Source organism: Protopterus annectens, chromosome 7.part0 (genome assembly GCF_019279795.1).
Source record: "Protopterus annectens isolate FY-2018-M chromosome 7.part0, PAN1.0, whole genome shotgun sequence".
Lineage (NCBI taxonomy): Eukaryota > Metazoa > Chordata > Ceratodontiformes > Protopteridae > Protopterus > Protopterus annectens.
Genome location: NC_056739.1, coordinates 923664605 through 923808783, shown reverse-complemented (window position 1 = coordinate 923808783; position 144179 = coordinate 923664605). Strand labels below are relative to the sequence as shown.

Here is a 144179-nt window from a genome sequence, read left to right as displayed (position 1 = left end):
GTCAGAGATTTGGGATGCATGGCTAGGCTTAAAAAGGCCCTCATGGTCATTAGCCTAGTAAACACCTATGGTAGCATTTAAAAAGACACAGGACTTCATGGTGGGTGAATGAGATATTTATTCATCTAATTCATATACACTTCAGGCAGCAGATATTGGGTTCATATGATAGACCCTACAAAAAAGTAGATACCTGGTATGATGCCAGTTAATGTCTCAGACTGCCACCAATGACATCCTGCACTTAAAACCAAAGTCAGTACTTAAGGAGCCTCAATCCTCACCACTGACTTCAGTGTGGGAGTGTCACGGAAAACACCACAGCACAGAGCACAAAAGAGTAAAATTCCACAATTTCCCTTAGCGGCATGACAGGAACATGCTCTATTTTCCTGGGATGGGACTATATACCTCTGTCCACCCCAAATGTAATCCCTTATCATACACTTCAGAGCTATGTGTTCCAGCTTAAGATCTCTGAGTCACTCACACTCAAAATAAATTTAAATCTCTCTCACTCTAACACTTATGAGAAGCCAGACACAGATTTCTAGCTGTGTCCCCTCCCCAATACAAATGGTAAATGCTGTCACCAGTCAGCCCTTCAAAGGGTGATCAATTATTAAAAATTAAATATCAAAATAAAATTATAGCTATGACCAGAAGCAGCCAAGCATTCAAGGTGACCTGGGGAGTATTAAATAGGTATAAGCACTCTGTAATCCCTAAAGAAAACACTGATTGTCCAGCCACAATGGAAAGTAATGACAAACATTTAATATTAAGTAAAATGATTACAAGAATGTAAATCAATAATTTTAAATAAACACCAGAATTCAAATCACCAGATATATAAAATTAAACTATAGAATAGAAGTCCATCATCCTAAAAAACTCTAAGTAACTAAACTTTCCTAATCTAACTAGAGAATACTGTCCCTGATCAAATCTAAAACATAACAGCAAGGCAAAGGCAGGCTTACAGTTTTTGTCGAGTCCTTTTTCTTGGGTATCCACTGCACAGCACTGTAACTGACTGCAATTCTTAACTAGCTGCCCTTCAACTGATCAGCAGTCTCTTTTATAGTCCAGGTTAACAGTCTGAACTGCCTTATTTTAAAAATAACAATCAGCTGTTTGAAAAAAATTTTTTTTGCTGTCAATCATCTATTCAAATAATCACATAGCAACCAGGAACATTCTAATGACATCACCTACTGATTAGCCGATTCTCCACAGAGTTTGTACTTTAGAATCTTTCTCAAAAGCATATGCAACTAGAAATATATCAAAACACTAAAATTCTTTAAACATTTTGAATAAACAGGGAAACAACATTTTAAAATCTTATTTACATTTTCACAATTAAACATAGTGGCATACAAGTTAATCTGAGAATATACACAAATCTCCAGACAGGTATGCTAACACAGATGACAATGTTTTCATTTTCTTCAAACTTGGCATGACCTAGGCCTCATGCTCACCAAGGTATCCAGCAGTTTGGCAAGCAATGGATGCAACTGTATGCTGACCTGAACCAATGCCTTGAAAGTCTGCAGAAGTTGGAGGCTGATGTGCCAAGAGTTTATGTATGTATTTATTTATATTTTAATGCATAACCCTGAAGGAAGTACTAAAAATGTAGACACAGTGAGGTGGCAGAAACCAAAGTACCCATTGAAAAACTCCATTTCAGTAAGACTGGGAGTTACAAGAGGCAAGAACAGCTGTCTACAACAAGGAATGTGCATTATTATTTGCTATAGTGTTTGGTGTATTTCAATAACACATCATACGGATGGCGTTTTTCCACTAGTGTCTCCCACACTGCAGGTCCACCTGATGAGGAAGATGACTAGGCACAGGCATTTTAACCTCAATTTCTACCTTTTGCAACTTTGGGGTCTGATGAGGAAGGGTTACAGACCAAAGATGGACAAACCCCCCCTCTCCCAAGTGGACAGCCATGTCCTTCTACCTGATAACCAACTACAGCTGTAGCAGATGGCAGTATGCAGTGAAGGATGCAGTCAAGCATCATCGACAGCTAATGTTTTGCTAGATTACATTTGCTAATCAGATTTTCTGGAGTGTCAAACCCAATCAGTGAGCCACCAGGAGGAGCAAAACCTGACAGTACTCTGTCTTTCCATCCTCCTCCACTGTTCTGTTTCATCCCTTTGTGATGCTCTCCGTCTTTCTCGTTGTAACCCCTTCTCCTTTCTGCTATAACAATAAGTGTATTATTTCATCCACTTCGTAAGCGATATTCATATAGTGCGCTTAGAGTGCTGTTTTGTTGTATTTTGGAAAAAAGAAACACTGTACTAGCATAGTCTCTCAGATTATACATGACCTATCTTTTTATTACAGCACTTTAGTGAAGAAACATGCTAATGATGAATGGCTAAGCTGTCCTACATATCTCATAACTTGCATAATTAGCCACACTTGCTCCATTCTCTCACTGTTAATATCAAAGCTGTAAAGGGTTAATTGCTCTGTAGCATTAAGTTGAATGGTGCCTTCATGCACAAGCCTTACACAGCTACATTATGCATCTTTATAAATCCCAGCCCATAAGTTTTCATGTTTTCCTTTAGTTCATTAATTCTTTTCTGGTTACCACTTTACCCATTTCAGGGTCAAAGGGAAACAAATCCTACCCTGACACTCAATGGGTGTAAAGCACTGGACAGAGCAGGATGCATTTGTGTGCATGCGCGCACACACACACACACACACACACACACACACACACACACACACACACACACACACACACACACACACCCTAGAGACAGTTTAGTCAGTTCAATTACTGCTCCATCAGAGATGGGGAGGAAAACAGAGCCCACAATAAAAACTCACATGAACAGAGGGAGGACATGCAGGCTGAAAGAGAAGGCATCCATCTAGGAATTAAACTAGACAACACATGTTGCTAACTGCTGAAACACTGCTACCCAATTTTAATTTTACAGTAACAGTTTTAATTTCAGGACAAATTTCACAACTTTATATAAATGCAAAATTTGCTTCTATGTACAAAAACAGTGATAACTAAATAGACATTTGGATCATTCCTTCATTTAACATAGTATGCTCTTGTGAAACATTTTAAACCTAGTCAGTTTTTTTCTCAATTTCCCTCAGAAGTGAGAATCAAGTCCTGTACCTTGTGTCTGTGAGGGACATACCTCAACCATTATTCCATCCCCCTTCCTCAGTGTTAAGCAACAGACCAATATCCTTGATGAAAATGATGTTTAAAGCCTTGCATTTTTCTGACAAATCTTTGACATGGGATGATTTCTTTGTACTGCTTAAAGTTACCAAGTGGAAAACTACAAACCAGTAGAAAGCATGCGGCATGCAATGACACAATGGGACTGGGACTGCGTATGTGCTCTTCAGAAATTGTATGGGTAACTGAACATGCTTGGCATTCTTCACAGATAGCAGGCAAGGACTAGCAAATTAATTATTCACAAACAGAAACATGTTGAGCCTCATTCTGTTAGAGTTCTGAGAGAGAGAAAAAAAAGAGTATAAACTGTGCTTGGTCAGAATATAAAAACTGATTTGGAAAAAAGATCAATAAAGTAGGTGAGAAACATTTTTAGCATAAGGATTATTTTTCTTCTGGCGCATAGTTAATTCTTCCAAATTCACACATTTAGCTACACATTCTTGAAATTACAAACTACAAATATGCCATAGTTTTGCCAGTGTTTTTTAGAACATTTCATTAAGCTGTTTATTTTGTGATTAGTTAAAGAATGTCTGAAAAGGATTTGATCCAGTCGACTGTGTAAGGCAAAGTAAAACAAATAAGCAAAAACCCACATCATCAGAATCTGGCAATATTGCACTTTTAAGTTGCTAAAGGAGATCATTTACTTTCTGTTATACTCACCCAATAATGGCTTCCCAGACCTGGATGACATTAGTATGTATTTGGCTTTAGAGAAAAGAGAAATGATCTAGAATAAGACTGTTTCCATGACGATATAGAGCAAATGTACAAATCTGTAAATATACTCCCAATATAACATGTATGACAACAAAAGCATGGAACTCATGGGCAAAATGCAAACTTACCCCAACCAGAGTAGTTTACAGGGGCACTTTCACTAAAAAAGCCACAAGGGGGTGGCATGTTCCTTCTGTGCAAAATGCATCAGTAGAAGCATATACTGCTGAGCTAGTCCAGTTAATCCAGCTTTGAATTGGTCCACTCCTCACTATCACTTAGCTTACTGTCAGATGAAATAACCAAAGCCCAAGCCAATTGTTATTCCAATCTCGGGCCTAGCACCCATCCTGTCATAGAGCACTAGATCTGTATCTCCAGCTCTAACCAAGTCTGGATGACTCAGCTGGTCATCTAGAACCCTATTTTATTAGGGATCTATGCTACTGCAGTCATGTACACAAGTTAATTAAGGCACTCCTGGGTTGAATTTTGTGTAGTGATGGAGAATGCATTCTGGCTTGAGATTAGTCAAAATTCACCCCTAGCTGCAAAACTTGTCATGGCATGCAACCATTCCAGCAATACTGGGTAATCAAGACACAACTCCATTTTTATTAAGGCTAGCATTACATTAGCTGGAACCATTTAAGAGAAGCCCCCCCACCATGGATGTGGCATCTATTTGTCAAGGCTGAACAATCTGCTTTGATTGCAACTGTAAAATGAAGGCAAGATGAATACTCAGCCTGTTTGCACTACATGAAGGCATCTGAAGTGTTGTTATTCTGCTAATCCAGTGTACATAATTTTAGATAAACCTAAAATATTCAAACAATTCCTCAAAATGATATATAGCCTTCCTTATTTGAACAATCAGCTGTATCACTATCTTAATATCTGCTACAAGCCTCTGGCTTTGATCTAAATATCTCTCCCCCCACTGTTGATGGGCATGATTGCTGATGCTATTGGACTATGCAAATTTACTTTCATTTTACAGTTCCTACGCTTAAGAAGTAAATGAAGCAGTACTGGATTAGTTTTGCTGTTGCTTATGTGAGGCAGTTAAAATTTACACATATTTGGTATTAATTAATCATACCCAGAGTATACTGGTGACGGTTGCACTGCCCAGTTAACACATCTCGGGTTTGTTCATAATTAGTATCATCTAGAAAACAGAGCAGGAAAATCTTATTTTTGTTTCATAATAATCTTCCATTCAAGTTCCCACTTCCAGTCACAGTTAGTTTGAGGAAGGAAAGAAACTTTAAATTACAAGATTAAAAACAACTTTCATCTGTCTCTGTGGTGTACAGTGAGGAACCCATGCTTACACCCATACTGACCCAGGACTGGCTACAGGGCTGGGCACTAAAGGATATACCCATGAAAGGAGTGGAGGTATCTGCTTTCCTCCGAGAAGGAAGTGGAAAGAGTATGTCATGAGACACGCCTCCCACTAACAATCCTTCAGCTAAGATAATAGCAAAATGAGAAGAGAGGGTGGGTACCAGAGGGGTTATTTCACTCATGGAGGGGGGTGATAGCCCCATGGTGCATCCATTGCATATCCTTCCTGAAAGTTCTTACACAAATGTAGAAGGGATCATTAGGGCTACATTAAAAATCCCTCAATGGCTGCATATATGACAGTCATACCACGATTGACTCCTATCCTAAACAGGACTGACACCTAAAGCAACCAACAAGATTGCCGGTAGACACAAGGAATGATCACAGGATCATAGCCATTATTTTAAGTGCAGAGCTGTATGCAGAAATGTAGCAGTAATTTGAAGTGTTACACCTTCACCGCACAGGTTTGAAAATTGCCAACTACAGTTACTGTTTTGAAAGCATAAGGAAAAATGAAGTTATAAACCTTTCCTAGTATAATACAGTGGTACTATCAAACATTTAATATAATTGAAGAGCTAATATATCATCCACACAGATGTCATTCGTAACCCTCTGCTCACTGGAGTTAGTAATAGCTGAGCATCTGGTGTACAGGCATTCGTAAACATGACCAGGCACAGATACTGGATCTGAACACCTTTTTTTTTTTTTGCCATCCCCCCCCAACCATGCACACACTGTGTGAGAGATATATAACTAACACAGTTGGCATACTGTCATTGCCTTTCATACACAAGATACAAGGCTCAATCCTAACCTCCAACCAATGTCTTTGTGGAGCTTCCATATTCTCCATGTGGGGTCTTTTCACCTTCCAGAAACATGTTGGGTGTTTCCATCTCAAAAACTTGCCCAGGAATTGATTTTCTGGGCAGCAGCACAGACTCTAGATAGTGCCTATCAAAGGAAGAGTTGTATAGATCAAACACTTTGGTCCACATCTGTGCTGCAGTATCCCTCAAGATGGCAGAACACAGACCACACAGTGTCAGGACTAACTAGTCAATGAAGTAAAAATTAGCTCTAGGTGATTTGGCTGCATTGACTATTGTCATCAAAAATGGCATGGGTATTTGCTGGTGTTAAGTTGGTTGAGGACCCAGCCTACAATAACCTATACCAGGGACCCATGCTAATGATGGGTGGGGTCTAAGTGCTCCTATTTTCAGTGTGTACCTGCTGTAAAATCCAACAGCCTTTACTCAATAACCTACTGGTCCAGGAGGAGTCTAGTTACCCAGCCTTGGTTACTTGGGAATGATCTTTCGAGCAGAAGCTGGATGTAAAACATGAACAAACATGAGCTCAGGATTGTTACACTCAATATAGGTTTACTGAGGACACAGCTTGATTATTAGGAGAAGGCTGGACATACTCTATCCAGTCAATAAGGTTGAAATAGCAGTGCTGCAAAGCCACTTACCTTGGGATCCAGACTCTACTACTTAGAGGGAGGACAGTCTAGAAAAGGTGTGATAATTGTGGCGAGAAAGAGGCTTCTGATGTCAGTGAGGGATGACATCAGAATTAATGACAGACGCATAGCAATCAGACTCCAGTGTAAGGACAGAGCACTATTCATAATCTCAGCCTGTGGGTTCTGATACTGAGGAAGAGTGCATTCAGGCAGCAGTTACAGGATCTGCTAGATAAAACAGGACAACATGAGATGGTGTTGATAATGACTTGAATGTCCATACCAGGACAAAAAGAACAGGATAGGAGCATTACCCGAGTCCATTTGGCATGGGCAACTGGAATTAAGGACAGGGTATTCTAGACTGTCAAGTGGCTTGTTGGTGGCCAGCAGATGATTTAGAAAGAAAGAGACACAGGATCACATAGAAGAGTGGCCAACATGCAAATCAGGTAGACTTCCTCCTAGTCAGGAAAAGGCAATGTGGTAGAATCAGCAATTGCAAAGTCATCCCCAGTAAAATAGTTGGTCACAGCATAAACCACTGGTGACAAAGAAGACTAAAGTTCATGAAGTTAGTATTGTTTCAATCTTTGAAGTTAGCCAAAAGTGCTCTTAGCAGCACTCGCAATGTGCCCATTAATGACTCCTTCTGCAATTCGTATGGAGTTACATGTATTGGCGACATATCTAAATATGATTGCAACTTTTTTAGAAGACCTGTTGCTCCTACTACTGGAACTGTCTGTGTATCCTTCTTCCACATTAACCTAATTTTTGCCTGTAAATCCTGGTATTTTATGATTATGACTTTATGTCTCTCTGTACATATGACACTGTAATTACTGGATGTAGCAGTTTTAATTATCAATGCTACTTTTGTCTTCTTTTCATGGACAAATACATCTGGTTTTCTTGCATCTATTTTTTGAGCTGTTGGTAATGGATGATCCCATGTGATATAAAACTTCATCATTTTTCTATGATGCCTTGTGGCTCAAGTTTTCAGTGCTTATCAGCTACTTCAATATTATAATGTTTGCACAATTCCCAATGCGAGAGTCTTGCTTCATTACTATGCCTTTCAGTATACAGTTCTTCTGCATTAGTGTATCACAAGCAGCAACAAAATTTGTAACATTTTCCAATTCTGTTTTATAAAACCTGCATCTGTCTGTTTCTCCCACATGTTCAATGGACTTTGTAAACCAACATGTACATAGTCCACTATCTTGGGTTGCCAATATTAACTTTTTATCTTTTGGTTTAAATTTACCTTTCCTTAACCATTCCTGCATTTGATCCTGATCAACAACAGGTTGTTCCAAGAGTTTTCCATACTTGCAACTATAGTTATGCATTTTCCACATTTCTTGCCTTCTCATCTGATTCTTCATCTTATATTCTTTTTCATTTTTTTGGCTGCCTGATTTTTATCTGCTTCCAGTTTGATTTCCATTCCCACTTGACACAGATATGCTTCTGCTAAACTAAGCAGATTCTCCTCATGTTTAAAAACTTTCACTACATTTGGGGTTTGTGAGGTCAGCAGATATGTATGCTGTCCAATGACTGCAGATCTATACATGTAATCGATTTTGTGGAAGCCTATACCTCCTACAGAGCAGGGAATATATAATCTTGGTATGCACTGATTTTTATACATCATTTGATGAGCATGAAGCATCCTTCTTGTTTTCCTATCCACCACCTTTTGGGACCAGTCAGTCATTCCAAAACTGTAAGTTAGGACAGGAAGAGCAAATTGGTTTATAGCTTGAACTTTGTTCCTAGATGTCAACACTCTACACTCTTTTCAGTATTAATTTAAGTCTTCTAAAATATTCTTTACCAATTTTTATTTGCATTTGTTCATGTTTTATTGTTGATAATTCATCAATTCCCAAATATTCACACACTCCTCCTTGCTGAAGTTTTTATATCACATTCCTGTCCCAAATTGATGTTGTCTTGGTGTTGCATCGTTCCCTATTTAAAGGTTGCTTTTGGACATTTATCAAGACAAAAATGACATTCTTATATCATCTGAGAGAGTATTCACCACTTGCAGTTGTGCTTTCAGTTTCTCATCTGATGAACTATACAGTTTTCAATCATCTACAAAAAGAAGTTGATAAGTCTTCACACTTTGTTGTTTTCTGAGAGCCAAATTGTAGCCATGACCTAATCTATTAAGTAAAGAACTTAATGGGTTAAGGGCAAGACAAAATACAAGCAGTAACAGTCACCCTGGAATATCCCCTTTGAATTTTTATCCCTGGAAAAATAATGGTTCCTTTATCATGGCTTAACTGCCAAGTGGTTTACTACTCTTTCATGGTGGCTGTAATGTAATCGATCATTGTAGGGTGTATCATTTTTAAGCACTCTTATTCATGAATGTGAGATACTGTCAAATGCCTTTTTATAGTCTATCCATGCCATACTTAGATTCTTCCCCTTTTTGCAGTTCTCCATTATGACTTTATTTAATAACAAATTATCCTTTGTTCCATGTGACTTTCTTTTATTACCCTTTTGTTCTATTGTCATAGTTGAGTTTTCTTCTAAATCACTATAGACTGTCTGCATCAATTCCAGTGTATAGTTTATATATCACTGGAAAGCAAGTTATTGGTCTATAGTTTTTACAATAGCTTGTAGGTTCACTCTTGTAGGAATTTTCTTTTTCCTGTTGTTAACCAGGCTGGTGTCTGTTCGGGCTGTGCATATATAGTTTTTATTCCTGGCTAAATCTTCATGTAAAAATGTTAATTCTTTTAGCCAGAAGTTATGTACTGCATCTGGGCCTGGGGTTTTCCAATTAGGAGTTTTTCTTAACTTTGTTTCAAACTCTCTGGCTGTTACTTCATCCCATTTCATATGCTGTACATTTGAACTTCATAATCCTTTTACTTCTTCTATCCATTTAGCATCTTTGTTATGTTCCACAGGATCTTCACATATATTTCTCCAAAATATTTCTATTTCTTCTTTGTTTGGTGGGGTTTCAATTCCTTTTGCTTTGTTTCACAATTCTCTATAAAACTTTTTTGGGTCATCAGTAAATTGCTTATTTTATACTTTCCTTTATAGTTATTTGCATATCTTCTACGTTTTTTTTTTCTACCTGTGCTGATAGTTTTAGTTTATTAGTTGCAATAGTGCACAACATATCCTGATCTGTTCTGATACTGTACATTCCTTTTATCAAGTCTGTCTGATCTGTTCCCTCTTCTATACTAAGAGTGACACTTCTTGTCTTAATTGCTTTATAGTTTTCTCTATTCGATACTTTCCATTTCTAGAAATATTCTATTGAATGCCTTGATGGCATTCACTTTCTCCCCTGCCTTTCCTTTACTACCCTGTGTTTTTGTAAGACTTTATCTGTTATTAATTTAGCTGTATGGTAATGTATTTACTTCTGTTATTTCACATGAATCTCTATGGATACTTCCAATTGCTGTGTTCACTTGTTTTTATAAACTTCTAACTTTGGGGTTTGTTGACTTTCTGTAGTCTATTTTTTCACTGATCTTAATATGTCTGTCCATTTCTTTTAAAATCAAGCAACTCTTCTCTTAGATCATTTTCTTCTAAACTGAGGCCACATTCTTTGTTCTCCATTTCCTGTGGGCATTCTATAGAAAGTTCCTGTGCCACATTCTTTTCAGTTTCAGTGCGTGTCATCTGTTGCTCTTTCATATAGGAGTTCACTGGCCTATCACTCCACAACACTGACTGTGTCAGAGTTGCCACAGTTTTCTGTTCCCTCTCTTGCTGTGCAACTCAAACTGAACGTTTATGCTGGTTTCCTAGGAAAGAGTCCAAAGAATCTTCATATGACAACTGATCAGATGTTTCCTGCTCCACTGGTTTCTCCTTAATTTGGGGAGCCATTGCTCTACCCTGTGATGTTATCGGAGTTAGATTTTCTACACCAAATCCTTCACTTCACAGGTAATCCATAACCTCAGTTCCTATTTCTTTAACTTATTACTAATTCTCTCTTTTTTTTGTATTGTAAAATGTTCCTTGACTGGATTACTTTGCCTGTATTTCTCTTCAAATATTTGTGTTGTTGTTCTTTTTCTATTGATTAGTTTGGATTTCTCCATTGCATAAATATTGCACCATATTAAATCTTTCTTTCCCATGTCCGTATTTCTTCACATGCTCCTCCTGTTTCTCCATATGTTGGGGACTCATTGTTTCATCATCCTGTGATGCAATCTGTGTTAGACTTTCTGCACTAAATATGGTCATCTAGAAGTGATCACCCTTTTCAGTCTGGTATGTCATCCTTGGAATTCAAATATGAGGATCTTTATTAATAAACACTGCTAATTCATGATCTGGTTAATCAGCTCACTTTGGTATTGCACATTGTTGACCACACTGACAGGGAGGCAATCTGAATAGGTGGTCTGGTTATGCACTTGATTTGAAGACAGGGTAAGGCTGGTTACTTCCGTGGATAAGGAACACTTAGATAACCATATTCATGTGGTGGTTCTTTAAAGTTCATTTATTTGGACTCGCTTGCCTTTGGGCCATTTGATTGTGGTACATTTAGCTGGATCGCTTGTCTCCCTTACATAATCACTTTCCTTGTGAATATTTCTCTGGCCTATTTCTTGTGATAATGTGGTCCATTTACCACTTTTATTGTCTCTGGTCATCTGTTGATCTATATAACAAACTTTTCAAAGTCTTGCATTTCTGGGGTTGAACTTGTAGGGTTTGCCTACTGCTGTTTGCTTTTGATATCAAATCTCACATAGAAGAGTTCCGAATTAAATATAGCCTTGCTGGTATACTGATGCCTGTATGTCCACTGCATTTATTATAAGTAAGATATCTCTCTATCTATATAACACCAACAACACTGAAAAGTGTTCTTTTGAAGCTTGTTTGATGCCTGTTGGTCTAAAATGTAACCATTTCATATAAGGATTTCATTTTATTGTACTTTGTACAGTGGTGAGATTAAAGCTGAGAAGTTTAAAAGGAAGCTTCTGGATATATTTCATGCTGAATTAACTGCTTGAAAACAGTAAGTAAGCTGAAGACTGTTTACATTTATTAGGAAGATTAAAAGGAACTTTCTGGCTATATTTTTTATGCAGATTTTCTGTTTTGATAACAGTCAGCAGATGGAAATGGACTATCTTTGCATGATGCTGCATTATAACTGACTGTAGAGATATTTATATGAATGCTGGATTTTTTATTTTTTTTTGCTGTTGGTGTTGTACTTTGAATCCTTGCACAGTATTAGGTATATGCACCACTTCTGAGTTTTCGGAGTTGTGGTATATATATATTTTTATGTGAATCAGCCCCCTTTTTCCCCCATTTTCTACATGGGGTCAGCATATTGTGTTGGTGCCATCGCTCTTGATTCAATGTCATATTTCTGCCTTCTTTGATACCCATGCCCAACTGCCACAGATCTTCTTTCACACAATCCATCCACCTCTTTCCTGGATGTTATCACTTCCTCTTACCTTCTTCCTTACTGTCCCAAATCTTCTTCACCAGATTGTCTTCTGCTTTTCTGCACATGTGCCTGAACCACTGTAATCTGCTCTCTTTGATCATTTCTGCAATTGGAGCTACTTTGGCTTCTGTCTTATGTCCTCATTTCTTCCTCTGTCCCACAGAGTATATCCTACCACCCTTCTCAGGCACTTCATTTCCATCACCTCTAATTCCCTCTTCTACTCTGCCTCTACTGCCCAGGTTTCTGTACCATACAGTAGTACTGGTTGCACCACTGTTTTGCACACCTTATATTTCAGCTTCTTTGGCATTATTCTGCCATAGACAACACCTGAGAGTCTGTGTCAGTTGGCTGCAGTCCCTCTGATTCTAGCTTTGGCCTCTTCATTCAGACTCTTTCTCCTCAACCACCCCTCCCAGATACTTGAAGCCTCCCAGAATCTTGATGCTATTTACCTGTTCTACTATCTTCCCTTCTATCTCAATTCTCAGCTTCTTCTGATTTCCCACATTTGCTGCCATTACCACTGTTTTACTGTGCTTAGTTTCATCCCATGTGTCTTTAGTTTTGCATTCCATTCCCCCTATCCTTTGCCGAAGTTCTTGCTTTGAGTCAGGCTGTAATGCCACATCGTCTGCATACAGCAACTTTGTTGAGCTATCCCCTCTGACCTGTTTGCTAATGTAATTCATCACCATTATGAACAGCAGTGGGCTCAGAGCTGAACCCTAGTGCACACACACTCCCACTGGGAACCCCTGTGTGAGACTGAACACTGTTCATACTTGAGTCATTGGGTCCTTGTGCATAGCCTGCACTAACTTTACCAGTGCTTTTGGGACTTCGATCCATCACAGTACTGCCCATATCAGCTTTCTCTTGGGACCTGCTCACATGATTTCACCAAGTCAAGGAATGCCCAGTTGGACTCTTTCCTCATCTCTCAACTATCTGTCTCACTGCAAACATCGGGTCAGTTGTGCTACATCCTGATCTGAAGCCGAACTGCTCAGCTCCCATTTTACATTCTGTTACTCTGTGTATCCGTTTATCAGTCACCCGGTCCAGAACTTTCATACAATGTGCATGTGATCCAAGTTCTCCTGGCTTGAGGATACTACGTACCCCCGTAGATGCCCAAAGTGGTTGGTCTATACAAGTCTTCCCCTATAGGGCACCATGTAGAGTCTGTGCTGCTGCTCACAGCTCCATTCATTGGCAAGTTTGAGATGAAAATGCTCAACATAACCCCCCCCAGAGGTGGGAAGAACCCCACAGAGACACAGGGAGAACATGCAAACTCCAAACAGGCATTGGGCAGAGGTCAGGACTGAACCTTGCCTTGTGTATGGGGAGGTGAAGACCTTAATCATTATGCCAACTGGGATTTATATAGGTACTCCGAGCTGCGACTGTTTCTTTTAAGATTTGTACTAATCCATCTCCCCCATCATGATATCAATGTCCAATAACCCAGCAATTAAAACTTTAAATTCCATTTTATTTCTAGAATTCTCTTGACCAGAACTGCGAGTTTTCAACTGAATCTTTTTCTTACAAGTACTATTCTTAGCTCTGATACTATATTTAACCATTAATTAAATGCAGCTATAGTCCATGTCAAAATACTCTCTGGTATGGCTTCAGTAAGATCAAGGTGTCAACAGGATGTACATGATCATTCACAACATAGAAGTGACTAGTAGTGTATTTTTATACATTAACCATGCAGTACAACTGCTGTCCAGTTCCTCAAGCTCCATATTCTTGTCAGGCCACCATATGAAACTGATGGGCAAAGTACTTCATTGCGGTTGTTTGCAGGTGGCCCTCGGTGTATTGCATCGAATGCTCAAGAGTGTAGTTTTCAGAAACTGACCCCCAGAATTTCACAAAATTCCATGGCTTCCAAAGTGTATTTTTTTAAATAAGGGAAGTCACTATCTAGTCATTACATTTAAGACCATGCCAGTATTGAACCATTAAACTGGCATCATGTTACAGACCCTGGATGTTCAAAAGTAGGCTGTCCATATCCTTCTCCATTTAGTATAATGCAATGGCAGAAGACTTTTTGAACCTGTCTGCCTCATTAACAAATATACAGTTAATTGTAATACTCTGTTCTGCAAGTGCAGACAGATAACTAGAAAGGATTGGCTGCAACAGCTTTTACAGTACATCCACTGTTCACATGACCCCCTTTATAAACTTTGTCTTTATTTAACTCTGGCTAGGTTGTGGTTTGGTGAATGGCTATGACAGACTACATATGTGCAGGGCTGTTTCACTTGTGGTAGCTTAATGTAATGCATCTGGGTCATAAGTTTTGATGGTCAGTAATCCCATTTTGATATATATATATATATATTGTTACATATTATAAACATATATACATACTTCAGAATTGTGCCTGAATGAAGTTAATGGCAGACAGTGTAAAGAAAGTTGTTCTATAATCATGAAAGCAACTGTGCAGTGACACATTTTCTTCTATTACTGACATTTTCAGTAAAAGGTTCTCATCTGCTGTTAACTCCTCTCCAGTGTATTTCAGGCACAGATCACCACCAAGTAACCTTAACAGAATAACGAAAAGAAAAAAACTCCATACTGCTCAAATACAAAACAAATCCACTTAGGCAAACAGCAACTCGCACTTTTATTACTTTAAACGCTAAAATATTACAAATGTTTTTCGTTTAAACCAATGTTTAAACTTCTTCAGAAATTGGCAAACATCGGCTTACTTTAATGCATTCACTTATATAGGAAACAGTTAGTCAGTGCCCGCCAAAATTCAAACCAATAAAAAAATCTTTAAAGCCACAGTTCTTATTTTCAAGTGTGACTTTTGCATTAAACATAAAACATAAAAACTATTTAAATAAAATTTTATTATCTGTTTTAATTTAATCTAAAATGTATTTCCTGGGTTAAGTAATAAATTTGTTTCACTGTATCCGTTAGTAACGTTAATTTTAAAATGAGAACAAATAACTATAAAAATGAGTGTCATTCGTATTACGAACTTATTCTTACTAGCTAAAACGACATCCTGACTATTCATTTTAGAATAATTCATTTAAAATAATTCATTTTAACCATAATAATATTATTATTCATAAAACATTAAATGTGTGCAGCATATTGAGCAAAGCAATCGCTAATAGAAAACTATTGTGAACAGTTCATATTAAATATTAAAAATAGGCATTTATTTTATATTTTTTATATATATATATATAAAAATTTATGCTTTATGCATAAATTCATCAACTGAGTCGTGAACTGATCAATAGGATTAAATATTACCTGGCATTCAATTAGCAATTGTATAAATGTATTTATGGCCAGAATTCAATCCTACTAACCACATAAATATATATTAATAAAATAGAATGTCTTACATGTCAGTAACTATCTAAATTTAATTGGCATGACATGAAATAAGCATTCTATCACAGAGTTGTTTATTTTATGCAACGCTTCAAGTGTTAGTGTTATATATAATATTATAAGCAAGTCTATGAATATATGAAAAAATATATAAATATAAAAAATTATTATCTATTTTTTTATTTTGTTAAAAATTGTTGTTATATATAATTAATTATCTTTCTAAACTTCTTAATTTTAACAAACTACTTATTGAACATTTTTCATTCAGACCTGGGTAGGTGAACGCATTTAATTTAATTTGCCATAACAGTTCACTTTTTTCTAAAAGTAGATTGAATGGACCCCCTCTCATGTCTTGCTTAAGTTGAAAAATAACTTTAAAGCAAAATTTATGATTGGGGGATTCCATAACATGTCTTGACAGAGCATTGTCTTCTTTTTGTAAATTAATGCTTCTTAAATGCTCATACACCCTATCTCTTAGCCTCCGCTCCGTCTTTCCAATCTAGAAACAGGGACAACATTGACAAGACGCCAAATACACTATACCTTTAGAGTTACAATTAAATTTCGCCTTTATGTAAACTTTATAGCCATTAATGACTGATGAAATACCTAAAGACATGTGAAAACAATAAGGGCAATTTCCACATTGTCCCATCCCTCTATTCATTACTACTGATCTATTATTCTGATATTTCTGCAAAATATTTTTAAGATTAGGGACTTTCCTACATATAATTTTGGGCATCGGGCCTAACTTAACCATTAATGCGTGATCGTCTTTAAACATATACCAGTTTTTGAGTATTATCTCTTTAATACTATTAAAGTCCATAGAAAATCTTAGGATGCATGCTGCACTGTAGTTTTCGTTGTTTAGTCGTGCTCTTGACATTGTTTGCGCTTCAACGGTATTTTGACCTCCTTCATCTGCAATGATATATAACAACAATTTTTAACAAAATAAAAAATAAAAAAATAGATAATTTTTTATATTTATATATTTTTTCATATATTCATAGACTTGCTTATAATATTATATATAACACTAACACTTGAAGCGTTGCATAAATGAACAACTCTGTGATAGAATGCTTATTTCATATATATATATATATATATATATATATATATATATAAATATTTATATATAAAATGCTTATTTCATATATATATATATATATATATATATATTATATTTATATATAAAATGCTTAGTAGGATTGAATTCTGGCCATAAATACATTTATACAATTGCTAATTGAATACCAGGTAATATTTAATCTTATTGATCAGTTCATGACTCAGTTGATGAATTTATGCATAAAGCATAAATTTTTATATATATATAAAAAATATAAAAGAAATGCCTATTTTTAATATTTAATATGAACTGTTCACAATAGTTTTCTATTAGCGATTGCTTTGCTCAATATGCTGCACACATTTAATGTTTTATGAATAATAATATTATTATGGTTAAAATGAATTATTTTAAATGAATTATTCTAAAATGAATAGTCAGGATGTCGTTTTAGCTAGTAAGAATAAGTTCGTAATACGAATGACACTCATTTTTATAGTTATTTGTTCTCATTTTAAAATTAACGCGACTAACGTATACAGTGAAACAAATGTATTATTTAACCCAGGAAATACATTTTAAATTAAATTAAAACAGATAATAAAAATATTATTTAAATAGTTTTTATGTTTAATGTAAAAGTCACACTTGAAAATAAGAACTGTGGCTTTAAAGATTTTTTTATCAGTTTGAATTTTGGCGGGCACGGACTAACTGTTTCCTATACAAGTGAATGCATTAAAGTAAGCCGGTGTTTGCCAATTTCTGAAGAAGTTTAAACATTGGTTTAAACGAAAAACGTTTGTAATATTTTAGCGTTTAAAGTAATAAAGTGCGAGTTTCTGTTTGCTGTTTGCCTAACCTTAACAGAATGACAGATCTTTACATCTTTAGGCATGGTTAATTTTCCATCATTACGTTTTCTAGTAAGAAAGTGTTTCTTCTTTCGGCTGCTCCCATTAGCGGTCGCCACAGAGGATCAACTGTTTCCATTTCTTTCTGTCCTCTGCATCTTGCTCTGTCACACCAACTACCTGCATGTCCTCTCTCATTACATCCATAAACCTTATCTTTGGCCTTCCTCTTTTCCTGTTACCTGGCAGCTTCATCCTTAGTATCTTTTTCCCAATATACTCTGCATCCCTCCTCAGCACATGTCCAAACCAACGTAATCTTGCCTCTCTGGCTTTGTCTCCAAACCTTCCAACCTGGGCTGACCCTCTAATATACTTATTCCTAATCATGTCCATCCTCGTCACACTCAGTGCAAATCTTAACATCTTCAACTCTCCCACATCAAGCTCGGACTCCTGCCTTTTTGTCAATGCCACTGTCTCCAACCCATATAACATAGCTGGTCTCACTACCCTCTTGTAGACTTTCCCTTTCACTCTTACTGGTACTCGTCTGTCACAAATCACTCCTGACACTCTTCTCCACCCACTCCATCCCGCCTGTACTCTCTTCACCTCTCTTCCACACTCACCATTACTCTGAACTGTTGATCCCAATTATTTAAACTCAATCACCTTTGCCACCTCTACTCCCTGCATCCTCACCATTCCTCTATCCTCCCTCTCATTCACACACATATATTCTGTCTTAGTCCTGCTGACCTTCATTCCTCTTCTCTCTAGAGCATATCTCCACCTCTCTAGGGTCTCCTCCACTTGTTCCCTACTCTGACTACAGATCATAATGTCATCTGCAAACATCATATCCCACGGGGACTCCTGTCTGATCTTGTCTGTCAGCCTGTCCATCACCATTGCAAATAAAAAAGGGCTCAGAGCTGATCCTTGATGTAATCCCACCTCCACCTTAAACACATCCATCACTCCCACCGCAGACCTCACCTCTGTCACACTACCCTCGTACATATCCTGTACCACTCTTACATATTTCTCTGACACTCCCGATTTCCTCATACAATACCACAACTCCTCTCTAGGCACCCTGTCATATGCTTTCTCTAAGTCCACAAAGACACAATGCAAGTCCTTCTGACCTTCTCTGTACTTCTCCGTACTTCTCCATCAACACTCTCAGAACAAACATTGCATCTGTAGTGCCCTTTCCTGGTATGAAATCATACTGCTGATCACTAATCATCACCTCCCTTCTTAACCTAGCTTCCACTACTCTTTCCCATAACTCATCAGCTTAAATGTCAACCTATACATCACAAGATGGGTTGCAAACTGGCTGAGTGACAGAACCCACAGGGTCAGAGTTGCTGGCGCCATGTCAGACTCAAAGCCTGTCACAAGTGGTGTCCCACAGGGCTCAGTCCTGGGCCCACTCTTGTTTGGCATCTACTTTTCCGAAGTACAAGCAAACACAGGAGGGTTATGGCTGACAAAGTTTGCAGATGACTGCAAACTGGGCGCCATAGTAGAAAACACATCTGACACAGATATCCTTCAGAAGGGTCTCACAGAAACGGATAACTGGTGCCAGAGCCACGGCCTAAAGTTAAATGCCAAAAATGCATAGTCATACCCTTCGGGAAAAACAAGGTTACCCCTAGCTACCAAATAGGTGGCAATCCACTGAGCACAGAAGAAGTTATCAGGGACCTGGGGACCCAGGTTGATAGTAGTCTGTCATTCGACACCCATGTAGCTAAAGTAGTTAGGAAGACCTTCTACATTGCCCACCTTATCATGAAGGGATTCTCATCTAGATCAAGGGAAGTCATAGTCTCCCTTTACTCATCACTCATCAGACCAATGATTGAGTACAATGCCCCATTCGAATGTATCTGACCCGACACTTGCAGCAGCTGGAGAGGCCACAAAAGTTCCTCACCAAAAGGATAAAGGGTCTCAAAAATCTGTCCTATGCTGCCCGACTGAAAGAACTCCAGCTCTATTCAGTCGCCACGCTTGCTCAGAGGTGACCTTTGCCTAACATACAAGGCCATGTCAAACCCAGATTTGATGAATATGCTTCACCTCAAAAATCTAGATCCATCAGAGCCACAAGGGCGGAGACTTAAACCTTGACACAGCTATTAATAGGACGTGCTGGAGGGATAGATTCATCACCCAAAGACTCCCTATGCTGTGGAACAAAATCCCGGTACATGTGAGGCAGAGCACCTCGCTGGCCTTGTTCAAGAGAAATCTTGACCAATGGATGGGAGATCGCAGATATACCCCAGGGATTACCTCAGTGTCACTGCTCGACAGAGGCACAGCAAAATAATGGGTATAGTTCCCCATACTAAAGGGGTGGCGTAAGCCACAAAACGATGGGCTAGGCTTGTAAATGCCCTCGGGCAGATAGCCTAGTATGAACCTATGAACCTATGAACTTCATGCTGTGACTGATCAGTTTAATCGCTCTGTAGTTACTACAGCTCTGTACATTACCCTTATTCTTAAAAGATAGGTACCAAAATATTTTTTCTCCATTCCTCAGGCATCCTCTCACTTTCCAAGATTTCATTAAACAATCTAGTTAAAAACTCCACTGCCATTTCACCTAAACACCTCCATGCTTCCACAGGTATGTCATCTGGACCAACAGACTTTCCATTCTTAATCCTCTTCATAGCTATCCTTACTTCCTCCTTGCTAATCCACTGCACTTCCATAATTTACTATCCGCATATCATCCAACCTTCTCTCCCTCTCATTCTCTTCATTCATCAGCCCCTCAAAGTACTCTTTCCATCTGCTCAACACACTCTACTTGCTTGTGAGTACATTTCCCTCATTATCCTTTATCACCCTTACCTGCTGCACATCTTTCCTAGCTCAGTCCCTCTGTCTAGCTAATCGGAACAGGTCCTTTTCTCCCTCCTTAATGTCCAACCTTTCATACAACTCTTCATATGCCTTATCCTTAGCCTTTGCCACCTCTCTCTTTGCCATGCACCTCATCTCCTTATACTCTTGTCTACTTCATCTCTCTGACAATCCTACTTCTTCACCAATCTCTTTCTCTGTATACTCTCCTGTACTTCTTCATTCCACCACCAGGTCTCCTTGTCCTCCTTCCTCTTTCCAGATGTCACATCAAGCACCTTTCTAGCCATCTTTCTTACTAGCTCTGCTGTAGTTACCCAGCTATTCGGTAACTTTTCACTGCCACCCAGTGCCTGTCTTAACTCTTCCCTGAACTCCACCTCACAATTACCCTTTTTCAATTTCCACTAAGAAAGTGTACATTTTCAAATTGTTTCATGTCCATTTAAGACTCTGCAATGCAGTACTGCATTAAATGGGTCTGATCAGTAATGACAGCATCATTTTTTTTAGGATTCAACCCATTTATTTCATAATCTTAAATTTATGCCCATTTGCCAGGTCTCATGCTACATTTCCAGACATTAAAGATAAATCACCAGATGTGTAGTTTTTGTAGAGATCTAAGAGACCTTTAGCAACTTTTATTGAAACAATTATGTTAGAGTTTGAAATTATCTGCATAACGGATTATCCAGAGTCTATGCCCCAGTTTTGGGATGAAGAACAGTCAAAAGAAAGTAATTTCAGTACAGAACTCTGTGGGATCCCACTGGTAACTCCAATTAGGACAGACCAAACAGTCCCCATCTTGACACATATATGATATGCTTCTGAGTATTTGGAAGGCCCCTGTTCGGGTAGGATTCCTGTTTACAATTTTTTATCTGCCCTGTCATTCGTTGCTTCTCTGTTCCCCCATGAGTCACTTACAAGAGTTGCAAAATTATAGTCCATGTTGCAGACCTTGAATCTGGTTGTTCCTGCTATTCCTATTTTTTCTGACATTTTGGATGTGTGGTATCTAAACCAGTTACCTACTGCTTCTGCCCAGTTCATCTCTTCAGCAGAGTTCCATATTTCTTCCAGGGTGTGGAATTCATTTATCCTTTCACTCCTACCTTGTTCAGTCCATTTTTTTAATTATGGAATTTGCCAGCATGCACTGCATATCCACTCCACAATTAGCTATGGGAGTGCATAGCATGAATTAGGAGTTTCAGGCACCCTCCAGTGAAATTTAGGTACATAACAGATATCACCATGGAAACCTGTAGCCAGGCTAGAGCAGTGTCAGCTACTTCTGTCACAGCTCATTTATCATTCTGCATGAGGTTGTGAAATGCAACGTCATATTTCAAAGACCATGGCTCAAGCTACCATTTCCAAGAAAATTATTTTAGGGAGGCCTATTAAGAAAAGACAAGGGAAGGGGGGAGGTTGTTTGGACCAGTGGAAATCCTCATGCCTGGGATACCTTCCTTCCCTTTGGTCTAAAAGAAGAGTATTTCAGTGTAGGTAGAAAAACTCTCTCTCTCATATCAGCCCTTCTAAAGTGCTCATCTTTTCACCAAAAAGCTAAAATGTGTTTCTGCCTACGAGTAAGGATCAGGCAGATTCCTCCAGACAAAATCACTAGATCTTGTATCTTCCACAAATGACTGGGGCTCCAGTTTCCAGCCCAGACAGTAAACTGTTTCATTTGCTTACCCTTGGAAGGAAATACCATCACCAACTGATAATATTACAAATGAGAGGCCTAAAACTTCATTAGAGTTTATGTAGATTTCCTCTGAATCAGTATGAATTTGCCTGTACTTATATAATAAAATGTTATGAACTTATAATCAATTTCCCATTAACAGCTCAGCCCATTGTACTGGTGCCTGCTATGGAATTCAATAAGTAGGTTTAATGTTTTTCCAGAGTGAGGCCTAAACCCAGTGCATGTATGTCCTCAGAATTAGCAATATCTACTTCAAACAACAAAAGATCCAAGCTACTTTTCTACAGCCACCCATCCAAGGTATCAAACCAGGAGATGACTTGGCATCAATGGATCACAAAGATAACCTTATGGGAATATACAGATGGGCATGTCACTTCAAGTTCTGCTTTTGCAAATGGGCAAGCATTTTTAGTTCACCTTCCTGCCCTTATCTACTATACTCTGGGTCTTCAGAGTAAAACTAAGGTACTCAAAATTATTCAAGAAATCCCCTACCTAGATGGCTGTCCAGTAGGGTGACCTTCTTCCAGTCCTGCCTGGTATACAGTTAGCTTCATCTCTTGGACCATTATGTCAGTCTCAAAAAAACAGGGAGGTAATCCCACTTTAAAGTACCAAGCACCTAAGGGCCGAGTGCTTCCATCAAGTCGAGGTTTTCTGATCCTCACAAAAATCAAAAAGTTCAGACATAGGTTTTCAAGTGACCTCCAGAATTGCATCAGACTTTTTGGAGTACTTGACTCAGAGACTTAGTCCCATGGACTGTCTGGTACTCGCACCCTACACAACAAGTTACCATTGAGACTGGGGTGGTGGGAGCACTCCTAGTACTCTATACATGTGTACCTGGCTATGTGCCAGGTGGCTTGGAGAAAGCATCACACAGGGAAGATAGCAGAAAACCCAGAAGAAGCTCAATACCAATGTCTCCTTTACAAGATGGGGAGGCCCTTTAGGAACCTAACAGTGAGGCACTCTCTCTTCCATTAAGCATTATGTAAACTGCAGTGCATTAAGCCTTCAATTCCCCCCCTACTCCTAGGAAAGACACTCAAAGTTGGCTTAGTCATTCTATCTGCGTTGCAATCCCTCAGGAACCAAGGGAGGGTGAAGCGAATCCAGCTATTTGTAGACTCAAATCAAGACATTTCTTTGTGCCACAGAGAACAAGTTTCCCTTTGTATGTAATTATAGTACAATAGGAAGATAGGATGGCATGGGACATTACAAGTTCAGTTCAGGTGTACAATCAGTGAATGTAAAATTCAGGGTACTAGATTATCTGCTTATCACCACTAGCAGACAGAAATGTGGTCATGCATTATTGCAGTGGCTCTTGGTGAAATGAGATTTTTTTTTTTTTTTGCTCAGATACAATTGTCTATCTAGCCTCCTGTCTGAGGAGAGAGCCCCAACTTCCATTTCACCTAATTTCTTCCTTGAAAGGGCCAAGTGCAAGGAGTGGCAATGTCATATGTAGGCATTGAGGTGCTTCACCTTGACATTACATCCCCCACAGCACATGTCCATAGATGTGCAAGAAATTGACATGCAATGGACCTTAGCAAGATCATGTCCCTCATTTCCATTACTGATGAAACCCTTCAAAATGTTGGTCACTTTGAAAACAAGTACCTGTGTATAACTGCTAGGCTCCAAAAAGGATGAAGACAGAATGATGAGAACAGTACAAATCATTAAACATGTTACATAAAATAGCAACTGTATACTGTAGTATTTCAAATAGTAAATATAGCCCCTCACCAGCATAGGGGTTCAGCTTTTATGAAACAAGCTTCCCTGTTTAGTTCACACTCCTTAGCCACTGTAAAAAAGGAGAAACATAGTACACTGCAGAGCCTGTGAAAAAGAGGCAAGAAACAATAAGAATTGTTTACAGTAAACACTATCACAGTCCCCTAAAATCTGCTTCTTACTGGTAAAGTAGGTGTAGGTAGGGTCAGCACAGATCACAGTCTGTTCTGCAACACTTTGACTAGGCAATGCCTGTAGCATCATCACTAACCATTCTGGCAAGCTGGTGCCAGGCAACAATCCTCTACAATGGGCCACCTTAATGGCCTAGAAGATGCTCCTCAAAGTCCCTGTGGAGGAGATACAGGCAAATCCTGGTCTACTGCTCACAACAGGTAGGAGCCCTGCTGTAACCAATGTCTGAGGACGCCATGCCAACTCATCCTGGGCACACAGCAGCAGGTTATGAACATCATATGCTAACAGACCACTGTTGAAAACAGAATAATGAGCTCAAGAGGATCCATACATGAGCTTAGTGTGCATGCCTCACTAGCACCAAAAGGAGCAGGCTAGGGCTGCTTGGGTGGGATATTGTAATGCATTATGACAGTGATTCAAAGAATTGTGCTAAATTACCTCACCAGCATAACCCACACTCTGTGAGGCCCCATACATCAAGATATAAAGCATGTTATCATACTTTGAAAAACTGCATTAAGGTAAGCAAGTCAGAAATAGAATCCACTGAACACCGCATTAAGGTAAGCAAGTCAGAAATAGAATCCACTGAACACCGCATTAAGGTAAGCAAGTCAGAAATAGAATCCACTGAACACAATGCACTTTGATATAGGCAGAAGGAAAGAAAACAAGAAATCTAGTAATATACCTCTGCATTTTACTTAATGCATGTGGTGGATTTCAGCAATAGAACTAGAAGATTTGGCGGGGATAAACACCACAAGGGCATTAAAGGAACAAGTGCAACTGTGGGAACAGGTGATACTATGGAAGAGAACACAGCACATAGGCATGGCAATGAAGTAATGGCTGTGTGTGGAAAACTGTGTCAATGTGCACAGTACACAAGCATGACAGATGTATCCAACTGTTGATGATCACAGTGAGTTACGTACATTGTATCCTTTCTACCATGTCCTGCCTTCAGTGATCTCTGTACATAGGTGAGAAGGTCTGGCTATGCATATAGAGACTGAATGGGGGGACAGGATCTACACAGTTGTACAGGCCATCACAACGATGTAGGACTTTGACACGTGATAACATGTACAGGATGGGATAACAATCACAACATAACAGCTTAAAGGTATGCTAACACCAAACAGGGAGAGGGACATTGCATATACATATTGGTGACATATACAACCTTGGGTGTAAGTAACATGAAATGGGCCCACAAGAGAAGCAAAGACAAAAAAATTCACCACTCAAGACAGGTGTTTCTGCAAGCTCAGCACACATGGCACTAGACATTCCAGATGCAGGTGTCAGGAATCGGGAATGGGTATAGGGCATCATTACTGTTATGTGACCATAATAGCACTGCAGTAAAGGATAATGGGCGTACTGTTGCACGAGAAGACCATGATGTAGGAAATGTCTGTCTGCACAGAAAGTGCACCATCCACGCAAAGTAACAGAGGTGAACAAGTTCTAGATATCCCTGCCATGAAGCACTGGCTTGGCATGAGTGTAAAAATGTCCATAAGGGATGCGCCAAGTTAGTAATAACAGATACATTTACATGTTGTACAGTACAAAAAGCCAGGAAAGTGTATTCAGCAAAATACGGCTGCATATTTTTTCTCCATTCATCTGTGGTGAGGCTGCAACATCCTGCACTCCAACGTATGCAGGTGCCTATATGGCATTCACAGATGTATTATGTCCCAGTATGTGTGCCACATAGTGCTCCAAGGCATATGTTCCAATGCTACCACAGGTATGATTATTTTTATGCTTTTACAGGTTTCACTAGCGGAGGGGTCCAGCATAAGACAGAACATGCCTGATGTCAACAGATCACCCATAGCTGATGGCAGTCTCACAGTTAGCACAGAGGATTAAGGCTGTTAACAAGCGGTTTCCTGTAGCCAAGGATATAGGGTTCGACTCCATCTACCTCCATTTGCTTACTTTCACCTAGAGCAATGCATCTGACTAGACAGTGCTCCAGGGTCACCCTGAAAAGCCTGCAATGCTCATAATAAATATTTACATGGGACCCTCATTTTTACCCAGTAAATGTATGAAAAACATTCACATGGCATGATCTGATGGCATTGACACCATCAGCAATAGTAACACTGGGGAGCTCTCACATCCCCCACATGCAATGTGATAGAGGGGCAGGCAGAATATCTGGCCATACCAGCATTCAACACTGGTATCCTGTAATTATTAGCCCAACCCCGGAGTAATCACAGCAGATGGCATCTGTCAACTGTGGTGCCTCTGACAGGTTCAAAAGTACTAGGTAGTCTGCAGGCCATTATAGGCCTAGCAACAAATCTCTATTCAAAAGTTTACCTCAGCCTCCGGGAGTACAAGAAAAGATAGAAGAGGAAGAACGAGGCTGCCTATTCGATTATCAAGGTTAACCTTTAAGCTGGCAAGGGTGCTACTCTGACATGTAATAAAATTTGTTGGTGAGGAGAGATACAAGTTTTGATATGAATCTATGACACTGTCTTATGTGCTAAAGGTTAAAGGTTTAGTTCCTTGAACTAGGTATTTGAGGTGTCATTTACTGAAAGAGAGGGAGCAGGTCAAAGAGGGTTAGATCTTTCATGGGCTCAAAATTTGTCTAAATAGTAAATCATTGTAAACATATGTTGCATCTATTTTTAACCAACACTGTCAAATTATGTCTAATTTGGTATAATGATTTAAACTATAGAGGTTTTTGTATTTTGGAAGATTGTAAAATTGTTGTTCTTAAAATGTTTTTGCAATACTTTGGAACTTTTCTCCCTGGGCCTTCCCTGAAAATGGGCACCTACCTAGTCAGACTTTCAAAGTAATCAAATGTCAGTAACTAAATAAAGGCTAGCAAGATCTCCCTGGAGAAGTTGATAAGAGGCTGTACAGGGAAGGCCGCTCGTCTCATGATAACTAATCTTTGTTATGGATCAGAAGTCTGTCATTTTGGAAACACGTGCTACCTAAATGAAATTTCGAGTATCAGCTCTTTTACAGGAGAAAAGAGACACAAAAAGACAGACATGATAGCTATTAAAGAATAAACAATAACTACAGTACAAAACTAAATATCTAAGTAGCTGTTGCACATGCTTGTACACTATTTATTACATTGGACAACACTGACTACTAGATAATGATTGACTGATATGTTTAGGCAAATACGTGCTAAAAGGATAGTTATATTCAGCAATGGATCTGATGAAATAAGAGCAAAGGAGAATTAAGACTTCTTTTGATTTACTGGAGATGCCTTTGGAAGTTAGATGAATCAGCAGGCTTTCTGAACTATTATGGACACATAATGGTCAAATAACGAATCAAGTGCCTACAGTGTCTGATTGAAGGTGTGTGTCACTTATATGTTATGGAACAGTACCAAAATAAGTTATGCAACATTTTGAGACCATAGCCCTTGCACTATTTGTTAACTTGGCATAACCCATGTTAGATCAACTGCTAGTCAGTGGAAGATTGAAAAACACCTAATTTAGTCATTTGAAAACTTAGATAACCATAGCATACAACTGGTAACTTGTTTTCCTAAGTGGCACCTCTGAATTAACACATGGGTTCTGTCAGACAACCAGTTAGCAATCCACTACACAACAGAAGGATTTATATTTAAATGTATAAACCTGTCATTGCCAACATGGGGAATATAGTGTCAAAGGCCTTAGCCAGTTCCAGATATGCTGTATGTACAGCATAACTGCTACTTACTGCAACACTTACTTTTTTCTAAGAAATTAATGAAGTTAAAGAGGCAAGGTCTTCCTTTGACAAAGCTGAATTGATGAGGGTCTGGGGTTAATGAGAATATTTTCAATGTCCAGACTGAGGTCTTGAGAATATGTTCCATAGCTTTATGTACGAGACTAGTGAGGCTAATGGGTCTGTAGTTACCAGAGTCTATAGTCGTGCAACACTTGGGTAATGACTTTATAATGGTTATTTTCCAGGCTTCTGGAATGTAACTAGTGGAAAGGCTTAAAAATATTAAGTAGAAATTCAGACAAACCATATTTGGCACGGATAATTAAGCAATCTGCTATATTTTTGGGGTCCATGGACGAAGTGTTCTTAGCTTTTGAGAAGGGTTGAGAGATCTTGTTCCACACTAATTAAACGGGGTCTTGGATTGTGGAATAACTAACTGTGGGTGGAGTAGAATTTGCATTAAATAATTTTCTTTGAGTCAGAGTGCACAAAATCATTATGGACTAGTTCCAGACAGAAATATTTGAAGTTATTTTTGATAGGAGGTCATACACACTGCAGGAGAAGGGAGTGTTGGTGGGCATCACCTCCATGACTACAAGTCTTTCCTTGGCCAGGATAGGGCACTGGGAATCAAATGTTCAAGTCAGTACTTCGGGCACAGACAGCTGCTACACACCATGGTAGATTTGGTGAGTGTACAGAGTGGCTTGCACAAAACCTACATGGGTTGAGGGACAACTTATAGAACCTGCAGTGTGTCATGTCATACAGAAACAGGGAGCATGCAGTGCTGTTCAGATCCTTGTAGCCAACAGTGCATCCATTGGAGCATCCGTGTGGCATATGGTAACTTCATTCCATTATGCCTCTGGAAGTCATGCTCACATAGCCATGGGAGTTCCCATATGTGAGCTGGATGGTCACAGATTGCAGTCTGCATCACTATCAAGTCAGGTCACAGTGCCCAACACCGATGGGCATGCCCAGTTTCACAACCACAGATGATGCTCCTCAGGCTTCATTCCTGGAATGTTTCACTAGTACACCCTCTCCTAATCATACAGTTCTACACTATTCATGTCTCCATGTTGACCAAAAGCCTGTAATTGGAACCTGAGCAGGTCATGAACACCATGCATTCAATGGGTGTTAGCATAGGATAGCAGTGTTCCTATAGGTGCACATGAAATGCTGTACCATAGTCACTTCAGTCTACAAACCCTGACATAGCAAGTGAATTCTTTTGTGACATGGCAGCTCCAACTTGCCACTGAAGGTGGTAATTCTTACATCGCCTGCTTTTGTGAGCAGTGCCAAGTATTACTGTAGCAACCTAGAGAGGTGCCACTGTGATCTTCTTAGCCAATAAGAAGAGAAAGTCAGAGATCCTACAGTACATAGAAGTGACTGGTGGTTGCTTGTATATGAATAGACATTCTTGCCCAGATGCATCTTGCTCTTGGGGGTTCAAAGACATGTTTGTTTTCTATTTTTTAGGACTTGGTAAGAGAAGTCAACTGGATGATATTCCAGAGATGGGAAGAAAGTGTCCTGGTGTCACTGTACTTGTATAGCATTGATGTCATAGCTGTTTACTTGTTAAAAAACCTGCCTCATTATCCTTGTTTGCACTACTGCTAATTTTAATCACTTCTTACAGCTTTGCTTTGTGTCACGTAGCTTGTCCATGGTGGTTAAACTGTTCTACTAGCCATCCTACCACAAAAAATTCCCATCAGTGGTGTAATGCGGACTGGGCTGAACACAGGCATTCAGTCACCATCCTGAATGCTGCCTAGCGCTATGAGGCTAGTCAAACAGTCTGACCTCAGATTATGTGCAACACTATGTAGCATGGCAGTCAGCAGTCACTCAGCCTGATGCCCCCATCATGGCATTCCCTGTGTAAACTCCCTGCCCAGCTCATTGTCCAATCCTCCCCACTGTCTGCATTGCTACTTTGTGTTCTTCTCAATTGTGTCAACACTTCTCTTCTTGTTCTTTGCTTTTTGGGTTTATATGCCATTGCTGCCATCTACATGCCCTCTTTCATTCATATGTCTTCTCCAATCAATCTTAATATATAAAATGGACACTTCAACCTTCCTTCTATGCCCCAGTACCACCTTCCTTTCCCCTTGCCCTTCTGGATTCCTTTGCTTGCTCTTACCCTCTTTCTGCTTGCCCTATACACCAATTTTCTACACATTTACAATACAAAAATAGTAGGAGCATTGCTGTATAGCCTAGGCTATCAGATGTATTTACAGTGATACAGCTTTATACATGTGAAGACATTACCATTGTCAACACATTATATGCACACTAATGGGCTTCACATTATATGCACACTAATGGGCTTGTGTTATAATGTCCCAATTAGCCTTACTGCTGAAATATCAGCACATGAAATGCGCACTGCAGACAAGCCAAAAAAAGAAGAAAACCTGGAGAAGAGCGAATCTTGAAAATCTCTTCTCCTTAAAACTTTTTTACAGGGTGGGGCAAGCCCCCTCAAACTTATATACCTACTCTAAGATTGCCATACCTCAGAGAAAGGGAATATTCTGAGAAATAGCATCTCAGATTAAGTATATAAAAGTCTGGTCTTTCAGCCAGCATTTCAGGACTCTTTCTAGCAGGTTCCAACATACCAAATGGTTACCCACAATTACATGACCTGCTGCGCTATTAACCAGTTAATTGTTTCTGTATTCATACTTAGTCATGTAGCATCACTATGACTGCAAACAATGTCTGGTTGCAGTAGTTACTTCACCTGTGCTCTTTGGCACTTATTCACCTGCACAAATGATTTATTTTGCAAAGCCTGCCCCATCAGTAGTTAAAAGTAAATAGGAGCATTAACATATCTGACTACTCTGCTGCCCCCATTGCGGAACAGTCAATGATCATTTATTTTGCCTGTTAGCATCTAGGTAATTTCTACGTTCTTTTTATACAAGTTAAACACAAGATAACATTTCTAAAAGATGTCAAGATTTCTGGAATTTCAGCATAACATTTATAACAACTGTTCTAAAATGCTTCCATAATACATGTACAAAATACAGAATACCCTCTCCTTTGAGCACAGGTCATGGGTGAGAAGGGGAAACGTACCAGGTTATCAAACAGAAAAATACATTTTAGGCCTCCAACTGCAACTGATTTATTTTAGCAAAATGTTCATACGAATATCTTTGTCTACATGTTCCCTATTCATGCAATATCGATGTAGCACCTTTAGAAATGGCCCACTGTTCATTTTCCATTTGACTGTAGTTTGATCATCAGTTGGGCAATGGGGCTTCTCAGGCTGCAGGCAGCCTACTTCTACTTCAATAGGTGCTTTTTGTTAATTTGACCTGCATGGGATGACTATTCTGCTGGGGGCTTTGACTGTATTAATATCCTGTATTAATAGTAGATATTCCGCTCTATTAATATCATGTATTAATAGTAGATATTCCACTATATTAATATCCTGTTTTAATAGTAGCTATTCCAAGTATTCTGAGAACCTGCATTTTTCCTTTTAGTTCTTGTAGTTTTCTAGGTTTATCTGGGGAAAGTAGCAATGCTTTTAAACAAAATGTTAAGAATACTGAACCAAGTACACCTTCCAAATTATGACCATGCACATCTCACACATGTTGCCTGCCACCAGATTCAAAAGTAATTACTAGGCTTGCAGGGGAACCATTGAGAAGCCTAGCTCAAATTCTCAGTTGCCTCTATACACGGTCTATTAAAGTGACTTGAAGATGACACAGTAGACACATATGGTCTGAAACAATCAAGCCCAGCACCACAAGCACTATAGTAAACAGCCTTAACTCTGTGTCAACTGCCATTCAAACAGAGCTTACAGCACAGATGCAGAACAGAGATCAGTTTTTACAATGGTTTGAAGAGAAAAGAGACAAAAACAAACAAAAAAATCATGTAGGTCTTAAGTTCATCAACATGTAAACATTCTAAAGAACTACAACATATACTATTGCTCCACTCAATACCCACCCTAATACACATTCAACCACAGCTCTGGGGTCAGTTTTAACCAACAGTCTCCTGCCCTCTCGTCCTTTTTTAATTCCATTTAGCATGTTTTATTGCATGATCCTTTTCATATTTTTTCTTCTATAATCGTTTTTTTTTCATTTAATAAGGAATAGGGTAAATAAGAAATATATCTTATATTGACACATCCATTTCATTAAAAAAATGCGTTGTTTTGCTATCTTCCTCGTTATCAAATGCCCTTGCATTTATGATCTCCCAAGAGGCACTAAGAAAGTATCCCACTAAGCAAATATATTTAAATATTACAATGTTGCTTAAGCTTTGCAAACTCTTAAGGCTTTTCACAGTTGAACACGAACATTAAAGCTGCATGTGGTTCATATCAACCGGAGCTTTGACTGCTTAACCCGAAATGGTGCACACATCTACTCCATCTACATGTGTATCTTTGAGAGAGTGTGTGCTGTGTCGTGTGTGTGTGTGTGTGTGTGTGTGTGTGTGTGTGTGTGTGTGTGGAGGGGGCTATTAACGCTACGTTCTGTATTATCAAAGGGTTTGTTTTGTGTCCGGAGTAATGAATGGACTGCAACTGAAGCATGCCCCCTACACCTCTTAAACAAGGCAATTAAACATAAAAAAATGCCTAAAACACTAATCGGCAATTATGGCTCTAACTCATCATACTCCTAAAATAAGCTTCGAATAGTATTAATAACATTCAAACTCAGTTACCATAATGTACCTACTAGCAAAGTTTACACCCTATAACAGGCATTTTGCAACTTTAAACTATCAGAACACAAAAGCACAATTTGAAGGACGAAAAAAAAATCCACGTAACTATACATTTACTTAGTTAAATGGACAAAACAAAGGAAAACAAACATCAACCCTAATAAGAATGAATGAATATATATATATATATATATATATATATATATATATATATAACTTGTGTGTTCACACTAAACGTGCATGCACCACTAAAGAAATGGTACCAAACCAGCATACGCCCAAATAAGCATCAGCTCACACTCACGATTCATTTTGCACACAGTCTACAATCTACAGCAAGTCACTCACGCATTACAAACGTGCTTTACAGGGATAATTTTATTGGTTAGGGCAAGCTTTCGTTCCTCAACCTCACTGCAGTGTATACATCCGCAGTCTAAAATACTCCTCCCGTACTAGGTCTGATTTATCTATTTTCATTGTTATTGCTTCAAACCAAAATGATTTTATTAGTTCCTACCATTGATTATGTATAGTATAATAGCTAGAGACGTTATTAATTAAATCGAATTTGTAAAGGGACATTGGCGGAGTGATCTTTAATAATCGTATTGCGGCAATGCGGCAACCTTTTAGAGTTCACCTTGAGGAAGGGAAAAATCAGCTGTAGAGGAAGGAAGTTTCTCAGTCTGCTTGGAGTAGGCAATAATGTAAGTTCTGTCTTTTTATTGTAAGTGTGTTGTTATTTTCATGTTGTTGCTTTGAAATTGTTTAGTTTTATGTATATAGGCCTGGATGTGCTGCTTTTATTAATAGAGTATAATTGCATCCTTAGTAATCTGGTTTTGTAGTCTTTAAATGCAGTTTGTGCGTGTTGTATATGTATTTCTTGGCTTTAGATGCCTATTTATAGTGTAAGGTCTATTGTAGCTATTTCTCTTTATTATGCGCAAAATCTGAGTATGTATGACTAAACACGATTATATCATTAAAGCAACGAATAGTTTACACTTCGTTTAGTGTTTCTGTAAATTTTTGTAGCTCGCTGCTTCAATTTAATGTACGCTTGTTTATTTGCAGTGTGGTGATGGTAGCACATACTACGTGCATCTCTCACGATATGAGGTAGTCGCTGCCGTGGTAACAGGAGGTTTCTCAGTTATGTAGCCGTCTGCGGCACAGTGCCGCCTGCTTCCCTTCTAACTAGTTAAAGAAACATTTTCCCTCACCTTAGGCATATAGTGTTTGTGTTTCGGGTTCTCTTCATAATGTTCTGCTATTATAACGTGCAGATGGCGGTCTGTCTATGAAGTTGTATTGGAGCACTTTCGGTAGTTACGTAATGATGGTATGCAAAATGTGAACGCTAGTGTATGTTTCCGTTGTTAATTAAATCGTTCTTGACTCTTCTAAACCTGTGAAGTCTGGGGCGAGTTAGCGGACTTTGTGGAGCTCTTCATCTTTTGCTTCAGTTTGTGGCTAGTTGAAAGTTGTTTCCCAACAGCTTGTGGATTTATGGTAAATTGAGGGCTAAAGTAACATGCAAATTAAGAGCAATAGGCAAGATATACCCCTGTTTTTGGGCCTCCCGTTATTTTAGGCTTTGTGTTTTATCAGAGGAGGGCTTTCCGCATACTTTCTAGCTGATTTTAATACTCTAGACTAGTTGATATATTTTTTGAGCTTGTGTAGGGATGTACTTAACGTTTTCTTAGTCTTTGCGCTTAAGATACGACGATTTATGTAGATCCGATAAATTAGCTGATCCCCACGCCCTTGCCTAGTAACTCTAGTGTCTGGGTGGGATATATGGGGATGGCTACTTCATGTAGTATACGCTGAATTTTATTGGCAGTGTCTATAACCTAGATCTCTTCCATGACTCATTTTTCTAGTTGGTCCCTTTATGCTAGTCAAGGACCCCCCCCCCCAAAAAAAAACTTCAAGTACATTACTTGAAAGTGTAGTTATGAGGGTGCTGTAACGTCCTGTAGTAAATGTAAGATTCTGCAATAAATGTCTTTAAAACGAGGCAGTACGGTGCAGACTTCATAACTAATATGGAATGAGATTTTTGGGAACTTATTTGCTTTAATTGCAAACTTATCTCCCTAGTAGGGGGAGATGTGAGTACTTTAGCCAGTGTTTGAGAGAATAGTTTTCAATCTTATCTACAATGTATGTACTGTACGTATGTTTTCTACCTATGTTCCAAATTTCAGCTGTACACCACAAATCTCGGGCCTGTGCTGAAAAGGCTTTTTTGGCTCCCGACACTCCTGGTTAACAAATCTAAAGTAAAAGTGGAAACTTGGAAATGTCCTGTGCTTAAGATCTTAAGATATGGCTTGTAAACTGACACTTTTTTTCTGATTTATGGTGAGTTAAAGCATATGGGTGTATATATCTGGCTTTAACCTTGTTCTACCTTCACTTTCTCTAATCACTGCTGAAATCCCTTAGTGGGAGGGGCTGGCAGTTGGTATGACTTTGTGAAGGTCTGCTGAACTGGAACTTCAACTGGTAATGGCTTGTTGCAGGTCCCATAGATTCATAGGTGTTTGAGGCAAATGACCACAAGGGCCTTTAAGCCTAGCCATGCATCTCAAATCTCTCTTCTGATACCCTTGATAAGCCTAAGCACATGAATTGGGTTAGGGAAGAACTCTACTTCGCATGGATGGAGAGCCTGTTCATAGACGTCGCTGCAGCAGGTCCTATTTATATTACAGGCAAGGCTTTAATTCTGGTGCTGTTTTGTGGATATGCAGAAGGTTCATCAGTGGCACCTGACAATACCATCTATGCCAGGGATAGATCTCCCCTCAAAAGTATGTAGGGATCCAAAATGCATGGATAGGGCCTTGTGGTCTACACAGGATATATTACTTGTACCCTGTATCTTAGTGAGGAACCTGTTACTATAACTACTGTGGATGGATGACTTCCCAAAGGATACAGTCATGCATTCTTGGCATTTTAGTTGGTCCATGGCTGACACCAGTTGTCTGGCAGCCCCTTTTGGGGAAACATTCAGTCAGTGTGAGACTGACTGCTCCTAACTTGCAAATGTAGTCAGCCAGAGACCGCTGACATTGGCCTAGATTTCTGAGTCTTTTCATAAAGGAAGTGGTCCAAGGACAGATCCTGAGGGACTCCACTTGTGACTGGCCTAGAGTTGGACTCTCAATTCTAACTTCTTGGTCCTGTCTGAGCCAGTTGACTCACCACCAGGTGACATATGGGTTTGTACATAACCTATTGAGTTTTGTCAATGCTGAGTGGGGTATTGTCAAACTCCTTGCCATGGTCAAGGTAGAATGAACAGTGTTGCTCTCATCCATTGCTTTGGTGACCTTCTCAAAGTTGTCTACCAGGTTTGAGTAGACATAATCTACCCTTAACCAAGCTGGGTTTGATAAGTGTCTAGAGGCTTGCTTACTGTATCTTGCAAGACTAGAGCATTAAGGACATGTTCACTAGTAATAGTAGGGGGAATTGATTTTTCCTGAAGGAAGGTTTGGGCGGGTAAAGCTGGAGCTGAATCCTCACCCAACAGGTTTGCCAAATCTTCAATATGGGGGACTCAATTTATGAGCTCTGCACACAATGTATTGCCTTTGACATTGCAGACGTGGCTAAAGAATGCTTTGTGGTCGTTGGCCTCTGAGGCCAAACTTCTGTCAAATTTGGCTTTGGACTTTTTTGTTCGGACTTCTTAGTGCTTTTATCCTGCTGGGTTCTTTACCTCCCGAACTTTTGCCATGATTTTTATTCTTCCTGTTAATAGCGGATTGTGAGGGTGGCTTGTTTACAGTTCTCTACTTCCTGGTAGATATAGCTGCCTCTATGCAGATTATTTGTACAGGGTTTCTGTGGACACTTTTGCATAGGCAAGTGTTCACACAGTTTATGAGGGCTTGAAATTTTGCCAGGTTCTCACTTAATAGGTTATCCTTGGAATAGTTCCTGAATATTCCAGGTTTAGTTTGGGGTACATGTTATTTTTTTACTTCAAAGGAGACAATGTTGTGCCCTTGCCTTGCTAGGGAAGGCATTACAGTAGGGTGTGCAGCAGTCTTACCATATTGGTGAGGACCAGATCCAGTATGGTTGCACCTCTAGTGTATTGACTGTAGTCCAGGAAGTTTGTTTACAAAATCCAGGAATTTCTGTGCCTTTAGTGTATAGGATTCCCAGTTAATAGTGGGGTAATTCCAACCTATTTGGGTTGGATGGCCACATGGTTTGGGTTTCCTGGGTCATACAGGGGGACCTTTTACCTATGGTGGTTTTAAACATGGAGCAACTCTAGTGTGGTGTCCTGTCTGTTCAGCCTTGAATATTTTGTTTGGCTCCAGAGGCCAAAACATGCCTGGGAGTTAAAATTGTAGTATGGATGGTATGACCTTGTATAGCTGTTATTCCAGGAGGTATTGATGTGATTCAGATTTCTGAATTATTTGAGTGTGTGTACAGACATGAACTGGTAGTCAAGCCTGTGGGATTTTGGTCCTATAGTGGGAGGCCATAATCACTAGCTGTGTAGCAAGTGACTCCTGTATAAGCTTTCAAAGTAGCTGTTCATGGCTTAATTATGGTAGACCTCATGTATTCTACTCTTTAGCAGTGGTGGTAGTAGTTGGCATTGCTTACTTCCTGGTAGGACACTTGGTGCTTTCCTTGATGTCTACTGTAGCATCCTAGTAGAGTTGCATGGTTGTCATTTGGCTTCCTTAATATTCAGTACAGTGGCTTGTAATATACTTCCTCTGTTAAGCAGTTGGTTCTCTATTTTAGTTCCTGCCTTCAGTGTCCTGACAGGCTGTTTCATGGTGGCCAAACATTTCTTGGTAGAAATTCATATCTGTTCATGAATCTCAAAGGATCTCTGGTGTAACAAGGACTCATGTTAAGTTGATGTCTGGCTGGTCTCGACCCATTTTGCTAGGTTCAACCCCTTAGGCTACGAGTGCCTTTTGCTTGTACTACTGTGGGAACTTATTCTAGTGGTGCAAATTAGTCTTGTATGCAATAGTGAACTGCACACTCTCTCCTGTATTTAGAGCACAAGTCATTTAAGCACTTAATCACTCCTTAAGCTTCTCCCTAACACTTGTCAAAGCTAATTGGGCTCACTATAATTTGCAGTCATAAAAGCTGTATTGTAGCTGTCTCATGTTATAGGTTTTCAGATCCAAAGATGGGGATGCTTTGAAAATTAAAGGACACTTAATGTGACAGGAAAGTGCATCAGTGTAAAACACTGTTCAGTCCACAACACTACAATCACTAGTTATAGGTTTTCAGGCCATCCAAAGAAGGAAGATGCTTTGAAAATTAAAGGACAATAGCCTCTTCTTAGAATGTGACAGGAAAGTGCATTAGTGTAAAACACTGATCCTCATTCCATTCTAGGCAAACATTTAACTACCTCGCAGTATGTCTAGCCCTATGCGGACTCTTTAGGCTAACAAATTGGTTCTACATTTTCCCATGGTCTGCCTAACGAGACACAATGGGGGAGGATTGTTTAGAAGACTTTCCAGGTGACCATTCAAAGCACTGCCTACTTTATGGCACATTCATTACTTTGGTCTTACCAACTATTTGTAGTAAAAATGGTCAATGGAGAAGACTTGCCATTGGAGTTTATGCAGAAGGGAGGTTGTATGCTTTGTGATGAAGGCATTGGAAAGTAGCTGCAGTACTGTTCCCCATAATTTAATACTTGGCAGTGATCCTGATTTGAAGTATGAAGCCATCAAATGGATATGATGGCACTATCCCAAGAGTAATTCTTGGGCTCAAGCTAAAGTTGAAGATTTAGTAGTTGTAGTAAATTTAAGCTTTGAGCTGGGGAATCCATTCAGTCAAGTTAAAATTGAACTTGGTAATGCAGCTGTGGGCTGAGGCCAAATGTCAGTTGTAGTCTGGTTGCAACAAACTTGGAGGCCTCTCGGTTGAATAGTTAAGAACTTTTAGCTCAAATCATGTATATTGCTACACAATTGCCCTTCTGAGAGAAGGGGACAGGCAAATATTGTTTAATGGTTGTGATACAGAATTTTTTAGGTATAGCAGAAGAGCAGGTGCTATCTTGGCATATTGATCCTTCAGTAGTAAAAATTTACTTATCAGTATAGGACTAGTCTCTTAATACTATTAACACTCCTGCAGCTTAATGCTAGTGTGCCATAAGCCTTGCATGTTGTGAAATGGGGAAAGTGCTTTTATATGAATGTCCTGCCTTGCTACATATTAAAAGCACTCCACTTTTAATCTAGAATGTTAGAAGGGGGAGCAGTTGCATATAGCTGTGGCTCTGTGCTTGGGAGATCAGAAGCTATAACAGCAGGACCCCAGCCAGGGTGAGTGCAAGGAAGAATTTCTGTTTAAATACAGGCAGTGGATCTTTGTGGCCAGACCAGTTGGTCATTCACCAAGCTAGGGTGAAAAGGCAGAGGCTGGCTACAGGTAAGACTCCTGTTAGACAAGGGAAGCTGCTTTTGGCTTCCAACAGTGGGTTGGAAAGATTAAAAGGATGGATGTTCCTCAAAGGGTTGAGGCTGGAGATTCCCTTCCCATCAAGATGGGAGTAGGAGGTGGCCAGATTCCTAATGAGCAGTTCAAAGCAAGCAGAGATGGATGTGAAGGCATGTTGGATAACTGACAGTAACACTTTAACTTGGGGTTCAGTGAGGTAGGTTTGTGCTGAGTAAACCTGCAGTGCATACCCTCTGTCTAAGATGTGATCTCATGCTGAGCAAGGCGGCTTTGGGTAAAGCCTACAATAAGTAGAATCACATTCATTTGTGATGCATGTTCAAAAGACCAAATGTGGTCAAGCTGTGCAAATAAGTAACTTTTCCTTTAGCTGTACAGAACAAAATATATCTAAATGTCCCCTGTCCACATGCTGCTTTTCAGGGGCTATCTTGCACTGCAGGTAAATGGAGGTTGAGGGACTCTGACATTTGCTACTGTGTAACAGCTCTGGTTACCCTTTTGGGTAAGGGGTAAGTAATATTCAGAACTTGTGTAGTATGAGGGAGAGTGGGGACATGTTAGAAATTGTGATAAGGGTGGAATGAGATGTGGGTGAAAGCAGTGCCAATGAGGCCTTAAAGGCTAAAATATGATGGGAATTAGACTAGCCATCCTCTTGATCTGCAAGTATCAAAAGTGCCTGGAAGATCGGCCTGTACTGGATGGGGTTGTAGATGAGGACAAATCTATTCCCAGACTTTCCCACAGGCTAGTAGTATGTAAGGCTAGTAGTATGTAGGGTCAAGACTGCATGCAGTGCATGAGTAGGACCTGAGATGAGGCTTGTCAGAGGAGATGAGACATGGTGGAACTGCTAGTTGCAGAGAACTGTAAAAGCTTGGCCTTCCCCTAGAGAACTGTAAAAGCTTGGCCTTCCCCTAGTGTGAAGTGGGAGTCGGATTTCAGGTTATTTGAGGTAGTGTTTGAGTCTTGTTTTCTCTGGGCTAACAACTGATGTAACAAAGTCTTTGTATCTCCACTTCAGTGTCACTAAAATGTTACTTTAATACAGGGTTGGGGGAAGTGGGCCCATGCTTGTTTCAGACCAGTCTGAAGATTGCTAGCTCTGAGTAGTGCTGGGAAGTAGCTTCGTACATTCTGAATTGTGCCAAGAAAACACTTGGTTCTGAAACACCAAAAAGCGCAAACCAGTCACTGCTTCTATAAAGGCTGTCCCTCAATTGACTGCGCAGTAGTGAAACGCCCATTCACATAGTTAAAAAATCAGATTAATTCATGCAAGTAGACTGCTTGCCTTACTTGCAAGTGCTTAATCTTGGCTTAATATCAGTTATTTGTATTTTTCTTGCCTTGCTCTGCTTGCTGGAGGAATTCAACTTCAGTCTTTATCCATGTGAACTGGTGTTTCTGACACTCATGCAGTCAGTTGATGGACAGCCTTTATAGGAGCTGTGACTGGCTTGTGATTCTAAAGAATTCTGTCGAACTGGAGTTTTATATTGATCCATGTTGTACTGGAACACTGCTGTATACTGGAGGGGGAAGAACTTAAATCTCCTGTATTTAACAGTGACTAAAGCTGTGCTACAAAAGGGGCATCCACACTAAGGGACTTCATAGCACCAGTAAAACTTTCAAGAGCCTGCTGTGCCACTCATCCTGATCTGGACTTCAGACTTCAAGTTTTGAAAACCTTAATGGAGCACAACTTGCACCCAGCAAAACGGAAGTGGTATTGTTTTTGTATTTTGCTATCGCTTGCTGTCTTACTAGGGGGAAGTTATCCTTATCCTAGTCTACCCTTTTCATTTTCTGTTTGCCAGCTTATGCCTTGCATAAACTTTTCTGGACTCTTTGTGTTAATGGCAGTCTAGTGACTCGCACCAGGTGTCTAGTTAAAGGCATCTGTTTAGCCTGTCAATATTTGTATTGATTCAAATCCTGTATACAAGCTAGCTTACATATGAATGCATTAATGTTTTCCTATATTCTTTCTAAACTTGACTTCTACCTAGTCTCATGAAAGCTCTCAAATGTACAAAAACTTTGCACTGGTCATGCAAAATCCAATTTACATTTGTCACTACCACTGGAGAATCTCCAACTAAATGGCTTGTAGCATAACTGGGCAAGCCTCAACTGCATGAATATAGTTTCCCACTTCAGCAAGTCACTTAAGCAGCGACTTGCAGGAAGCCAGATTAATGGATATTGAAGTAAGTGTTTTATATTGAGCTCTATTTTCAAGGCAGGTAATGCAGAATTCTAAGTCTAGGTATATTGAGTATTCTTACTCCCAGCTTTGAACATTTAAGTCCCCATCTTGTGACAGTGTGGCTAGTTACTAATGGCATAAAATTGGGAACCTTTCTGGGTGCTTTGTCAAAGGTGTAGCATTCTGATGCTACAGTATGGATGTTTACTGACCTGGGAGCAATGTGGTTAAGCTGACTTCAGTTGTAAATGTGTGTGTGTGTGTGTGTGTGTGTGTGTGTGTGTGTGTGTGTGTGTGTGTATATAGTAACTATCTTTGGACTGACTTTGGATTAGTCTCACATGGTGACTGACTATGTACACTTGGTCGAAATACACCAACTAGGTTAGTGAAAATGTAAGTCCTTAAAGGACCCTCTGCATTTGTATAGCCTTTGTGGTCCCACTATTGTAACCTGGGTCTGTGCAGTAACTGCTACATGCTTTCCTGACTATTGTAACCTGGGTCTGTGCAGTAACTGCTACATGCTTTCCTGAGAAGCAAGCTTGGCTTAATCACTACCCCTCCACCTGCATGGGATGGACATCCATCCTGTTGTAGTAACTGTTAAAGTGCTGATTGAAACTCTGGGGAGTAGGACATTGTAACTTTTACAATCCTTTATCCTAAAAGTCAGTATTCTAGGACAGGACTGAGCTTGTCATGGGCTAAACAATGCTTGTATCAGTTGAACCAACTGTTCTCCCAATCTGGAGTGGGTAAGACTCACCAGGATGACTCTGGGCTTTTCAAACCTGGAGTAGTCTTGAAAGGCCAAACATTCTTTCAGACTGGCACCATTGTGCCACCCCCTAGTTTTAAGGATATCATGTTTGGGTAAAACCCTCACGAAAATCCACCTGAGGGATTTGGAGACATGATGGGGCTCTTGTAATTCTTGACCACTTTGTACTAGATTTTCTTGCAGTCAAGTGTAACAATTGTGACTACTGGCTAAAGAGCCTGGACTTGTTGCAGCAAGCTTTGGTAGCCTCTTTGTGCCCTTTTAGGAAGTCAAATTGTGACTAGTGACAACAATTGGGTTGTATCTGGGTGGCTCTAATGCTAGAAGTCTACTGCTACACCTTGTTCTACAATCTTGAGCACATCTGTATTGAAGACCTGGTTTTACATGCCCAGGGAACACTTGGTCCTGTGCTTAACACTTCACCTAGAACTTGCAGTCTAAAAATAACTAGTGCATCAAATAGTCCATTCTGGATGAACTTGCCCAAAGTAGTTACACTATCCTATGTAACCCCAGTGATTGGGGGGGGGCGGCTTGTACAATCAGTATGTGATGTACCAATTGGTTTCAAACTCTGGCCTACATTAACAGTACATAAATGTATTGTCTTGGAACTGTAACAAGCTAAGTAACTCAAGTGCAAAGTACTTTATGAAGGTATTTCTCTCACCTGGCCAAATGTTTCCAATTCGCTATGCTGTTAGAAGCAAACAAATGGGAGGCTGAATCTTACTGGTCAAGCATTGTAATGGCATAGCAGTACAAATTACCCAAGCAGGTTTCTCTTCTGTTTAACTAGATGCAGAAGCCACACTTAGCTTGGAACACCCAAAATTTCTTCAAGTTTTATAATGGTACTAAACTACTATTTCCAGTATCCATTGGACAACTCGTCCCTGTCCTCTGAAGCGAGACACTAGTAGGCTTACATGCCCACTATATAATTGGGAGCATGCAGCAGTGCTTGAACTAATTGTATTGCATCCATAGAGTCCTGATATGCTTACTAAATAGTATTGAAGCACTGGCAGATCTACTTCTCAACCTAACTTTATTGGGAACTGGCTTTATCGCACAGGGGTGGTGCACAGCTGTTTAGGATGCTGGTCCCACTACAGACCCTGAAATTTACTAAATCTTGTGCCAAGTCTATGGTCCAATTTAATTAGACTGGATGAGCTGTCATACCACATGGTTGCCAGTTTCCACCATATGCAGTTGGGTAGGTGGCCTTTGACATTCTGTTTGTGGCGGGTCAGCCTTGTGCACAAGAGCCCTGAGGGTAGTTCAGAAACAGTAGCTACTCCAGAACTGTCTAACCAGATTACATTGCAAAAAAGCTAAGCTGGTGGTGTAGTCTGCCTTGTAACTTAATAGTGGGAGCTGTGACAGTGCAGTCTGCCCACATTTTGGAGTCTTGAATGTAGGAACTTAATCCGTTGTAAAGCCATATGGTTAAGGTTTGTATCTTGCTTCATTGGGGGGGGTCTTAACTGTCTGAACACCTAACCTATTTACATCTGTGGCTTTTGGGGAAAATGCCAAATTAGTTACTTGGTGTCAAAACTGCAGGGCTAGTCTGGCAGTTTTCATTGCAGAGGGTAATGAACTTACACCCCTTGCAGAGGGTAATGAACTTACACCCCTTGCAGAGGGTAATGAACTTACACCCCTTGCAGAGGGTAATGAACTTACACCCCTGTGTAATGGTGCCAGTCTAAGCAATGGTTGGGGAGCTCTACAGCAGGCACTGCAGCAAAGATTGCATTCTGCTAGCATGGCTTTACCACACTTGCCTGTATATCTCGTTTTAAGAAATACTGTAGCAACAGGCTGCTTCAGAGCAGCACTTTGGTTTGTTCTAGTTTTGGAGAAGCTGTGAATTGTCAAACACCAATATCAAATGGGTGGAGTGGCACTTCAGTAGCTTTATTTGGGAGGTTTTATCCAGTTGGCAGTTAAAATCCTTGGTGCACAGAGTTTGTAAAACTTTTGGCTAGGTGCAACTTACCAGTGTTACTGATCTTTATGCCTGTTGTTCCTCCAACACGTTTGACATTCTGTAAAATTTCATGTCATGCAATTTATGGCTTAAATTATTCAGAAGTCTTGTCTTAATTTTGGTTATTAACTTTTTCCTCTTATTGCAGCACGGAGGAAAACATGGCAAAACCTCATGTTGATATGGGAAGTGCTTTTATCCAAACTCAGCAGCTGAGTGCAGCTATGGCACACTCTAACTTGGAGCATATGTGTTTGCTGGATATAGACTCAGAGCCTATTACAGCACGCAACACTGGTATCATCTGTACTATTGGTAAGTCCACTACAATTTCTGGAAAGTTGCATTCCATTTTTCAAATCACTTTGTCAAATGCTGTTTTCTACTCATCAGGATAACTGTGAAAGCATGTTGGTACTCTACTTTTTGTTTGGTGCACTCCTTCAGCTTGGAGTTGACAGCAGCAGCCCACCTGCTTTCAGATGTTGGATTTCCCAGCACATGGAATACTCAGTCCCATGCAAGGTTTGGGCAAAGGCTTTACCTGCCCTTCAAGCCCTTTTGTAATACCTTCTAGAGAGGATGTTGCCAGCTGAATGACTTGGTCTGGCTTCTCCAGCAATATGAAATGTTAAGCATAAAGCTAAATTCTGCTGTACTGGTTTCTAGTCTCTGGTCAATTCACTGTGTACCTGCAATTTTGCTTTTTCCATTCCTTGGCAATCTCACCAGAGCAGGTTTGTAGCTCAGTAGTGCTCCTTGGTGCACTTCTACTCCATACTACATTAATGTAGAAGTACTTTCCACAAGTACTGTTGTACCTGATGCCCCCTAATGTTCTAAACTTTCTATACAACTTGGCTAGGAAAGCTCTTCACATGATTTTCTCAGACATGCACAGGGATTTTCTCCTCTTAATGTAGGGATATTTAGGATTTTAACTTGGAATTCAGATGTCTTAAGATTTCACAATGTCATTTCAGTTCATAATTTTGAAAGTGCAGCACTTCTTGTGTAGTGATGGCTTCTGAACTTGGCTTTTGAAGTTCAGCATAGTCGCACTTGGGTGGAGGGATTTGTCTAGATCTTTAGCCAGCTAACATTTACCTGACAGCTGGACATAAGTGAATTTAGTACACTTATCTGCTCTTGCATATAGTACTGTAATTTGTGGTGTTCACCGAATTTAACTCAAACAGAAGTTGTGGCTCTCTGTTCACCACCTACCCCCCACCCTATTTTGGTGTGGTGGCTTTGAAATTGCTTGCCTCTTGTAGATTTGTATTTGGATACTCCTTCTGGGCCCATCTCATTTGCTCAGAGTGCAGTGAGATTCTCATTTCAGGCACTTGCTGTGTACAAAGAGCACTTGGGAAGGACAACCCCTGTAGCCTGTTAATCCTGCTCTGTTCCCTCCCTCAGATGTCCAGCTGCTCTTACTGTAACTGTCTTAGTTGCTCTTCAGGGTGGTGTTCTGTTCAATTGCTCTTACTCTGCACTTATTACTAGTTAGTAGCCTTCTAATTTACTGCCTTATGCACTTTAGTCATTTTTAATTTAATTGCACTTCAACTGTATTTGCCATAGTGTTGCTGCTACACACTCTGGTGTGCTGGCCTGCACTAAAATTTGAATTTGCTGTGGTTTTAGCTGCTTTTATGTAACTAAGCTTATTTCCTGCCTTTCCTGTAACTAGGGGAAGTCCAGATACAGACTCTGTATCAGGACTGTTAAGCTGAGCCCCCCTTCTGTGTTGGTGGGAAGCCTACCTTGTCATTGGGAGTGAGTCTAGTCCAGGTAGAGATTTGCTATATCCAGGACTTTGTAGGCCTCAGTCTCCTAAGCCTCATGTTGGAGGGAGCTTATCAGCGAGTAGTAAGCACTAGGTCTCTACCACAAGAGGTTATTGGCCCAGAAATTCTCAACTTTCTGGTTAAAGACCACATCTGGATTTGTTTCCTATCTTTCCTGTGATCGACTGGGTAGCACTAGAAAGCCTTAAAACTGATTTCTTTCTAGCTTAGAGTGATTAAGTATCATTGCTGTACTTTAAGCAAAAAAAAATTCTAGCACTTACTGTAATTTGAAAGCTTTTTTCACATTGTACTTATAACTGCCTGCACTTTAGTGTAGCCTATAATAAACAAAGCTTTTTAAAGTGATTCTTTTCTGAGTTTGTAGTAATTTAAAGTGTACTGTTTTTTTACTGGGTTTTTGCCTTTTTTCAAAACAAAATTCCTTTGTTCACCTGTGAGGGGAGCTTTGAGCAACTTCTGTCCCTGGAGGAGTGGTTCCAGCCCAGAAGTTGGTTTATTGGCTTTTGGCTAATTTCTATAATTTCCCTACTATAAAAGCCATGTTTGCATGGCTTTGCACACCCGGACAGTGCTGGTTAGTTATGTAAGTCTCAGTTTTTCCCTTAACTAGTCTAGCTCTCAACCTAAGCATTTTTCAGCCCATGACCAAAGGGCAACTTCAGGTGTGCACTCCAATCTGGCTCATGTACACAGACAACCCTCCTCCTACCACAAAACAAACATATGCAAGAGATGCAATTATACAGCTAAGCTGTCTTCTCCAAAGACTGGAACAGTCAGGTCCAACACACACACTCACCCCACACACAGCTGCAGACCACTACCTACGCAAAAAATACACACACTTGGTGGCTCTAAACCTGAACAAGCATCAGACTTCCAAAGCAGACACCCAATCAGTGTTCCACACAGTCACAGCCCTTTAGGTGAAATAACATACCTAACAATAGTAATAGGTGACTCTAGTCGGGCACACTGTCCCACTCACTAGGTTGGACAAGCAGAAGGTTACTGTTAGTTGCCTGTCAGGAGCCAGAATCCACCACAACACAAGCACTCGGGTCACTCCAGAACAAGTACAAATTGTTCATGTTGGTGTGAATGACCTGAGATGTACCTCCCTGGACATGGAGAGCTCTCGTGCAGCCTGGGCTGGTATGACCCTGAGCATCATCCTGCCCTAAAAGAATGATTCCTCGGGTATAAAAAAAAAACCTTCAACAATTAACTGACCTAGTGTCATTCAAAGGGGATCCAGTGTCAGCCTGGGACAACATGCTCAACCAGCAGCATTGCTTTGCAAGAGATCCTGCACCTGTCACCCCTAGGCTTTGAATACTGGCAAAGGCTGTTGCTGCCCCATAGTGCCTTTTTTAGGCAAGGCTCAAATGTCAGACCCACCTCTAAACAGCACAATTAACAAACTGAATTATGCTATCAACACCAGGAGTTTAAATCTTAATGCACACACTTGAAGCACTCTGTATGGAATGTCACATCTGTGCAGTAACTGAAATCTAGTTCCAAGGCTTGAGCACCAGCACTACTGGGCTGCAGCTTGTACCATGTTTCAGCCACAGAACATGGACAAACACAAGGAAGGGGGTGTATCCATATCAAGGATACATACACCTCCAGGTTACTGGCACAGCATGATACCTCTGACCATCTGTATACAACTAACATCTTGCAAATCTGCAATGCAAATTGTGGCCCGATACAGATCACCTTCCATGACAGGACCACCACTCCACCTTTCTGGAGACAAACATGAAGGTCCTACCAAACACCCTGATATTAGGCTAGTTCAATTTCCCTACCATTCGCTGGGAAATGGGAGTACAAATTCCCAGGCCCAGCACTTCCTGGAATTCTGATCAAACACCCTGGATCAGCTGGTAAACCCTACCAGAGGTGAAAACATTGGATCTGGTCATCACTAACATGGGCAAAGTAACCCATCACTGGTTAGATCAGACCATAAACTAATCCCTGTCGACACCCCAACTAAGAACCACACTACTTTTCTAAAGCTAATGTCCCCTTAAAAAGGTAATTTTGCAGCCCCCACACTGAAGGATAACTGCCAAAGATGCAGAAACATTTACAAATGCACTCTTTGAGCACCTACAAGGATGCATGGCTTGTGCCATCCCTAGCAAAACCAAGACTAGTTCTAAGAGAAGGAAACCACCAGTTGTGGACCCTGCAATCGACGGGCTGTACAGTAGGAGTAAAACTTTTCAGTAAAAAAGCAAATCCCAAGAAGGAAATATCCCTTATCAGTAAAACTAAGGTCCTTCATGAAATCATCCAAGGCCAACTTCAAAAGAACAATGGCCAAGATTCAAAAGATAACCTAGCTTTTAAGGCAAGTGGCCAACTTGCAGATTTGCACTGAACTAGTGCAAAATGGCACAATATACTGAACCTACTGATATTACCAACATCCTGGCAGATTCAGTGCAAACTTCACCACCTCCAAAAGGGCCTACAACAGTACCAGAAAAGTGTAGTGTCCCAAAAATCAGATGCACAGGCCCTTTTCAAAAGCCCAAAACACTGCATCAATGGGACCAGATGGTGTCCCAGGCTACATCTTGCAAGAACTAACCCCCCCACCTAAACATGCTGTTCAACCTCAGCCTCTGTACAGGCTACATGCCCATAGAATGGCACACCAACAGTTCCTCTCCACAAAGGGGCCACAAATGACCCTGGTAACTATTGCCCCATAAGCCTGACTAGCCTGGTCTCAAGGCTATGGAGCTCATAATTGTGGAATTAAAGACCTTTGAAACTTCCAAACACTTGGCCTGACCAAGTTTATCTTTAAGGGCATATCATGCCTACTAAACATGGTTGACTACAAGACAGTCAAGGCCATAGATGAGTGAAAAGTGGTTCACAGCCTACCTTGACCATACCAAGGCTTTCAACACCATTCCCCACTTGGGTATTGCAGAAACTCACCAGCCTCAACAAATCCCTACATCCTGAGATGGGTTGCCAACTGGCTTAAAACTCACTAAATCACAGGCTCCAGGTCTTGACTAAACCAGTTGCAAGTGGTGTCCCACAAGGCAGACAAACACAGGACTATGGCTAACAAAGTTTGCTGATAACTGCAAACTGACATCCTCCAAAAGGGCCTTACTGAGATGTCATGGCCTCAAGCTAAATGGCAAAATGCAGTTATCCCATATGGGGGAAAACCATGAATTATGTAGGTGGCAGCCCCCTTCTTACAGAAGAGGTAAGATATCTGGGGACTCGGGTAGGATTTGCCCCTGTACCTGTCACTAATGATGATTGGGATGTACCTCAATACACTTCCAGCAGCTGGAAAGACCAAAAGTACTTCTGATTACTGGCCTCTGACATGTCCTAGTCAGCCTGACTGAACTCTGGCTGTACTCAGTGGCATATCTCTCTGCCTGACTTAAAGCCATGCCCAACTCAGAATTGATGGGACATGCTCACCTAAAGAAATCCCAAGTCACTAACCTTGCCACAACAATCGAACATGCTAGAGGGATAGATTCCTGACTCCCCATGCTTTGGAACAATTCAAATTATATCAGGCAGAGCCTCACTTTCAAGAGACCTTGACTAGAGGAAGATGCACCCTTGGGATCACTTCATTGGCTCGAAGAGGATCAGTTAGTCAATGGGGTGGCAAAAGCAGACTCTGGCTAGGCTTGTAAATGCCCTTGGGCAGAGCCTAGTACCTACCTATGAACATTGGTTTACACCATGTAGCTCATTTTGAGGTTCATCTGCTATGAAAGAATTAGCAAATTTACTTGACATGCTTTTCTTGGTACATTAGAGTACCTGTCCCTGAGTTTGGGACTCACTACTGCCTCTTGTAACATTGCCTCTTGTAAAGTGCAGAACAAGATTTTTACCCCACCGGCAGCTTTTTCTGCTGTCCACTGGATTTTAAATTGTTTCCCTTAGTTTAACTATGCTTCAGTGCCCCTGGCACAGGGAAACGAAAAATTCTTAGGACTTTCTACTGCAATGTAGTTGACTTGTATCTGCAATGATTATTCTAAGTACTGGTGCAAGTGTTGCTGTTCTACAATTTCAGTGAGCCATCAAAGGTGAATTTGAAGAGCAGGACTACGCTGCAGTATCTTGGATGATAACTTGGAATCTTCCAACTGACTTAAATTGGTCACTGAACTCTTCCCTGAATCAGTTCTACCTGTTTATGGCCTGAGCAGTAGTGTGCCCTGTTTAATGTCTAGACCAGACTATAGGAACTGTCTTTTGCCTTGATCCTGTAAAACAATTAGGCCTGTTAATGAATTAAAAAAACTTTACAGTAAGTTAATGCAGTTTTAATCCAAGTTGCTGGCTGCAAACTATGGTTTGAGATCTTGAATTTGAACTTTATTACCAGTACAATTTGGATTTCTTAAACTTCAAGATGGCAAGCCTAGTTGTGCTTGGTTACCTCTGCAAAGAGGTCTAAACTTTTACTGTCCATGTAACTAGACTGCTCAAAGTGCAGTTGCAACCCCCCCCTCCAGTATAAGTAGGTTTATGCAAGACTAGACAAAAGGCAACTTTGTCATGTTACCTGTTCTCCTATCCCTTTAACTTCTAGCTGGAGCAGCATTCAAAAATGTATAGGTCTGTGGCCCAGCCAGAGTTTAGATGACCAGTTAACATCAGTCAGCTGGTTCATCTGGGCCCTTTATTGCTTGTACGCTTCTGTAATTGGCAACTTGGCATTCATTTAGATCTGCCATTTGCAGAATTCGAGTGGTGTCTTAATTTTTACGATTAGGCCATTGTCTTGCTCACTACAGGGCAGTGCTTTTCCAGGAAGCTGAGATTGGGTAAAGTGTTTCCAAAGTGGGTGGACTTTCTCCTCTCTGTGGGTGGACTTTCTCCTCTCTGTGGGTGGACTTTCTCCTCTCTGTGGGATGTTGGATGCAGTTTCATATTCCACTTTGAGGGGAGGGGGTCTGCAGGTTACAATTATGGTTGCAGTTGAGCAAATGGCATGGTACTTGTGTAATATGGGGAATGCTTTTTTCTAGCAAAAACAGTTTTAATGGATCATGGCAGTAAGCAACACTTTCACTGCAAGGCTTTAGTCCTTGGATCACTTCTCAGTGCATACTAGATATACTCCAAAACCATATTTCAGCCCAAGATCTTGGCTTTCTAAAGGAAAGCTAGCTGTGATGCAGGTAAAGATATTGGCACTCCCACCTAAACTGGCTCAGGCTGTTAATTTTAAGTTCTATTCCCACAGCAGTCAGTGGGTGGACAGTACAAGAACATCTGTACAGATTTTATGCACTATTTATTGTGTATATATTACAACTGTTTGGCAGGTTACTTGGCAGGAATCTAAAAGGTTTGTTTGCTTGCAGGGCCAGCTTCCAGATCAGTAGAAACACTGAAGGAAATGATAAAGTCTGGAATGAATGTTGCTCGCCTAAACTTTTCCCATGGAACACATGAGGTAAGTGCCTTCTGTAGTTCAAAATGTTTAGCAACTAAACTGAGGTTCGCATGTATATAAACATAGTCTTTCCAACCTTGGATCACAGCTCATTTTCAGTCTGTTTATTTTACTACTTATGGTGGCTTTCCATGGGCTTTGACCACCAAAAAGAAACTAATCACATTTTTGTAAAGGGGATACTTTGCCATTCCCTGCAAAGAGAAATGGAAATGGGAGACCAGTTTCTGCTAGTGGGTATGTATTTGAATTAAATTGCTGTGTATTGAAGGAAGCTTGTGCCTGAAGCTGTCCAGGTAAAGGTGGATGACAGTCAGTTTGCCTGCACAGCTGATAACTTTAACTTGTCTGGCATACTACATAGCTTTAAATGCTGAAGTACAGAGTTCAGCATAGTTTGACCCTTTCTAACTAAACTCTTGTACCTATTGCTAGCTGTTTGGGGGTGGCAGCACCGTAGGGAACCAGTTTTGTACCCTAGGACTACCCCTGTTTAATTTGTCCTGCTCTGAGTAACCTTTTTTACTTGTGATCATTGGGAATGTTGCAGTCTGTTCTTGGCAAGAACTAGTATCGCCATCTAGTAGGCTTTGAGCATCCTTAGTTTGAAGCTGTTACATGTACTTCACCACAGCATTCAGGGTGCTTAAGTTAAGCAAATAGTTTTTGAAAATCTGCACTCAGTTGTCTTGCTACATGGCAGCTGAGCTTTTTACCATGTCATATGGATGAATTGCAGAACTGAGCCTAAACTGGGAAGGTTATGGCCAGAATCTGATCTCTGCCCACTTTATACTACAAGCAATAGGACTATGGCATGCTCCTCAAACCTGCCTCAAGAGTGCAAAGCAACTGATACAGCATCAGGACTGCATGTGAGGTATTGCAGCTGGTGTGGTCTCAATGCTGCACTTTGTTCACCTACAAGGTGATAAGTGTAACCAGCTTATGGGCCATAAACTGGAAAGGGTTGACTACCAAAGATTCAAACTCTCAACACTTTCTGAAATGGTCATGGCTGGTGTTTGAAGATCATAAGGCACTTAACAAGGTAAGATTGGCAAATGTGGGGGGTTATATCCTGGGCAGGATAAAACTGTCAGGCACTCTCCCCACCCTAAATGACTCACTTTGTGGGGGGGGGGGTACTTGTGTCTGCCCAGCCTATTCTCCACTGTCACCTTTTTCAGTACTTTCCATCCTTGAGCACTAGCATTTTATCAACCTTTTTATTTGGGTATGGCATTTAAGACTGGCCTTTAGCAACATTGATTTGGTACATAGTAAAGGTGATTGGTGTGCACATTTTGACTACCTCCTTTCATCTGGATTTTAGGAGCTCTTCCTCTGGGATATGGCTTCAGTACTTGTCCAGCTGTAATGGATGGAACCCTTGGCTTGACCAGTGGCCAGTAATGGGACTATTCACTGGCTTTAGTCTTGTTGCCCTAGGGACCAGGGATTGGCCAGATCTATTTTCCTCACATGCCTGGGTGGGACATCTAAAACCTTTTGAGTTTGGGATGTTTCTCTAGGGAAAAGTTCTCTATTCCATCTGGAAATATGATTCGGTTGAGTTGAAATTGTGAAACTGCAAGCAGACTTGTTTGGCTACTTGCCTTGTTCAGATTGCTTAAGCTAATCAATACTGACTGTAGTGTCTTGCTCCTGAATTTTAGAAACTAATCTCACTTTTCCAGCTACTCCAATTGAGTCCCTTGTTTGAATGGTTTAGGTAGATATTTCACACCCCTTTATGCCAGCCTGTTTGAATGCAGCAGCTTGGAAAAGTGGTCTGATAAGGCACTTTGTCAAACTGTTGAACAGCTGTTACCCAGGTTCTTAGTAAAGTTGCTATCAAATGGGGCAAGTTCAAAGCAGATTTCATAATGGTGAATGTTTTGGTGGGGTCTCAATCCTTTTGATGCTGCACTTCAGTGTAAAGATCTGCTTCAGTTCCACCCCTGGGGAAAACTTTGAACAATTCCCCTGGCCCAAATGTTAGTTTTTGATCTTGTTTCTGGTTAGAATTGCCAGGACATGGACCTTTTTGGCTGCAGCCTGACTAGTATAAGATATTGCATATGGAGGGGGCACTTCAAAGGCAAAAGGGCATTCAGAATCGCAGCCAATGCTAAAGATGAAGATTGGCTCCAATTTATGAAGATTGGAATAGCTTGGCTTGTAAGAGTGCTGAAATGGCAACTTGACAACTTGCCCTCACCAAGCTCAGTCAGCAGTAAATCTGTTACTGGAAAGTAATCTCTCAGTACTGAGTGCAAGTTTGACTACCTTGGCAGTACAATCGGATTAAGCCCATTGCCACCCATGAGAATTGTGCTGACCTAACACTAGTAGGTATGCAAAATGTACTTCTGAAGAAACTGCCAAACCCTAACTGCATGACAAAATAGGAGAAATGGCTGGGACAAATTGGTGCTGTTGTAGCTTAACTTCCTAAAGGCTGAACTTGTGCCTGAACTCTTGTGAAATTATATGCTTGGATGAGTGGGTTTGGGGCAATTCTCCAGAATCCAGCTTTGTTTAAGCAAGAGTAGGGGAGGAAGGGTGACCAAGCACTAGATGACCTGGCTTGCACATTCCCAAGTGGCTGTGCCTGCCCACTAAACTGGTAGTCAAATTTGCAGTTTGACAGGCTTGTCTGCTCAAATGCCATTGAGTGCAGGCCATGACTTCATGCAACGTGGTAGCCCTTCCAAACCATTTTGGGGTTAAATGTTATCTCTAAATTGTAACGGTTGCTGAATGTTGCTATTGGGCACACTTTGCCCTGCAAGGCTTAATTTTGGGGAATTGGCAAGGGCAACTGACTCTGGAAAGCTACCCTTTAGTTTGGGCTTGTTCTAAATCCTGTGATTAAAGCACTTTGTGCACTGCTGAGCTGTCTAGACCATTGACTAGCTGTAGCATTTGGATATGCAACTGCAGTGAGTAGCTGTAAACTAACCTGTTGGAAGACTTGGATTAGTTTTGTGCTACTGCCTGTAGACACTGACCTTGACTACTGGTAGAATCCCTCTGCAGCATACATGCTGCCTAGTATAGGCTATTACCTTGGTAGTAGCTTAACTCTGATTTGGGAGTGGAGGCATTGTTTAAGTTGGCTGTGGGGGTGGCACTAACTCCTATCTTGGGTTAGTCTAGAATGTTAAAACCCAGGTGAGCAATTAACTGTACTAATAGAGGTTGCTTGGGAATGGGTGAAAGTTAGATTAGGGAGGCTTGATTAGGAGGTGTAGGAAAGCTGTATACAAACTTTGAGGATGCCTCTTCAGAGGGTTAAAGGCTTGTATGACTAAAGACTGGACTGTCCCATTTTCATTAGTCTTTATAAACTACAGGAATTTAGGGAGGCCTACTGAATTAAAGCATTGATAATTTCATGCAGCTAAGCTGCTTGCATGGGTGCTTTGCTGCTTAAAGCATGCTGCTTCATAGGCTTTTTTTTTTTTTTCTGTAAAATGATGTATGCAGAGGAAATGTTTTAAGCTAGCATTGTTTCTTCAGAGCTAGGAAGTTTAACAATCCACTTAAAGCATGCTGCTTCATAGGCTTTGCATTTTTCTGTAAAACGTGCAAATGTATACGTGTGAAATGTTTAAGCTAGCATTGTTGAAAGGTAAGTTAAGGAATGCCAGGGTACAAGCCAAGCAGAACTTGCATCTTGTGAAGTGCCCCCAAGACTTGCAAGACTGTTTTAAGTGGGTGAACTTGTTGCAAATTAAGGAATGGAATCCTAAATTTTCTCCTAGTATCCTAAATGAATTTTCTTCTCTCCTAGTATCATGAAGAGACCATCAAAAATGTACGTGAAGCTACTGAGAGTTTTGCTGCAGACCCAATATTTTACAGACCAGTAGCTGTGGCACTTGACACAAAGGGACCAGAGATTCGTACAGGACTAATCAAGGGAGTAAGTGTTGCATTGTTTGTGGCTTTTTCTTGCCAGCTCTGCTCATTAAAATTGTAAGCTTTAGCATACAGTTTTGCATAATGTTCCTCCACTCCCAAATGTCTGGGTAGCTGTTAAGAGAATTGATACGGAATTTAGGATGGTGAAGCTGATTAAGAAGTGAATTCTGCAAGAACTACAAGCTTGCTGTTGAGATTATTCTTGAGTGAGGAATGTTTTCAAAGTGGCTGCCTCCAATTTGAAATTGGAGCTAAGGTTTGGTTGCATTAACTTTCCAAAAGTTAGGTAAGCTGCTTCAAGGAAAAGTTTGCAAGGGCAACTTGGTCCCTTTAGCTTTCTATAAAGTTAAGTTGCTGGCAAGCAGTGGCGGGGAGATTAAGAGGGGAATCCCTCTAACAAGACTGAATTGCCAGGAATCTCATCTGGTACCTGCAACACAGTGCTGCTCCAGGTGTCTTCTGCAGTTTAACTCCTACTGCTCCTCTTGGTGCCAAATACTGATTGTTCATATTTGCATAAATTTCCAAACCATGTTGCATACAAGGTGCCAGGATATTTTGTCTAAGCATGTGATGGCAAACAAGTGTATTGATATTTGACCTCTCAATGAGTATTTTCTAGAACTGTAAGGTGATAAACTGTTTTCTAAAGGCTTAAGCCACACCCACTGGGAGTAAGCTGTACTGGAGGGAATTTCCACTGACTGCTATTCCAGACCAGATTTCTGCAGGTTCTGTCTCATTGTTTCTAGGAGTCTCTTTATCCATGGTCCCAGTATCTTCTGAAATTTCTAGTTTCAGTGTAAATTTTTTTGGGAGACTCTACCTCTTCTGGCTCTAGTCTGCTATCTGATCTGACCATGCTTTGGAAGAACTGTGGAATAAAGTGCATGGTCTCTGAAGATATGGTAAAAGCACATGGCACTTGGCTTGGAGTTATCACCAGTATTAAATCTGCTGGGATCTGCCCTTTACAGAAAAGACCTAGACTGGGGCAGTTTTTCACTGCAGGCTTTCTAAAGGTATCTGTACACCATCAGAGCAAACTTGGGGAAGACCTAAGCAGGACCAAGCAGCTCCATTGGAACTTTTGTTTTTGGCTTTGTACAGGAATGTGCCCGACTCTTTTCCACTAATGTATCTAGGGTCCTTAAGACAAGATGACTCCTTTCCATGCAGTAGTGGTTCCCCTTTCCTGAAAATGGCCATAAAGTACTACAGCTAGCTTCCTGAATGATGGAATTGTAGCATCTTTACATGAGAACCATCAGGTAAGCAAGAAGTCTATTCCCCTGTATTGCTAAAGGGGAAATTCAAAAAAAAAAAAAAAAAAACCATCATCATTTAAATCGTGAAATTATTGTCTTTGTATTGCTGACTTTCATGGAAAGCAACTGCTCTGTCAATTATCCATTCCACAGGTAGGAAACTAGGTAGAGTTTTCTTTGAGCCAAACTGTTCCTGTCCTTCAGACAATCCTTCAGGAACTCCAACTTTCCAAAGGTAGCTCACTTTGCGAAGGTAAGGGTACAAAGTGGTTTTAATAGTAACTTGCTGCCACTAAGTGGTTATTCCATGGCCTTGGCTTAATTGGTGAATCTGTAGTTTTGTCCTCTGCATATAGCCTCACAAATGCAGCCCCTTTTCTAGGGGCACATCTCAGTCTAAATGCTACTAAAGCTACTGCAGCACTGAGCCATGTAAGCAACAGTTCTCATGTTGGCCTAATGACACTTCGTTTCAGTAGTTGGGATTGTACCTACTTTAAAATTCCAAAACTGTACAAGGTAGATAATTTTTTATATGAACAAGTGGTGCTGAACTGCTTGGCCTAGAAAGCATCTATGAACTTACTGGTGGCAGTACATGCTTACAGGGATTGTAAATAAAAAAAAATGCTAAGGCCCCACCCATTAGATCTCAATTCCACTGGGAGAATCGAGTTGGCAGCTGTTCAAATGATCACCACTGTTGTAGTGGGCAACTCCTAGAATTGGGATTTTGTCAAATGGCGATTGTGTGCATTGCAGTAAAAGGCAGTAATTTACCATCTGGGTAGATAAATGCAGGATATTTTGAAGTGGAGGTGTAGTAGTGCCAACATTCATGTTGGGGCTGTAGCTTCCCTGGCATTAAGCCACAGGCTTGGTGACCAAATTCTGTTTCTAGCTGGCAATCGCCTTTGCATGGAAGATGCCCTGACACTTTGTACAGTGGCTGCTGTAACTTGTATAACCGGTGTAACTACTGCTACTTTAGCAGTGTTACTTCCACTAGGACGTTTAATGCTATACTTTATTTGAAGCTACTAAATTGACTCCACTTCCTAAACTACTCCTAAAAAAACTCCATTGTGCATTAACTCTATTTCCCCTGAAAACCCAGCACTAATTCATCCCTACACCACCACCAGGATCTACTCATCAGAACCACAAATGTTACAGGTAAATCTTTGCCTGCACCAGAACCTGGAACTCTCCCAAGCCACTTTCCAAATTTAAAAATATTCTCCAAACCCACTAAATTCTATAACTGGCATTGCACATGCGGCTTCCCAGGCTAGGTCATTTCACTGCACTGGTGCTAGTCTACTAGGGATCAAATGGCTGCTCCCTAATGTCCTGTTAGAAATGCTAGAATTTGATTTGGTATCGAATGGCTGCTACCTAAAGTTATATCCTTTACCTACATTAAAAAAAATCTATTCATATAAAATTTTGTATCTATTTGTGCTTGGGAGCTATCTACACAATTGTAGTCCTCATATGTATCCTATAATGTATATTTCCATGTTTATCTAATTCTTTGCTTGGAGCTCTTCTCCCTGTGCCTCTGCTGAAAATGGACCTGCGTCCAGTCAGACTTTCCCAGTTAAATGTAAAATAAAATTGAAGGAATGAAATGTGTGCCTTCCCATGTTTTTAAGTAAAGGTTAGAGTTTTGCATCAGTGGTACTGCACCAGTTTTTTCAGAAAGAAAAGGTCTGCTTTTCTAGCTGAAGTGCTTTAGTTTTTGGTACTTGCAGTGAATCCTGACCGGTTAACTCTTAACAGTAAGGATTGTAGCATTTAACGTGCCTTAACAAATTTGCTTTTGCAAAAGTAGCAACTGTCCTAAAGCTGGTCTCAACATTGCTTTGTAAAACACCACTTCATTACTGTTACTTGCAGAGCAGGAACAATTGAATGTACTTGCAGTCGGTGAGCAGAATGCTCTGGCAGCTTAAAGCATCTTCCGGTAGTAGGACTTGGGGCTGTTGCATGGTGAGGGCCCTGACCTCTTGTATAGATGGAGCATGTGTTGATGGCTGACCTGTACAAGGGCTTTTCTGTATGTATGAGGCTAATTCAGGTTTTGCAGCTGCAAAAGTGTTACTGGGCTCCAGGACATCAGATGTAGCTTGCACCTCTCCACGTGAGCCTCTTTATTTTGTAGAGAGCTTGGCATAACAGGCTTGCTGCTGTAGAATAAGTTGCTTCTCAAGTCAGAAGACTGCAGTCATCTAATGCTGCAATTCCTACTGTGGGTGCCACTGGCATAGCACTGTAGCATGTGTGGCTCCATAAGTTGCCATTTTCCAAGCCGCATTAAACTGCTTTTGCACTATGGACCTATTTGTAAGCCTGGAAGAAGTTTCCTAGCGGAGTATAACCACCATCTAAGCTGACCGCTTCACTGTGCCCTTGCTTGTTTTTCCTGATCTGCCATTACACAAGTTCTTGCAATTGGCTTATTTTGAAATCTCCTTTCAAAATGTCATGGACTCGCTGGGTTGCATGTGCCTGCCAGTGACTACTACATTACAATGGGTAATGGATAGATGTAATGCAAGTTGAGCAAGCTTACCCATCTGTCAATGAAAGTTTTTCATTAGCACTCAAATCTTGAGTGGATGGGAAATGCACCCCAGGGATCACTTCTGTCTGAAGTGGCACAGGTAAATGACTTGGGTGGTATAAGCCAGGGAACCTTGTTGGCTAGGCTTGCATAGGCCCTTGGGCAGAGCCTAGTACCTACCTGTGGGTGTGTAACATGGACAGATGGGTTCTGAACACATTGTGTTGGGAGGAGGCAGAATCCAATCTTCTCAAATACCTGTAGAAATTGCCTTTAACTGTCCAGGCCTAACTTGGAACCCCTCCTAAATAAGGGGAGTTGGTAACTGTCATGAATACCAATCAAGGGTGGCATGCAGACATGAGGGTTCTATTGCTCACAGCTTGCATTACATGCTAAAATATGAACAGTGATGCAGCTGTTGCAGTGGAATGTGTTCCATCATGGGACTACTCCCATCTATGACCAAAGTAGGCCTTCCCAACCCACGGCTCTTGCAGATTACTTGGAGTGGGCTTGGAGGGCAGGTGTACTCGGAAGAGGTGCAAGAAACTGCATAACACCTGGGTTGGCTGTCTCCTCTGACATTTTTGCAAGTGTCAGGGGCACATTACAAGGATGCACAACTGATGGGCATTAAACATGGTAGGGCTCCTTGATCTATCTTACTTGTCAAACCTTGTCCTGCAAGTTGCACAACTTTGAGGCATCCACCTCTTGTACCCCCTGGAAATCCTTTGTACTGCACCCTGACCTAGACCTCCTTGCAGGAGGACCACCCTTGCTCAAGCAGCAGTACTAGCAAGGGCCATATGGCTGTAGCTAGTGATCTGGAAGCTGCCAGTTCACTCTTGCAGGCTAGATATCCAGAGTTGGAATAGTTTGTTTGCTGCAGTAAACTCAAAGGTAGCAACTTCACAAGGCCTCCAACCCAAAGAGGCTCCAGTCGCTTTACTAGCACTTCAGAGCTGTGGAGCCCAGGACTGGGGAGGTCCAGCTTGGTCCTTTCACTTTGTCCTTTGCCATGGATAAACTGACCAACTAGTGGGCTAATGGCTGAAAGGCCAGTCAGGTGTGTTCATTTTCACCTTTATCGGGCACTAAGTAAATCCTAGCTTGGGGCAGGCAAAGCTAACGGCATGCATACCCACCTTTTTTGGACGCAAGGCAGACTAGGACTGTGTAGGGGATAATTCCTAAACTTGAACAAAGGACACTTAACTGCAGCAAAGATCCATGAAGCTGGTTAGCTAGCCAGAACTGTAAATGTTGATACTGTTGTAATGTAACTACTTGTGGCATGTATTCAGAAGTTTGGTTCTCAGACTGCCCCCTTGTGTCCCAAAATAGCACTAATGGCACCAGCTTGGTTTGGAAAGATGTAATTGCACTAATTACTAAATTTTCACAATTGCCTCAAGCTGAAATACTCTGGCTTATTGCATAATGGAATCTACTCTAGTCTCAATGTGGGCCACTGTTCATTTCGAGTACTGCTATAACCTTCAACTTTCTCCCCAGAGTGGTACAGCAGAGGTGGAACTCAAGAAGGGTGCTACATTGAAGGTTACTCTGGACGACAAGTTTAAAGATTCCTGTGATGAGAACACCTTGTGGGTTGACTACAAGAACTTGACCAAAGTTGTGGATGCTGGTAGCAAGATTTATGTGGATGATGGCCTGATTTCACTAGTAGTGAAAGAAAAAGGTTAGTAATGTCTAATTTGCTTTATCAAAGTAAGAAGTCATAGAACAGGCTGTTCATGCCACCACTGAATGTTTTGGCTTCCTTAGCTTTTCCCCACAACATTTGATAACCAGACATTCAATGTTTTAACAGTGAATCTGAATTTATTTAACATTTGGAAAAACACTCCTTGCTACACTAGCAGTAATTGCAAAACCCCTTTAAATCCAAACAAAGCTGGTATTAAAATTGATTTGTAGCTTAAGCTTGTCAGCTGACCACTTGCATGGAATCCAATTTGACTCTAAAATTTGTAATATGAACTCTTAAGCACAAGAGCAATACACAACTCCATAATCATTGAAGTGAGGAGAAATATTCCTGAATGTTCCATGGTTTTGTCATAAGCTATAACCTACATGATGAAACCAGGCTAGAATAAATCCTCTAAAATGGACACTAGTTTTATGCTTTACTGTTTAGCAAAAGTTGCATGTACTGGCTCTACTTTAAATATCCCTGCATTTTAGTGACCATTCCATGCGTCTCTTGCCATTAAGATGGAGCTGGCCACTGGCATCTTATTGCTGCTGTACCACTGGTAGCTAGGTTTTGTCCTAACTTCTGCACAAGTATTTACCATGTCTGCTTGGTTTGTCTCAGTCCTTGCCACAGCTAAGATTTGCTGGCAAGAGGTGGTACTTCAGCACTAACATTAAGCTGCCTTAAGTTGACAAACTTGGCTTATTTTCACAGGTGCTGATTACTGTGTCACAGAAGTGGAAAACGGAGGTTCTCTGGGCAGTAAGAAGGGTGTTAACTTGCCAGGTGCTGCAGTTGATCTCCCAGCAGTCTCTGAGAAGGACATCCAGGATCTACAGTTTGGTGTGGAACAAGATGTTGATATGGTGTTTGCTTCCTTTATTCGCAAAGCTGCAGATGTTCATGCTGTGAGGAAAGTTCTTGGTGAGAAAGGAAAGAACATAAAAATAATCAGCAAGATTGAAAACCATGAGGGTGTGCGCAGGTGAGTAATCCTAGAGTTCCTGTTATGTAGGGAGTTTGCGGTCTGGGCAAGCAAATGGCATGGTCCCTCAAACTTTTCTTGCCATAGTTGGACTGCTGCATGAGTGGTGTGAATTGTGTGTACTTTCTACACCTTGTACAGATGAGCCACTCGCTGAGTTCATACATCACTAATCTGTTGCCCTATAACTGTGTGGGGACTACTTCAGACTGAATTAACCCAGAATTTGCCTTCTCTTGGCTGGGAAGTGCCTATGGTGTAAGGGTGGTCCATCCAGAGCTGTAGTTTCTTTAAACTTTGCAAGCGTTGGCTATCTTGTATGGCTCTACAGTGAATATAGTGCCAACACAGCAAACACATTAGGCCAAGTGAATCAAAATATTAAAATTCTCTGCTTCAGCTATGCAAGCCTTTAGAGTACAATCTTTCCTTCCCACCACAGATTTTCTTCAATAAGCCAATAAAACAAATCTAACCATTGGTCAATAAAATATTTATTCTTTTTTTTTTTTAAACCTTTTGGAAGGGTAACTGGATCAAACTTTATCCCTTTGTGGTCATACCTGTTCTAGCACAGTAGATTGCAGTCCTGCCAGGTTCCCCCTGCGGAATTCAAAAAATGTGCTGCTATTTTACTTGTCCCTTATGCTCATGGAGCAACATTCTCCTATACATTTCTCTCACCCAAGCCCATAAATGTGGATAAAGGATAGCCATGTCTCTGCAAGTAGAGGCCTGTACAAACGTGTGCACAGCTTACAAGAAAAACTTCTAGAAAAGAGGTGGTTTTTTGGATGTTCAGGAAGTCCTTGAGGAAAATTATTGGGTAAAAAAACTAGTCATCTGTGCTGCCTAGAGTTTTACCTTCCCAAGGATGAAACTTGGGGTGGTACTTCTGAGACGAGGGAACATCTGAGCCCTCCTCCACGTCAGACCCATGCCTTCCAAAAACATGGCCTGGGTCTTAAATCGCCTGATATGCCTAGGTTCAGACTAGGATTTTTAAGGGCTCTATCCTTGGAATATCTAAGAAAACTAAATTCTTGTCTTAATTCAGTAGCAAGAAGAGCTTATTTCCTGCATGGTCTAAAATGGAGCCTCCTGTTTTCTAAGCACTGCAGCAGTTGAGCCTAACTCTTCTATGGTCACCTTGTGTCTGAAAGATGCCTGCCTCCACAGCATAAGGGCAATATGCTACAATATGCTAACAGGTGGAATACACGAGCACCCAAATCAGCCCAGAAAGCCAAAGTTGTACTTGTCCTTTCCTTTAAAAGAACAAGATTGGTATTGTCCTATCCTCTGCCTCACCATTAACATGAGGCAAATGCCTCTGGTCACAATCCCTACAGACCAAGATTGGTACAACTCTACCTGCTTTTAAGTTTAGTGAACCAGTACCTTACCTTGCCATTTATGCCAGCTGATCATTTAGAGGTTTTAAAAATGTTCATAATTGATTTAATCCAATCCATATCTACCTTTGAGCCATATCCAAAAACCAGATGGGAACATTATCATTCCCTGGCACAGTTGACAAATGTATCTGTTGCATGCCTTAAGTTGGTTACTACAAGCTGCATAGTAAAACTCCAGCCTCTGATGGATTAAATGGCCACAGCTGTTTGCTGCCATTTACCTTTCTCATATAGAAGCCAATTATGAGATGTGCACAATGCAGGAATGTCAAGGAGGCCCTTTATTTCATAGCATTCCCCTAAACCTACAGGACAACACTGCACGCTATGCCCAGCCCTTTGATTCAACATACCCAACTTTCATTTCACAATTCCTCTGGGCCACCTTACAATCTGCCAGCACATCTCAAACTTGAGTGCCATTCAAAGCTAAACCAGCTTGCAATTAAACTAACCCCATCCTTAATCATAGCTGTCTGGCCACCAGACCCGAATGCCAGGGTGAGGAATGTAAAATCCTTTAATGTTCACCTTATCTGTAGTTCTCTTGCACTCCTTCAGTAAAGGCAACTTCATCTGAAAATTCAAAGCCAGAATCTGTATTTGGATTCTCATTTCCAACCCTGGACATGAATCTGGAGGAGTATTTCTACCCCCCCCCCAGGAAGGGCACCCCTTTGAGAGTTAACTAGGGGTATACTTTTCAGCTGTTACTAGTATGAGCAGAGGCTTTTGCCAAGCATCCTTACAAAGTCCAGTGCAGTCAGATTCTTAAAGATGTAAATTTATCCAGGGTTTTTAAATTCCCTTGCCAAAATTTCAAAACTTCCCACTTCTAAGTCGAAAGCTAAATGCATGTATATTCTCTCTCGGGGTGGGGGGATTAGGAAATACTTTCCTTCCAAGGAAGGAACAGACATACTGGAGGAAGTGCTAATCTATTTCCCTCCCTTCAAGCACTTTACATGCCCTGTGCATTAACCTTGACATGAAATAGTTGAAGGCAATGTCTTAAAATGGGTGTTTCCAATGCTTTTGTTTTGGTGCAGTAAAGGTCCCTAGTGTGCAGCTTGGAGGGATTGGGAAGTGGAGCTTGGATTTAAGTGGAGCATGTCTAACAGCTCTGGGTTTGGCATAGCTTTGTATGTTGGGCAGAGATCGCCTCTTGAGTAGGTTGTGCAACAAGAGTAAAGCTGGAGTTTTTTGATATGTTTGTGTAGGGCAGCTAAGGCTGGTAATCCTGAGGCATTTCTGTGGACTTTCCAGTTGTACAAGACATCTACAACTGGAAATGCCAAAAGGGAATTTTACTCTAATGGGTCTAAAGTAGAGGAACATTGTTTTTCTCCTGATAAAACCTGTGTGCTATGTTTTCCCAACTACTGTGGCAGTGAATACCACCTGTGGTAGCTCATGGGTACAGTACAAAGAGGTTCACTGTGCACTTTTGGCATTTAGCTTGAGGCCATGGCTTTGACACCAGGCATCTCTCAGTGAGGCCCTTTTGTAGGATGTCCACAGTTAGGGGTCTTTATGGCTCCTAGTTTGCAGCAATCTGCAAACTTCATTAGCCAAATACCTCTGCTGGCCTACTTCAGAAAAGTACATGACCAGGACTGAACCCTGTGGTACTCCACTTGTCTGAAGTCTGATTTTGGAGTTTGCTACTTTCCGAAGTGGGATGGTGTCAGAAGCCTTGGCACAGTCTAGATGGGCTGTGAAACCTCATCTACAGCTTTGATTTCAGGTTTAGGAGACATGGTCTGCCTCTTACAAACCTGAACTAGGTGGGGTCCAGAGTTTAGCGGTTTACCAATGTCTTTGTTTATAAATTCTATGGCCTTGCAGACCTAGCTTATTAGGCTAATGGGGGTGGTAGTTCCTGGGGTCCATGGTGGCTTCCCTTTGTGGAGTGGATAACAGTTGCTGTGCACCATTCAGTGGGCACAAAGCCTGAGATGAGGTTATGATTTAACATGGTGCTTGGGTGGGGTGCCAGTTCATGTGATTACAGGAACTTCTGGTGTAGAGATGGGCCCTTTGAGGGTAATCTGCCAGGATGTTGGCAATCAGTTGGTACTGTGTAGTGCCATTGTGTTTCAACTCGGAGCAGATCTGAATGTTGCCATTGAGATTCTTGACATGGGCTATAGAATGCTTTGTGGTTGTCTTTAGCATCAGTGGCAATTTTATTTTCGTAACTAGCTTTGGGGGATTTTGATGGATCTCTGCTTCTTACTGAGGCTGACCAGGGAGTTCATAGTCATGGGATTTTGTTTTTTTTTTTCTTTTTTTCTTGAGTTTTATGGCAGGGGACCACCAGATTGGCTTACTTGGAAGATAGCATCTTGGCTCTGTTGCTTGAGTGCATGTAATGTGCTATCCTTAGTGCTTATAAGGTTTTATTTGTGTGGGATTGAACAGTCATACCTAATCTGTCTGCATGGGTGTTTTGCCACTTCAAGTTAAGTTGGCTTTGGAGAAATCTTTAGTGGTTTCCCTGATTTTGGGGGGGTGGGGAAGGTTTTAAGTTTAGCTCGTGATCGGACCAGTGCTAAGCTTACCTCTGCAGACAGTGCAGTAATGACCAGGTCTAAGATTGCTGCCCCTGGTGGGGGTGTGGATATGATCCAGTTCCAATTCTGAATTTGAATTCAGAATGAGCAAAAGTTGGTACACTAGTAGCTTTCCAGTTAATGGGGTAGTTGAAATTGCCCAGGTTTAGGGTGCTGGGTTGTACCTCAAATGAGTGGGAATCCTTGGGCATGGTGGGGGAGCTGTAGCAAGTTACTGTTTGGATTGCAGTCTTGCCCAGAGTTACTTGGATAATCTCAGGTGCATTATGCTGAGAACTAGCCTGGAGGTGTGGCTATCCTCCAAGGACACCTCCACCTTTAATGTTTTGGCTGACAAGATGTGGTATAAATTGTATCCTGGTAATGCAGGGGTGCTCTCTGGAGCCTTGAACCAGGTCTCACTGCACAGATGTCCTTCACCATTAAGGAGTGTCTACATTTTGATGTGTAGACTTTCAGCATTGAGTAGCATTACCCATTTTGCTTGCTTGTACCAGTTATGGTGGTGAATTTGTCTTGAACCTAAAGTTCCTAAAGGCACTATGGGGTGGCAAGAGCCTTGGCCAGTATCCAGAATCCCAAGGGTGACTGGTGCAGGCCATCTCTGCAAAGCACCATGGTCTGATTTCATCCAAGGCAAACCTCCTGGATCCCCTTAGAATAACACCAGAAGCTTAGCCAATTTTATCTTCCTGTGGTATCCTGGGTGATGGCAGGATACTACTTGGCTAGGGTCACAACCCACCTGGGCTAAAAGATTGGAGAGCTCTTCATGTAGTTCAGGGAGGTCCATCTCGGGTCATTCCAACAGACAATGAGTTGTATTTGTACTTGAGTGAGTGCATACATTCTGGTGAATCCTGGCACCAGACAGGCAGCCAACTAACTTTCTCATTGTTTAGCCTGGAACATCGGTGTGCTGTTTAGTTTGGTACATTATGCCTTATGGGCTGTGGTTGAGTGGCAGTTTGTGGGTTGTCATTGTCATTTTGGGTTGTGTTGGGGGTGAGGTTGCATACATTCCTGCTTTGGAGTTTTTTGAGAGCCTCCAAATGTAGGTGTGTTGCTGTATTGGTGTAGGTTGAGGGACTGAGTTTCTTTAGCTTTAGTTGCAAGCTTCAATCCCCTAGTGTTTGACAGCTTCCTTTAGGACAAACTTGTGACTGGTTCAGAGAAGTGTCCACCTGCATAAGTTGCTAATCCTCAAAGGTGAAATGCCCTTGTTTGTGCAGGACCTTCCAGTATCTTAACAAATTCCAGGTATGTCTTGCTATTCATGAGTCACTTACTCATCCTGAAGAGCTGTAGAACTTGTGGCCTCTACCAGTTACACTGGACTACAGTCCTATCGTTTGTGTTCTCCCATTATGGCTTGGCATTATTGCAACTGATGGTGTAGTAGTTTGAACTTGCATAATTGCATGTACTGCATTAAGTGTTCCCTCCATCTCTAGCAGAGGTGGAGCCCTACAGTTGCCTTTTATCCTGAATATCCCTTAACCTTGCATCAGGTTATATCTAGGCACCTCCTAGGTCAGTGTACCAGTATGAAGTCCTCCTGCCAGAGGCAAAGGTTGGATGTATGGGGCACAAGGGATGCCTGAGCTGTAGCATACTGGCCAGACATAGTATCCCATTAGGTGGATGCATCACATTACCTAGCTTTATTGTAGCAGAGAACAAATTGCTATGGTAAGTAGTTCTTGCACAACTATATACCTAGTTTGCAAAAGGAATTGAGGGGTAGGAATCTCTGCCATCTCCAGATGGGTTGCTTCAAGCAGCAGCCATGGCTGCTACAGTTTGCCTCCTGCAGTGAATGCTAAGGAGGCTGTTTAATATAAATTTAAGCTGCTGAAGTTTTAATTCATTCTGTTACAACTACCTTGTACAAAAGCTCTGTCTTGAACTAGCTTGTGGCTGACCTATCCCATGATGCTCTAGGAAACTTTTCTAGCTTCCCACTAAAGATCAGGTGAGTCACACTGGCTCTGGCTAAGTGAATTCTTTACAATTGTTTTTCGCAATTGCTATTTTCTCCCATTTGGGTTGGTTAACCTTAAGCAGTTTTGTGCTCGCTACCTTTGATTTGGTATACATCTCAAGGCCTATCCCAGCTTTCCCTAGCAGGTTTGTTTGACCATCTTTAACTGTTTAAATTTTTTTGAGCTAATTTTTCTAAGCTTGCTCATGTAAAGAGGACTGCTTGGCCTGTTGGAGGGTGTGTTTTAATGTATAAATATGTATGTATCCGACTATGCTGTTCCACACTGAACAAACCTATCCATTCTACCTAGTGTGCAGAGTTTTCTATTTCTACTTGCATAGAACGAAGGACTTTTGAAACCCTGAACAATTATCTTAACAGCTCTACCAAGAGTCATACTTTGGAGGGGTGCTGTTATGTAGTATGCTGGGCTTGGATAGACCATGCCTCTCCTTTATCAAACTAGACCTTGCTGCTTGAAGAGCATCCTAGTGACTTGGTATGTAGGCCATATCCAGGAGTTGTGGTAGTGAACTGACATGCTTGTATTCTGTTTTAGCTTTATTCTGTAATACTGCACTGCATAACTATTAAAATGCAAAACTAATTTTGTTCTATAGTTTAACTTTGCTTTTCTGTAGAAAGATGCATAGTCTTAACAAGGCTTTTTTTTTAAGGTTTGCTGAGATTCTTGAAGCAAGTGATGGTATCATGGTTGCTCGTGGTGACTTGGGTATAGAAATACCAGCAGAGAAAGTTTTCCTTGCCCAGAAGATGATGCATGGACAATGCAACCGTGCTGGCAAGCCCGTAATCTGTGCTACTCAGGTACAACTTGAAACAAGTTTGACTTGGCAGGGGCATTGTGTACAGTTCAGCATTGCACTTCTGCTGGTCTTGTGTCTTAAAGAATTCTGTTACAGCTGTGACCAGTCTGTCCAATTTGATATTGGGCCATAGGTTATGAACAGGACAGCACCACTGTATAGACCAGACTTTCATTACTGGTGTCATGTTCCTGGTAGCTAAATTAACAATTTAGCTGGTCTAAAAAGGGAACCTTTGTCTTAGTCTAAATTTTGTCCTACTTCCACCTATAATTACTTTGCTTCAGTTTGGGCCAGTGATAGTAACTAATGAAAGTCTTGGTGGTCCTGTTGGGAGCTTGGCCACCTTTCCCTTGAGCTATATCTTCAAAATGTACAGCTGGATGAAGTACTAGTGTTACTTGCTCCTTATATAGGCAGTCTGCTTTCAGACATCTGGTCTGTGGCCCCTTGCTCACTGGTGTTGGGCTACCCAGTGTGATCTGCTGCCAGCCTAGATGTGTTGGCTCACTTGCTCCTGCACCATAATTTTGAAGGTGCATATATCAAACCTTCAGCTGGAGCACTTCTATTTGAGCCAACTCCTCCCTGTGGAGGAAACAATACAATTGGTGCACTTCAACTCTCCATCTGGAGATGTCTACTGTCCAGCTTTGCAGCTTGAATTGTATATTCAACATAATGAACAAGCAGCTGGTAATTCTGCATGATGTAATCATATGGCACTACTTGTACTGGCCTTTAGAGGCTTGCATAGACTACACCTTTAGTCGAACACAGCCTGGACAAGTTAAGCCACGAGATTCTAAACGTTGCTTTTTTCTTAAGTTTTATGTTCCCATGGTTGGAGTGGGGCGGACAGTGCTGAAACTGTAGCAGGAGACTTTATTCTGCATGGATCTAAGTTTAGTGTTGGTGTAAATCAAGCTTGCATGTTAACTTGGTGGCATCTGCTTGGTCTTAGTCTGTCCTTCTGCAAACTGCCTGGAATTTTGCAAACTGCCTGGAATTCTAGGGCTATATTGCCTTTAATTAAACCAATGCACTTCTGTTTAATTTGTATTAAAACACCTGCACACTCCAGAAAACCATTGTGTCTTTCTTGCAATGGTCATTGCTGATCAGGCTGAGTCTTCTCCAGTTGGAAAAATCAGTCTTGGTTTGTCCAAGTTTCACCTTTTTTGTCACTCCCAAGTTCTTCCTTCATGTGGGTGGAAGCTGGGCATTCCTGAGCTAGAGGGGCCCATCAAATCCCAGTAGCCATCTGGATGGTGTCTGCCAGTTTAATAGTGCTGCAGGGTGGTCTCTACTACCCATTAGCCTTTAAAGGTTCACTATGTATTCTTTGCATGCAGAATTCCCTCTGCTTGTATGTCTGCATCATGTACTCCTTAGACCCACACTCCTAGTACATCTTGCCAATACTAGCAGTAACCTGCTGTCCTAGCTTCTGGCAAGTTCTACAGGCACCGTAATCCATCCTGCCACTGTCCTATAGTGGAGCTGAGAAATTCAGGACTGGTCATTGCTGTGGCACATCCTGAAACTGGCAACTTGCTCACTGCTGCTCTTCCATGTTTGTGTATACAAAACTAGTACACAAGAACTTGCCTCGTTTCCAGGCACTGTTCTAAAGTGGATGCCAAAATGGCATTGCTGCAGATGCTAGGCTTAAACTCTGCTATGCTAGAAACAAGCTGCTACTAGATTGGGCCAGCCAGGTGTTCAGTGTAGTGGTGCACATGGCTGCCACTATTAAGCTCCCACTAGCTCATGAGTGCAGATACTTTTTAGGATGATCATTTCAGTTAAATACCAAGTCTTCACCACTACTGGATTGAAAGGAGTACCCTCATTCTTTATCAAGATTCCTTCCCCAGACTGAACAGTAATTGCAACGGTGGTAGCAGTTTGTGTTCCCTTTCCATTCCCAAGTTTGGGGAGCACTGAAGGTGCAAGGTAATGGTCCAAAAGCAGACTGTAAACTGTTGTCCTAGTAAAAATGCATATGGGCTTTTAAACATTCTACTGTCCTGTACAGTATAGAATCTCTCATCTGGGAGATTGATGCAAAGACTTGTTAAGACCACCTTAATATACGTGTGGTGCTAGACTTGTATGACAAATGGAACCTAGCAGAGGTGGGTCCCTTGCATCTAACCAGCTCAGCAAATTCTAGTGTACCAAAGTGAGTGGAGGACTACCAGTAGATCACTTACAAAGGGTGATCCAGGAAAGTTCTCTAACTTAGTCTTAATTGCTTGTGGGACCACTGCAAGAATATTCCAGTGCTCCACCCTTACTAACATTCTGTGCAGTTAACTTGTCCAGTGACACCTTTTGTGTCTGGATAGAGCCTGTCATTTCCAATTATTTGAAGCTGACCATAATGTTGCCAATACTGTTGGCACCACTCACATTGGTACATGCAGCCAGTGAATCATACTGTGGACCCATAGACAATTTCCAAAGGACCAAAGGGCATTAAGGCTACTGCTGCCAAAAATCCTACCCATTCTGAGATTCTGGAGCCTTGGACAGATGGGGTAAGAAACACTTCTGTTTTGCCCATTAGGGCTTTAAATTGAAACTTTCATATGTTGGTTTCAGCAGCATATGGGACTACTGGAACAGAATGATTCCTGACTTGAACACACAATTACAGGATTTAATGCATTCTGCAGAACAAGTTGGTAAACCTACTTTGCAATGTGGCTTTGACTACTGGGTACCTGTACTTTAATGCTTGGCTTAAGGAGCAAAACTTGCCAGATAAGCTAAATTACTGGATGCTCCCTTAAACTAAGGCTGCATGTTTGGCAAAGTAGAAGTCCTCAGATGGAGGGGAAAAGCTAAATATATGCAAACTAATTTCCAGCAAGTACAGTCTCCCAGATTTAATAGGCATTGGCCTTCAAAGAATTGGTAGTCTTCCAGGCCTTCAGTCCAAACTCATATCTTGGTTACAGTCTCTGGGTATGCAGCAGTGTGGGGCTCCTACATCCAAAGCAGGGAGTAAGGCACCCCTACAGAAAAAAAGCACTGACTTTACCTTGACCCTTCCAAGCCCTGCTAAACTGCCTGCTCCCTTACGAGGAAAGCTTGCCCTGCATGCAAAAAAGGAACTCCTTACCCAGGACAAATGGGTTTTGAATCGTTTCCCATGGATACAGAATTTCCACACCCTACCAACCCCCAAACAGTTGGCCAGACCAAATTCCCTTTTTGGTAATCCCAAAATTCAAAATGCTAACTTCCAACAGCTGCTTCTTATGCTAGGCAAAGATGCCTGGTTGGAAGCCTTACACTTTGAGCCTGTCCTGAAGTGTAGGCATTTCCTGCAAATGTGCAGGTAAGCTTCAGTCAGTTCTCTGCACTTCCCTTTGGTTATCTACTGTGCCTGGAAGTGTTAAGGTGTCTAGCTCCAGCCATTGCATTTTGCAGGCAAAGAAATTCAAAAACTCATACTTGGACAATTATCTGAGGCAGAAAGCCAGGACTTGCTATTAAAACATCTGGCATTCATACAACTTGCCTCTGGGGTACATTATCTCCCCTAGTACCCTGCCAAAAGATAGTATTCCTGGGTGCAAGCTTGAACACTTCCCAGATGGCTTTCCTCACTATCTGCAAGGAAAATTCTGCAAGCCCTGGGGTTCATGGCCTCTTGCATTCTAATTCCATATACAAGACTGCATATGAGGAAACTACAGGTGGTATCTAAAAAACAGTTCCTGTGGTATGCAGAGGCCTTTCACTCTACCCCTGCTGCCCACACCTTAACACTCTTCAGATTATGTGGGGGGCTCACTTGGCAGGGCAGTGCATTCAGGGCAAATGGAACTGGAGCCATATGCACCAAATAAAATTCTGTACAGAATTCCCTGACTGCCTTCAAAATACTTTTCCAGGGCAATTACTGGTGGACAGCACCACAGTTGTGGTACATAAACTAGCAGGGGCAACACTCTTAGTCTGCAGACTAGCCATGACTAACACAGCCTTGCACCTGCAAGCTCAATTCCTGGCAAGCTAAATTAATTGGCAGACTACCTGAGCAGAAATCTCATGGACCCACAAATGGAAACTGGAATATTCAAACTCTTCAATAAATGGGAACTCAAGGTAGACCTGTGCCTCCTCTCAGAACTACAAATTGGACAAATTCTGCACAGACTTCCCACAGTCAAGCCTGGAAAGTGGATGCCCTGTTCTTGGAGAAGGCTTCAGTTTATGCCTTCCCCTCTACCTCTCCTCTCAAAGGTTCTGCAAAAGATCTAAGGGCAATACTGATTGCACCAGACTGGCTATCCCAGCACTGGTACCCCCTCTTGTCCGGTGACACTACTGGAGCCATGGCACCTGCTTCAGACCCCTTTCCTGCTGTCCCAGCAGGCCACATTCTGCACCCTCTGCTTCAAACCCTGAACCTTGCAGCCTGTCTTAATTCCTCGCTCTCCAATAACATCACTCAGTAAGCAGGTGCTAAATGAAAATAACTATGCTGAAAAGTGGAAGATACTGTTCCTAGAGCCAGATTCAGTGGATGGGTGCACCTGTGCCCAGCTTACCTTGTATTCAGTACTTAGGCCCTTGGAGCATTTCTGTCAATTTAAAATTTCTGTTTCTGCCATTTCAGCACCCCTGCTAAAGCAATTCCTTAGAGGAGCCAAAAGGAGCGCCCCTACTCCAGCCTGGGACCATAAATTTGTATTTGAAAAGCTCAATCTCCCTCCCTTTGAGCCAGCTGCAACTAGAGTTGAAATTCCTTTCTTGGAAAACAGCTTTCCTTCTAGCCATAACTTCAGCAAGAAGTGTCAATTACAGGCCCTTGTGGTGGTGGAATCTTCCATGCAGACATTGTTTCCCTCAGGAACAATCCTTTTTATGCCCAAGGTGGTGTCTAGTGTGGCCCCAAGTCAGTTTGCCTACTTTTTCCCCTAATCTACAAAGGAAAACTAATGCTGTGCACTCTGGACATGCACAGAACTCCAGATTTTATTTGGACAGGACTAAGCCTCTCTCTGAACAGCTGCTAGTTGGCACTGCTGCAGAAGGCCATTTCAAAGCAAACCATTTCTAAATGGATAGCCCATTACGTTCATTTTTGCTAGGACCATGGAAAACCTACCCCACAGGGGAGATCCATTCCACCAGGGCTGCATCTACCTCTGCAGCCTTTGAGTCCCTACCGGGGACATCCTAGAAGCTGCTACCTGGAGCTCTATACATGCCTTCAAGCATTACCACATTTTTTCAGTCCAGAGCTGTTTAATAGCTGACCCTAATGCTTTTAACTTCCTTCCTTACATTTGGTAATCCACCCAAATGTGAGTGCAGCATTCTTTCAGCTTTTTCCTGGTATGGGGTCACCACAGCAGATCACCTGTCCACTCAAAATTGGCAGTGGAATTTTAGTGTTAAGTTGCCAGCCTGGCACACACCTTGGGCCAATTTAGCATGTCCAGTCCACCTAGAGCATGTCTTTGGAATGTGGGAGGAAATGGCACCCAGAGGAAACCCACCTCCACAGGGAGGACATGCAGACTCTGCACAGAAGGCACCCCAGCCAAGGATCGAGCCAGAGAACCTCTTGCTGTGAGGTGACCAAGCTAACCACTGCATCACTGTGGCCACAACACTAGTAGTTGTGTACACTTGCCCTCCAGCCCCTTTACTTCTCTTGGCTCTACTTTTCCTTTGGTATATTTAAGCTTTCTGGTGTGTGCTTTTTGATGGAGGTGTAACACGTGTAATTGCTTTGCTTCCCATTGTGGGGGCACCTGACATCTGGGGCAAGGAACTGATGTAATTGCATCGGCTGCATGTTTTATACCCCTGACTTCATGGAAGGACACTGCTTAGACAGGAATCACTCTGGTATTCAGGCCTGCTGAGGGCTACCTGCAGGCAGATGACCCAAATGTGGTGACTGCAACAGTGAATACACCAACATCTGCATTTATGGTAAGTGTACAAAACTCTACTTTTCCAGTCTACAGGAGCATTTGCATGTCTGTTTAGTCACCAACCCTGGTTAGTCAATACACTACTACAGGACTCTTGAAAATAACCCTGGTTAGTCAATGCACTACTACAGGACTGCTCTTAAAGAAAATCAACTTGGTAGCTGATTCCTTCCCCAGTTTTGCCTGCAAGTCTGCCTTGCATTCCATAGTCAGATGACACTGCAGCACTGTACCCTGGTAATCATATGAATTTCTGTGCAAGTCTGGTAGCTTTTTTAAATTATGGTGATGGGCACATTTCTTTAATGCTGAAACGGGCCATGTTGCAGAGTTGCTGTTCCAGTTTTTGAAGGTTGTATGTTCTCTGATTTAGTAGATTCTTGTAAATTTTCTTAGCTGAGGTTAAGTACTATAATCTACACAGATGGCCACAAGTAGGATAAAACACCCTGCTGAGAATGTTACTAAAACTTGGCTGTAGTTTATAGCTGTTGCATTGTACTTGGCTCAATGTTAACGTGCTTTAATGCAGAAAATCCATTTTTGCTTTTTAGATGTTGGAAAGCATGATTAAAAAGCCACGTCCAACTCGTGCAGAAGTTAGTGATGTTGCCAATGCAGTTTTGGATGGAGCAGATTGTATCATGCTGTCTGGGGAGACTGCAAAAGGAGACTATCCTCTAGAAGCTGTCCGGATGCAACATGCTGTGAGTACCTCTTCATTTCAGACTAAATTCTGAATAACCAGCAAATGTTTGGAGATATAAAATGACGCACAATTGCACTGTACAACTACACCTGCTATTTTGTGGCCTGTTGCTAAAGTCTACTTGGTGTGGCTTGGAAACCAGGTACTTGTAGCTTTTAGTGTTAAGTTCTACTGTAGCGTGGAGCTTCTAATTTGTAAATTTTCATATGGTGCATTGGCTAATTGAGTTGTCTAGCATCTTGGTGTGTGGAGCTGGTAGAGCAGACTGCAAAACTGTTTGCTTCGATTTTGTTGCAGTCTTGGAGAAGTCATTGTGGACATACTAGAATTCCATGCAGTATTGGCTAGAGACCCTGCCATTTTGCTAGTTTGAATCTGTACTCTGTACACAGTAAGTCTGACCAGTGGGTTTGTGCATCTGGAGTTATGGGAATTGGCAAGCGGTCCTTGTATTGCACAGGTATAAGCCCTTATGGCAAATATTCAGTCTGAAGGGCTAATGCTGCACTTGGGAAGTATAATACAACTCTTGGCTTTGGAAATCTGGCATTAATTGCCCCTCGAGTGCTGATATGTAGGAAGGGTGTGACTGCCTTTAACACCAACTTGGGGGTGCCATGCAAACTAATATGGCACAAGTTGTAGTGGTAATGTCCAAGGTGCCATATGTATCAGAGTACCAAAATGTACGACCCGTCTCAGCCCTGAGTTAAGGCCACCTTGCATTATGGGGAATAATTCTACATGGATCCCTGGTGCCATAAAGGATGTTTTAGTGATACTGGCTGAATTTTTTGATTAAACCTGCAAAAAATCCTGTGGTACAGTACACTCCATATTGCCCAGAGACTTCTGCTGAATGGAACTTGTGGCTTCACTTTCCTTTCCCATATAACATGGCTAACTTTCAAATTTGTCCTTTCAGTTTTAGGCTTAGTAAATTCGTCCGTATTTCCATTAGCATAACTTACCTGAATGTCACATTAGGTGTCTAGAAAAAGTACTCAAGTGTAGCCCATGTCGCATTTTCACAAGTGGTCTGTAGCTTCAACCTTTACCAGAGTCTCTAGTACCCATTTGGGATATTACTCAATGCCTGTGTGGCCTTGCAGTGCAGGAGCAACTTGTGTATTTAAGATGGTCTTATATAGTGTAGGATAAAACTTCTGTTTGTGGAAGTCTGTAAAGGCATTTGGACAGTGGTCATAAAGCTATCTGCCCTAAGGCATTTATAAGCCTAGCCCAAATTTTTGTGGCTTACACCACCCTATTTTATTCCACAGCATAAATCTCCCTCCCAGCATCCTATTGCACATTCTGCCCTTGCTCCTTTAAGAAGTAAAACAGTGGGTTAACTATGCCATCACCAAAGCTTCAGTTCTGGCAATTTGTTCACTTGACTGATACTTCTGTTGGGTCTAGGTTTAAATATACTGACCATTTCAAGCCTGCCAAGTTCTTGGTCTGATTTTAAACTGTCTAAAACTGACTAGTATTCCTTGCATACTAGTGGACTTTAGAAGGCATTTTTTTTGGGGGGGTGGGGGGCACACAGTTCAGTATTTGGCTAAACCTAAATTTTCTATTCAAGTTCTGAAGCTTCAGTTGCCCCTAGAAAACAAGGGAGGATTTTGTACTACAGCAAAAGTCAAATGCTTGCTCGTTCTGCTGTTACTAGCAATAACCAATGTCTTTTCTAAGCAAACTTGGAAATTGTAGTACCCTCACTTGAGTTTGACTCCAGCAATAAGACTGCCCCTAAGTACCTGCTTTGTGTAGCTAAGCCATTGGATTCATTGCTGTACCTCCATGCCTTAGACAATCAGCTGTGCTGGTGCATTTTGAAGCTGTTCATAACTGGGAACCTAGCTGACTTTGGGCACCTCACTGCAGAGGCTCTAGCTAGAAACAGCTTGTTTTCCAGGTGGAAGTCTTGAGTTCTGGCTACTGGGGCACCTTATAACGCTAGGAATAAAGGACTTGACAGCATATTGCACTGTTTCCAATGCTAGAGTTCTGACTAGCTGGAATTGGTTTGTCTAGAGTCTAACAGTGGTTCTCCATCAGTAATTTTTGGCAGAAGTTTTATGCCGGATGCCCTTCCTGATGCAACCCTCCCCATTTATCCGGGCTTGGGACCGGCACAAAGAAATGCACTGGCTTGTGCATCCCCAGTGTGTAGTGTGCAGAGCCTCAGTAACTACAGAGGGATAAAACTGATTAGTCACAGCTTGAAGTTATAGGAGTAGTGGAAGCAAGGTTAAGAAGGGAGGTGATTAGTGATCAGTATGGTTTCATGCCAGGAAAGAGCACTACAGATGCAATGTTTGCTCTGAGTGGAGAAATACAGAGAAGGTCAGAAGGAGTTGCATTGTGTCTTTGTAGACTTGGAGAAAGCATATGACAGGGTGCCTAGAGGAGTTGTGGTATTGTATGAGGAAGTCGGGAGTGGCAGAGAAGTATATAAAGAGTGGTACAGGATGTGTACGAGGGTAGTGACAGTGGTGAGGACTGCAGTGGGAGTGACAGATCCATTTAAGATGGGATTACATCAAGGATCAGCTCTGAGTCCTTTCTTATTTGCAGTGGTGATGGGACAGGTTGACATGAGATCAGACGGGAGGCCCCGTGGACTATGATGTTTGCAGATGACCTTGTGATCTGTAGTCAGAGTAGGAATCTGAGGAGACTGGAGAGGTGGAGGTGTGCTCTAGAGAGCAGAGGAATGAGGGTCAGCAGGCCTAAGACAGAATGTGTAAATGAGGGTAGAGGAATGGTGAGGATGCAGGGAGTAGAGTTGGTAAAGGTGGACTAGTTAAGTACTTGGGATCAACAGTTCAGAGTAATGGTGAATGTGGAAGAGAGGTGAAGAGTACAGGCAGGGTGGAATGGGTGGAGAAGTGTCCAGAGTGATGTGACTTACTGGTGCCAGAGTGAAAGGGAAGGTCTACAAGAGGGTAGTGAGACCAGCTATGTTATATGGGTTTGAGACTGGCATTGACAAAGGCAGGAGTCTGAGCTGGATGTGGCAGAGTTAGATGTTAAGATTTGCAATCTGTGTGACTAGGATGGATAGGATTAGGAATCTGTATATTAGAGGGTCAGCTCATGTTGGACAGTTTGGAGACGCAAGAGACTAGATTGCGTTGGTTTGGACATCTGCTGATGAGGGGTGATTGGTATATTGGGGAAAAAGATGCTAAGGATGGAGCTGCCAGATAAGTAGAGGAAGGCTTGAGAAGGTTTATGGACGTGGTGAGAGGACATGCAGGCGGTTGGTGTGACAGAGCAAGATGCAGAGGATAGGAAGAAATGGCAAGAGATCCGCTGTGGCGACCCCTCACAAAGCCAAAAGAGTGAGTCTGGTAGTTGGCAGCACGAGTGGAAATGGGCCCACTAACTTGCAATGTGCTTCCTTTTTCAGATGTGGGGTATCTGATCTCCCCATACCTTTTTCACCAGGTAGATGAGTGAGATTAGGAGATGTAGTGACCCAGACCACAGCAGTAAATGAAAGATTTCTGCTCTGCACGTGACTTAAGTTTCACTCCCACTGTGGGGTTTCCAGCAAAGTGTAGAGGCTCCAATCTTTCCCCATATATCCTAAATGCAATAGGGGTGGGTATTGGTGCCCAACTTCCCCATGAGATTTCCTACATCTGCAGTCTTGCCATTAAGATTCATCTGTACAACACAATCACCTGTGGTATAGGCTTCCAACATCCTCTGTTCATCCATTATGCCAGAGGGTTTCACTTAAAGCTAAGCGGGCACATTTGAGGTGTCCACTTGTCTGTAGCATAGGGAGATTCTCCAGCATTACTCCATTCTTGGATCAACTCTCATTCAGTCACTAGTTCTGGGAGTTGCTGCAGTGAATCTTGCATATGTCTACCATGAGACAATGGATCTGTAGGCTCTCAGCAGTTTTTGGGCATTCATTTTTTGGTAATTGCATATGCTTAAACAGCTAGTTCAGCAAGGATTATGCTTGCAGCTAGTTCAAGGATTATGGTCTTGGAATGCATTGCCAGGTGGGAAAACCATTGGTATCCAACTACTGCAAAATGACTTTCCAGTTTGCATAAACTGCTTTAAGCTAATTCCTTTAGCACTTTTTTTTTAGACAAGATGCAGAGGCGTTTTGTTCTGGAATGTGGGGCAGGGGTGTGACAAAGCAGAGTTCTTGGCCTTATTGCTGTCTTTTCCTTGCTGTACAGGTGCAATTGTGTGAAATTTTACAGTAATTTCAGTGTTGTGTATTCAAACTTGTCTGAGCATTCATGATTGCTGCTTGGCACTCTATAGCTTAGTTTTGTATTTGCTAAAGTGCACTAGTTGCTCAAACTTCAAGCAAGGCATAAAGCATGCTGATACTTGGGCAGTAAGAATATTGGGTGAGTAAAATATGGTAGGCTGGAAGTTGCCTAGCCCTCTTTCTGCTGACTTTGCTGTTCTAGCCTTTCAACTACTTATTGGCAGAATTCAGTCACTTTCTGTTCTAGCCTGTAAAGCTAGCAGTTTAGTCACCTGTTGTGTAGGTGTGTAGGTTTGGCAGTTTGGTTTGCTGTGTAGTTAAGATTGTTGGACCCTGTCCTGGTGAGAGGATTGACTTTGATTTTTAAATTGTGTGGATAGGCTTGCCCCTTAACTCCCCAGGATTACTTTAAAACTGACTAGCTCATCACAGGATTTGGTCACCCTTTATTTACTGTAAGTGGAAAATTCCTTGCTGTGATCTGGACTGTCTTGGCCCATTTTGGTCGTACAGCTTCCCAGATCTAATTTCAAGGCACTACTGCAGGTGACTTTGATTAGATTTTGAATGTGCTAAAGTGGGCTTTAGGGAACTGGCTTTGGTGTGCAGAATGGGTTCATAATGGCTACTGCACTAGTCTGCTTTGGGCTATTGCTTCAGTTTGCATTTAAAGAGGGGCATCGGGAACCAAACCTTGCTCTGCTAGTTCAGCAAAAGCTGTTTGGCTTTGCTGAAGCTACTTGCTCAATGGGAAAGAGTGCTGTCCTTCAGGCCACTGCTTTGGGGAAGTCTGTAAAAGCAAGGAAGGGATCTGGGAGTTGGCCTGAGTTCTAACCACGATTAGAGGGACAAGATGACCAAATGTTGGGGTGCACCTTACAATTGGTGGTCTCCATATGCATAGAGTATTGGGACAAATGTATCTCAGCCAAACCCTCCCCCTAGAATCCTGACTTGTGTATCCCATGAACAGATTGTGCCTAATAAAGCTATATTTGGGTATCCAGACAAAGGTGGAAATGCTATACAGCTTGGGGGAACATGGGTCTTATTGTCAAAATTGCTGTCTGCCATACATGTGCTGACTTTTGGTAGCCCAGTATGGAACCCAGCATCTAGATTTGCTCTCCTTGCAGTTTTGTGTGCTTTTGTCTTGGAAGCAGGTACTTCCCATTGTGGGAGACTGGTCTACTTCCCCCTCCCCTGTACATATTTAACACTGGCATGAAAATCTGGCTAGACTTCTGTTTGCAGTAGCAGTTAAAACTGCAGCATAGACATCCATTATGGAAAAGGTAAACTGTTCCTTCATCCCTGATAAGGAAATGGCTGCTTTTTAACAAAGGAAAGCAACTAGTTCTCTAAACAAATGGTTCTACTTTGTATCAAGCTTCAACTTGAGGGAAAGGTCTGCCATCCACAGACACTCACTTCAACCTTTTAGAACTGCTGTGGTAGTGGCATGGCTGATTTTACTGCCCTCCATTTTTAGTGGCCTTCCTGTAGTTGATTCAAAGGGTGTAGCCTTTGATAGGCTGCCTACATCAAAGAATACAACTGTACTTCTAAGTCTATGAAGTGAATAGGTGGCCTGTCAAACTACACTAGTTTGGCCATTTGATCTTAAGGGGGCTGCATGTACTGAACCTTAGTATTGGTGTGTGTATAGAGGCAATTTCTGGCAGTTGAGGATTGGCCCTACATGTTGTCTGGCTTTGCATCTCCAATTGGTCATGAGTTACCCTTGTGCATCTACAACTCTGCCTTTGAGACTGTAGCTGTTGCATGCAGTGCCATTATTGGCCAGAAATGGAGTGCTTTTGAGCTTTCTAAGCTTTACTTCAGTACAGAATGAGCTGGCCATCTGTAGCAGGAAGTTTAGGTCTGCTTTCATTAATGCAACTACAGAGCTTTAAACACAGGGCAGGTAACTTTTGGTTAAAGTTATCTAGTCTGAAATTAGATTTCAGCTCTAACTTCAGACTCACAAAGCCATGTGATTCTAGTTTGAAATATGAGCTAAGCAAAATTGGGGAGGGGGCTGATGTCCTTAAAGGATGCATCTACAGTCATAACATATGGGTTGTCCTGCCTCAGGCAGGCAGAAGCTGTTAGCAAGTGCTGGTTGGTCAGATCCAGAGATTTCTGTTGGGGACTCTTTCTTGCCTCAGCCGATGTCAGACAAAGTAAATTGTTTAAATTTCCATTCTTACTGCCTTCTTGCTTAGGCTCAGACCATGATGTATCAGCGATCTGCTTTTGCATTGAAAGTCCTCTGTTCTTCTGCGGCCAGAGGCCCAGACTGCATCTGCTACAGAAATCAATTGTCCGACACCATTCCATTGGACATTTCTACTCCTGTCCAGAGCTAAAGCAGCTAAAATTTCAAAAGTCTTACCTGCCCTGACAAAAGGCCTAGGACTGAACCCCTCTTCAGATTACTCCTCAGATGGATCTGGGATCTGATTATCAGACCATCAGGAAGGGCCATATTCTCCTTATGAGGATTCAGATGCAGACTACTGAAGAATTTTCCTTTGGGAAACTTTGCATTCAATGAGGGAACACTTTCAATGGCAGGGTCAGGATTTCTCTGATTCAAGAAAAAGATTAAGAACCTTTTTACACTTACCACAGCATAGGCCTTTAGCCATACCACCTGTGCTAACTGTAGTTGATGCATATGTCAGTTCTGCCCCTGCCAAACCTGACTGATATTTCAGGGTCCCAGATTCTCACTTCCATTTGTATAAAGCCCATGCTGCAGACCCAGAAACTATCTCCCCTCAGTCAAGAGCATTAGAGAGGGAAAAAGGTTTATACATCTGCTACTTTCTGCCAGGGCATTATCAATTCCAAATGATACAGTACCAGGAATACTTGTTAGATCGGCTGAATAAAGCAAGTCCCTTCAGGATTTGGTACACAACTCTCAGCAGGTCAGTAATCCTTTCTTAAAATGTGGCTATGATGCACTGGAGGCTTCATTTAGATCAGCTATGACTGGGACAGTAATTCAAAGACCTGCCTGGCTAAGAGCAATCCTTGCCAGACCAGGTCAAGGCTAAACTCCTAGATGCTCCAATGGAGAAACAGTTTATCTGGCTCTCCCTGCACAGGAGTTTCTAAATAGTGGAAGAAAAAGCAAAATCTGTGCAAACAGTAAAGTATTTTCTGCAGGTTCAACCTCCGAGGTTCAGCAGAAACTGGCCTTCAAAGAATTGGTCCTTTCCAGACCCCTCCAGAACGCAGGGGCAGGAATAGACTCCCAAGAGGCAGAGGTCAATCAAAGGGTGCCTACAGGGGTTGTCAGTGGCAGCCTGCCAAAGGAGTACTGCCACAGCTGCAACTACAACCACTGCAACTACAACACTTCCACAGGACAGACAATGACTTGACTCTTCCACCTACCAGGGAACAACTGGAAGCACCCTTGGGCAGAAAGCTGTCTTTATTCTCAAAACTGGTATTGCATTACAAAAGACAAATGGACATTGCAAACCATAGACAAAGGATACAGGTTTCACTTCTATTTTCCAAGAAGGAGTAGTGGAATGCCAAGCCTTCCACCAAACCAGAAGCCAGAGGCTTTAAGACAAATCCACAATTTACTTCAGATGAAAGCTATAGAAAGGGTACCATCTGTGGAACGAGGCCAAGGATTTTATTCCAGACTATTCCTTGTACCAAGAAAAGAAAACCAATGGAGGCCTATTCTCAACTTGTCTGCACTAAACACATCTCATTGTGCCAGAATTCAGGATGCTGACCCTACAGCAGCTTCTTCCCATGTTGGGCAAGGAGTCTTGGCTGGTGACTCTAGATCTCAAGGAGGCATACCTGCACATCCCTATACAACCAGATTGCAGAAGACACCTCAGATTTCTTGCAGGATCAGAGCATTATAAATTCTCAGCATTGTCCTTTGGTTTATCTACTTGGCATCAGTAATTGCACATTGCAGGCTTCAGGGAATTCAAATCTATCCATACCTGGACAACAAGACAAAACTAATAAAGGATTTGGCCTATGTCATGCACCTGTTGGCCTTGGGATACAGTCAACATCCAGAAGTAAAGACTAGTGCCATCCCAAAGGATAACATTATGCAGATCTGGACACAATGACTCGGATGGCTTTTCTCACAGAAGAAAAACAAAAGCAACTTCCAGTCTACTTCATGGCTTTGACGAGACAAACTCAGCTCACTGCAAGGAAAGTCCTGCAGGCCCTGGGTTACATGGCATCCTGCATAATCTTGATCCCGCATGCCAGGCTACATATATGAGAATTACAATGGTACCTAAGGAATGTATGGTCTCAACACAGGCACAGTCTAGAAACCAGGATACAAATCATTCCATGCCTGAAAAAGTAATTCCTGTGGTGGGCTCAGGCCTGCCAGTCCAACAGAGGGTTTCCTTTCAACAAACCACAACCAAGGCAGACAATCACCACGGACGCCTCAGACCTAGGATGGGGAGCACACATGAAGTGTATCCAAGGCCTATGGTCTCGGGACCAGCTGAACTTGCACACAAACCTGAAGGAGATGCTGGCGGTAACATGCAATCGAGACATTCAAATGATTCCTCCAGCAAGGACATCTGCTAAGGACAGACAACACCAGTCATGTGGTACATAAACGGGGAGGCACACATTCCTACCCTCATTGCCAGATGGCAATGGATCTGTGGAACCTAGGCCTGAATCTCAACATCCAGCTGCAGGCCAGATTCGTACCAGGAAAAGAGAATTCACTAGCAGACAGCCTAAGCAGAACTACCACGGATGCTCACGAATGGATGCTGCATCCAGACCTCTTCAAAATCATAAGCAAATGGGGAATGCCAGAGATGGACCTGTTCGCCTCCCCACTCAACCACCAACTGAAGAAATTCTGCTCAAGAGTATACCACCCACAAGCCTGGAGGGTGGACTCTCTCTTTCAGCTGGAATGCCTTAACAGTGTGCTTTTCCACCTCTCCCATTGATGTACAAAGTTCAGCCAAAGGTGATACTGACAGCTCCAGACTGGCCAAGGCGGTACCTGCTACTGAGAAGCATGTCTCGGGGCAGCCAAAGGTGATACTGACGGCTCCAGACTGGCCAAGGCGGTACCTGCTATTGAGAAGCATGTCTCGGGCGAACTCATGGCCTCTACCCCTATGGCCATTTCTTCTAACGCAGAACAACTTCAAGACCCTGCATCCAAACTTGAAAACACTGCAGCTAACTGCCTGGAAAATTGCTTAAAACAAGACCAAGTTTTATCTCGGGGTCAAGGACATTATCCTGGAGGCTCACAGACCCTCCACAAGGAAGACCTACTCAGCTAAATGGAAGAGATTCCTCAGCACATCAAAGGGTACAAATATCTCACTGGCAAACCTAGCACACATCCAGAACTGTTCCACAATGGCCTGTCGTATTCCATTAAGATTCGTGCTTCAGCAATTTCAGCAGAGTACAACATGGATCCACCTATCTTCTCTCACCCTCTCCTCAGACAATTTTTAAGAGGGATCAAAAATGTAAAACCTCCAAGGAGACCCCCCTCTGCCTACATGGGATCTCAATTTTGTGCTGGAAAAATTAACATTACCCCCCTTTTGAACCAGCAGCATCAGCAGACTTACAGTTCTTATCTTCGAAAACTGCTTTCCTTCTGGCAATCACTTCAAGAAGAGTATCCGAGTTACAGGCACTAATGGCAGTGCAGCCTTTCCTTATTTTTCACCAGGATAGAGTCTCTGAACCAATCCTACTTTCATGCCAAAGGTGGTATCCAGGGTATCCTTGAACCAAGCTATTTGCCTAACCCACAGAACAGGGGGGAAAAACTATTGCACACCTTGATGTACACAGACAACTACACTACTATCTGGACAGAACTAAAACTTGTAGCATATGCAACTGGAGTGCAAGGAAAAGCAATTTCCAAACGGACAATTTCAAAATGGATAGGAAATTGCATTTGTTTTTGCTACTCTTGTCATGGAAAGACAGCTCCTGAAAATCAGGCCTCACTCCACAAAGAGCCACAGCCACTACAGCTTTCCTACGAGGGGTGGCTACAAAGGACATTTTAGAAGCTGCTACTTACATTTGCCAAGCATTGCAATCTATCTTTATACTCCAGATCCCGAGCAGGTTTTGCAACTGCAGTTTTACAGGGGATCTATCTTGGTACCTCCTCCCCCAGTTTGGCTATGGTATTCTACCCATATGTTATGACTGCAGATGCATCCTTTACCATAAATGTAGATGTCCGATGGGTATGCATCTGCAGTCCTTCAGCTAGCTGGGGGAATCTATTGGGTGTGTGTGTTTGGAATTTTCAACATTTATCCAAATTTAGCCTTCCTAGAGGGCACCTGGCATCTGGGGCAAGAAACTGAGGAAAATGGCATCGGCTGATGCCTTTATAGGAAAGTGCAACATCAAGGCCAGACCCAGACAAGGGCTGCCTGAGGCAGGACAACCCATATGTTATGACTGCAGATGCATACCCATCGGACATCTACATTTATGGTAGGTACAAAACTGTACTTTAAGCTGGCTGCTGGTGCAGAAGCCTGTCCCAAGTTGCAGAAGTGTTTCTGGACCTGGCAAATCCTTATTTGATACCCTTTGAATCCTGCTGCAATCAGAGGCTCCTGCCAAACTTATTCCAGAGTAGGTTCTTAGATTCTGGATTCATAGCATCCATCTGGCCCTAGTAAAAGGGGCTTGCATGTCTTTGTAGCTAGACAGTGCAGTGTTTGGCTGCAGGAGGAAGGGCAGGTATGGCTCACTTTACTGTTAACAGCACACGAGTAATCTCTAGGTACTACCCTTTAATATCCCATAATGGGAAATTATCCAGTTTCACTGTGGTCAGAAAACATGACCCAGTAGAATTAACAATTTCAGATTTGCCACAAATGCAGAGCACTGTCCCTGGCAGTACACACTAAATAACCCACTGAGGAGTCTTTGGTCTAGGTCCCCAGACCACTTTGCAAGGTAATAGTGAAGGTAGTAAATGCAGGCAAACTTGTTGCCAAGGAATGCTGAATCTAAATTTTTGCTGCCTCCTGACCAAAGGCAAAATATCTCAGTTGGACTTCAGAAGTACTGAACTTGGTGGGGGTGTGGATCTGTTTCAGACACTACAGGCAGATGTAAAATGCAGAACAGCTTGCAAGGTTGTACCAGACACTTGTCTCAGTTTCTTGTAGAAACTTAATCTTGTAACTTAGAACAGCTTTGCTCAGTGTAACAAATGTGTAATCGCAGAACTTGGAAATCAAGTCAACTATGCCTTTTCCAGTTTGGCTCTTTCACACTACCAGTTTAATATGCAGAGAAGGGAAAGTGCTGCATTCTTGTAGCAGTGTATTGGCTTGGAAGCCTAGGAGAGCTGGGTAGACTGCAGTTAACATGGGCAAAGTATAGTCATGCTGGCTAGGCAAGTTCAACTCTGGAGATCAGAACAAAGTCTTTATGTTTAATGCAGTATATTTTGTAGTGGTTGTGATCTACAACTTGTTGATTTGAACCAGCATAACTTTCAAGGTTTTTGAGAACTCAAAGCTTTAACCTTTTGCCATGTTGGAAGTGGTAATGTGTTTAAATTCAACGGTTCCAACCATAACTGAGCGGATTCTGCTGCATATGCTAATTTGACTGTTGCTATTCTGAGCTGGTCCCATCCACTTTGACTGGGAGAGGTTGCATGGAAAGTACCTGTGTAGGCTGTCAGCAAAAGATTAGTTGGCTGTGGTACCCCATACTGCAGTAATTTCCATTTGGGTTGTGTGCAACTAATAGTGCTTTGATCAGAGAAGCATAACATGGCTATCAAATTTTAGCTGCTTTTGAAGAGTCAACATGATGTCATTACTATACCTTGCAAATTTTACACTCCATTGGAGGAGTTGAAATGGACTAAATTGGCATGAGGAATGCAAGCACTTGTCAGCATGGCATACAATGGGGCATGGTAGCTTGCATCTCCCACAGTATGCATTTCCATGGGTGCAGGGTTTACAGTAAACATGGCATATGCTCTAACAAGCAATGGGGGGTACTCCAGGGTAGACTCTTCAGGATTGTAGTACTGCTTTTATGCTCTTTTGCAGTGCCCATTTTGCTTTTGCTTAAAATGCTGGATATGAAACTTAGTGAAGTGCAGTAGTGTTGGTATATTCACAAGGTTGCATGTCCATTCTAGTAGTTGGTACCCTTCCTTAATGGGAACTCAGCATGCTAGTACTTTTAAAAAGTTAAAAGTAGGTCTCTAATGCTACTTTGCATCTTTTTCTCTGTCTCTTGCTTTCTTGTCTGGTCCTGGTGCATTGGCCTTTAGATCGCCCGTGAGGCTGAGGCTGCTATGTTTCACCGTCAAGTTTTTGAAGAGCTTTCCCGTGCCACACCTGTTACCAGGGAACTCTCTGATGCTGTCGCTATAGGTGCCGTGGCAACTTCTTTTAAGTGCTTAGCTTCTGCACTGATAGTTCTGACTAATTCTGGCAGGTATGGCTTGGTGTAAGGGCACAGCATGGATAATCTAGTTTTTAGGCCTTTCATCACATCTTTGAGCTGCATAAATTCTGTAAGCTTTTGTGCAATTGTAGGTCTTGGAATCTCTAGGTTATGACTTGTGCTCTGTCACTATATACAAGTTACCATCCTGTAAATTGAGTTCAGGATATTGGATTCTGATTTTACTATAATTTGTGTACCATTTTACTTCTGATTTGTTATGGAGGGAACAGCAAATTGTAAATTTTAAATTTTCACCACCTGTACAGGTGGTTAGTGCCAGCCAGCAGCATGGAAAGTGAGGGTTTGGAAACTCTGGTATTCACCAGGGCATGGAATGTGCACAACCTGACTTAGTATTTTGACTTACTGGGCACTACAAAACTGCAGCATATTAACAATAGATATTGGTCATACTTGGCAGTCCATGCAACTGGTCAAGTGTTCTAAAGGTGAGTTTGCATTATGTCCAAAGACTGTATTCCAAACCATTACATGACTGTATGCTGCTGCAATCCTTGGTCTTGCAGCTTATTTTAAAGCTGTGAGCTCCACTTCAAATGCACACTGATATGAATTTTTGCCCTCCTACACCTTGCGATCCTAGATTGCCCGTGAGGCAGAGGCTGCGATGTATCACATTCAGCTGTTTGAGGAACTTCGACGCTTGTCACCCATGACTAAGGATCCCACTGAAGCTGCTGCAATCGGTGCTGTTGAGGCCTCTTTCAAGTGTGGTGCTGGAGCTATAATTGTGCTGACAAAGTCTGGAAGGTAGGATGATTTTGGTGGTGGTAATGTGGATCTTTTGTGTTTTAAATGTTAGCGTGGTGCATTTTCAGTAGCATAGCCCTGCTACATTGTAATTGGCTGAATTGCCCAACTTGTGTGCAATTTATATTTGGGGAGCATTTGCTGTTACTCACTTGGGGTGTCTCAAGCCAATTTCATTGCAATTGGTCTATTGCTACTATGCTGTGAAGTACAGGTTTGGGAACATCTTCCACGAGCATTCGTGGACTAGGGGTAGCACTTTCCCCAAAGTGCTTGCTGTGTAGTGACCAGGGTTTTATTAAACTTTTTTGAATTCTGTTAAGATGTTGTCATTTATTACATTGTAATAGTCAAAATGCAAACTAACAGTTTTGGTTGCAGGAACAGATGTGTGGCCCATCAACTACTTGGCATGCCTTCAGTCCAGCATCGAAATTGGAAGGCTGCTTGTTCCTGAAGTTCAAATGCCATTTCTGACATGTCTGCCAAACTTGTGAAACACTTCTTGGCCTGTGTGGCTCAAACTGCCTTTTTAGGCACTTTAGGCCATGTCATCTCTAACCACATGGACACCCCTCAAGGGCCCTCTTTCCAAGTTTCAACAGATGTCTGGCTTACCTGGTGGAGGTGCACAGGCATCCCCTTCTGACTGTTCACTTCTGCATTAGTTTGAGACTTAGTGCCATGCAGGCTTCCACACCTACCTGTGGCTCTGGCTTCCACGCCTTGTACAGGGTGGTTGCTGAGCTTGGGCAGTTTCTTTGGCATCTGGGGTCAGTGGGCCCATCAGACTTTAAGACCTAATATGCAGAGGCATTCAGTCAAAATTCAATGTTAAGTAAATGCTGAAGAGCTTTGGCTGTTTCCCTTGTTCCCAGTACTGTGCCGCAGTCTCCTGCATTTGTGACACTAGCCCTCTCGGTCACTTGTCTGAGCTTGGTCTTTCCTACAGGGCAGAGCCCAGTAGACTCTTGCAGTGTTCCCCATATGTGGAATCTGCTTGCTTTCTTTCCCCTTGGGGAAAGATGCCCTGGTGCTGGTGGACATGGTTCCCAAGTTGTCGGGTAAGTTGTGGGAATCTAGTACTCCATTCTGTCGCTCTTCCAGGAATGAGGCATATGGAGGAGATGGTCCACAGAGGATCCTGCCATAGGGCTTGGGTATTCTTACTTTCCTTCCTAGGCAGTCTCCTGAGTGTGTAAAACTTAACCATGAAAGGCTAGGTGACATTGTGCCCCAAAAGTTTTACTTCAGTTGTAGTAACCTTAATGGCAATCTGCTCAACATTCCCGTATTTTTTTTTTTTTTGACATGTTTGCGGTCTAACCATTACCTGTAACTTTGAGCAAATTACCATATCTGGTTTTAAACAGGCATTTTGTAATGTGACTCGGTCAGCATTCTTCTAGCTTGGCTGCACCTTGCTGGGTTAGTCATTCCTCAACATTCCATTTTAGATCTGCTAGAGTAGTAAACCATTCAGACTGACCATCCCACCACACTGTACTGGTATATCAAGAATCCTTGCCACAAGGAATGGAAACTGGATCCGAAAGCATCCTGGCTCCAAGGCAAAACTATTAATTGGTCTAGGCAATAGGATTATTTCAACCTAGCTGTAGCCCCTTATGCTGCACTCTTGTATGTGCAGTGTCACATTGGTAACTAGAGCCATTGAAGGGGTCCCAACAGTGTGTGCATGGTGCAAAGTGTGGAGATGCAGTTCTCAGTGGTTCCATAAGGGCACAAAGACTTGACACCTAATCTGTGCGATCCTTTAAACGCCATCTTTCAGTGGGCTGTTGTCTTGCCACTTGCAAAGATGGTGGCAGCGGCTTATACTTTCTGCAGCCCTCCTCACTTGCTGTCCCATATATAGTGATTTGGTGGGGGGGTGGTTGGTCTGCCCATCTGTAATGCTGGTCCACCCCATGTCAAATAGTGAAGTTATAAGAATGGGCATTTGGCAGCAAATCCTTTTCATGAGGGAGCTGTTCTGCACCAGAAGATGGTATTACTTGCATGGCAGCAAGCAATGGAACCCATCTAGCACAGCTTTTTCCATTCACTTGGGTGTTTAGTGACTTCACAATGCTGCTTTGTGGACATGCTCCTGCTCCAAAGTTTGTCTGGAAATAACTTGGTCACTTCCAGATGGGTCAGTTTATTTCGTCAGTTATGTGGGCAACTTGTTGGCGACTTCAGAACACCTAGTGGCAAGCTTCTACAGGCCCTCTGTTCTGCAAAAATGATTAGTATACTTGGATGAAGTCTTGGGATTTCTGCTGTGCTACCAGGTGTGCTACCAGACACTTGCCTGACTTCAGGACACCAATGTAAAGGTTCACTGACAAGTCTGTCTGCAGGCTGCTATCAGTGATGCAGGAAAAGTGAATCTGGCCAACAAGTAACATGTTGGGAATGTGTAATCTCAAATGTTTAAAATGGCAAGCATCTCTGACCGGTCTTTGTTTGGGGCCAAAGCACATGCTAAGCCATGTAAATGCATATAGGGCCAAATTCTTCCCAGTACAGTCTGGTAATACTCTGCCTCTACATGCTATAGAATTTGCTGGTTCCAAGGCAGTCCCAAAGAAGCAGGAGACTTCCTTTAAAGAAGTTGTCTGCCCCAGCTCAATGGACACTAGCTTCTTTGGAGGCCACCTTTCTAGTGACATTACTGTGGCCTACCAGGCTATTGGGTCAGAAGCTAGGCAGGCTACAGTTGCTAAAGCCAGGATTATGGTTTGAGGAAACATCCAGTTCACTGCACTTCCAATAGAGGTCACCTGCAGCCTTGTCCTCCAAGTCATAAGTGGCAAATGGGGCTGGACCCTGCCAGTGGTCCACCTAGGTCTCTACTGGTCAGGAGCATTTTTGATGTGGGTGCTACCTACTATAGGAACACTTGGGGTGGGTGTCACTTGGTTGAGCAGTGCTTGAAGGTCTCATTCATTTTTGCTCAGTTAACATAACTAGCATTCAAGTTTAGGTCAAGTTTGGATCCTGAAGTCCTAGAATGTGCTAGGAAGATACTGCTAGCATTTGCATAAAGCAATATACTTGGTGCAAACTCAAAATGGTCTAACTTGATTAGTGTAACTTGATATGCATGCATGACTACTGCCAGGTTCTCCCAAATTTGTGTTGCAGAGCTGTTGGGAGGCACATGGCACCAAGGTCTTGTTGGAATAGCCTAAATATCAATATGATAAAAATTAACTGGCAGGTAAGGCATTTAATTTTAAATTTGAAAAATGGTATAAAGCATTTGTCCTGATACCACAAAGTCTGAGGTTTTCAATCTCTAAATCAGAGTTGCACCAAATGAGACCTGTCTTGAAGGACTCCATTCCTTGTACTGTTCTTGCAGATTCCCAAACAGTGTAGATACTAGAGATTTGGAGGTTAAAATGAACCTTTTCACTTTTGTATGTAATGGTGGTAAATATCACAGGCTGTGAGCCTAGCTATACTTGGTGCTGGAGTTGCTAACCTTCAGGAGTAAAGCTGCATAACAGTAATGTGTAATTCCAGTGTCACTAATTGTGCATTTGAATGACTTGGTGGGCACCATGCTTCCATAATCTCCATGGTAGCATGGCAATGTATTCAGTTTTGATAACCACTAGGCCTCATGGCTGTTGCATTCTGCAAAGGCTGTAGTGTATACCCAGATGAGAAATGGTAGTCTGTACTGTATCTGCATGCAGAGATGATTCTGGGGATTTGGGTACTGTCCAACTTTCCCCAGAACTAAGAGCAGTTACTGTATTAAAATTTTATATCTGGTAAAAGGCAAACAGTAAGTGCCTTGTGGCAAACTTGTTCAACCTTAAGTGTCAGGCTTTTGGCTGTGGAGGCTGGATTGCAAGTGCACATAGATTTTTGAGTGGTGGACCTGAGCTAGACAGGCATTGTACCAGAACCTATCCAGAGAACTTCAAGTTTGTCTTTGTGCAGCCTGTGTGCCACTTTATCCACTTTTGGAGTGTTGGAGGAAATGCTGAAAAGATCCTGTTGAATGCCTTAAGAACTTTGGACTTGCCTGTCTAGTTGTGCCCAGGAATTTCTCTTGCTGTAGTCTGGGAGTGTAGCTCCCAGCTGCTGTGTAGAACAGTCAATCCTGAAAGTGTCATTCTGTACTGTGCTCGCTTTGAAGTGAGATCTGGCATTTCTGACTACACTTTGCTAACAGATCTACTGGAGCACTAAACACTAGTTCACAAAAAACTGTGCACTGTGGTACAGTGTAAACTGCTCTAAAATCTAATTTTGGCCCACCCTAGTGGATGCAAGAGTGCTCTGCTGGCCTACTTCAGATCTCCCAGTTGTGTTCAGTCTCTCTGGGGGTGGGGTATAGCTGAACCATTTTGCCAGAATGTATTAAAGTGGACCACTTGCTCTATTCACTTTTCCCATATGGGATAGCTGTAAACATGTACAGTTATTTTGGAGATGGCCCTGTATTTACTGGGTACTACAAGTTGTCTTTCTGGCTGACTAGTTTGACCACAATACAGCTTGGATAAACTAGGATTATGTAACCAGAACTAGTAAGTTACTGGAAGCATGGCTAGGCCAAGCCACTCTTTGGCACTTGTGCTCCCCATTGTAGGCTAAACACAAAATGGGACTGCTGTATGTTCTATAATCAGAACTAGAATTAAGTTTCTGCAGGCTGTAGAAGTGTATTCCTCACATCTATGTAGATGGGAGGGATTGTATATGTTTGCACAAGAATAGGGGCAGGAGTACAAATGAAGGACTTCAGTGAGGCTTGATTGCATGAGTGCCACAGTAACTGATGGGCAGTTACTGTTAGACTTCTGTTAGAATTGTATAAGTCAAACTTTAGGAGAGTACCACTAGGTGACTGGCATATTTGAACAATGGCTTGTAGGTTGACCATTTGGGTAATGTGGTTACATGCAAACTTTTAAAGACTGCTCCATTTTAGCTAGCTGACTACTATAGAAGTCTAGTTTTAAGGAGACAAGAGCATGTGCACCCAAGACCATAGTTCTAAGTCCTAGCTTGTTTGCCTACAGATAAGCGACTCTGAATCTCCACCTATTTTTCTAGGTGCCTTTGCCCACTTAAGATGTGACTTGCCACATGGGTAGCCCTGATTGCACATTTACTGGGCAAATTGCCATGTGATGGCAGCTATTGGAAGCCTTTTAGCTTTACCAGGTTTGCACCCTCATGTGGCTGCATTCCAAATTTTGGAGCATAGTCAGCCCACCACACCATGGGTTGTAACTTAATTCTCTGCTAGTCTGAAATTTTTCCGGTTCCCCTTTAGAAAGTCTTGGAACCAGTCATTGGGTGGAAAGTGTTAAGCATGCCCAGCAACAAAGAATACGGTTTCTGGCCTGCAGTGGGCTCTAGGTTCTGTAACTCCTAGACCCTATTTATTGGGATGTGATGGTCCAATGGGTAAACTGTTCAAGGAGTGGTGGTAACAGGTGAGTGTTTGGAGGTTAACATTTACCAGGAAAGTCCAACTGGGATGGAGCATTTCAGCAGAGGCCCTGGGAGAAACCCACACAAATGCAGGGAGGATGTGCAGATTCTACAGAAGGCACCCCAGATGAGAGTGGTCACCTCACAGCAAGAGGCAAACTGCTGCACCACTGCACCCCAGGTCTCAATCCTTCATCCCCAGGGTGCATTTGCTATATGCATAAACAAAAGTGGTGGGGTACCTGAACCAAGCATGGAAGAACTTGCTGGGGAAACTGCATAGGACTGTGCTGTCCCTTTTTCTTATTGGCTAATTCATGTTGGCAAAGTAACTCTTCTGAAATCCATCCTCAGATGTCCACATTGTAAGCAGTTTCCCTTTCCTGCTTCTGAGATCTGATTATCAAAATGGGTCCTAGGACTTCCGATCTAGAGCTTTTCTGAAAGGCTGACCTTCAGATGTTCTTATGGGAGCACAGTTTTTCATTGTCTTGCGTCTTTATTTGTAAGACTCTTCTACACAAGCACATTTTCCTATCTGAAAACCCTTTCCAGATGTCTTGGCATGGTTACTCCAATTTGGCAAGGGGCTGCCCTTGATGCCACCAGGTGATCAATCTGACCATGTGCCTAACTGGAAAGACCCATGTGGTCTGCAGAAGTATTTGTATATATTTTACTTGGTACTTCCACACTTTCCAGTAACTTACTAAAACCTCTAATCTTATTGGAAAAGCTTTCCCACCTTCTGAACCGGTTTAGACGTGCTGAATTACAAGTAGTTGGCCCTTCAAAATAAAGTAGTTTTTGCAAACCTTTTATACTTGCATTGCCTACAGAAAAAAATGTACCAGCTGTTTAAATTACTTTACAAGCTTTCTCATTCAAAACGTGGTCTTGCACTGTCAAATTACCTTGTGTCAATGGCTTGTTCAAGTGTAGTAGTGGTCTCTCACCAAGTGAGACTTGAGGTAGTGACTGGTGGCTTACTGAAACTACCTTCATACAGTAGAGGGGGGTAAAGCCCTTGGTGTTCCCCAGGTGATCCAGTAGCATCAGAAGCACTGGAGAGAACTTGTGGAATGGAAGCTGCTGACTGGTGCAGTGCAGCCTGTGGTTGAGAGCCCGAATAACCTTGCAGCAAGCACTTTACCAAGTGGCATCCAGAAAAGTGCATATACCTCCTGAAGTAACTGCTGCCAGAAGTGCCTCATCCCCATACTACCCCAGCAGCTTTGCAATATAGGTATGACTTCTATTGGCTGCTTTTAATATCCTTCACTTGTGCATTAGGGCTAGAATCCTGCAGGGTCTTGTGGGTAGGGTGGTCAGCTGGAAGATCATGGCAGGACTTTGGCTTCATCCTAGTCTGATCACTGGGGCAGGGGCTAAATGGCTAGGCTTGTAATGTAGGGGGTAGAGGGTACCTCTGCTGTTCACTCTGCTAGGTTGCAGCATTTGTGGCCACTTGTCTGTACTCTGATGGCTTTTGGGGTGTGGCAGAAGTGACTTCAGGCAAAGCATGACAAGCTGGATGTTGTACTTTATGTGGGCGGACAGTATCTGGAAGTATCTGAATGGTAAAGATGGGATGCAAATGTCTTAGAAATTGTCTGAAGCTCTGCATTGTAGACAGGATTTTGACAAATTGTCAGCATTTCAACATGTTGCTTTTAAGGCAATGGCATGGGTAACTAGCCATCTCTTCCAGGACTACTTTTTCAGAAGGTAGTCTCTATATGATCTCAGTTGTGGAAACCCTAATTTAGCAGGAACATCTACCAACCCTACTTCAAACTGGGTCTCTTGTACATCATTAAAGGTACATGCCTCAGCTGTTTCAACTGACTATTACCTTACTCTGCCAGTAGTAGTTTAACTACCCCAGTGGGTAATGTGGTCAGGCACTGGCTTGGCCTGATCTGCTTAAAGGTTTGTTTATTCTGTACCCCTCTTCCACAAGGGCAGATGTACATCCTATCATTTTTTCAGTGGTAGGTGAATTGGTGGTAGCTGTTGGAGCTTGCTGCAGTCATAAAGGTGTGTAACTAGAATGCCAAGTCTTTATACTAGTGTAGCTGGGTTTAGAGGTGTTTCAGATTTCCCTTTTTTCTTTTTTTTTTTTCAAGGGGAATCTCACCTAGTGGGTGTAAGCATGGTCACTGAAGGGTTATTTAGACAATGTTAAATGGCCTTTCAAGGATCTTACATTAGCACTCCCAGGTTATCGGAAGGTGCAGGTGGACATGGTCCTGTTAATGGACTAAACAGGCCTTTGAACTAGTCCAAAGGCAGCTTCTTGCCATAATCAAGGCAAGGTAGCAGTATCCTGCAACTTGGAAGGCAAATAGTCAAGTTGTTATAGCTGCGTTTACATCCCTGTGTTGGCTAAAACCATCTTAGTTAATTTCTAGAGTTGACTAAATGCTAGACTAATCTAAGGTACCTCTTAAATGCTTTTTCCCATGCATGGCCCCCCTCATTTGGTATGATCCCAGTTATTTTCAAAGGTAATTACTATGGGATAGGAAAGCCCAATCTGTATCCAAATGAGATCCTTTCTAGCACAAAGAAAATTGTGTATAAAATGGCACAAGGGCATCACATCTACTTTACTAGGTACAGAGTTGCACCTAAACTGGTTCTGTAGCTGCTTTAGATGTCGCATATGTGCTTTACTATGAATGTAGTGTGGCTTGGAGAGCTTGGGCACAGATTCCCTAGGAGCAGCTGTTTAGATGGCTGTCGTCCTGTGGTGTAAAATGAACATGCTCTGCTATCTTTCAAAATAAAACTACTACAAGAATTTCTGCTGCTCTGCTTTAAGCAGGTGGTAGACTAGCTGGACACTTTCAGAGCAATTTCAAGAGTTCTAAATTTTAATTCTGAGGTAGTGTAACCCTCATTCCCTGACTGTTTCTGATAGAAATGCCATGTGCTGGCAGATTGCTGCCAGTAGGTGTTGACATCAGTTACTTTTCCAATTCCAAAATCCATTTAGTCTGCTTTGAGTTGCACAAGATAGTGGTGTTCCCCATTTCATTCCAACGGATTAGTTGGTCACTGTCTACCTTCTGAGACTGCTTTTATTTCTTGAATGGCCCTAATTTTGTTCCTCTGGGCTTGTTGTACAGTATAGAAGTTGTACAGTTACTAATTCATCTTGAAATTGATCTGAATTTACCATCCTCCCAGTCAAAACTTGCTGCTGATCGTAGTGACCACTGCTAGCAGAAAGGATGTAAAGATTGTTAAACCAGCACCACTATTTCCCTAGTTGATAGGTTTGCCACCTGGTTCTCTATATGCAGAGAACCCCCTGATTTTTGGGCAGTTTGTCCAGTTGTGTGAAAATGGTAAGTCTTTGTGAAACCATATGCAGGTTCTTGTCTGTAAAGACTGGGAAATGGTCTAACCCTCTACAGCAGCTGTGAGTTACCTGTACAAGATTACCCTGTCTGGTACTGCCAAGCTGCCTGTGGTATGTCATGCAGGTGCAGTCATTCCTCTGCAAATTATATGAGACTTTAATCTCAACTAGGTAGTATTCCCTCCCTTTGATTCTAAGGCAATGAAATGGCAAAGTGGGTTCCATTTGCAAAGTAGTGGAACTGTATGGGGAGAAACTGCTTAAGTTGAGTTTTAGGATTTTTTTCCCTGGGTCCTCTAGCACATGTAGAATATGCAACAAATCTGAGCTTGAGTGCAGAGGTGTGGTAGAAGGGCATCCACCCAGGTACAAGGCGTAATGGCTAAAACTGGATTTGGCAGGGAGGTCAAAACCTGAATGTGAAGTGGCTTAGAATGGTACCTGCTGTTGGGAGGGTAATGTCTTTCTAAAAAATTTTTAAAAGAATGGGGGAAGGGACCTGTAAGCAGGCTGTGGGGTAGTTTGAACTGGGATCCGTTATGGTTTGGGCTCTTGGGTTTTAGAACTTTAGCTTGATTTAATTGATTGCTCTGGTGCCTTTCAGGTTCTCTGTTCAGTGTAGCTGCTCTTTGTATGGGTAGCAGTAGCTTGGTAAAACCTACCTTGATGGCAGTGTACCTGCTGCTGAATTCCCCCACATGGGATTTACTGACTGGGAATCTGGTTACTTTTTATGGTATTGGGTCTTTCCTTAAGTGGAGTAGGTTGCCAATATGGCCATATCATGCTGTCTTAGTCATTTAGGTCTAGCTGGTTTTTGGATAGTATGTTGTATTTAGTTGACCCCCCCCCCCCCATATAGACCTGGAAGTTTGCAATTTCCAATGGGCAGAGCCTATGCATTTGGTGTTCATATCTCTAATCTTAGTTTGGGCTGAACTTGAAATTTGAAAGGGTTAAGTCACAGTAAATGCTATTTGTAAAAAACTTATCTGCAACACTGGGTTAAACAGTACTGTCATCAGTGCTGGTTATCCAGCTGAGCACTTTCATACAAGGCCAAGCAGTTCTGCCTGTTCTGATTGGTGTTTAGAAAAAATGACAAATTGTAGTAGGTGGCTAGTTTGCTGCCATTGTGTAAGCTTAAAAGAATGCTTTGCATGCAGTATAGTTTTGGAATTCAAATTTAATGCATAGAGGTCACTAGGTTGCAACTAAACAGCTGGAAGCATCACTCATCTGAGTGAAGTTGTTGCATTTCTAGAAGGGTAAGAGGGAGATGTCCTTCACTGAAATAGAGTATTTACATTGGGATCTCCTTCCAAGGGTAACGTATCAAAGCCTTTGCATTTCCTTCAGGTACACTACATGTATGCTCCTCACTTGGCATTGAGTATAACGGTGATGTCTGAGCCTCAACTTTTTCACCAGTATGAGTGCCATTTCTTTGCATGTTAACATTCTGTTGGTTGCTTGTGGGGTTTCATGTCATCCAAGGGTAAATGCCATTGTGGGAGACATTCCTCTTAAGACTGCCAAGAATAGTGTATGTTGCCTTGGTATACTTGTATGATCATTCATTCTGTTCCATCTCTGGCTTTGCTACCTAAAAACCTTGTAGCAGACTCTCTAGCACTTTATCTTGAATCGGCATGTTAAACTTGCAAAAGATAAGACTGCAGGAACTTCATGGACAGCCTTCATTGAAGGCCAAGAAGCCTAGGCTGGAATTCTGCTGCTCAACCTGGGGTAGAGGTCTGCAGAAGAGTGCCTGAAGATTCACCCAGCTTCTGGTCCTCTGTTGCAACCAGGTTTTGGAGGCTGGCAGGGATATGACTAAGCAGATCCAAGGAGGCTTTGCAGATCTCTGATGCTCGGGGAGAGGGTACTGCTGGTTCATTTTGAGGTCTTTTGGACAATCTCAAGGATGGAGGTTAACTGGGATTGTGCTCTGCTGTCTTATGTACAAGATGCTGCAGGTGGACTCCCAAACCTTCTGCTGTGGTTGCTTTGTGTTTCCAATGCTTCTGAGTTTACATATTCTCAGCCCCCTGCTCCCAAGAAACCCAATGGTTCTCTGGCACAGTATCTTGTACAGATGTCCTGCTGCTGACCCCTTAATCAGTAGCCTCTGACAAGCCTTGTCAGTTGCTTCCCTGCCCTCTGGTAGCTTCCATGGTTTGGCGCTCTGGTTTATACCTCTACTGCTTAGCCTTTTAGGGCTATTGAGTACCTATGTCCAAATACTAGGCTCTCCAGTTCCAGAGTAAACTTTCTGCTCTCCCTGTTGGACTTCCTGTCAGGTGGCTCATCGCATCAAATATGATGCAGCTGATGCTGCTTGTAGGGCTGTTGCGTTTGGGTCAGTGAGGTGGTATGGATACCCCTTTGACCAAAGCTGCTGCTGTGTCCCTTCAGTATGAGGACAAGGCTTTGTAGGAATGTAATCCTCTCCATTTTATAGGAACAATCCTCCATTTTCAGTGAATCTACCCCAATAAGACAGCCTTTGATTTGCAGGTCTCCCTTAAGGGCAAAAAGGATGGCAAGCAGGCCCCTCTTGCTAATATTTCCATGCCTGTCTCCCTTTCTAGATGAACAGGTGCTGTCTTATTCTTCCCAGCCACTTTCCTCTGCCAGTTTGGCTACAGATTACTCTGGATTCATTGATCATGTCCAGTTTTTCACCAGGCTTGTTTCTTGGTGTGGAAAGCCCCCAGGAGCTGTCAACTTTTCCAGAGGTGCTTTGGGATCTAACTTTGGAGGCACTGTTTGGTATCTTTCCCTAAGGCAGAGGAGTTTGTACTCAAGGATGTTTCAAGTACTTCTCTAAAATTGGTCTTAAGTACTCATCTTAACACTTGGTGTCACCCTTAAATGTTATCCCTCCAGACTTTCCTCTTTCTTCCTCTCTGGATCTAAAGGATGCTCATATCCTAATTATCTTTTCAAGAAGCTTTTGCACTTCTCTGCTTTTATTTTCAGTTATCTGCTTGGCCCTCTGGCCTTTCTACTGCCCCAAGGGTATTCAAATGCCTTTCTCCTGTGTCCCTTTTTGCAGGCTTCAGGGGGTCCAGGTATTTGGGACGTCCTATTTCAGGCTCCCTCTACAGAGATCCTTTTGCAGTTTCCCCAGCTCTCTGGCCTCTTTCAGCCAGTTTTATGTAGTTTTTGCTTCATGTGGATCCCCTAAAATTTGTAGCTTCTCCTTTCTCAAGAAGGAACTTCACTGGTGAATCCACTTTGAACTCTTGGCACACTCTTTGATGGCACTTCTCTATCTACAGACAGTGCCACAGATGGTTATGTAAATGGGTGGGAACAATCTTTGCTAGCTGGCACTCCTGGTGTGGGCTCTTCTGTATCAAGTGATGTATGATGTATTGTATTCCCTCAGGTCAGTATATTGTGGCACACTTAGCAGGTCTTTGAAGCTCCCACTTGTGGGATGGAATCATGATTCTGGACCTTGTCCACCAGTGGAGTACTAGTACTGGATCTGTGCCTCCCCTCTGAACAGACTTCTACTTTGCTGTTTGGTTCACTCTTCTGTATTTACATTTAGCAGAAGGCAATGTTGCCTTGCAGGGTGGACCTTATCACAAGACCAATCTCATCCATTACCACTACCAGTCTCTCCAATGTCCTTTTTCCTGAGGGTGTGCTTGGGGTCCTGCAGGAGGCCAGGAAACCTAATACTAGCAAATCCTGCTTGTCTAAAACATTGGTCTATTCAGTGGATGTTCCTTTTGTTCTAATCTGAGTTGCTAAATTCTGGGTTGGCTTATTCTGTTAAGGCACACTTAGCGTCTGACTTTAGGTTCTAGATTTGCAGACACGTTCCTAAAAGGGGCTCATGTTTGGCCTCCCAGAGATCTTGGTTTTGTTTTTGAAAAATTCTCTGGTTCCTTTTTGAGCCTGCAGCTTCTTGCAGTGTTGCTCTTGACAGACTACCTTTGTTGGTCCTTTTGTCCGTGTGAGCTTCAAGCATTGTTGCAGATCTTCCTTGTGCTTCATAGTGACTGTCACTTTATCAGTATTTGCCCACTTCTGCAACCTGCCAGTGTGAAGGTGCTGCACATGCTGGATCCATGTCACTGGGATTAGCTGTATTCAAGCTAGCTTTTTTGAGATGCTTCCTTTCGTGAGAGCTCATTCTACTAGGGCTGTGGCTTCTGGTGACCCCAAAGGGTTTGTATGTCTCCTCTATTGAGGAAACTACCTGGACTTCTGTGTGTACATCTACCAAGTGCTACAAGTTGGAGTTGCTAGAGCTGGTTTTGGTAGGGTTATCTTTCATGGCTTAAAGGGCTGTGCTGGTTCCTGGTTTTGGCACTCCCTCAATGTAAATACTGTAGCTGTGATGGAACATTTTAGTTTGTGCAATCTTTCCATAACTGTACATGTCTTTACTGTTGCAGTATTCACTCCCTCCTGGTCCATTTCTGATGTACTGATGCCTGTATTCCTTGAATTGGTGGTACTGGGGCTTTGTTCAGAGGATGGTGTCACCTTTTATGCACAATGCTATGTGAAGAGCATACTTGTGGCATACCTAAAGGCTTTTGTATACTAGCCAGATATCAGGCCAACTTTGGCAGGGGTTCTGAAGTACTGCCAACAGTGAAGACTAAATCTATGGTTATGGATTTTTCACTGTTGTACTTATTGAAGTTTTAACAGTTAAAGCTTGCTCTGAAGCCTAGGTGGCACTTCTCTGACAAGACTTTAGTTTGAGTAACTTCTGCCAGTTTACTACAGGACTGCAGGAGCTCCAGAGAACCTCCACTCTGGCCTATCCTTGTTGTGGGGCAAAGTTTGTAGTGAAACATCACCCTTAGCTATACAGTTTTTCAACTAAACATTTGTAGTTTACACTTAATGTCCTGACAAGGCAAAGGATAGGGTTGGGAGTAGTGCTCTTGCATGCTCTCCCACTAGCAGAGCAAGTGGCAGCAGCTGAGTCCACTTTGGGATTGTGCTTTGGGTGACAAGCATTTGCTGAAATAGACCAGTCTCCTTTAGAGTAGTGCAGTAGTTTGCAGGTAGCAGTAACTGACCTGGTTAACTGGAGACTGCAGTATCCAGGGGAATGACAAGCTAGCTTATGCTTTTGTTTAGGTACTGACTAATGTTTTTTTGTTCACAGGTCTGCTCACTTGGTATCCAGGTACCGCCCTCGTGCTCCAATAATTGCTCTGTCCCGTAATGGACAAACTGCTCGCCAGGTACATCTTTACCGTGGCATCTTTCCAGTGCTGTACAAGGAAGCTGTTCATGAATCCTGGGCTGAAGATGTTGACAGGAGAGTGAACTTTGCCATGGATGTTGGTATGTATGCAAATTAGCTTGTCTTGCTGGATTTATTTTAGCACCATCAGTTTAGCATTTTATATCTGTATTTAATAGCTGAAAGTGACTTGTACAGGATTGTCATACTGTTGCAGCAGTTTTAGAAATGTACTGTATTTTATCCCAGAGGAATACATGGCGTAAGTGTGCCATTTATTGATTCTCAGTGGTAGCTGCTGTTGATGCTGTTAACAGTCTCAGTGACTGTTCATAAGCCCACTTTTTTCAAAACTTTGAAATAGTACTCATGGTAGTGAGTCAGTTCAGGATACTTATGAAAAGCAGTGTAAAGTTGTTTCTGATGAAATCGGACCATGCTTACTGCAGTTTAAGCCCCTCTCTTAGGAGCAGATTTGTTTCAGTACATGATTTGAATCTGAACTAGTTAACTTTAGTACTCTTAATTCTGGTGGCACATGTAGGCCTTTAAGTGCCATAATTGGGGGTTATGAGTAGGACTACCATATTGCTGCCACTTTGAAAGTGGCAAATGGATTTGCTGATGTGCATACAATGAATACTCAAATATGCTGGTTGGCTGTAGCTAGATGAGACTGCATGTGTGAAGATGGGGGTTACCAGCCAGCAATTGACGAAAGTACAAAGTTTTTATAGTTGAGGTAGAGGGTGGAGCAATGGTCTAAACAGGTCCCTGTTACAACCTCAACTGTTAAAATGCAGAATATTCCTTTACTTGAAATTGTTTTGTGGGGGCTGTGCCCACACCCCTGCTAATTGTATATACCAACTGAGTGACTAGTGAAAGGGCAAATTTTCTGATCATTGCTGTACTACTGATCTCAAGTAGCTGAATATTCAGCTTTTCAGCCATTCAGGTATTTATGGACCGGTCTAAACAGCCATGTGACTGCAGTACTGTTTCTAGAGACTGGCAGATTTGTTACCCTGTTTGACCATGCTAGAAGTTCAAGGTTTGTCCAGTCCTTGGGTCCAACCTACCAGTAGATGTTTTGTCCTTACTCTAAATTTGCCTACTGCTGCTTCACAGGACTGGATTAACTCCTCTGCCTACCACTTTGGCAGATTATTGTGAATTCCCTTAGTCTTTCACAGAATAATACTGTGGTACAGGTGGAGAGCATACCAGTCGCACTTCCCTCCCAGTCACAAAGGGAAAGGCCTGGCCTCTTATGGAGCCACTGAGGGACTATGGATTGCTTTCTCTGAGTTCCCTTAGTGTTTTACCCTTGAATTGAGGGTTGTAAGGGAAATGGCTGGTCATAAAGGTCCCTTATTGAGAATCTCTGGCTACATATATTGAGTAGCCCATTTGAATGCTGTTCCCAAGTTTGGCAAGTTGTAAGGTGGGAATGTTTTGTCTGAACCTGATGGTCTTACGGGTAGTTGCCATTATGCCATTGGGTCATCTGGCCCTAGATTAAAATGTGTACTGACTGCTAGTAATGCATGGCTGGATGACTCCTCTTGGATGTTTCACTGTTGCAGTCCTTGCATTTTTAGAATTGTTCTACTCTTTAGACAAGCTAGCTAACTTGCTAGATCTTAAGGGCATCTGCAAGATGAACACAGGCTAACGGGCTAACATGGCAGCCTTTTTAACTGCTGCTTAACTACACTAGCCATACACCCCTAATTTAGGGGAGCTGGATAACACATTTTGTAAGAACTGCAACAGTGAATGCACTCAATCTAAATTTATGGTAAATGTGGTAAGTGTACACACTGTACTCTCTGCTTTGGGAATTCTAGTAAGTCTACAGTTGGCACCAGAGCAAATCAGTGTTTTCATGGGAGTTGTGCAGAAGCACATAGCTATTGAGAGCATGTTCTAGTATCTGCATGCAACACTCAGTTGGGGTCCATTCACTGGCCAGTGTCAATGTTTTTTGTAGCTGGTGCAGTGTTTTTGCATCTGCTCCTTCAATAGTGATTTTTTTTCTTTGAGGTGTAATTGGCACACTTAACTGCACAATTCCCTTTCAGGGTATAAGACTGCTTCACTTGACATACTTTCACCTAATCGCCAGATGTCTAAATAGTGCAAGTGGTTTTGTATGTAATCTGGCTCTTAATGTCAATGCTTTCATTTGAAGACTGTACTGAGTCTTATGCATGTTCACTTTCTGTTTTTTAGCAAAGGCTCGTGGCTTCATAAAGACAGGTGATGTTGTCATAGTGCTGACTGGATGGCGCCCTGGCTCTGGATATACCAACACCATGCGCGTATTGCCAGTTCCCTGAATTTAAAGTCTGAATTCCTACAGCGTCAAATCTGATTTTTCTGCAGCGTCATGTTTTCCCTTAAGAGCCATAGGCAGATACTACTTGCAACTAATCACCTTACATTTGTAATAAAGTGTATGTCTGGTATGTTAATGGAAACTGAATTTGCTCCAGAAACGCAGCCTGTCTTGTATTGAAAATTGTGGCCAGTTGGACACAGTATTTGCATAAGGAGGTTCTGATACCAAATTAAAGGCTTCTTGGCAAGCAGAAGCCAGTCGCGTTTACAGTGCATTTCCAAAAGACTTGGTTTCAGAAATATTTATTTTTGTTTTGTTTTTGTACAAAAAGGCATTCTAAATATGTATTTGTATTTATTGTTTAACTGGCAAGATTAGTGTTAATGTTTCAGGAGACTTGTACATGCCATGGCAATAGGCCAGTTGGGGAAAGGTATCTGGAGTACTTAAATTGTACGCTTAGAATGTGCACTGGTTGCTGCCAGCCATGGCCTTTAATGTTTAGTATGCCATGCAGATACTTGAATCAATTTTGGACTGTGGTTTCATCTCTAGAATTGAGATGCAAGCTGACACTGCTTGAACTAAAAGCTAGAAATTCTGCATTTGGTAGTACTGTGCAATAGTCTAATTTTGCTGAGACTGAAGATGTTCAGGTATCCTGTGATGTATTAAAACTGAAGGTAGAAGGTTTTGGCAGACTACATGGCTAGATGCTGTAGCACTTTAAATATTTAGATACCCAATTTCTCACCTCACTCCCCAGCAGGCTTCTGTGGTTAATTGTGTTTTTACCCTATTTTGACGCTGCTGCACTCATCTGATTTCGGTCAGATAACTTGAGTCACTCCACCAGTATCAGTTGTGTACTGCTGTGCATCAATAATAAAATGAGTTATCAGCATTTGCATTGAGTTGGTAATTTTGTGTACAGTCTTTTGTAAATACAAGTGTTTAAGCATTAATTTTTTTACTTCAGTTGAACTGTGCACTGAATGGTAGCTGGACCTTGCTGCTTTGCATCTCTGGTATCCTTGTGTGCGGTTTCTAAAACATTTACGTGTCTGTGGCAGATCAAGGAGTACAGTAATTTTGGGAGAGTTTGTATCCAAAAGTGTTTAGTTTATCCTTTAGCAAGGATACTAGTAAGCATCCCAAGGGAAGATTGTATTCAATATTGCAGTTGAACAAGTTCAGTTTTGACCATGAATGTTTCAAGAAAGCCACTACTGCATTCAGAACCACAGGGATTAGTGTTGGAGGTGAAATGCAGCATTTGGCCATGGCCTTGCAGGTATAGTTGAAGCTCAGCTGCCCCAGTCCAAACAGTCTGACTCCTGACAATACCTGTAGACATATCAAACTAAGCTTTGTTCAGGAAGATGGGGATCTCCAGTGTGGAATTCTTTTTCGTAGAAAAGCATCCCCTCAAAGAACAAGCTGTGGTGGCAGTCTAATTTACTTCTAGGCTATAAATCAGAGCACTTAACAAGGTTGCAAGATACCTCACCAGTGAAGTCTCCAGACTACTTGGCATAGTGCTGACCATTCATCAAAATATACTGGGGATCCTAGACATGAAAAACCTGCATAGGATGACTAGCGTAACACTGGTCTCCTTCCACCAGTGTTTAACAATGAGGATAAATTGGCAGTGATTAATGGCTGGCAGGCCACAAGTCCTGTATACTTGAGGGCTATTGGGCTGTGACACTCCAAAGCCAGGAGCATGCTGGACAACTAAAGCAAACTTGGCATTACCTAATAAGCCAGGGTTTACTGAATGAGGTACAAGAGCAGGCTTATTGGATAAACTTAATTCCTACAGAAGTCCAGAAGCAGTCCTGGATACTGGTTACAATCGTCTAGCATCTCCCAGTGGAGCATTCAATTAAGCAGGCATTTACTTCACCACTTTAAGCCTTATTAGGGCAGTCCAAGATCCCAGGAGCAAAAGTCATTTTTTACCTGCCTGTGTGGACTGTAAAGCCACTTTATGCCCTCTTCATTTAGGCATACAATGCAATTTTTCCCAATGGTGCAAATAACTTAAAGCTCCTGGCAGTTGAACATTTGGCTTTGCATATACTTGGCTGGAGGTATAAAGGCTGCACTAGCTTTTTGGCTTCAAGCTCTAGCAGTCTAGAAAAATGGAAGTGGTGGATAGAAGCTTAGGTGTAGGAAAATGGAAGTGGTGGCTAGAAGCTTAGGTGTAGGATGGTGCAAGTAAAGTTGGGTGTCTAAACTTGTCTTGCTTTACAAAATATAAAGAGCACTATTCTATGCATCAGCTACACAAACTAATCCAACTAAAGTGGCCATTTTCAAATACAGAATTCAAAATATTCCCAGAAGTAGCTATGTATACTTGGTGCAAGTCTGACCCCTGTACATGTTTGAATATTTGTTTCACTAATTTTAACATATGGATGCCCTTTAACACTTGGGTTTGATTGCAACTTGGCAATCTCTTCTGATTTCTATATTTTTTGCAGCTTAAATACTAAGTTTAGTAAAAGCTGGTGCTATTTTCATCCTGTAATCTAAATAATTAGCTTGGTCACTGATGGGCATTTACATCCATTGGTCAGGTTAAGCTTTGAGATTTGCCCCATAGTCTGCATACAGCTGTTAAGAATCCCACATCGCAGTTTCCTTTGCAGAGGATTACTGTAGATCAAAACCAATGGTATGCAGAGTACCAGCAGCGCCCAACCCCCTGGTCACCCTATGTTGCATTTGTGACATTAAAAGTTAACCCATAAACAGAGGTGCTGCTTTTTTTCCAAGAAAAATTTAAGTTGCATTGATTTGGAACGTTAACTCCAGTCACGTTTGCTCTGGGAGACTAATGGTGGCAGTGGTGTACTTACACATTAGCCTCCAGTTGAAGGCAGGAAGCCGGTAATGAACAAGGCATGGGCACTTGGCACCAGTGTTGGTGTGCTGCAATGGACATTGAAATAAGTCTTCACCAGATCTTCCCAGTGGAGACAAAGGACCTAAACTAACATTCACAGAACTGGATGCACTCTAGTGAATTATTGCTAGACAGTGCAGTCTTCAGGTGCCAGCTGCAATTCTGAGGGTACTCCTGTCTTGGCACTAATGGCCCTGTTCCCATGCACAGACAGGGCAGGGGCCAATTCCACCTACTGCTGAAGGAAATTGCAGTCCTTGTGTGGCACATGGTATCCTCAAACTGGGAGGAATAAATCTGCAGAACTTCATTGGGCATTGTCAATCTACACTGTCCTGCTTGGATGATTTAGTACATTGCCCTCCTTTGGGGATCTACACTAGCTTCAAACTGCCATCAGTGGCAACTTGACAAGAGTTTTGCTTTACAGAACTTTGTTTGGCAGACGTTCAGTATTTTGTAGAAAAGCTGCCACCTTGGTGTAATGCTGTTGCCTCTCCCTCAACTTTGGACCAGGCAGTACTTATTTGGTCAGAAGCATCTCAGTTTCCTGACCTTGGTCAGGAAACTATCTAGCATCCCCATGATGCCAAAGGAGCAAGTCCTAGATTGGATTTTAACATCAATTTGCTTCTCCCGACTGTTCCTTGTAACCCTACAAACAAAAAAGCCAGTCACTTGGCATTAATGTTTAAGCCACTGCAGTAATAAAAGCCTGGATATTGCAACAAAGCTGTGGTTTAATGCCATAGTACTGCTCCAGCACAAGGGTGTACTGAAATGTACAGGTGCTACAGAAATCTGCTTGGTCATGCATCTAGCTTTTTAGCACTAGTGTCAGTTGATTAAACTTTTCAGTGACTTGCGCACTTGAGGTGTGTAGCAGGCCTACCTTGAAGGTACACACAGCATGGTCTCTCCCTGGGGCGAATTGCTATATCTGGTCCAGTGATTATTTGCAAACTGGGCTTCATAGGCCAGAACTTTCCAAGTCCTCCAGCAGCCATGGCTACAGAATCCTCCCAAATCTCCCTTTTGAACTTTTGAAGTATCCATCTTTCAGTAGCTTACAATAAACTGGACTGCTTTGAGGCTTAACCAACTCATTCCTAGTCTGAGGGGGTCTAGATCTGTTGAAAACATCTTGCATATGGTAGATGCCATATGGTCAGTCTTCAAACATCTTACTTATAAAAAGGAAGTACCCTAGGCTTTAAGCAGGGGCAAGCCACTAAAATATACTGAGACTGCACTACATTGCAGTAAATAGAAATTTCCGCTTATGGAGATTTCAGTTTACATGATCTTCATTTTGATATTCTCATGCCAACCAATGTCAGATTTGACAGGTCTGCTTTTTGAGAATATAATATGGATCACTTAAGTGCTGTGAAGCCATTAAGGCCTTGGATGACTCTAAATAGTCAAATTGGACTCTAAGGACAAAGAGTTCCTACTGTGAAAGTCTTGACATGGTCCAGACCTGAGCAACTCTAGTCCAGACCTGAGCAACCCAGCTCTTTTTTTTTTGCAAAACTGGACTACCGAAGACTTAAAGCTGAGATCCATAGACTTGCTCCTAATGTAGGGTAGGCATAGATGGAACAAGGATTTGCCTGGCTTTTTGCCTTGTATTTTACTGATGTCTGGATTCCCCCTGGCTATACTGGGTGCTCTGAGTGAGGGGAAAAATCTTTCTGCATCTTGGACTGCCCAGATGAATAACTGGTAAATTCCAGCCTGTTTGGCTAGGGTCCCATTTTCAATGGAGTAAATGTCATTCTGTCTCTTCAGATGGCAAATTAGCACTGCTTAGATTAACATTTTGCAGTCTGACTTGGTCTCCTACCCAGTGGAGGTAGGGTCAGAACTGGTAAGCCTATTGGGCAGAATGATGGGTTGATCTAAAGACTAAATGAGAATGCTTGGGGGGTTAAACTATGCCAACGTTGCAGAATTTAGTTAAATTTCCAGATTCTGGAGTTGCAGCAAAAAAGGGAAGTTCAAACCACTTTAGGCAGTGTTTGCATTTGGCCATTGTCATGGGTGTGGAGGATGGAACGCATCCAAGTTGATGCTTTTGCTTAAACGTCTAACAATTAGGGTTGTATGTCCTTTAATTTAAAATCCTACCTGTAAAGACTTTGTAACACTGCATAGAGTCCTACATAGCTTTGCACCGTAAGTACAGTGTTTTTAACAGGGCTATGGTATATGGGGAAGGGGTCAGTGGATCATGGGATAGTGTGTAAAATGGCTGTTTCAGGTGTCCATGGAATGTAGAGCTACAGTGAACTGAACTGGTATTTTCAGATGCTGTAAAGGTCTGGTACCCACAAGTATAAATATGAAAAACTAATGGAAGTCCTTACCAGTCCTAACTTGAAGGAAATATCTCAGCTGACTTGCTTGAGCTAATCTGTACTCTGCTGTTGCTAGGGCTAAAGCCTGAATTGCATGCAATGGCCCGAGTACGGCATGAAATAGTGGATTGTAACCAACATGGGGATCTCTCACCATCTTGCATATGCCACTCCACCACAGTCTGCTTACAATTTAGATGTTCCCACTGGTAGACCATTAAATCTCCTAAAGATACATGCCCACATTGTTACAATCCTGCTGGCCTTTGTGTTGACTCGGGCCATTGCATGTATTTCAGGCTTCTATATTTGTGGGTCCCAGCCCTTTAGTCCTTCTGATCATGATATCTGCAGTTCACATTTCAAGTGAGGTCCATAGCTCTTTATTCCACAGATCTGAAATGTAGCAGTCTTCATTTTTATACACCATCTTCCCACATGTTCGACTGACCCCTTCCCTGTATGCAGTCTCCATCTCTACCAAAACTTCTTAAATGGGATGGATCCCTTGGATTCCTCTTGCAGTGCGGTTATATTTTTATCGCAGCTTGTTGGGTAAGGCTGTTAATTATGCAGTGTTTTTACTGGTAAAGCTTTTTAAGTGAATTAAAAATGAAAAGGGCATTACAGTAACCCTAATGGCATCTGAAGTAAGCACTAACTCTAATGTGTTCCAACCCCCACAATGGCCAAACTCACTCAAATCTTGTAATGTTACCCTGAGCATACCAGGGTAGTCCCTGTTTTAGCCTGTAAAGAGGTTCAACCCACCATTCTGACCAGTAGGAAGGTCCCAAACTGGTACACCACCTCCACTGGGTATAAAGACTAAAAATGTTAATCTAAACTGCTGTCTCTTGCCATTAAAGCTTTTTTTTTTTCTATTCCACTGAAAATAACCCCAGCCAAACCTTGGGCTGGAATTTACCTGTTTGTCTGGTAGTCAAAACTCAGGATACCCAAATTTGGGCTCAAATGCTCCACTTGGCACCCTGAACAGGCAGTGTAATACCTACAGAAGTTGGCTATAGATCCATTCTTCAGCTGTAACCACACTATACATTCTAAAGACTCCTTGGATACAGTCTTTAAAGCTTGGGACAGGTCCATGAGGTTAACTTGGGATGGGGGGTGCAAGGTAGCAAATAGGCAGGTGAATCCATCTGTGCCTACCCTACACTAGTGAGTAAGCCTCCTTGAATTTTCTATTTAGGTGACACTGGTCATCCAGGCACCTCTTGTACTGAAGCAAATTAAACCTTCAATCTTGCTTTTAGCACTTTTCTAAGCTTTATAAAGGCTAATTCACTCAAATGGAGCTCAGGAAGTTTGCACTGACTTGTAATGGGTGGATCCCAAGCCTTTTGACAGGATCAAAGTATGTCCTGGCATTGCAAACAAATGCTCCTCAAATCATAGGGGTTATGAAAAGTGCAAATGGCAAACCCTTCAGCTCAAACTAGTTTAATAGTGGTAGTCTAGGTCTAATTTTAGAAGCTGCAGGAAACTCTACTAAATTTGTAAGCTTGCAATATCTCCAACCAGTGGAGTTTTACACCTAGATTTTGTCCATCTAGCTGTGCTTTCATGAGTTACTTGGCTAAACTTGCACTAGATAGCAAATATTAATGCAACTGAGTTTGCCATTGTGTAAGCTTTGTGGAATTGATGCACAGACTAGCAATATTTGACTCCCAGAGGTCTGTAGGAGTTGACTGCAGATGGACCTGGAGGCTTCACTTGGATGTAATTAGTTAAAATGTCCCTTTTCGGGGGGGCTTCTTGCAAGATACCTTTATCCTAAAAGGTTGAGTTATGGACCCCAGTCACCTGAAGAGGGTCTTTCCTCCAGACCCTATGGATCTATCTGAATTCATCTTTCCCCAAAAACTTGTACAGTATGGAGGGGAAAAGTAACATCTGGACTCCAACCTCCCCCAGTGCTGGCAGTTTGGGTGGATGCCCTTACCTCTTGCACTGAAGTATGGCAAGACTACAGTATTTTCTCCCAAGTTTCTTTAAGAATCCTATTGCTGACTACTGTGGTGCCTGTGGAGAAGGGTGGTGTCTTTGGCTTCTAATCCTGTTACCAGTAAGTCTGTATTGACAGATATAGGAAGGTATAGGCTGCTACCACTTTCAGAGTGGTGGTCAGGGTCATGGCAAATTCTAGATCTCACATGCTGCAGTCTTTCCTCCCTGCTTAATTTTTTGTTTACCAGGTCCTAATGCATTCATGATGCAGTGGATGCTGAAGGCTGCTGTAGGATCTGGCTTGTAGGAATTGTCTCCTGTTGAACACAATGCACAAATTAAATCAGCCTATGGGGAATTTCCTTTTGGCAACTCCTGTCAGCAGATGGGTTCCTATTTCTGCTATAAAACTAGATACTACTCCTAAAGCTTTGTACCCATTCATTCAAAAGCCATAAAAACCAAGGCAAACTCTTGTATGCAGTCCAAATTGTCACTGTAAAACTACCTTTTGACCTTGACCCACAACACTCCAGCCAACTTATCTTTTCAAATAGCAGGCAGTCCCATTTCCCTGCATCTGACATGCAACTTCAGATTAATTCAAGGATCAAAGTTGAACTTCTGGGAATCTCCAACCAGTTATTTGTTCCCTGAAGTCTAACGTACTATAATTTTTACTACATCCCAACAAGCTAATTTCAGGGATTTTTCTTCACTAAATTTAAAATTTCAACTTTGCAGTGTTTCTTGCTCTAGACAACTTTGCCACATTAGACCTTCAGGATATTGCTACATCCCCATAAAAACTGCTTGGGTATTTGTGCTGGGCTTGTACACGTCATTTGGTTTGGCTACAGCTCCAAGTATTTAAAGTCTTGCTCCAGTTATTGCCTTATGCAGACGTCAGGAATTCACACTTATCCTTCCTGGACAATTGCTTCATCTTGGAAGATACCATTCAAAAGACACTGTCATCCCTTCATTTCTCCTGTTGGGGTTCAAAGTTATTCTTTCAAGGTAACTGCTACTTTCATGGTTACATTTCCCAGAGTGTTCCTATAGTTGGCAATTCAGAAGTTTGGCTCGGACCAGTTCTGCAACTAGTTTCAGTTCTAGGTTGTATGGCATATTCTATATTTGGTTCTTTAGCCAGACTAACTTTGGTTCTTCAAATCTGTTTATCAATATCCCCTAGCCTTTTCTTTAGGGGCCTAGTTTGCAAAGGTATTGCGTATTTGCCTACACCTGCTATTTGTTCTGCTCCGTAGTTGGGTCTCTAACCTTGAGGATGAGTGCACAAGAGAACCAGATGGCTCACTATCTCAGACTGCCTGCCATGAAGCCCTGTTGCAGCCTCCTTGGACCTCTGTTCATACATGAAGCTTCAGCACGAACAAAGGCATTAATTGGGCTTGGTGGGCAGTACTGGCTTCTGACACCTGCATCCTTGTTACCTAGAGGGAGGATAGTCTATCCATAAGATTCCCATGGGAGCAGATCCTGGTTGGAACTGCCCTATGCCGCAATTGGGCTCAGGACTAAAGCATGCCCTGCCCACAGCTTTTAATCTCCATTTGCAGTCCAACCCATAGGACTTTCAGAATTTCATGGAATAAGGTCCATGCAACTGAAGCACCATACCCCCCAGAATGCATCAAGTAGAGTATCTCTGATTCCTACAACTGAGGACCAGCTTGCTTCAGAGAACCAGCATTATTGAAGGTTGTAGGTTAGTTGAGTCTGCTCTTCAGCCTTGCTGCTGGAAGATCTTTAGATACACTTTATAAAATGAGCTCTTCATGTGGGAAGCTGCATCTGCAGTAAGATTAAGTGTAGAGTCTTCCTCAGGCCAACCCCCCCCCCTCTACTTCCAGTATTGAAAAAAAGGGTGGTGATGATATATCCTTGTAGCCTGACTCTCACCCCTTGAAAACCAGACCAGTGCAAGAGGTCCCCAAACTTGTATGGTACTTCAGTGGTGGATCCTTTTAGCCCCAAAAATCCAAGGGCACAAAGTGCTGTGCTTCTTGCTAAATAAGGAGAGCAGATCCTTCAGGCTACCCAAGCTTTTAATTAAGTTTCATGACCTTGTACCAGATGCTCCTTGATGAAATTAAACTGGGTAGAAGGAATGGGAGGCAAGGCTACTGCAGAAGCTGCTTGACTTGTATGGTTTTGGGAACCAGGTAGCCAAACACCCTCAATGTGGTTTGGCTTGGATGCATAAAGTAGGGCAGCTGCCACTCGAGAGCTATGCCTGGCAAACAGCCACTTGGAGCATGTCAAAGCTGAAATCTTTGCCTCCTTGGGTGAGGTTATTTTGTGGATCCCAATCTGCATTTAAGACCATGCAGATAAAGGCCTTCAGGGTTTTCCTACGTACGATTAAAAATATTCCTGCCAAAGCATAATACTTTTAGCCTGTTGAACCAAAACTAGTCTCCTTGCTGTTAAGTAGCAAGCTGAAGCAGACTAGGCCTACTGGCTTCCACCAGGAGCAGTTAACAGAGCTCCTTACCATCCCCAGAAAATCCCACCTGAAATCTTACCTTCCCCTTTGTCCTCCAGGTAGTTATGGAGAATGTTGTCCCTTCTGTACTGCAACTGGTGAAATTCCTAGTAAGTTCATGTTCAGTAAAATAAGACTGCAAGCACACATTTCGGGCATATTCCCTCCATTCCAGAAGACCAAATTGAGGCTTGGGCTCAAGTTCTTGAGCTCTTGGCTCAAGGGTCCACAGCTGTTAAAAACCCCTATCAGCATGTGTTCTAACTCTTAAGGTGACAACAGTTAAGCAATTAGTGCCTCTAAAGGTACCAATTGGCTCCAGAAGCATAAGCAAGGTTAGATATGGAACTGTTGGCATTTGATGCTGCATAGAATCTGATTATTTTCTTCACTAAACACTTGGACAAGTCAGGTGGAATTCTGCAAGTTCACAAATGTGTATGACTTCTGACATCTAGATTACCTCATCTCACTAAATGCTTTTTCAGACTAAGCATATCAAAACATGTTAGCACTATAGAATGTAGATTGGGTGCAGTAAGTGTTTTTTTTTTCAGAACAAACCCTGTAGAGCTAAACTGAATTAGTTTGTATTGAAATTGCTTGGGGCCTCTAGGCTTAAACTTGCTTGGCAAGCAACAAGTAGGTCAGTTGCCACTTACTAGGAGGTATGTTGGCTATCGGAGCTTCAGCAAAAAGTGCAGTCAGTTGTAATGCCCACTTTCAAAATGGGAGTTGCCAGTTTGAGGTCTTACTGCAGTTATAAGACTACATGACCTATTTTTGCATTCAGTTTCTACAGAAACTACATTACCTAGTACAGGTGCCTATACTGCTTGTGTACTCTTTAGATAAACTGCAAGTTGAAAGCTGGCAAGTTGTGGAATATATGCCTCCTGTAACAGGACAGGTACTGCGTTCCTTATTGCTGACTATATTATGACAGGAGGTTTGCTGCCAAGCACTATAAGCAGGCTCTTTTATGGGCAGGTGAGGACATTTTCTTTTGCAAATTCATTTTTGTACCATCTGGCCATGTAAGGATTGGTGCTAAAGGGATCAAGTTTCCTGAAGTGCTGAGATGAGAGGTTAAAGCTTCTGTATGAAGCTGAGCTACTGTAAAATATCCCTTGGCACTAGGAATAACATTTTAAGGTGACCTGGTTAAATTCACTAATTGAAATGAATGCTATTTTGGGTCCCCAAGAAAGTGGGCCACAGCAGTTGGGAATAACCTAAGGGAAGTTGATTGCTTAATGGTAGCAGAATAGTATAGGTTCAAAGGTGGTTACTGGGCTATTGACCTGAAGGTCTTTAAGCCTAACTGTGTGTACCAATTGTATTGCTAAAACCTGGTGTAAAGGATCTTGCCTAAACTCTAGACTTGGTTAGCAACAACTGCCCATATCTAGGCGGGTCGTAGGTGTAATACCTGGCAGGAATTTATGGTTTCCATTCTGACCCACTATGTAATCAAGGAATCCAATGTATTCATTGTCTGCCTATAAAGGGTTGGAATGCTGTTTGACCGTTATCACCAGGCAAGACTGTCCTCATGAAATCAGTTGACAAATGGGTCCAGACTGGAGCCCTTCAGAGGCCTTTTCTAATTTTTTTTTTATTGAATAGTATTCTAAGATCTAGGAAGACCTGCCCAGTGGTGCAGAGGGATAAAGCCCTTCTTTCCAAGCAACCTGTGTTAAGACCACTGTCAAGTGCTGGAGGAATGGACCAGGAGCAATTATGGGAGTGTGACAAGTTGGCCCTATCCTGGGACTGGGGAGGCTGCCTAGGCTTGCTGCAGAAGCAGCATTAAGAGCCTTGTTAACTCTGCTATGGAGGTGTATCCATGGTGAGCGTTTGCATTAATGGTTAAGGTGCTTACTCAGTGAGTCTTGATTCTCACCCTTTGAAATGGAAGTTGACTAACCTAGTACTTCCAACCTGTACCACTTGCCTGGGGGTTACACATGATCAGAAGCTGTTGTACATCTCCCAGTTGGGGAATTATCAGGCTACTGCATGATGGGAGGGTTTAGGGCACCACCTCCAGCTAGCAGTATATTATACCAGCATCTTTTACTTCACTGCTGTGGGCATGGGTTGGTTTGAGCTAGGGGAGGCTAAAGCAGGTCCAGTAGAGCTAGTGAAAAGGCGAGAAGCTGTTAAACTGATAGCTGTGGATAGGGGAAGCAGAAGACCAGTCAGAAAACATCAAGGGAACTGTGGTGTGCCCCTCTCCCGTGGTGGAGAAAACATGGGCGCAAGGGGTTGTGTGATAAATGACCCTAAAACTACTTGCAAAGAATAAGAATTTTATTCCTGTTTTATAGTTAATGGGTAACTAGCTGCTGGCATCAGTCACCACTGGCAACTGCCTTTGCGCACACTTTTTTGCTAAATTAGCAAGAGTAAAACTACCTAGAATGTCCATGGTAATTTGGGGGTGGTAGCAGTTTACTACTCTGATCCATAACAGGAAGCTGTAGGTTCCTAAGAATATTGCCTGCCTTCTTAGAAACTAGACTTTAGTTTGAGGTATTAGTGGGCAAGCGAGCACTGAAAGGCACAAGCTCCAAAAGACCATGCTCGGTGAAGTATTTGGTGTGAATCCTATTTGTTGAAGAGTGGGAAGGCTCATACACATGGCAACCACATTTCTTGTAAGCTAGTGTTCAGGCTGGCTGCATTTAGTGAATCATTGTTTTGTGATAGGACTGTACCCCCGGTGACTCTTCAACTTGGGTGGTAGGATTTAATGTACTCCTTCCCAGATGGGTTTACCCATATTTTTTTAATTCTTCCTGTTTTTGTTCCCCCCTTTTTTCCAATACAGTTCATTCTGTTCCAGAAATAATTATCATGGTCTCCCAACAATTGCTGTGGCTTGCTAGACATTTAGTAAATATTGAACGTATGTAGCTAGTATGTAGCTAGTTTTACAAGATATAAATGTGAAAGGTAAGCTAGCATGTTAAGTTCTCTCACCTTCGTTTCTTCTTGTTGGGATTGGAGCCGATCCTCAGCTCTGACTCTGCCATCTTTAGCTCGAGAGCTGTTTACTGGCTCGAGGCTACCCCTTATCCCATGATGCCTATCGCTAGCTACGCAGATCTCGTTTGCCACTTCAGCTGCGAGGTTACTGGCTCAGGCTTGTATAACTTAATCTGCTTTTTGTCAGATTGGGATTTTCTTTTAGATATCGGTTTATATAATTGTAATATTTACATGGCGATAAGTAGTACATTTAGTTAGTGATTGGTAGTTTTTTCCCCCGTTTATACTCGTTTAAATTAGAGTTTTCCCCTCCCCCCTGTGGTTGCATTTTGTCTTTGGTAGGTAGCTGTTTGAGTTAGAGGCTCCCTAGTTAAAAAAAAAAAAAAAAAGTGTATATACGTATGTGTGTATATATATATATATATATATATATATATATATATATATATATATATATATATATATATATATATATATATAGATAGTAGTGTCAGTTTTCTTTGTCCCGAAGTTATTGGGCTTTTTTGTGTTTGTACTTTAGTGTGCTGGCCTGTTAACTTTATTGGGTCAATTTTTGTGTGGCCTGTTGGTCTAGGTTTTTAGACAGGGTATAGATCCACATAAATGAAGCCAGCAGCTGTTGGTGCCAAAATAAAGATAATTTAATGCATAAATACTGAGAGAAAAATCCCTCAGATATATCAAGTATACAGACCGGTTTCGGCTCAGCAGAGCCTTCCTCAGTGTAACAAGTTTTTTTATGTATAAATATCTGCTCACAAAGGTTCCAAACACAGTATATATATGTGAACAAAAACCAATCACAGTACATAAGCAGCCAATCATGATTAACAAATCACAATTCACAATTGGTCATTGAGACCAGGTGGAAACATTGCCCCAAGTTTAATTATCCACTTCCTCTCCTTGGAAGTCAACAATTCATGCCATTTTGTTTTATCCTGACATTTACCCTTTATGTGGTCAATAATGCAAAACATATAGTTAGCTGTCGTATGCTTTAGACTATGTTTGAATAGTGCATTGTTACTACGCTTATTTTGATGTCACTAATGTGTTCACCAATTCTAAGGCGAAATGCCTAGAAGTCTGGCCAACATAAAAGCATAGAACAGGTGCAGGTCACTAAATATATAACCCACCCAGAACTACAGTTGGCCCAAAAATTAATCTCAAAAATATCAGGTGTATTCTGACTACTAAACTCTCCAATACGTGAAACCTTATTGCAAAATTTACAGTGGCCACACGAAAAACATCCAACCACTGGAGCCCCTGAAAGAGTTGATTGAACGTAAACTTTTGAATCAGACGAAGACTTTTTGTAATGACTCAAGTGTGACCCAATAGTACGTCCCCTTTTGAAAGAAAATGAACATTTGTCACCAAGAAAGTTATGCAATCTATTATCTGCCAAAAGGACATTCCAATGTCTGTCAACAATTTTCATAAAGCCTCGAGTGTTGCGTCCATAAGAGGTAACTAACCTAAGCGGTTGTTTTGGCCCATCACAATGGTGACCTTTATAGCGCAATAACTCAGTCCTATCAAATTTGGAAGCCCACTGTTTGGCCATATGTATAGTCCCTGAATGATATCCCCTGTGCTTGAATCTGGCCAAGTCATTACTGGTCTTAACATAAGACCCTTGATTGGAACAAATTCTCCTAGCTCGTAAAAATTGTGACTTGGGAATATTCCGGATGATATGTGGTGGGTGGAAGCTGGTGGCATACAATAAAGAGTTGTACTCTGGAAATTTCCTGAATAGGGTAGTAGATAGAGTATTATCCATATTCCTATGAATTTCAACATCCAAAAATTATATTAGACCTGTCAAAACTCATTTTAAATTCTATACCCCATATATGTTGTTAAGATAATCAAGAAATTCCATAGGTATTTGTTCATCAGCCCTCACACCACAACAAAATCATCATCGCTCGGCGCCCAATATATCCATTTCACATGTAGATGTTGTGATTGGCGTCATAAATGATGATCTCCTCAATATCGCCATAAACAAATCTGCATAAATGGGTGCACCCATAGCAGTTCCCTTAGTTTGCCAAAAGCACTTATTCTGATAATAAAAAATGTTACTGGTTAGCACATATTCTGTGAGACAAACCAAAAAAGTGTTGAAACCAGGTTTGTATAAATCAGATCTCACCAACCAATATTCTAATGCTTGTAGGCCTGCCCAGTGTGGAATGTTGGTATAAAGGGACGTAATATCAAGGGTACATAATAGCCATTCCGGCTCCAATTGAATATCACCAATAATCTCCAAAAACTAAGTTTCAGGGTATGTCTAAAGAAACTAAAGTGTCCAGGATTCAAGAAGTGTGACTCGTGCTGTCAGATGTCACTGACAGATGGGCACACTTGTCTATTGCCTAGGTGCTGTGCACCTGCAGGACTCTTGTTTTATCTGCCATGCATTTAGCCCAAGAATTCTGCAGGAGCGCAAGTATAAACTTTTTTTGAGAGGTCTTCTCTAGCCTCAGGATTCACCAGCCAAGGCTCAGCCAGTGAAATCCCCTAAACCAGCCAAATCGTCTGCTCCCAGCTTGGAGCAGTCATTGGCCCCAAACTTGCCTACTACCTCTTCGGTTCCAGCTGGAACCGAGGAAACTGCTTCGTTGTCTGCTCCACCAGTACCTTCGGAGCAGTCAAGGACTAAAAAGGCAGAAGTCCCCTTTGCTAGACTCCATTCATTTGGCTCCTTGGTCTCCCCTTTTAAAGACTGACATAGATCTTCACATTCTTCTGTCCTCTTAGACCATGGCGTGTAGAGTTGTCAGTAGGTTGTTGAAGTCGCAGGCGCTGGCCAAAATGTTGTCCAGCCCTCCAGGTGTCTGCTCTGTCCATTTCTATCTATGTTCCTCCTCCAACTGCATTGAGCTCGGAGCCGGAGTTTATTGGGGTTTGAGTCATGGAACAGTCAGCTCCGATTAAGATTTCTCCAGATCCATCGTCTGCTCCGATCCTATCGATGGTGCCTTCCATTGAGGGATCAGGGTGCCGAGACACCCTTGTCTGCTCAGAGGGGGTGAGTGGCATTGGACTCTTGTCCGACCCCGCTCTCCCTCTTGGAGTGTCTGCGCAGGTGAGCTCTGCTCCTACATCGGCCTTGGAGCAGTCTCCCTCAGTGCAGAGGATGATTCCAGTCTCGCCGGAGCCTTCTCTGCATCATGGCAGGGATGCCCTCAATGTCATGAGTGTGCTGGCCTCCCAGTCAGCTCCACCTTTGATCCTTCTGGCTCCGTCCCCATAGTGCCTGCATCAACCTCTGTCCCTCCTCCAATCCCAAGTGGGGGGAACCAGTGCTCCACACGACCCCATTGGGTGTTTCCTCTTCCTCCGAGGCCTCCCCTGATCATTCAGAGGAGCCCCATTGGAAGAAGTGCAAGAGGAAGCACATTGACTACCCTGAGTGTCACTTTGGATAAGGATGTAGATGAATCGGAAGTGTCCCCGAGATCCCCCTCTGAAGAAGTTTCCTTTGCAGACATCCTAGAAATGCTTAAGCAGAGGGGGAACTGGAATACCCTTGCCCCCTACCGAGGATGAATCTATTCCTGGATGTGTTCGGTTCCCGACCCTCCACCTCCTGGGTTCCTCCGCCCTTCGATCCACTAATGTCGGTGGTGGCTCGAAAGGCTTGGTCAGCCCTGGATGCAGTGGAACCAACCCAGAGGAGGCCAATTACTGCTCCCCCAGACAGACTGTTCCTTACTATGGGTGTTCCCGTGGATGCCATGGTGGTGGCAGCAACCACTAAAAAGGAGTTAGCGGAAACTTCTGTCCGTCCTAACAAGGAGTTTAGGACCATGGACAGATATGGGAAGCGAATGTTTGCTTCAGCGACCTTCTCCATGAGGTCACTGAACTAATGCCATTTCACCAGGTTTCAGAGCTCTCTCCTGAAAGAGCTCGGAGATGCCCTTCAGGATCTATCAGCTGAAGGGGCTCAAGTTAAAGTGGCTTTTCAGCTGGCAACCCTTAACTCAGTAGTCAACTCCTCCATGAGGCTCATTTCCTACGCAGCCGATGGTGTGAGTAGAGCCGCAGGTACAGGTGTGGCACTTCGGAGACGTGCATGGCGGCTGTGTAACTTTGCAGAGCCCTTCAGAGCGTCCTTCACAAACACTCCCTTTGATGGTTCCTTTCTTTTTGGACCACAGGTGAAAGATATGAGCAGGAAGGCAAGACTGACTCTGCCGTCGGAGTCCATTTTTCCACTCCTAGACCATACCCCAAGGGTCAGAAAAGTGGGACAATGTGGTTTTGCAAATCCCAGGGAGCTTCACCTGACACACGTGGTGATTTTTCCTCCAGGGGCAGAGGAAGAAATAACAAGCTGCCCTTGTGGCAAAGGGGGTCCGCAGAATCAGGGCAGCAGAGAATCTTTCTCTGACGAGCCCTTCCAACATCCCTGAAGTGTTGCCCGACTGCCTCTGGAGGCAGTCGGGGGAAGACATTCAATGTACCCAAAGGCCTGGCTAAACCTAATGCAAGACAAATGGGTACGTTCAGCCATATCTGGAGGTTACAGAATCCCATTCTTTCAACCCCCTTTTCTGTCACTCAAGATGTTCTTCATTCCACATTGCTGCAGTCCTAACTATTGGGTAGTCCGCTGTCCAGTCGGCCCGAATACCAAAGTATATGGCTGACGTCGGTCAGGGCGCATTAGACTGACATCAGTACGTCAGGGTACTAATGCGCATGACCGGCGCCATATCAGTCTTTTTGCCGCATGGTCCGATGCAGAAGCAATTTTCTTGAGTGCAGGTTGGCGTTCTGAAAGTTTCTGAAGTCAGAGTTTCAGACCGAATCAAAGTTGGCTAAGTACCCGTTGGGAATATTTTGGTTTTTCTTGCCTCAGTATTTAACCGGATGTCAGAAAAAGTGAATAACTGTATTTCTTGTGGGAAACAGATACCTCATAGGGATTACCATACTTTGTGTATACCTTGTTTAGGGCCTGAGCACGGCGTTGTTGGATGCCGCTCTTGTGCTAGATTTAACAAACGCACTATTAAGAGAAGGTTAGACTGTGCCAGGTTAGTGTTTGGAGCGTTGTAATTATAAAATGCGTCGGATGCTCCGACGCCGGCTTCGGCTAAAAAACACAAAGATAAAGCAGCAAAGCCTAGGGTGGGGGAACCGACAGTCCCAGACGACGGGTCTTTGGAAGGCTCAGTGGAGCGGAGGTTTTGCCAGGTGTCTCTTTGGAGTCTCAGGGAGAGGCTTTACTGTTACAGGATGTATCCTCTCAGGAAGTAGGCCAGGCTGAGGGGGCTTCTCCGGTGGCTGTTCTTCCCTCTCTTCCTAGGTGGTTAGAGCCTCCCCTTCAGTTTCCAAGGCTTCTTTGAGGGCAGGCCAAGTTTAGCTTCTGTGGGGGTTTCTCCTAGTGCTTCAGGATCTTTGCCTAAGAAACATATGCTTAAAATGGCAGAGGATTTGTTTACTATGATTAGGGTTTCTACCCCCCCTCCTGAAAAGACCCCTAGGGTGGAACCTGAGTTTGAGAGTTTTGAGCAATGCTCGGAGGCTTGAGGCTTCTGAAGACTTGCAGGAGTACCCTTCTTATTCTGATTCTGATGTGGATGATTCTACTCCTTCTGCTTCACCTCCTGAGGATTTTTCATTTTCAGAGACTCTGCATTCCATGAGGAGCATTTTAAATGGGAAGGTCAAGATTTCTCTTCAGGAAAAGGCTTAGGGAATTCTTGTTTTACCCCAGCATAGGCCTTTAGCTATACCTCCTGTTTTGAATGTGGTGGAAGATGTGTTTGCAGAGGCTTCCTGAATCCTGATTCTTTGCCTCCTGCCCCAGTTAAACCGGATAGGTATTATAGGGTGCCTGAAGCTCATAAGTATCTTTTTAAGAGTCCTAGGGCAGACCCAGAAACTGTCTCTCAGGGGCCTAAAGGTGTGAAGGCCTCAGTTGTTATAAATCCTGTCCCTCCTGATAGAGGCAAGGGCTTTGGATAGATGGGGAAAGAAAGTGTATACTTCTTCCACTTTAGCCATGAGGGTGTTGAATTGTCAGTTTCACATGTTAAAATATCAGAATTATCTTCTTTCACAGTTGAAATCTAAGGTGGATGCTCTGGCTGAAGGTATTGAGTGTAAAGAGTTGCAGGATTTAGTTCATGTGTCTGAACAGGTGGGTAAACATTCCTTGCAGTGTGGTTTTGATGCTGTGCAGGCCTCCTCCAGGGTGGCTGCCACTGGTTCTGTTCTTCGGCACGCCTGGCTGAGAGATCAGAATTTAGCTGAGCATGTTAAGACAAGGATTTTGGATGCTCCTTTACAGTCTGATGTGTTGTTTGGTTGCCTGTGGAAGCAGTTTGAAAAATGGAGGACAAGGCTAAGTCTATGCAAACTGTTAAAGATTTTTGCAGGTGCAGCCTCCAGGGTTTAGTAGAAATTGGCCTACTAAGGGATGGACTTATCCTGCTTATGATTCCCAGTCTAGGGGTAGGTCTAGGCGTGGTAGGGGCAGAGCTCAGGGTTCTTTTAGGCCTAGGACAGGAGTTCCCCTGCTCAGACTTCTGGTGAGGGCAGGGTCAGTCCTTTCGTAAGCAGACCCAATGACCTGCCTTTTCAGCTGCCAGTGCGTTCTCGCCTGGCAGCACCTGGAGAGGAAGGCTGTCTCTTTTCAAAGAAAATTGGGATTTAATTACCCAAGACAGATGGGTTCTGGATATTATTCACCACGGTTACAGGTTTTATTTCCATACCTTGCCTCCTTTCAAAGGCATGCCAGACATTCCTCCTCTTCAAAGAACAGAGGCTCACAAGCAAATTTCTCTGTTGCTCCAAATAGGGGCCATTCAGTCAGTTCCTGTGCGGAAAGGGCCTAGGATTTTATTCTCGCCTGTTCCTAGTACCAAAGAAGGGAACACGTGGAGACCAATCCTGGATTTATCTATCCTCAACACTTATCTGGACATTCCCAAGTTCAAAATGTTGACGTTACAACAGCTTTTACCTCTGCTGGGCAAAGATCACTGGATGGTAACTTTAGATCTCAAGGAAGCTTACCTTCATGTGCCAATAAGACTAAGTTGCAGGAAGTATCTGCGTTTCGAGCTGGAAATTCTCATTATCAGTTCTCTGCATTGCCCTTTGGCTTATCTACTGCGCCCAGAGTATTCACAAAGGTTCTGGCTCCAGTGATAGCTTACTTCAGGCTAAAAGGAATCCAAATCTATCCTTACTTGGGCGACTGGCTGATTCTGGCTCAAGAAAAGATCTTCTACAGCATCTGGAATATGTCATAGCAGTGCTAAGATGCCTAGGGTATTCTGTGAGCGAAATAAAGTCCAGTCTAGTACCCTCTCAAGACATGTGCTTTCTGGGTGTGAGACTGAATACAGCAGCCCAGATGGCCTTTTACCCGGACAAACAAAAGACTCTTTCCAGTTACTTCCATCATCTATCTCTTCAGTCCGGGCTGACTGCAAGGACAGTCCTTCAAGCCTTAGGGTTCATGGCATCTTGTATTCTGGTGCTTCCCAATGCCAAACTGCATATGAGGAAGCTACAATGGTATCTCAAAAATCTGTGGACACAGCACTGCCAGGATTTGGACACTGTCATTCAAATAATACCTTGCATTCAAAAGGAATTTTTGTGGTGGGCTCAGGAATGTCACCTAAACAAGGGACTCTCTGTGCCCCCGCCAGAGGCAAGTCAGATTCTAACGACAGATGCCTCAGATATTGCTTGGGAGCTCATCTAAATGGAAAGTGGATACAAGACAAGTGGCCTGCCAGACTACAGCATCTACATATCAACATGAAAGAGATGTTAGCAGTTCAGTTTGCATTAATTGCTTCCAAGGAGTTACTTCAGGGCAGGTGTTGATTCTAACAGACAACACAACTGTCATGTGGTACATCAACAAACAAGGGGAACACATTCTTACCCATTGTGCAGACAAGCAATGATTTTATGGGAGACGCTCAGTCTGCAACTAACTCTTCAGGCAAGGTTTCTGCGGGAGCACAGAACTCCTTAGCAGATGTATTAAGCAGACAAATCATGGATCCCCACGGTGGAAACTGGATCTTCATGTATTTCAAAACTGACAGTGTCATGGGGAACTCCAGACATAGATCTGTTCGCTTCCCCACTAAACCACCAGCTGCCAAAGTTTTTGCGAAGGGATTTCATCACACAGCTTGGAAAGTGGATGCTCTTTCTTTCAGTTGGAAAAACTTCATGTATATGCCTTTCCACCTCTGCCTCTTCTTCCAAAGGTGCTTCTAAAGGTCAGACAAGACAAGCCAAGGATGATTTTAATAGCTCCAGATTGGCCTCGGCAGCACTGGTACCCATTACTGAGGAGTCTGATGCAGCCTCCATGGCCTTTACCCTTGATTCCACACCTGTTGTCTCAGAGGGACGGTCATCTGCTCCATGTCAAGCTTCACTCTCTACATCTAACAGCCTGGCATATTCTGTTTTGAAAGACAGCAGGTCTCAGCTTCCTCAACAAGTTTTAAATGTGATTATGGAAGCCAGACGACCTAGTACAAGGAAAGTAATGCATGAAAAAATGGAAGAGTTTTTTGTTTTGGAGTGCAGCAAACAATTTGGAGATTACTGAGCCAAATTTGAGTGTGGCTCTTCAATATCTTACTGAGTTACTGGACAAAGGTTTGTCTTTCTCTTCCATTAAGATTCATGCTGCAGCAATTTCAGCTCACTATGATTGTGACCCACCATTGTTTTCGCATCCTTTGTTCAAGCAATTTCTTAGAGGGCAAAGAATATAAGACCCCCACGTGAGCTCCTACTCCTGCTTGGGATCTCAATTTTGTGTTGGAGAAACTTACTCTACAACCTTTGAGCCTGCGGCTACTGCTGAATTGAAATACTTGTCATGGAAGACTGCTTTTTTGTTGGCCATTACTTCTGCAAGAAGGGTTTCTGAGTTGCAGGCCCTTATGGCAGTGGAGCCTTTTTTGATTTTTCATAAGGATAGGGTATCTTTACGTGCTAATCCTTCCTTTATGCCTAAGGTGGTTTCTAGTGTGGCTTTAAACCAAACTATTCTTTTGCCTACCTTTTATGCAGATCCCCAAAATAAAGGGGAAAAGATTTTGCACACTTTAGATGTACACAGGCTATTGCGTTATTATTTGAGCAGGACTAAGGATTTTAGGCAGTCTCAGCAGTTGTTTGTTTCTTTTGCTTTGAGTTCAAAGGGCAAGCCTGTGTCAAAACAAACTATTTCTAGGTGGATTGGGTGTTGCATTACTTTTTGTTATTCCCATCATGGCAAGGAGATTCCAGCTGGGATTAGGCCTCATTCCACTAGGGCTACTGCCACTTCCACAGCATTTCTAAAGGGGTGGCAACTAAGGATATTTTGGAGGCAGCTACTTGGAGTTCAGTGCATACTTTCTCTAAGCATTATCACCTTCCTCTCTACTCTAAGTCTAGGGCTGGTTTTGCCACAGCTATTTTGCAAGGCATGTTGTCAGTTCCTGCTTCCTTATGATTTGCCAGCCTCCTTACCTCTGCTTTGGGATTCTACCCAATAGTTAGGACTGCAGCAATGTGGAATGAAGAACATAGTACAGTTTTGTACCTACCATAAATGTAGATGTTAGGATCCACATTGCTGCAGTCCAATTTACCCTCCTCCTTCCCTCTGTGTTTAGGGGTGGTTGTGTAGGTGAGGTTATATTCTGCTAATTGTGTATATATTGTATATATATTTTTGGTGCAGGTATTTTGGGAGTTTTTGGTTTTTGGCCTTATCTTTTCAGGGTCTTCTGACATCTGGGGCAAGAAAAGACTGAGGATATGACGTCGGTCATGCGCATTAGTACCCTGACGTACTGACGTCAGTCTAATGCGCCCTGACCGACATCAATATATACTTTGGTATTCGGGCCGACTGGACAGCGGACTACCCAATAGTTAGGACTGCAGCAATGTGGATCCTCGAACATCTACATTTATGGTAGGTACAAAACTGTACTTTTCCCCCAGATGTTCCACCCAATCTGAGGGACCAAGCAGTTATAGAAGTTTCAAAACTGCTAGAAAGAGTCATCCAGGAAGTCCCAGCAGACCAATATGGATCCGGAACTTACTCAAGGTTCTCTATGATACCAAAAAAGACGGGACTAGAGACCTATTTTGGATATCAGCAGACTGAACAAGTCTGAACAGTTTCGGATGGTCACGCTATAGTCCATTCTACCCTTTCTGGGTCAGGACAATTGGATGTGCTCCATAGATCTACAGGATGCGTATTCTATCAAGATGAACAGACGCTCCAGGAGGTACCTTCGCTTCCGGCTGGGAGCCAGTCATCAGTTCAGAGCTCTGCCCTTTGATCTCACCACAGCCTCCAGGGTGTTCAAATGTATGGCAGTGGTCACAGCTCACCTGAAGCATCAAAGATTCCAGGTGTTTCCATATCTAGACTGGATCCTCACTGCTACTACCAGGCATCAACTTCTCCAAGCCAGGGACTACACAATTTCAATTTGCTCTCAGCTAGGCATTACTAGCAATTTCAAAAAATCTGCCTTGCCCTATCAATCTATTACTTGTATAGGTGCAGACTTGGACACAAGGAGCATGTGCGCAAAGCTACCTTCAGAAAGGGTGTCCACAATTCGCCAGCAGGTTCAATTCCTCATGCAATGCAAATGGGTACAAGTCAGGTATGTGCTTCAAACCCTAGGCTGTATGGCAGCGGCAATTCTTCTGATACCTCTGGCCCGTTTTCACATGAGAATCCTTCAGTGGCTTCTATTCACATAGTGGTCCTTCCAATAGCTCCCCATGTCTAATATGATCATGATTACAGAAGCATGCAAAAGACACCTTTCCTGGTGGATGGTCTCCCCTCTAGTGACTCAGGGCAAGACCCTTCATTCAGTCCCCTCCGGTTGCCACAATGACCACGGATGCCTCACTGATAGGGTGGGGGGGGTGCGCATTATCAGGGCAGGACAGTCCAAGGCACTTGGCAGCCTCACAAGTACCATCTGCACATAAATGTCTTGGAGATGAGCCGTGCTCCTAGCGTTGCAAGCCCTTCAGGACTCTCTCCCTTCTGGGACCATTGCAATTCAAGCAGACATGTCAGTGGTGTGGTACATCAACAAACAGGGCGGAACCAGGTCCTACCCCCTATGTCAAGAAGCACTCAAACTCTGGCAGTGGGCGATTTCTTCCCAACGATTTCTGATTGTGATGCACATCCCTGGTTAGTCCAACGTCCTAGCGGACAGGCTCAGCAGAGCTATTCTCATGCCTCACGAGTGGTCTCTGAATCAGGTTGATGTTCTTCATCTCACATTGCTGCAGTCCTAACACTTGGGGTAGTCCGCTGTCCCAGTCGGCCCGAATACCAAAGTATAAGGCTGACGTCGGTCAAGGCGCATTTGTCTGACATCAGGACGTCAGGGTACAAATGCGCATGACCGACGTCATATCCTCAGTCTTTTTTGCCGCATGGTCCGATGCAGAAGCAGTATTGCGAGTGCAGGTTGGCGTTCTGAAATTTTCTGAAGTCGGAGTTTCAGACTGAATCAAAGATGGCTGGTACCCGTTGGGGAATATTTTGTTTTTTCTTGCCTCAGTATTTAACCGATGTCAGAAAAAGTGAATAACTGTATTTCTTGGGAAACAGATACCTCATAGAGATTACCATACCTTGTGTATACCTTGCTTAGGGCCTGAGCACAACGTTGTTGGCTGTCGCTCTTGTGCTAGATTTAACAAACGCACTATTAAGAGAAGATTAGATTGTGCCAGGTTAGTTTTGGGAAGCGTTGTAATTACAACATGCCGCCGGATGCTCCGGCGCCTGCCTAAAAGCGCAAGGACAAAGCAGCGAAGCCTAGGGTGGAAGAACCGTCTGTCCGGACGTCGGTTCTTTAGAGGGCTCGGTGGAGCGGTGGTTCTACCAGAAGTTCCTTTGGATTCTCAGGAGAGACTTTACTGTTACAAGATGTGTCCTCTCAGGAGGTAGGCCAGGCTGAAGGGCTTCTCAGGTAGCTGTTCTCCCCTCCCTTCCTAAGGTGGTTAGGCCCTCCCCTTCTGTTTCCAAGGCTTCTTCTAGAGGCAGGCCAGGGTTACCTTCAGTGGGGGTCTCCCCTAGTTCTTCAGGGTCTCTGCCTAAGAAACATATGCTTAAAATGGCAGAAGATTTGATTACTATGATTAGAGGTTCTATGCCCCCCCCTGATAAGAGGCCTAGGGTGGAACCTGAGCTTGAGAGTTTTGAGCAGTGTTCGGAGGCTTAAGAGTCTTCGGCTGAAGACTTGCAGGAGTATCCTCCTTATTCTGATTCTGATGTAGATGACTCTACACCTTCGGCTTCTCCTCCTGAGGATTTTTCTTTTTCAGAGACTCTTCATTCCATGAGGGAGCATTTTAAATGGGAAGGTCAAGATTTCTCTGATTCCAGGAAAAGGCTTAGGGAATTTTTGTTTCTACCCCAGCATAGGCCTTTAGCTATACCTCCTGTTCTGGATGTGGTAGAGGATGTTTTTGCAGAGGCTTCTCTGAACCCTGATTCTTTGCCTCCTGCCCCAGTTAAACCGGATAGGTATTATAGGGTGCCTGCAGCTCATAAGTATCTTTTTAAGAGTCCTAGGGCAGACCCAGAAACTGTTTCTCAGGGCCCTAAAGGTGTTAAGGCTTCTGTTGTTAAAAATCCTGTTCCTTCTGATAAAGAGGCAAGGGCTTTGGATAGATGGGGAAAGGTGTATACTTCTTCCACTTTAGCCATGAGGGCTTTGAATTGCCAGTTTCACATGTTGAAATACCAAAATTATCTCCTTTCACAATTGAAGTCTAAGGTAGATGCTCTGGCGGAAGGTATTGAGTGTAAAGAGTTGCAGGATTTAGTTCATGTTTCTGAACAGGTGGGTAAGCATTCCTTGCAATGGTTTTGATGCTGTACAGGCCTCTTCGAGGGTGGCAGCCACTGGTTCTGTTCTTCGCAGGCACGCCTGGCTGAGGATCAGAATTTAGCTGAACATGTAAAGACAAGGATTTTAGATGCTCCTTTACAATCTGATGTGTTATTTGGTGCGCCTGTGGAAGCAGTTTTAAAGAAAATGGAGGACAAGGCTAAGTCTATGCAGACTGTTAAAGATTTTTTGCAGGTTCAGCCTCCAAAGTTTAGTAGAAATTGGCCTACTAAGTGGTGGACTTATCCTTCTTATGATTCTCAGTCTAGGGGTAGATCTAGACGTGGTAGGGCCAGAGCTCAAGGTTCTTTTAGGCCTAGAACAGGCAGTTCGCCTGCCCAGTCTTCTGGTGAGGGCAGGGGTCAGTCCTTTCATAAGCAGACCCAATGACTTGCCTTTTCAGCTGCCAGAGCCTTCTCGTCTGGCAGCACCTTTGGGAGGAAGGCTGGCACTTTTCAAAGAAAATTGGAGTGTTATTACCAAAGACAGATGGGTATTGGATATCGTTCACCACGGTTACAGGTTTTATTTCCATACCTTGCCTCCTTTCAAAGGCATGCCAGACATTCCTATACAAAGAGAGGCTCACAAGCAAATTTCTCTGTTACTCCAGATAGGGGCCATTCAGCGGTTCCTGTGCCAGAAAGGGGCCTAGGATTTTATTCTCGCCTGTTCCTAGTACTAAAAAGGCGCAACACGTGGAGACCAATTTTGGATTTGACTATCCTCAACACTTATCTGGACATTCCCAAGTTCAAAATGTTGACGTTACAACAGCTTTTACCTCTGCTGGGCAAAGATCACTGGATGGTAACTTTAGATCTCAAGGAGGCTTACCTTCATGTGCCTATCAGACTCAGTTGCAGGAAGTATCTGCGTTTCCGAGCTGGAAATTCACATTATCAGTTCTCTGCATTGCCCTTTGGCTTATCTACTGCGCCCAGAGTATTCACAAAAGTTCTGGCTCCAGTTGTAGCTTTCTTCAGGCTAAAAGGAATGCAAATCTATCCTTACTTGGATGACTGTCTGATTCTGGCTCAAGAAAAGGACAAGCTTCTTCAGCATCTGGAATATGTGATAGCAGTGCTAAGATGCCCTGGGGTATTCTGTGAACGAAATAAAGTCCAGTCTAGTACCCTCTCAAGACATGTGCTTTCTGGGTGTGAGACTGAATACAGCAGCCCAGATGGCCTTTTTAACCCCGGACAAACAAATGAACCTTTTCCTTTACTTCCATCAACTATCTCTTCAGTCCGGGCTGACTGCAAGGACAGTCCTTCAAGCCTTAGGGTTCATGGCATCTTGTATTCTGGTGCTTCCCAATGCCAAACTGCATATGAGGAAGCTGCAATGGTATCTATAAAATGTATGGACACAGCACTGCCAGGATTTGGACACTGTCATTCCAATAATACCTTGCATTCAAAAGGAATTTTTGTGGTGGGCTCAGGAATGTCACCTAAACAAGGGACTCTCTGTGACCCGGCCAGAGGCGAGTCAGATTCTAACGACAGATGCCTCAGACATAGCTTGGGGAGCTCATCTGAATGGAAAGTGGATACAAGACAAGTGGCCTGCCAGACTACAGCATCTACATATCAACATGAAGGAGATGTTAGCAGTCCAGTTTGCATTAATGGCTTTCAAGGAGTTACTTCCAGGGCAGGTGTTGATTCTAACAGACAACACTACTGTCATGTGGTACATCAACAAGCAAGGGAACACATTCTTATCCTCTATGCAGGCAAGCAATGATTTTGTGGGAGACTGCGCTCAGCTTGCAGCTAAATCTACAGGCAAGGTTTCTGCCAGGAGCACAGAACTCCTTAGCAGATGTGTTAAGCAGGCAAATCATGGATCCCCACGAGTGGAAACTGGATCTTCATGTATTTCAAAAATTGACAGTGTCATGGGGAACTCCAGACATAGATCTGTTAAACTTCTCCACTAAACCACCAGCTGCCAAAGTTTTGCGAAAAGGTTTCATCACACAGCTTGGACAGTGGATGCTCTTTTCGTTCAGTTGGGAAAATCTTCATGTGTATGCCTTTCCACCTCTGCCTCTCCTCCCAAAGGTACTCCTAAAGGTCAGACAAGACAAGCCAAGGATGATTTTGATAGCTCCAGATTGGCCTCGGCAACACTGGTACCCATTACTGAGGAATCTGGTAAGGAAGCCTCCATGGCCTTTACCTTTAATTCCACACCTTTTGTCTCAGAGGGACGGTCATCTACTCAATGTCAAGCTTCACTCTCTTCATCTAACAGCCTGGCATATTCTGTTTTGAACCACAGCAGGTCTCAACTTCCTCAACAAGTTTTGAATGTGATTATGGAAGCCAGAAGACCTAGTACACGTAAAGTGTATGCAGAAAAATGGAAGAGATTTTTATTTTGGAGTGCAGCAAAGGATTTGGATGTTTCTGAGCCTAATTTGAGTGTGGCTCTTCAATATCTTACTGAGTTATTGGACAAAGGTTTGTCTTTCTCTTCCATTAAGATTCATGCTGCAGCAATTTCAGCTCACTATGATTGTGACCCACCATTGTTTTCTCATCCTTTGTTCAAGCAATTTCTTAGAGGGCAAAGAATATAAGACTCCCAAGAGCTCCTACTCCTGCTTGGGACCTCAATTTTGTGTTGGAGAAACTTACTCTACAACCTTTGAGCCTCGCGGCTACTGCTGAATTGAAATACTTGTCATGGAAGACTGCTTTTTGTTGGCCATTACTTCTGCAAGAAGGGTTTCTGAATTGCAGGCCCTTATGGCGGTTGAGCCTTTTGATTTTTCATAAGGATAGCGTATCATTACGTACTAATCCTTCATTTATGCCTAAGGTGGTTTCTAGTGTGGCTTTAAACCAAACTATTCATTTGCCTACTTTTTATGCAGATCCCCAAAATAGGGGTGAAAAGATTTTGCACACTTTAGATGTACACAGGCAGTTCGCTATTATTTAAGCAGGACTAGGGATTTTAGGCAGTCTCAGCAGTTGTTTGTTTCTTTTGCTTTGAGTTCTCAGGGCAAGCCTGTGTCAAAACAAACTATATCTAAGTGGATTGGGTTTTGCATTGCATTCTGTTGTTCCCATCATGGCAAGGAGATTCCAGCTGGGATTAGGCCTCATTCCACTAGGGCTACTGCCACTTCAACAGCATTTCTAAGGGGGGTGGCAACTAAGGATATTTTGGAGGCAGCTACTTGGAGTTCAGTGCATACTTTCTCCAAGCATTACCACCTTCCTCTCTATTCTAAATCCAGGGCTGGTTTTGCCACTGCTGTGTTGCAGGGCATTTTGGCAGTTCCTGCTTCATTATAGTTTAGCGATCCTCTGCTTTGGGATTCTACCCAAGTGTTAGGACTGCAGCAATGTGAGATGAAGAACATAGTACAGTTTTGTACCTACCATAAATGTAGATGTTCAAGATCCACATTGCTGCAGTCCAATTCTCCCTCCTTCCCTCTGTGTTTAGGGGTGGTTGTGGGTGGGGTTCTATTTTGTGAATTTGTATATATTGTACATGTATTAGGTACAGGAGTGTTTGGTGTTTTTTGGTTTTGGCCTTATCTTTTTAGGGTCTTCTGACATCTGGGGCAAGAAAAGACTGAGGATATGACGTCGGTCATGCGCATTTGTACCCTGACGTCCTGATGTCAGACAAATGCGCCTTGACCGGCGTCAGCCTTATACTTTGGTATTCGGGCCGAATGGGACGGCTGACTACCAAGTGGACTACCCCAAGTGTTAGGACTGCAGCAATGTGGATCTTCGAACATCTACATTTATGGTAGGTACAAAACTGTACTTTGCGGATCTGATCTTCCGCAAATGGGGACAGCCTTGCTGCAATCTGTTTGCCCCCCCCCCTTCAACACCAAATGCGGCAACTACTTCTCCCCGATCACCTTCCTAGAGATGCTCAGTCCACGATTGGCCTCAGGGACTTCTTTATGCCTGCCCTCCGTTCCCTCTTATACCCAAACTCACAGAAAGCTATTCCATTGGGTTGCAAAATGATCCTCATTGCCCCCTACTGGCCTCGACGGATTTGGTTTCCGTTCCTGCATCGTTACCTCATCGAGCAGCCCTGAACTCTGGATCCTATTCCAGACCTACTGATTCCTCAATCAGGAGAGCTGCATCAATCCCTCCAAACTCTCCAGCTCACAGCTTGGTTGATCCAATTCCAACCTTAGCCAGGCTTCCTAGCATTTCCCCAGCCGTGTGTGAGAATTGTCTCCTCTCACAAATCCACCACCAGGAAGACATGATAGCAATTGGAAACATTTCTCTTGTTGGGCAGAGGCTAGGAACATAAATCCCTTTTCAGCTCCAGTGCACGAAATCTTGGAGTTCCTAACAGAGCTTTACCATTCCGGGTCCGCTTCTGCCACAATCAGGGTTCAAGTAGCGGCCATCTCTAATTTTCATGTTGGTTTTTCTAATATGAACATAGTCTCATAAGCTGTGTAAAGCTTTTCTCAGAGGGACTACTCTCCTTAGGCCCCCAGTAAGAGATCCCCCTCCTCCTTGGGTCCTTAATTTGGTGCTAGCCTCCTTGATTATGCCCCCTTTTGAACCGGCTGCATCCTGCTCCATTAAGTTCCTAACTTGGAAAACTCTCTCTGGTAGCTATTACCTCAGCCAGATGGGTCTCGGACCTTCATGCACTGAGTGTTCATCCTCTGTATTTAGTTTTTCACAAGGACAGGGTTGCCCTGAGAACTAATCCCTCCTTCCTTCCCAAAGTCTGCTCGGAGAATAATCTAAACCAATAGACCTCCCTGTGTTTTTCCCTAACTACACCAACAAGGCAGAATACAAACTACACCAATTGGATGTTCATAGACCATTGCATTTTTACCTGCATAGAACAAAGGATATAAGAAAGTCAGACCAACTTTTCCTTTCCTATGCTAGGGGCAAACAGGGTCTTCCAGTTTCCAAAGTGAGACTGTCCAGGTGGTTTCACAATATTGCCTTCATCTATCAACTAAAACAGAGTTGCCTATCAAACTGAAAGGTCATTCTACTAGGGCTTTGGCCATCTCTATAGCCTTCCAGGCTAGGTTGCCCTTGGACTCTTATCTGTGCCGCTGCCACGTGGGCAAATCCCTCATACCTTTGTTTCTCATTACAAGTTAGACATGGTCTCCAGGAGTAGAGCTAACTTTGGTTCCACTGTTCTGAAGAGTCTGTTCCAATGAGCCACCCAGGATTGTAGGTGCTAGGGACGCTGTCCCAACAAGCAAGAAACAAAGGCGAGATAGACAACTTAACATAAAGAAGTTATGTACCTACCATAACATTCCACGTTAGTTGTTTTCATCTCGCCTTCTTTCTTGCATCCCACCCTCCGTCCCCCCTGTTCTATTGGACCGAGAGGAGTCCTGGTTTCACTGGCTGAGTTTTCTCTGGTGTGTTTCCAATACTGACTGTGAATGTTATAGGTTTGCTCAACCTGTTTGGACAGGTTTATTCTCTAGCTATGTCTGGGGTTAGCTATTACAAACGAGATCTGGGTAGCTAGCGCTAGGCATCATGGGATAAGGGGTAGCCTCGAGCCAGTAAATGGCTCTCGAGCTATAGAAGATGGCCGAGTCGGAGCCGATTATCGGCTCCGATCCCAACAAGCAAGAAAGAAGGTGAGATGACAACTAACATGGAACGTTATGGTAGGTACATAACTTCTTTTTCTGTAGTTACCACAGATATTAATCTGGAAAAAAATCTGCATATTCTGAATTTTCGCAACTTGTCATACGGTTTCAGTCAGTATGACACCTAGTTTTAGAACCTTAAAAGTTTATAAAGTTTTGTGTATTCGACAGGTTAGAAAAACCTGAGTTAAAGAAATTCTTAATTTAGAAAATCACTGTTAATGTAACTTTATGTATTGTATATAATTACTTTAGAAGACATTACATTCAATTATGAGTGCAACCATTGAGGTATCCTTAAACTGAACACTTTTTTGTATGTAACTGTTTAAAATCCATTCATGTTTGAGGCAAGTCTTTATAAAATGCATCATATTTCAGATTCTCATGTGTCTAGTCCCTTGACTACAAAGTCAAGTCCAATAGTTTAATTGTTAGCTGGGATTGCGGCTGCTCCAGATGGACCATTTCTTTGACTCTGGCTTGAAAAAAAAATGCAAAAAGTAGTTATTGAATAATTACAAATGTGATTATGTAAGCATTGTTTTAAGAGCTACATGTCCCAAAGTGCCATGTTCCACTTTTAAAAGAATGTTCAAAAGAATGGCATTCCCAAAGCCTTCAGTAAGTCTGTATTACTGTAAATGGCTAAAGTTTCTACTCTTCATAAATATCTAGCCTACTGTATTTTGTAAACTCTATTCTTTGAAGAACAGATGCATCTCCAGTTTAACCTTGGACAATTTATTGGATTGCTGTGTATGATTTAGGCTGCAAGTAAGTTGGAGTTGCATTGTGTTAACTATCGGTACTGGACATTTTTCAAGACCATGTAGTCTTCTTTGAAACCACTATCTGTAAAAACCTGTTTTACCATTATCAACATTTCCCTATATACCTTCTGAACAAAACACCTAAAATATCTGTTTCACTATTAGGGGATTAGCAGTTAATTGAATAAGACTGCAAATTCTGTATTCACAAGTATGCTAGTATGTTTAAATTAATCATATCCAAGTATCCCATTTAGGGACCCAGTTCTTTACAAGCAGCAAATGACACTGCTATTCATGGATGAGAGCCTATTCCCTCAAGTGTATGCACCCTCACAGGCACACTACACAAAACTACAAATTACTCCATTTCAGGCTAATTTACATGATGGTATAAAATGAGACCAAAGCACTCTGAAATAAGTTCTGAGTGGATATTCTGACTGCATAAGGCATATTGATTTTGCTCAGTACTTTGCTTCATGTTCAATTCCCAATCACTGCATCACCATACATCAGGAGTATACCCATGTACATCTTTACGTAAAAATGTTGAACATGATATGGGTGTATTGTTAGTGCCTTTACAAGGTTAATACTGCTTCCAAAAGTGCATCAAAATGCTGTACTTGACAAAGGATGTATGCTGCAAAATCCATTTAAATAGGTGTTGTATTAATAGTGTTCAACAGTAAGATAGTGTTAACAGTTGAGTTTTAAATAGGTGAGAGAAAATGAACCAAACCATTGACAGATTACTTCAAGCTATAGTATTTGTATTTGATGCTACCAGTGTTAATCCAGTATGACTAAAGAAAAATCAAGTGATAGCATACTATTTTATATTTCAGGATCCTGTACATGCAGACTGACAATGTTACTACTAATGCCTAAATAGGAACACTTATCCAATACTAATGGACTATGCAGTGTAATCAGAGTAGCCTGCTTTACGGTCATTAAAACATTTCAGTTCTGTCCAGAAAATATATTTCATATTTAATGCAATATAACTTCAAAATTTAAACATTACAGTTTAACTGCATTCAGTTGGGTAACAAAGCTGTTATATTGTCTTTCAGTCACTGCATTTAAAGTATCAGCATATACAAGATTTCAAACTTAAGGCTGGCAATTTCTAATTCCAATTCCAACTGGAGTGGTTGGGGGGTGCAGTTGACGAAGGTGGAAAGCAACTGGAAAAAGGAAGGAAACGAGGGGTGTAATATAGGTTCTGAGGAAGTGGGAGGGACTGGTTATATTTTTACAGAGCTGAGGGAGGTGCTAATGCAAATTAGGCATACAGTGCAAGCAGTTATACACTAGCAGGAGCAAAGCTCTGTCTTCCATCTGTAAAATGTTACACTGCATCTCTACCTTTTACAATGTGAAACAAATTGGCAACCTGTGGAACACTTCCTCTGACAATGCAAAACAAATGGGCAACTTGGTGAACACTACCTCTGACAATGCAAAACAAATGGGCAACCAGTGGAACACTGTCTCTGCCAATGTGAAACAAATGCGCAACCTACCTTTCACAATGTGAAACAAATGATCAAGCTGTGGAACCCCACACAATGTGAAATAGACCTGTGAAGCACTACCTCTGACTATGTGAAACAAACAGGCAAGCTGTGGAACAATACCCCTCACAATGTGAAACAAATACTATAGCTGTGGAACAATACCCCTCTCAATGTGAAACAAATGGGCAAGCTGTGTAACAACCTTTGACAATGTGAAACAAATGAGCAACATGCAGAATGCTACCTCTGACAATGTGAAACAAACAGGCAACCTGCAGAACAATACCTCTGACAATGTGAAACAACCTGCAGAACATTACCTCTTGGTTGATTCCACAAAATACGCAAGGTGCATTTTAGTAATAAAAATATTCTATTCAGTGTGACCAGAAAACAAAGGGACCAGCAGAGTAGAAGAGGAAAATTGTGACAAAAACAAACTTAGGAAGGGCAAGTTGGACACACTACCATAAGTTATAGTGAAAGAGATCTGATATTGAGTGGATTTAAAGCAAATACCTAAAATAGTGCTTGACTCCAGTGGGAGTGAAACATGGAGAATTCAGTGGCAACAGAGTAAGCCCAATGAAGACAATTTTTGTACGTATCTCTCTGCCCCTTAAACAGTGAGACCAAACCCAGTTGAAGTCCTTGAGCAAAGTCCAGCACTTACATTAAACAGGCAGGCACGCACTAGCAACAATTCTTTTCTTTGATGTGGATATACAGTGGGAGTCAGGTCAGTGATGTGCAGCCACTGCAAATTACTTATCGTCTCTTAATGGTTATAAATCAATTCTTGGTTCTTGTTGGAGTGTAAGCAGAGTGCTATTGAAGTGAGGGTGGAAAGTGCTAGTGTTTTATCTCCTTTAAACTATTGACTGTGACTTGGATTTTCATATATGGTCAGTTTCACCTTTTTCTTTGTCCACAGCCTCTGGAGCACTATTTGTTTCTTACACACTTTAATTTTTCCATCTTTTTGGTTTCTAATACCATGATGGAAATGGACTACATTCCTAAGTCAAAGCATGATTAAAGTTCATGAAATTTTGTTTGTGCTATTTGCAGCACCCACAATGTGCCCAGTATTGATGACTCCTGCAATTCGTACTGAGTTATATGTATCAGTAACATATCTAAGTACGACTGTAAATTATTTTCATAAAACCCATTGCTCCTGCTACTATTGGAACTGTCTGGATATTCTTCTACACTGGCTTCTGCCTGTAAATCCTGGTATTTTATGACTTGTGTCTCTCTCAATGCAAGGCATTGTAGTCACTGGGTATAGCAATTTCAAGTGATCGATGATACTTTTGACTTCTTGGACCACTATATCTGTTTTTTTGCATCTATTTTGTGAATTGCTGATAATGGGTGATCCCATGTGATACAAACTTCAACATTTTCTATAATGCACTGTGGCTCATGTTTCCAATGCTTCTCCACTACTTCAGTACTATGATTGCACAATCCCCAATGCAACAGTCTTGCCACATTATTATGCCTTTCAGTATACAGTACTTCTGCCATTAGCATATTGCACCCATCAAGAAGATGTGACTGTTTCCAATATTTTGTTCCTTAGTGTGAATTGCTTATTTAGGTTGTAGTTGACCACTATGACTGATATCACTTCTTTTCCATTGTGTTGTCCTCTTCAAGAACTGCAGTGGCGCATCCAGACTTATTTTATGCCTCATTCTTGGTCTGACATAAGAGCATCTTGGTGGACATTTATGTTGCGAACCTATGTCATTCTGACATGTTGCTAACCAATGAAAATATTTATTTGAATATAACTAGGGTAGATCATTGGCTTGCATTATCATCTGCACTGCTACATTGTTTTGGACAGTTTTTTCCTCTATATTTCTAGCTAACTTCCTATTTCTTTTTATTAGACTATATCACTAGAATGATATACTGTCAACCTTTTCCTGGTGGAGGGACATTTTATTTTCTTTCCAGCAGGTCTAGAACTCATTTGCCTACATTGGTCTGCAGTCCTTTTAACTTAACTTTAGGTTATTTTAGCCATATAATTTAATTCTTGAGTTCTCTTGATTTTTATGTAGACAACCTTTCAGCACTTTCAATTTTACTGCATCATTGGCTTATTTTTGAGTTTTCTTCATTTTTAGGACTCTTGTTTTAATTATCTTGTTTGTGAGCACTAATTTATTTTATTGACCATAATGAAGTTTGATTTCAGTATTTTGTACTCCAGACTAGCTACTCCATTGCAGCTTTTGTGCTGCCAATTTTATCTCTGAAAAGTGTTTATCGCATATGTTAAGGACCAATTATTGACACTTCATCCTTTGTATATTTCAGAGTTGCTTAGACTGACCATTCATAAATGCAACAAACTAGCTAGGCATTTCTAGAAAACAAGACTGGGCATGATCACTGTCCATGTTTGGGAACACATTTGGGACCACCAGCTTTTGAGCCCTTGTTGATACCAATTCTTTGCAGTTTGTGCCATAGTGCAAAACATCACACACCTAAGCCTATCTTGACTTTGCATATGACATACCCTTTGATCCATCATTCAATCTGTGATAGGTGGGACATACTGTTTTGAAGTATTGGCCCAGGCCTTGTATACTAATGCCAACAGTGGTACTTTATCAGATTTGATGTGAAACTCGTATCCTATATTTATCACAGAAACCTGGCTTGACAGTTTCAATCCTGTCCTTGCAGCTTTGATGCCACTTGGATTTTCTATGATTCATTGTCCAAGACTGGATTGGATCAGGGTGGGATTGCAGTCATCTGTCACTTATCTGAGATTAAAAAGATCAAAGTTGAATGGACTAATACTTTTAATTTTAAGATGAAACCAGGAGCAAACCAAAGGTACTTCCTTATGTACTACCAGACTCTCTCGTGATACTATTTCTTCAGTAATACAGCAACTTTCTTCTCACTTCATATGTTGGTCAGGTTCAACTTAAGGGACTTCTACATGTTATGATGAATCAGTGGCACTATAAGAATTATTCCGGTTTATGAACAGATTCATTTTTGCTCAGGTGATCACCAGTGTTATGTACTTGGTCATGCATTAAACTTAATCTTCCTCCTTGATGCCATGGCTAGTGATATAGTGCTGGAACCAGCCACATAGTCCAATCATTTTATTTTTTGATTCTTGTTTGACCGACCTCAGGTGGAACCCCTAAGGTGTAGGACTAGTACAAGGCCGGAAACTCCATTTTTTTTTTTTTTATACCATGACTGGAATAGACCCCATTCCTAAGTCAAAGTATGATTAAAGTTCATGAGATTAGTATTGTTTCAGTCTTTGATGTTAGCCAGAAGTGCTCTTCACAGCACCTGCAATGTGCCCAGTATTGATGACTCCTGCAATTCATAGGGTTATGTGTATCAGTAACATACTAAATACGATTGTAAATTCTTTTTTATAAGACCTGTTGCTCCTACTACTGCTATTGCAAATGTCTAGGTATCCTCCTCCCACATTGCTCTCGTTTCTGCCAGCAAATCCTGTTATTTTATGACCTTGTGCCTCTCTGTATGCAAGACACTATAGTCACTGGGTGTAGCAATTTCAGAGATCAATGCTACTTTTGTCTTCTTTTCATGAACTGCTATATCTGGTTTTCCCACATCTAGTTTTTGAACTATTGGTAGTGGGTGATCCCATGTGATATAAACTTCATTTTCTATAATGCTTTACAGCCACATTGTTATGCCTTTTAGTATACAGGCCTTCTGCAATTAGTATATCACAAACAGCAGCAAGATTGTACAATTGTTTTTGATTCTGTTTTACAAAACCTGTCTGTCTGTCTGTTTCTCCCACACGTTCAATGGGCTTTGTAAACCAGTGTGCACATAGTCCAGTGTCTTGGGCTGCCAATATTAACCTTTTGTCTTTTGGTTTAGATTCATCTCTCCTTAACCATTCCTGCATTCATTCCTGATTCATATGAGGTTGTTCCAAGAGTTTTCAGTATTTCCATCTGTATTTATGTATTTTCCATATTTCTTGCCTTCTCACCTGATCCTTCACCTTATATTCATTGTTTTGTTTTTTGGCACATTCAGTTGCCTGATATTTCTACTTCTGGTTTGATTTCCATTCCCTCTTGACACGGATATGTTTATGCGGGTCTACTATACATGTTTGAAATTTCAGAAAGCCGAAACCCATATGGCCGAGACTATATGTTCGACTCAACACAACATAAACTTACATCTGATGTAAATCTTTGTTCATTAATTACTATTACGACCCCGGTTCCATCCTCAGAACCGATACAGCTGTTTCCAAGCTCACACCAGCCAAAAACTCTCAGCTAAGACCTACCCATAATGCCCCTCTTCTAGTTACTCCAGATCTCATTTGCCACGTTCCTAGTCAGACGTGCTAGCCATCTCTCTCAAAGCTAAGTAGAAAACTATTTTTAAGACAGTTTCTCTAAAAAATTTTTATTTTTTAGTCAATTTAGCCTTTTCTCACTGTCGCCTATAACCTAATTCTATTCCCCACCCTTTACCTTGGTAATTTAATTTCTACCATTATTGGTACTGTCCCTCTCTCCTGCCTATGACAGGACTTTTCTCACCCCTTGTGATAGTTTTTAAATACCATCATAGGTATTCTCACCTTTTTCTCTCCCTTAGTTTTTCTATAGGATAGTCTTGTTGCCTTACTGTGTCAGAAAAAGCTAAGTTGGGGTTTAACAGTGTAACATTTGGGTGTAAGATGCCTAACTCGGATACACATGCTCATTGTGTCTACAGTTTAGGCATGGATCACACTAAAGCTGACTGACATTTGTGCTAGATTTAGTAATCGTACACTAGCTGAACATAAAAATAAACTCATTTTAAAAGGTCTAATCAAGACACCTTTTTCGAAGGCTCTATCTGGATTGGAGGT

General features: G+C 42.2%; 1 protein-coding gene across 3 annotated transcripts; it reads left to right on the top strand.

Annotated features, from left to right (window-relative positions):
* Positions 1–33337: 33337 nt before the first annotated feature.
* On the top strand, positions 33338–106437 carry PKM (pyruvate kinase M1/2). 3 transcript variants are annotated; one of them, XM_044077508.1, is made up of 11 exons: positions 33338–33477; positions 44430–44596; positions 51495–51586; positions 55389–55520; positions 60878–61064; positions 61800–62070; positions 68729–68879; positions 75402–75554; positions 88951–89117; positions 103106–103287; positions 105425–106437. In XM_044077508.1, the coding sequence occupies exons 2-11, from the start codon at positions 44443–44445 to the stop codon at positions 105529–105531; spliced, it is 1596 nt and encodes a 531-aa protein (XP_043933443.1). In that variant the 5' UTR covers positions 33338–33477; positions 44430–44442; the 3' UTR covers positions 105532–106437. The 3 variants fall into 3 exon arrangements, with proteins under 3 accessions (XP_043933443.1, XP_043933441.1, XP_043933442.1); XM_044077506.1 differs by lacking the exon at positions 33338–33477 and adding an exon at positions 40848–41009; XM_044077507.1 differs by lacking the exons at positions 33338–33477; positions 88951–89117 and adding exons at positions 40848–41009; positions 88168–88334.
* The last annotated feature ends 37742 nt before the right edge of the window (positions 106438–144179 follow it).

Coding starts and splice junctions, on each gene's coding strand:
- PKM (XM_044077506.1), top strand. CDS start 40,975: ATGGAGCACAACTTGCACCCAGCAAAACGGAAGTG. Junction 75,555..88,950: donor CTGTCCGGATGCAACATGCT/GTGAGTACCTCT, acceptor TTGCGATCCTAG/ATTGCCCGTGAGGCAGAGGC. Junction 89,118..103,105: donor GTGCTGACAAAGTCTGGAAG/GTAGGATGATTT, acceptor TTTTGTTCACAG/GTCTGCTCACTTGGTATCCA.